The sequence below is a fragment of the Neoarius graeffei genome, chromosome 25 (assembly GCF_027579695.1).
Source record: "Neoarius graeffei isolate fNeoGra1 chromosome 25, fNeoGra1.pri, whole genome shotgun sequence".
NCBI classification, from domain to species: domain Eukaryota; kingdom Metazoa; phylum Chordata; class Actinopteri; order Siluriformes; family Ariidae; genus Neoarius; species Neoarius graeffei.
In genome coordinates this window covers 51101133-51245311 of record NC_083593.1, presented here as the reverse complement: position 1 = coordinate 51245311, position 144179 = coordinate 51101133, and the positions used below count along the sequence as shown (strand labels likewise).

Sequence of the window (144179 nt, the reverse complement as noted above, 5' to 3'; positions counted from 1 at the left end):
CTCATTATCTCTAGCCGCTTTATCCTTCTACAGGGTCGCAGGCAAGCTGGAGCCTATCCCAGCTGACTACGGGCGAAAGGCGGGGTACACCCTGGACAAGTCGCCAGGTCATCACAGGGCTGACACATAGACACAGACAACCATTCACACTCACATTCACACCTACGGTCAATTTAGAGTCACCAGTTAACCTAACCTGCATGTCTTTGGACTGTGGGGGAAACCGGAGCACCCGGAGGAAACCCACGCGGACACGGGGAGAACATGCAAACTCCACACAGAAAGGCCCTCGCCGGCCCCGGGGCTCGAACCCAGGACCTTCTTGCTGTGAGGCGACAGCGCTAACCACTACACCACCGTGCCGCCCCTGTTAAAACTGTTAATATTATAGTCAGGCTGTCTGTTGTTGCCCAAATGAGGATGGGTTCCCTTTTGAGTCTGGTTCCTCTCGAGGTTTCTTCCTCATGTCGTCTGAGGGAGTTTTTCCTTGCCACGATCGCCACAGGCTTGCTCATTGGGGATAGATTAGGGATAAAATTAGCTCATGTTTTAAGTCGTTCAAATTCTGTAAAGCTGCTTTGCGACAATGTTTATTGTTAAAAGTGCTATACAAATAAACTTGATTTGATTTGATTTGAAATGACAACTTGCCTGCTGTGAGAGAATGTTGCCCAGATAATTCGCATGGACATGGTAAGGTTTTACAAGAGCTGAGCTGTATTGCACCTGTTTAAATGATCCCCTGGCGAGCAGCTCAACTTGTTCACAGGCAATAACAGACGCTGGTCAGTAATAATAACAGCAATACTAACGTGTGTTTAAAGCAGCATGTGAATACCAGCAAGAGTGAAGATTTTTTTTTTTAATTTGTCAGCAGTTATGAAAGACCCGTTTGTGAAAGGTTAAGTTTTTATTGTTCATAATATAGAAACTGCATGACTCCAGGGGAAGATATAGGGAAGAGGAAAGTCCAACTATTACAGATTACAGGACCCAACATCCTTTGACATTGAGGAGTTTTGGGGAAGAATGTCCTCAAAAAAGAACAAAGTAAGAAATTTTTTGCACACAACATGACTTGCTCATTATTAAGATAAAAGGAAAACATTTAAAGGAACAGTCCACCGTCCTTCCATAATGAAATATGTTCTTCTCTGAATTGAGACGAGCTGCTCCGTACCTCTCCGAGCTTTGTGCGACCTCCCAGTCAGTCAGACGCGCTGTCACTCCTGTTAGCAATGTAGCTAGGCTCAGCATGGCCAATGGTATTTTTTGGGGCTGTAGTTAGATGCGACCAAACTCTTCCACGTTTTTCCTGTTTACATAGGTTTATATGACCAGTGACAAGAAACAAAGTTCAGTTACACAATTTGAAACGTGGCGATTTTCTATGCTATGGAAAGTCCGCACTATAATGACAGGCGTACTAACACCTTCTGCGTGCTTTGACAGCGCATTGATACCTTCACTCCTCTTCGGGCACGGCCAGGTGGGCGAATGCCCTGGTCCGTCCGCCCTGTCTAAAAAAATGGTACAACTCGAGCCCCATGGTAAAATTGGGACTTTGTCATTTTTCCGCATGAGGCCCATGGTAAAACCACACTTCCAGGAGGGGCTGCCGTCTGCCTCCCAAGCCGGCCGAGAGCGCTCCTCGTCGGGCACGGCCAGGCGGGCGAATGCCCTGGTCCGTCTGCCCTGTCTAAAAAAAGTGGTACAACTCCGAGTGAAGGTATCAATGCGCTGTCAAAGCGCGCAGAAGGCGTTAGTACGCCTGTCATTATAGTGCGGACTTTCCATAGCATAGAAAATCGCCACGTTTCAATTTGTGTAACTGAACTTTGTTTCATGTCACTGGTCATATAAACCTATGTAAACAGGAAAAACATGGAAGAGTTTGGTCGCATCTAACTACAGCCCCAAAAAATACCATTGGCCATGCTGAGCCTAGCTACATTGCTAACAGGAGTAACAGCGCGTCTGACTGACTGGGAGGTCGCACAAAGCTCGGAGAGGTACGGATTAAGGGTGTGCCAAATATCGATACTACGAGTTATCGCGATATTTCGTCTTGTGGGACATAATCGATACTCAGACGTCAAATATCGATATTTAAACAATAAACATACAGCCGTTTTGAACAGATTTGCTCACAAAATCTGCTACGACTTTAATCTACAGAGTCACTACTTCAAGCCCCCACATGACGGCGCTCATGAATTAGAGTGGGTGGTGTTGAAGAAAGTAAATGTTGCCATAGGCTACCCCGGAATCAGAAGAGGAAAACAAAAAAGCAATGGCGCAAAGCGGGGGGTTAGCAATTCGAGAAAAAACAGTGAAAGATGCACCGTCCAATTTTAAATCTAAAGTATGGGCTCACTTTGGGTTTTACCACACTGAAAATGGAAAAACACTCGATAAAGAGTTCGCTGTTTGCAAGAACTGCCTCGCGAAGATCAAGTACACTGGCAACACAACAAACATGCATAGCCACCTTGTTCGTCATCATCCTGAGCTTGCCGCGGAGGAAAGGAAAGTTAGCGACGCACATGCTTCTGTAAGCCAGCCTACACTAAACACAGTATTTAATGCAAAACTACCATCTGGATCCCCCAGGGCTGCGAGTATTACGAAGTCCATTGCTTGCTTTATTTGTAAGGATCTTAGACCATATTCTGTCGTCGAAAATGAAGGTTTCCGCCAAATGTTACATACACTGGAGCCAAGGTATGACATACCTTGTCGAAAATACTTCACTGAAAAAGCTATCCCTGCGTTGTATGCAGAGACGAAAGCTAAAGTGGAAAGCGCACTTCAATCTGCTGAGAGAGTTGCACTTACATGTGACGCATGGACTTCCAGAGCCACAGAATCCTTTGTGACAATTACTGCTCATTTCATTCACGAGTGGGAACTCCAATCCTACGTTCTCCAGACTCGCGTGATGTCCGAGTCTCACACTGGTGCTAACATGGCAGAGGTGATACGGAAGGCTACGGTAGAGTGGAAGCTCACGGAGAAATACCCAGCGGTTGTCACCGACAACGCATCTAATATGACTGTTGCTGTTGAACTGACCGGATACCAACACATTCGGTGTTTTGCACACGTTCTTAACCTCGCTTCACAACAAGCCCTGAAAGTAGCAGCTGTTGCTCGACTCACTGCGAAGGTCCGCAGGATTTCCAAGTTCTTTCACAGAAGCACCACAGCCGCCGAGGCATTGAAGAGAAACCAAATGTTGCTTGCACTGCCACAACACAAGCTCATCACGGATGTTGCTGTACGGTGGAACAGCGCTTACGAGATGCTGGCCAGGTTTCTCCAGCAGCAGCCTGCTGTCTGTGCTGCCCTATTATCTCCGGAGGTAGGTTATTTATTCTCATACGTTAATGTAGTAAAATCGATGTGTGTATCTGTTTTGTTTATACTTATAATTATGAAAATTTAAACTGTACATTGTTCAATTCATGTTTTTAATGAAAGTTCCATTCTGTCTGTTCTTTCATTAAGGTAAGAAAGAGTACCACTGACATCTGCACCCTGAATGAGACCGACATCTCAAATGTCGAACAGGTTGTGCAAGCCCTCAAGCCAATGCTGGTGGCAACAAATATCATGTGCGAAGAGAAGAGCCCAACAATCTCCATCATTGCTCCGCTCCATGCCCAGCTTTTGAATGACACAACAAGCACCATCGAAGATTCCTCTCTTGTTAAAGAGATCAAGACCGCCATCCACCAAGATCTGTCCAAGCGATATGACTCTATGGAGGAGAAAACCATTCTGTACATCTCATCAGCCTTAGACCCCAGGTTTAAGTCTCTGCAGTTCCTCTTGCCACAAGACATCCAGGACACACATGCCAAATTAGTGGAAATGGCTGCTGCTCTCAAGGTATTATTACGACGATTTTAACAGTAGTAGATCACAATTATCTAATCCATACGTATTTAAAAATCTATATAAAAATAAAAAAAATTTCTGAATGTTATTATTATTATTATTATTATTATTATTATTATTATTATTATTAAAAAGACATACATAAAATGTAAAATTGATACTAATAGTTTTGAGACTTGATATGACCTAAAAACATGTTTTTAACTAGTAATATAAATAGTGTCACTGTTCATTTTCTTGACAGGAAGATGCAGACTTAGAGGAATCTCAAGTGAGCCCTATTCCTTCTGATGACAGCACTGAGCAGCAGACTACAGAGACCAGTGCACACACACCAAAGAAGAGGAGGTCTGCACTTGCTGATCTCCTTGGGCAGACATTCAAGACCACCCAACATCAACTGTCAGCTACTTCCATAGCTGAAACAGAGGTCAAACAATACCTAGATGCTCCATCTCTACCACTGACTGATGACCCGTTGCATTGGTGGAAGGCTCATGCTCAAGCCTACCCACTCCTTGCCAAGCTGGCCCAAAGACATGTGTGTGTCCCAGGGACCAGTGTACCTGCAGAACGGATCTTTTCTACTGCAGGTGACATAATCAGCTCTCAGAGGAGCTGTCTTACCTCTGAGCATGCTGACCAGTTGCTCTTCCTGAAGAAGAACATGCAGTTTTGAAATGTGTGCTCACAGTACAGTTTTGGATTAAACTTTACACAAGTACTAAGCACAAGTTAAATGTTCTCATTTATATGTTCTCAAGTTTACACAACAAATTGATATTAGTGTTAGCACTGAAATGTATGTGCAGTCTGCAGTGCAAGTTTTAAGTTTTTTACAGTAATTTTACAGTGGTCAATAAATTGATTTTCTTCAGTGACACAGATATCGTGATGTGGTTGAAATTTCTTGCAATATATCGATTATCGCTGAATCGCTGTACCGTGATATTATCGTTATCGTGGGCAAAATATCGCCATAGTATCGTATCGTGAGGTATCTGGTGATACTCAGCCCTAGTACGGATCAGCTCGTCTCAATTCAGAGAAGAACATATTTCATTATGGAAGTACGGTGGACTGTTCCTTTAAGTAATAGAGGCCCTTGGTTCCTTTTTCAAAGGTGACTGGCTTGAACCAATTTGGGTGGCTATCAAAGATAACAACCTTGGTTTTGGTGCTTCCTCATTCAAATGCTGATGCCGAGAGGGTATTTTCAATGGTCAGTCTGAACAAAACCTCAGCCCGAAACAGCTTGTCTCTGGACGGGACATTGACCTCTATCATGACCCTGAAAATGGCTGGACTTGAGCCGAACTGTTTTAAGTGGGAACCAACAACACAAATGATGAAGGACTCCAAAAAGGCAACAAACACTTACAATAAACAACACCAGTCATAATCTCTCTCTCTCTCTGCTCTCTCTCACAGACACATACACTTATTCAATACACGGAAATTGAATAAAGACTTGTATTTGGTTGAATTGTCAGTTCCATGTGTTATCCTTTCTTCTGCAAGTCTGAGCAGTTATTAATAACAACAACACTAATAATAATATTATTAATGAAAGACCCCCATTCCTGCGACCCGTCCAACCGGCCGCCCCAACAGGGGGGGTGTCACTCTTGCCTGCATTCAAAACTTGAGAGCCCTGCTTAAATGAACACCTCATTAGATCAGGAATACTTCACCATTAACTAAACCTTTAACTTAAGGAATTTAGGGATTTCGTCATCAACAATCCCTAATAGTGGAGCAGATAAACGTGATTTTGGGGCCGAATCATGGTGTTTTCCAAGATGGCCGCCATATTGGAATTTTAAGTGAAGAGCACTTTTTCTCAAAATCTAATACAAAATAAATATTTCAGCCAAATTTCATGCTTGTATCATCAATTGAACGATTGTATGTGTTATCTGCTTTACTATAATATCATCAAAAGATTGAAGTCATAGATCAATGACTTCATGAAGTCATAGATCAAGAAAGAATGGGAAAGAATTTCACATTCAAACCTTGAACAATTATTGTCCTCAGTTCCCAAACCTTTACTGAGTGTTGTTTAAAGGAAAGGTATGTAACACAGTAGTAAACTTGCCCCTGTCCCAACTTTTTTGGAATGTGTTGCAGGTATCAAATTCAGAATGAATGTATATTTACAAAAACAATAAAGTTTATCAGTTTGAACATTAAATATCTTGTCTTTGTATTGTATTTAACTTAATATAGTTCAAAAAGGATTTGCAAAGAATTGCATTCTGTTTTTATTTACATTTTACACAGCATCACAACTTTTTTGGAATCAGAGTTGTATATAAATTGTCTTTGTTCTACTGTGTTATTGTTTATATAGTAACAGCTTAGAATGGTGCAGTGGTTAGCACTGTTGCCTCATAGCAAGAAGGTTCCAGGTTCAAACCTGCTGGCCAACTGGGGCCTTTCTGCGTGGAGTTTGTGTGTTCTCCCCATCTGAATGCTCCAGTTTCCTCGTACAGTCCAAAGACATGCAGATTAGCACAACCAGCTACTCTAAATTGCCCATAGGTTTAAATATGAGTGTGAATAGTTGTTTGTCTCTGTGTTAGCCCTGCAATTGATTGGCGACCTCTCCAGTGTGTACCCTGCCTCTCGCCTGATGTCAGCTAGGATTGGTTCCAGCTCACCCGTGCCCCTGATAGATAGTGGATGGATGGATAGTAATAGCTTGTTTAGAGACTTGTTTTGTAGATGCTTGACATGAACAGATTTTTAAGGCTTTTGCCATGTTGTTGAGAGATTGTCAGTTCAAATCCTGAAGATGCTACACCCATCTGTGGCCAGGGGTTTTCAAGAAAGCAAAACTGGGTGGGAAGGATGGCATTACGCTCTTCCAGGTCATTCACACTAGCCAACATGAGTTTCTGTGAGGTCATGTCTGTGAAAGAGGGTGGATAGTGCTTTTCTTTGGCACATGTTGCACTGCCCTGTTATGCGTCACGAAAACCAGTTTGAATATATACAGGTTTGGCTTCGCATGCCTTGGAGGTATTACATTTTTGTTCCACAATTATGGCTTCAGGTTTTTGTTCCAACCATTTAGCATTTACACCTGAGTACATACATTCAGCCATCAGGCGTGACTCCGATTTAGTTGGAATTAACACCTGCAGTGATAAAAGCATTCCTCCAGCTTAAAGAATTCTATCATATAGCACTACTCAGGTGATTGGTCTATCATTATTATAGCTCTTTTATAGCAAAATGGAAAGTTTTCAAGAACAGTTTAGAAGATGTATCTATTGAACCTGTGATAAGTCCAAGATTTTGGACAGTACACTTAGACCCAATAATCATAAGCACAAATATAGCTGGCACAGTGGTGTAGTGGTTAGCACTGTTACCTCACAGCAAGAAGGTTCTGGGTTTGAACCCAATGGCTGACGAGGGCCTTTCTGTGTGGAGTTTGCATGTTCTCCCTGTGTCTGCATGGGTTTCCGTCCACAGTCCAAAGATATAACAAAAAAAGTCAAAGTCCTTCCCACACCCAGTACCTGGTATTCCTAGGCAGTCTCCCACTCAAGTACTAACCAGGCCCAACTCTGATGGTGGCGCATCAGGTGGCGCCGATCTCCATTTCCATAGCCCTCGGCCTCTCGCCTATTACATAGCTAGGGTTACAGTGGGGGGCTAGTCCTCTGGTAATCACAAGAGTTTAACTCCCCATGCACATCTGTATTGCAGCGTGCCTTGCCAGATGGTAGTGGATACCATTTTTATGATGATCTTTGGTATGACCCGACCGTGAATAGAACTCACAATCTCCCGATCGAGAGGCGGACACGCTACCACTAGGCCACTAGTCGGTTCCAAAGATATGCAGGTTAGGTTAATTGGTTTCTAAATTGACTGTGAGTGTGAATGGTTGTTTGTGTCTCTATATGTGTGTCAGCCCTGTGATGAGCTGACAACTTGTCCAGGGTGTACCCTGCCTCTTGCCCATGGTCAGCTGGGATTGGCTCCAGCTGGCCCCCTGCAACCCTGCGTGGGATAAGCAGTTACAGATAAAACAAACAAACAAATATAGCTGCAAGCAGCAATGAGCACACTGGTCACCATAGCAACTTGATCTGATCATACTAAAAACATGGTTGTAAGCACTGATGGCAATAGATAGGTTTGTGTCAACTGACCAAAGATTGGGTGTAACTGAAATTGAGCTCAGATTCAGTTTGGGTCATTTGCCTTTAATTTAGCTGTCATGGATGACTGTTTTTGAAAATCAAAAATGCATCAAAAGAACTTTTTTGAAGTTTGTTCTGAAGATGGTCTATGCCAAGTTTAGTGAAGATTGGACAAAATATGTTGATGTTGAGGGCGGCACGGTGGTGTAGTGGTTAGCGCTGTCGCCTCACAGCAAGAAGGTCCGGGGTCGAGCCCTGTGGCCGGCGAGGGCCTTTCTGTGTGGAGTTTGCATGTTCTCCCCATGTCTGTTTCCTCTGGGTGCTCCGGTTTCCCCCACAGTCCAAAGACATGCAGGTTAGGTTAACTGGTGACTCTAAATTGACCGTAGGTGTGAGTGTGAATGGTTGTCTGTGTCTATGTGTCAGCCCTGTGATGACCTGGCGACTTGTCCAGGGTGTACCCCGCCTTTCGTCCGTAGTCAGCTGGGATAGGCTCCTGCGACCCTGTAGAATAGGATAAAGCGACTAGAGGAGATGAGATGTTGGTGTTGAAACATTTTAGACATTTTGATCAAGTCCAATATGGCAGCCACATCAACTAAGCTGAGATAACAGGTTATCATGTCTCAGTTTTGGGATTTACCAATGGAAATTAATGTCATTTTTGAAAATCAGCAACACGGTCTAAAGGTTATGCATAAACAAACCTCCAAATTTGACCTTTTGGTGGCGCTAGAACACTTGAGGTGCAAACATGAAATTTGGTGAAAAGAATCAGGGGACTGTCCCCAATCAGTGTGCCAAATTTCAAAACATTTGACCCTGTGTTTCTATGGGCTGCCATAGACACCCTAGACAGAAGAAGAAAATGATGATGATGATGATGATGATGAATAAGAAGAAAAGGTAGAAACACAATGCCTACAATGACCTGGCGACTTGTCCAGGGTGTAGCCCGCTTCTCGCCAATAGTCAGCTGGGATAGGCTCCACCTTGCCTGCAACCCTGTCGATCAGGATAAGCAGCTACAGATAATGGATGGATGGATGGATGGTAGAAACACAATGGGTGCCTATGTAGCTTTGTTGCTTGGCCCACAATTAAATCTGGGCACAAATGTCTTCGGCAGTATAAACTAGAAGAGCAAATTAAAAGATTCATTTGCTTTGCATATGAGCTGATATTTGTCTCAGGTAGGACTATTAGTGGAGATGTTTATTTATTTAAATAATTTTAGCAGCCAAAAAGAAAGCTGTACTCCACTTCATAAGGAAAACTAGCTGAAAGTTGTTGCAGAGATTTATGAAATGGAAGCCATTTGCTGCGATCAAAAAAGGATATTTTCAAAAGAAAGTGGGAGAAATTTGAGAGAAATGTTCTTGTTTCGTGTATGAGCGTTCCCTGCTTTCTTGCATGAAAATGTTTGTCCATTACCAGTCTTCATTGTTCAGCTGGATGGGATCAACAATGTAATTCTGTTTACACTTACAAACCTTAATTCCAAGAATGTATGTGTGATGCTTGTTTGAGTAAATATTTGATGATGCATTTTTAAGTGCTGCTATTCATTTTGTTTTCTTTTTTTACTTTTAAATTTCCAATTTTTGTTTTGTTTTTGGTTGTTCTTGTAAAAGAAATTAAAAAACTATAAAGTACGTATCAAAAGAAAGCCTGTAACCACACCGGTCCTTTGCAGATAAGCTTAAAGACTCAAACTGCTAAATGATTATGCTTATAAAGAGCACAGAGAGAAATTACCTAGATGACTCACAGTAACAAACATCAACTTGTTGTGGCTTTTACTTTCAATTAATTTGATTCGGTTTTACATTTTGGGTGGGCTACTTTTCTGAGCAATATTGTCTCTTACCTGAAGACAGTTAGACTATCCTCTCCTAGCTTTATATTTACTACATTTATAAGCCAAAAACACAAACAAAATAATGACTACAAGGCGTATTCCCTTGAGTGTTTTGTATGTGCAGGAAAAAGATTCTGTATTTCTTTTCTTGTATCCTTGGAAAATGTTTCTGGGCAAATAGCCTAAATGTACACTGATTCATTTTGCCGCTGATTTTATCCAAAGCAACTTAAGTGTTCAAGTTTAACCAATAAGTGGCTCTCTGGAGTTCTTGGAACTAAATTTCAATTCTTAAAACTAATTAATTATAATTAGTGCTATGCGGGTGGCACGGTGGTGTAGTGGTTAGCGCTGTCGCTTCACAGCAAGAAGGTCCGGGTTCGAGCCCCATGGCCGGCGAGGGCCTTTCTGTGCGGAGTTTGCATGTTCTCCTCGTGTCTGCGTGGGTTTCCTCCGGGTGCTCCGGTTTCCCCCACAGTCCAAAGACATGCAGGTTAGGTTAACTGGTGACTCTAAATTGACCATAGGTGTGAGTGTGAATGGTTGTCTATGTGTCAGCCCTGTGATGACCTGGCGACTTGTCCAGGGTGTACCCCGCCTTTCGTCCGTAGTCAGCTGGGATAGGCTCCAGCTTGCCTGCGACCCTGTAGAACAGGATAAAGCGGCTAGAGCAGGGGCGATTTCTCAGAGACAACAAGGGAAGCCGAGCTTCCCCTAAAATTCTCTCCCCAAACTGCGGCATCTATGACGTTGAATTCTCATTAAAACAATAACTTGCATAATATATGCCCAAGATTGTATTTACGTTCATAACTATCCTGTAACTTATTTGAGCGATGTCTGACGAACTTGCAGTTCGCTATGAGAATCACCTTTGCTGCCAGGCTGTAACCAGCGTTGCCAGATACTGCTGACGTTTTCCAGCCAAAATATGTTCAAAACCCGCCAAAATGCACTTAAAACCGCCCAATCTGGCAACACTGGCTGTAACCTTTCTTATTTCAATGGGCTCTATGCGCTGGCAGCCGGGTTTCCGTTGCAGTCTATGAGAGGGCTCTGAACAGCCAATTTCGGCTAGTTGTTATTGGTTAAAATCGACAAAATCGTCACTTCCAGGGAAGCCAGGGTTCTCTAGGACTAAACGAGACAGTGGGAGGGGCAAGAAGCCGAGCTGATGAAGGATTATTGGAGGTAGTGTTTGAAAGACATGAGGAGGGCGGGCTCTGTACTTCAGCGTCGGCGAGGAACACGGAAGCATGATCAGTCCCTAGCGGATGTTGAGAAAGTGTAGTCATGTGCCAAAGTGCTGTCCGAATTTCTTTTCATATAAACGTTTCTTATCATTGATGTCTCTGTACATTACTCTGTAAATAAATGTAAATATTACTCGTTGTGCTCCGTTAACTTTCATCCATTCTATCAGTTTGATCATTCGTGAATTCACTCGTTTATTTAATTTGTAGTTCAATCTGGTTGTAGGCTAGCTTGAGCCTTATTGGGATCTGCAGTGCTAGCTGCTAACAGAAATTGGTGAAGTCTCTGGAAAGCACAACCAGCTGGTATGACAGGGTCACAGACCATTTTCTGGAAAAGGAGCGGAGGGCAGACTTTGTGCATAAATAGTGTGTATCATATAATGTTCATGAATCTGAAGTGTGTATATTGTTCAGTAATGTTAAGAGAATGGTGGGCTCGGTGTTATAGGTTATACCTGGGTATAATATTCAAGGTTCTGTGTGTTGCATAGCCTACCTGGTTATGAATTTCCAGACTGTGTTGCAGAAGATGTTCAAGGATGTGTTGTGTTAAAGACTCTGTGTTGCATATCAGGGTATGATTGTTCAAGGCTCTTCGTTGAATAGCCAGTGATTTTTGGATGTTTGATATTTTTGATTAAGGATATGAGGCACTAGCCTGGCAAGCCAGACTATAACATGAAATGTACAAGCAAAAATACTTTCTGCCACTAGGTAGGGTTGTCTAGTTCGCTATGCTAATGGGGCACACCTTTCTATGCTTTGATATCCGGCCTACAGGTTTTACGATGAATACGTAAAATGGGCTTCCCCTGTTTTAAAAACCAGCAGCCGCCACTGGGCTAGAGATAATGAGATGAGATGAGATGAGATGAGATGAGAAGTGCTATGCGTCTTGGAACACTCTGGTGTTTGAAGGGAATGAGGAAATGGATGGCAGGCTTGCAATAACTTAAAGGTGTGTTTTATTTTAGATTCACTTCTGCTTTCAGTCGTCTTAATTCACTTGCCCACACTGGCACACTTGTTTATTTTATTGAGAGCACTGGAAGTTCTTTTTGTTCGAGAAACAGGAACAAAAAAAAGGTCACAGAGGAATACTGAAAGACCTCTCTCAATGATCTGAAACCAAGGCAATGGATAAGCAACACCATACTTGAGCAAGTTCCTACAGTAAGCTGCTAGATTGCTTCCTCCTTCTGTCAATATTCTCAGAGCTCAGGTCAATCTTTTATCTCCAGTGTTGGGTGAAAAAAACAATTTTTATTAGCCTGGTACAAAACTTGTCCAATTCATTCTACCAGTTTTGGTTTGCAGGTTTCCTTCCTTAGTAAATAAAGGAAACAAAGTCAAACTGAACAAAGTGCAAACATCCATTTGTATCTAGATACTGTAATTATGAGTAATTTCATAATAATTTCTAAATTCCCTCTGCTCATACTATATATGTATGGAAGTAACATATGTAATGCAGTCAGGTCTATTCTTTCTACAGTGCCTTGAAAAAGTATTCATACCCCTTGAACTTTTTCACATTTTTCCACCTTACAACCACGAACTTAAAAGTTTTTTATTGAGATTTTATGTGATAGACCAACACAGAGTAGCACATAATTGTGAAGTGAAATGAAAATGATAAATGGTCTTCAAAATTTTAAACAAATAAAAATCTGAAAAATGTGGTGTGCATTAGTATTCAGCCCCCTGTACTCTGATACCTCTAAATACAATCCAGTGCAATCAATTGCCTTCAGAAGTCATCTAATTAGTTAATAGAGTCCTACTGTGTGTAATTTACTCTCAGCATAAATACACTTGTTCTGTGAAGGCCTCAGTGGTTTGTTAGAGAACACTGAAGAACAAACAGCATCATGAAGACCAAAGAACTCACGAGACAGGTCAGGGATAAGAGTATTACATCACTCTACCCAATGGAGAATGAGCATTGAACATGGTTTACGATATTGCACATTGACAAGACAGCATGACGTCACATGTCGGAGCTGATGTGAATATTCAATGAGAAAGTTTTCTGCTGCACATGCGCAGAACCATTTCTTTGTTCGTTGGGAAAGAGAAAGATGCGTTGAATACCCGAAGGGCTCCCAAAACTTCATTAGATATTCTTCACGCATATTTACAAGAGAAAAACATACCAACAGACATAAAAAAAAAACTTGAAAAGAGACACATTGGAGACGTAAAACTTCCTAGTGAGCGACTGTGACAATTTGTAAACAAACATGGCTGGCAGGTTTCATCTCATCTCATTATCTCTAGCCACTTTATCCTGTTCTACAGGGTCGCAGGCAAGCTGGAGCCTATCCCAGCTGACTACGGGCGAAAGGCGGGGTACACCCTGGACAAGTCACCAGGTCATCACAGGGCTGACACATAGACACAGACAACCATTCACACTCACATTCACACCTATGGTCAATTTAGAGTCACCAGTTAACCTAACCTGCATGTCTTTGGACTGTGGGGGAAACCGGAGCACCCGGAGGAAACCCACGCGGACACGGGGAGAACATGCAAACTCCGCACAGAAAGGCCCTCAGTATCAATGCGCTGTCAAAGCGCGCAGAAGGTGTTAGTACGCCTGTCATTATAGTGTGGACTTTCCATAGCATAGAAAATCGCTACGTTTCAATTTGTGTAACTGAACTTGTTTCATATCACTGGTCATATAAACCTATGTAAACAGGAAAAACGCGGAAGAGTTTGGTCGCATCTAACTACAGCCCCAAAAAATACCATTGGCCATGCTGAGCCTAGCTACATTGCTAACAGGAGTGACAGCACGTCTGACTGACTGGGAGGTCGCGCAAAGCTCGGAGAGGTACGGAGCAGCTCGTCTCAATTCAGATAAGAGCATATTTCATTATGGAAGTACGGTGGACTGTTCCTTTAAGTCTGAGTGAAAAATACTGGGGCAAGCGTGCAGCATGGAAGAAGGTTCTGGAGACAAAAATCTTAGTTTCTCAGTCATTAGCCTGTGCTACTTGCTCTCAATAGCACTGGCTTGACTGCTTTATTAGCATTTGCTAACACTACTGATGAATGCCACACTGGCTGGAAGGCGACTTCACTGCCACACTGACAGTGCCGACTCGTGGGTAAGCTAGTGTTGGCCTTCGAGAATGCTGATATGTAGAGAGTGTATAATAATAATAATAATAATATTGGCTGCCTTTTTTCGTGATATATCAGGTATATTCCATTCAGCTACTCATCTTCAGCTCGTTCAATATCATGCTAGCTGAATGGAATATATCTGATATACCACAAAAAAAGCCAGCCAATATTATTTAAATATGTCACTCAGATCCAGGATGTATTTCATCTCAAAAATGTGAGTTTTTCAACACGAGAAGATAAACTTCATATCTTCAAGCCAACATGTGATTTTCTTTTTATTATATAGACACATTCACAAACAAAAAGTACCTAAATTTATCAAAACAATTAATTGAATTCCTCACAAGTGACATATAGAGATTTATGTCACAGTTTTGGTTCTCCACATCCCGGATGGAGTTCATCTGAAAAATACGAGTGGTGTATTTCCCAGTAAAACGCCCGTGTCTATATAATCTATGTCAGTATTATGTGTGGAGTTTGTACCACAGTATCAACTTCATATAAAAACTGATTTGAAGGTGTGCCAGATGCTGGGAATCAATCGTTTCCTTGTCAAACTTTCTTTTTGAACTGGTAAGACACATATTTTCAGCAGGGGAACTCATGTCAGTGTATTTATTGCACAGTTGCAGTTCATCTCACAGGAAAGCAGAAGGCTATAAATATAAACTGCTGCTGTAACTGTATATACAACTGACACATTCTTCAAGTGGTTCTTTGTATAGTTAACAGTTATTAGGGGTGGTGGTTTCTCAACAGGTTAATGCTCTGGGTTACTGATTAGAGGGTTGTAGGTTTGAGCCCCAGCACCACCGTTGTGCCCTTGGGCAAGGCCTCTTAACCCTGTCAGCTAAACATATCCACACTGACCCCACATAGAAGTGGGAAAAGAATGTAAGAGAAAGAAGATAGTTAACAGATATCCATCCATTACTGCTTATCCTGTGCAGAGTCACAGGCAAGCTGGAGCCTATCCCAACTATGGGCGAAAGGCGGGGTACACCCTGGACAAGTCACCAGGTCATCACAGGGCTGACACATAGACACATACAACCATTCACACTCACAGTCAATTTAGAGTCACCAATTAACCTGCATACCTTTGGACTGTGGGGGAAACCAGAGCACCTGGAGGAAACCCGCGCAGAACATGCAAACTCCACACAGAAAGGCCCTTGCCAGCTGCTGGGCTCAAACCCAGGACCTTCTTGCTGTAAGGCGACAGTGCTAACCACTACACCACCATGCTGCCCATCTGTGCTGTCTAGTTAACAGATATTAGTTTCCTAAACATGTTCTAGTGTGTAACCTTTAAGCCCCCCCACGAAACTGAAGAACCCTTAAGAATTCTAGATCCAACCTTTTTTTCTAACAGCACCCACTGTCCATATTTTAACTGTACAATACATATCATGTGAGCATGAGTGTACATAAAGTACATACCCCATACTATATGCTTATTTGTTAATAGTTATATGTTTTTGTCTTGCATATTTTTCTTTATATTTTCAGAATTTATATTACCTATGTCAAGAGAAATTCCTTTCAGTATACTTGCCAAAACAAATAAATAAATATAGATTCACATACTAACTCCTGGCAGTATATTCGGTTATTGCAGTATGATCCTGAATATAGATTTATCAGCCAGACCGAATCTGTCTAGAAGGAAGTAAGTCGTATTTAAGGAATGACAATAAGGAAGTGTACTATAGGATGCCTATGATATAAAGAAAGATAGATGTACCATTTTTGTGAAATGATGCATGAGAAAAAAAATGAAAGAGATCTCATCTCATTATCTGTAGCCGCTTTATCCTGTTCTACAGGGTCGCAGGCAAGCTGGAGCCTATCCCAGCTGACTACAGGTGAAAGGCGGGGTACACCCTGGACAAGTCGCCAGGTCATCACAGGGCTGACACACAGACAACCATTCACACTCACATTCACACCTACGGTCAATTTAGAGTCACCAGTTAACCTAACCTGCATGTCTTTGGACTGTGGGGGAAACCGAAGCACCCGGAGGAAACCCACACGGCCACGGGGAGAACATGCAAACTCCACACAGAAAGGCCCTCGCCGGCCACGGGGCTCAAACTCGGACCTTCTTGCTGTGAGGCGACAGTGCTAACCATTACACCACTGTGCCACCCTCTGAAAGAGATTCTGGTGATCATTTGTTTGGTCTCTGTTGTATTGTCTCATAGTAAGATGCTATGTGACTCACTGATACCACAAAACAGCACTGTTGTTCTGAATACAGTTACAATGGTATCTAATAGGAAAAAACATTTAAAGAATTTCAGACTAAATATAACAATCAGGTTTCACTGTTAGCTCTTAACAACAATCAAGCAAGAATTTCTTTTCTGGCTGACCATTTTCCGTCAAAGTTCCATGTTGCTAAAAGTATGTGGACACCTGATCATCACACCACATACTGTATGTGCTTGTTGAAAATCCTGCCCCAAAACCTTTGGATTTAATATGGAGTTGATCCACCCTTTGCTCTTATAATCATCTCTGCCCTTCTGGGAATGTTTTCCACTAGATTTTGGATCATGGCTGTTGGGATTTGTGGTTTTTCAGGGACAAAAGCATTAGTGAGGTCTCAATTCATCACAAAGGTGATTAGTGGGGTGTTGAAATGCAGACCAGTTGAGTTCTTTCAGACCAACTTTGGCAAACTTTGGCATGTCTTTATAGTGCTTGCTTTGCTTTTTTACTGAGAGATCATTAGAACAACAAGAACAAGAAGCCTTTATTTATCATATGTACACTCAAACACATTCTATCTAACTGGGTCCAGGGGCAAGACAGAATCAAGATGGCTGGAGCTAGGTTGGGATGCAGTGGATGGCCAACAGTGTTCTACATGTTGCTCTGTGCCCTGATTGTGCTCCACAAACTCTTTGCTGGGTCCACCTTCCTGCCCATTGAACCACCAGGTGGTAGTCTCCTCTGCACAGTCTGCTGAGTCCAGTCTTCGGTCGTGACCCTGACCAGGGGGAGTGAGGGGTTGCTAGTGCTTGCTCAAAGCACCACCCCAGGCTAGTGGAGGGAAGGAGACGCCTTACTACTCCATTGCATGGTGGTCAAGGACAGCACATGCCCACTGCCCTAATACAGATTCTACCTCCAATTTGTTATAATGGATTTCACAGAGCTCTTAAGAAGGATCAAAGCTTGGCTGACCTTTATTCTAAATTTCTCCATTTTTTTTCTTCCTCACATTTCCATCTCAAAGCATCAAAGGCAGTTCCTTGGTCTTCTTGATAGCAGGATTGATCTGATCTCATCTGCCATTTTAGCTGTAAGACCTCCCAAAGTCAAACATATTTATTGCGCAAAGATAATATTAGTGTGAGATCTTGAAAATTAAACACTAATACAAATTTAGATAGCAAAAGTAAGGGGGGAATACTTATCAAATATGCCGTTTTTAGATTTATTTTAAAACTAATTAATATAAATACTTTATCTCATTTTATTTCTGTAGAGAGCAGAGGTGGACAAAGTACCCAACTTCATTACTTAAGTCAAAGTACAGATCCCGCTGGTCAAATGTTACTCTGATACAAGTGAAAGTTGTCCAGTCAAATTTTTCCTTTAACTTAAGTACTGAAGTACTTGCTTTTAAAAATACTTAAGTATTAAAAGTACATTTTCTGTCAACGCATTGTTGTATTATTGCCAAAACACTTACAAAACATAATGACTCTGAAACAACTGACTGGATTTACTGACTAACTTGTAGAATAAACACCTGGTGGAATGTTACAAAAGGAAACACAATAGAATTGACAAAAAAAAGAACCATTGTCATTTTCTTTTTTTAAAAAAAAACACTCCTCCTGTCATGAAAATGCCAGGCTGAATCTCGTTGAGGTCTTTTATTAACAACTCAAGCACACACGACGTACATAACACATGCTTCTAACCTAGCATCTTCCTGAACAACTGACTAAATTCCCAGAATTCTTAGCTTTACGTAATGACCTCACCAATATGCGTATGAAACTGATAAACATTACATCGCATCACACCTCCCCACCCCTACAAAGCAGCATGGTAGTGTTCTGACCCAGCTCTGGCAGTGTGCGCACACATGTATGCATATGTTAATCAGGAAGACAGTGGAATAGCTGTAAATGCAACTTGTTCAGAAAATAAAAATGACAATGCAACCTGCTTAAAACCCAGGTCCAAACCTCGAGCTTAATAACTGCCCAACAGCAACACTGCTTTAAGCAAGACAAAAAAAAAATGCAAGACCATCATCTGACATCAAAACAAAAATTTCCAGCAATTTGTTGTGACTGACTAGTACAATACTGTCCATCTCACAGGTCTCACTTGTGTGCGTGTGTGTGTGTGTGTGCATGCAAGTGTACGTATTTATGCACATACGTATCTGCCTGTGGATTCATGGTGGTTCAATGTTAAGTCAGTGAAGCTCCACCTGGTGGAGCTGATCTTTTCAAACTGGGTACCTAATGTTACTAGAAAAATACTGGACATGTTTTTTACTAAAAAAAAAAAATACTGGTAAAAAATATGTAGTAACTATAGTAATTATACAAGGTCACAAAAGCTACAATTTTAATGTTACCAAAGAGAGAAATGTGAATTCACAAAAATGAATGCATGATGTGCATCATGGTGGTTTAATGTTAAGCTAGCTAGTCAGTGAAGCTTCACCTGACATGCTAGCAAACTCTTTTCAAACTCAAAATCATAGTAGGTAGCTAACGTTACTAGAAAAGAAAGATTTCTACATTCTGTTTATTTGGCAAGAATATGCTAAGACATTTCTGAAAGGACCTCAGATAGTGATTACTGATAGGCTGTCTCAGTGTCGCCTGCAAAAAAACCCATCACGTTTTAGAAAAGAAAAGAAAAAAAACAGCCACTTTCAAAGCTGCTTCATAGTAATGAATAACAAGGACCTTGATAGAAATGTAGTGAAGGGAAAAGTACAATATTTGTCTTTCAAGTGTAGTGAAGTAAAAGTCATAAGTTTCCTAAAAAATATTCAAGTAAAGTACAGATACTCAAAAAGTGTACTTAAAGCATATACGCAGAGCCATGGCCTCACTTTTTGTTTATAAATGCCTTGAGACCTCAAGAATGACACAGGAATAGTTTTAAGCGTTAACAATAAATCTAATATAGTCATTTTTACAATTAAAGTGATTCATATAGGTAGCGGTCTGAGTGAATGACCTTGACATCCATAACGTCACAGCAGGAAGTCTATCGGTTTCATCGCCATTTCCGCTATACTAAAACACAGAGTTGACTGCAACTCCGAGCCTCCATTTTGAGCTAATTTATCACCATGCCACGTAGATGTGTTGCTGGCGGGTGTAGCAACACTACAGAAGGTGGATTTACATTGCATTCATGGCCCAAGAATGTTCAAACTGCAAGGATTTGGACGCGTTTCGCGAGAAGTTCACGGACACATTGAGTGCCTACGAAGTGGTCTCTCCTCTGCTCTGCACATTTTACTGAAGACTCTTACGAGACCTCTGATCTGTTGAGGAGTGTTGGCTATAAGCTCGTATTGAAAGAGGGTGCAGTACCAACAATTAAAGGAAAATAAAACTATAAGAAAAGGAAAGTAAGTTCAGTTGCACCAATTCTCCCGGAGTGTGAGCCGGGGGATGTTGCTAAAACCCAGGATGGAACGGGACGGGACGGGACATATTATTGCTCGGGCAGTGACCTCCCCGCGGTTGTTGCTAAAACCGATGATGTCCCGTCTTGTCCCAGGTTTTAGTAATTGCCTAAGCCAAGCAGTAATGGAGGAGTACTCAGTATGGAGAAAATGGAGAATGAGTGGACCAGCCGTCTGATTTCTCCGCTGGATATGCTTGCCTCAGCAGCAATATCTCGCCCTTATGTGGAAGAAGCGAATGAACGGAGAACTGAACGAACAACTGAAAGTCAGATTGTTTCAAAACAATCAGCCACAAGATCGGCCTTCGAGAAGCGAGAACACAGACGGGTAAGCTGCAACTCTCATTTGGATACAAAACAACAAAAACAACAACACTTGTTTACCTGCATTTAGATTAATACATGTAACTTGTCTTGTGTATTTAAGTTACCAGTATAAGATTATTTAATTTGCTTCAGAATGTGATTGTCTCAGTTCATCTGATTATTTAATTAGCCTTTTACATTTTATCAGTGAAAATGCATGCATGTACATGTATGTTGCATAAGTTATAACACCTATCCTGTTTTAATGAGAGTCAACACACAATCAATGAAGTCAAATCAGTCTTAATTGAGCAACTCGGTCATGGTATTTCTTACTTTCACCATAAATTTTTATTTATATGACTTTGGTCTATAGCTGTCAAAGGCCTCGGCCTTAAAACCGGTTACCGCTGAATGCGTCACGCACTCAGGGCTGGCTGGCTCAGCGGGGCAGCTCAAATGCCAACTTTGCAGTCGATTTTAACTCTCAAAAATATATCTTTTATTCCCATTTATGCAGCATACAAGAGTCAAGGATGGAGATACTATCCACTCAGAAATTTATTTAAAAATAAAGGTTCTGCGTATATCCTGTAAGTACAGTACTCAAGTAAATGTACTTCGTTACTGTCCGCTTCTGGCAGAGAGTGAATACTTTGGGGGCACTATATAGTGTATCCCATACATCTGGAAAATACACCATCATGCCACCAGAGGATAGCCTCCCCCAAATTCTAGAGATCCTTTCCTTCCCTTGTTTGGTTTTACCCTTTGATTCTGGAAATAATGATGATTACCATGTTTAATTTCTCCCTGATTATCTGGCCATTCTTCGAATCTGTGCTCTTGTTTTGGAAACACTGTGTTCATTGTGTTTGACCCTGGCCCATCTAGTGATATTGAGTTTTGGCTTGTGGTTTTTATGGTTAAAAAACCTCCAGCGCACATCCCTAAATCCTGACCATTACAATATAGTAGAAAATGTTTAACTTTGACCATATGAAGGATTTCCCTAGGCCACCACACATACAAGTATATATTGCCTTACAACACAAAAGTCTGGTTTATACTAGTCTAAGTTTCTGGTTTTACAAACCACTCGGTAAAGTGTTCTCCAGCACATCCCAAAGACTTTCAATGGGGTTAAAGGTCATAGGCAACGGTCGGAGGTGAAACGTAGAATATCAACTTTATTGTCTAGAAGAACGACCCAAAAAGTGAATTCAATCTTCCTAGTGTCTAATTTGCACCCTAAAATTGAATAAAATGGTTAAAATATACTGTATTGCCCAATTTCCGAAGGTTTGTTTACATCTCACTTATGCGCACTTTCACCGCCAGGGGACCGTCGTCGTGACGTCATTTAAGCCAAACAGACTGGGAGCAGTTCTGTGTTTACTTGCGAACAGAGCACACGTGTACGGACTTTGGTCGTGAGAGATTGTGCAAAATGTCTGAAAGTGATAGCAATTTTGAAGTAGGAACTCTCCAAATTGAATACCGAGAGGTGAAACCATATCTGTATGAACCTATGGCCGTTGTGAAGCAATCGATGAATGTGGCTGACTGGTTTTACCGTGCAGCCTCGGAATCGGACAGCGACTCGGCCGACTCTGATTGCGGTGACCCCGAACCTCAACAAGACTCGCACCCAAACGATTTATCCTGGTAGTTATGATAAATTCCTACTTTCGTCGTAATACTAAATAAGAGCCCTTTTGAAGAATAATTAAACTGCCCTCCCTAGTGGATATAAGTAACGCTTACTGGACAGTGCGCCGGTAGGCCACATTAGCCTGCCATCCGCGGCATTATACTATTTATAGCCTACTCTAAGCGAGGAAATATCCCTTTGTCTCATTTCCACAATTATTGTACAGAATCCCTCAGGATTCTTGACTTGTCATTTGCAAGCAAAAGTAAAAATGTTTACCTCCAATCTTCTCCTTTTTCCTTGAGCGTTGCTGCTCCGTTTCTTCTTTGACTGCTTGATTTTGTTTTACATGCACAATCCACTCTCTCCAGCTCTTCTCCTCTTCTGGAAAAAGCCAATCCACTCTGTCCACCTCTTCTCCTCTCTCGGAAAAAGGTAAAAACTTCTTCCTGAACCGGTCCTGTTGTTACAGTTCACTGCACAACAATAAGGCACATTTTTAATTTGGAAATTCCTGAACGCACGTCTGCACTCAAGCCAAACAGCAATGTAAGTAAACGTAAGTGGACTCAACTCAAGCGGTTTGTTTGTCTTAAATGAGCACCTCCGGGTGCTCCAGTTTCCCCCACAGTCCAAAGACATGCAGGTTAGGTTAACTGGTGACTCTAAATTGACCGTAGGTGTGAATGTGAATGGTTGTCTGTGTCTATGTGTCAGCCCTGTGATGACCTGGCGACTTGTCCAGGGTGTACCCCGCCTTTCGCCCGTAGTCAGCTGGGATAGGCTCCAGCTTGCCTGCGACCCTGTAGAACAGGATAAAGCGGCTACAGATAATGAGATGAGATGAGACTTATTAACAGTACTTCCTGGGACCAGAAGAAAATTACAGAGGTTTTTTTTTTAACATATAAAGTTTCAAATGTGCATAAAATTAAAACCGTTGCCTATGAGCTTTGTCAGAACTCTGTGGTGGCAAATTCATGTGTGAAAATGATTCCTCATATTTGCTGAACCACTCTTTCACAATTTGAGCCTGATGAATCCTGGCATTGTCATCTTGGAATATTCTTGTGACATCAAGGGAAAAAAAAATCCACTGATATGATAAACTGGTTATTCAGTACATTCAGATTACTTCATTTTATTGCCACATAATGTTGCTGAGCCTCAACCTCACCAACGGAAGCAACCCCAGATCATAACACTGCCTCCAGAGGCTTGTACAGTGGCCACGATGCATGATGGGTGCATTGCTTCATGAGCTTCCCTTCTTACCCTGACATGCCCATCACTCTGGATTATGGTAAATTTGGACTCATCAGACCACATGACCTTTTTCCATTACTCCAGAGTCCAATCTTGATGCTCCCGAGCAAATTTGAAGCCTTTTCTTTCGAGTAGCCTCACTAACAAATGGATTTCTTATGGCCACACAGCTGTTTAGTCCCAATCCTGTGAGTTCTCATCACATTGTGTGTAGAGGACACTTTCTTATGCAAAACACTTGACGCGCCTTTACATTGTTAGGTTTGGACATGAGGACTGGCCTCTTCACAGTTTTATATTAGGGTTCAAATCCAGCATGATATCCACCAGATGGCAGCAAATTTATACTTTTTATCAACCGTACACCATTCCAGCTTTACTCACTCACCAGCTTTAGTCACAGCTCTGTAAGTTTATATAAAACATGAATGTTAAATTCAAGTCAAGTCAAGTTTATTTGTATAGCGCATTTAACAATAAACATTGTCGCAAAGCAGCTTTACAGAATTTGAACGACTTAAAATATGAGCTAATTTTATCCCTAATCTATCCCCAATGAGTAAGCCTGTGGCGACGGTGGTAAGGAAAAACTCCCTCAGACGACATGAGGAAGAAATCTCGAGAGGAACCAGACTCAAAAGGGAACCCATCCTTATTTGGGCAACAACAGACAACATGACTATAGCATTAACAGTCCTAACATAAAGTCAGCTTCGTTGATGCTATAAACCCCCCACCGACGGAAACCCGAGCGCAAAACCGTTCACGACAACCGCAGTCCCAAAGTCAGCAAGTCAACTGCAGTCCCCAGCCACAGAAACACCACTGCAAGAGTCCAGAGCGTCCTCCAGGTGCAACCCCCAACTGTCCACATGGGGCCGCCCTCCACAGGAGTGATGTGATGAGATTCCAACCAGACACATACCCCTTTTCCACCAAATCAGTTCCAGGGCTGGTTCGGGGCCAGTGCTGGTGCTGGTTCACAACTCGTTCAACTTGCGAGCCAGCTGAGAACCCGTTTGCTTTTCCATAGCTCGTGGTGCTAAGCGAAGACACGTCATTATGTCGCTGTATACGTCAGTTACGTCGTTGTATACGTCATTACGTCGCTGTATACGTCAGTTACGTCGCTACGTTTGCATAAACCTTGGCGCGAATATCGAAGCAAAAACACGGAAGAAGCAGCAGCAGCAACAACAATAATAATAAATGACTTCACGTTTGTACAGCTGCTGCTTCTCATCGCTTAAAAATGGCGATCTTTCGCGGTCTTGTTATTGTTGTTGGTCTTAACAACTCCGCCCCCCTGCTGACGTAAGCGGTTCTTTCCTCTGGCCCAGCAGAGAGTTGGTGCTAGCCTGGAACCGGTTTTTCTGGCCCCAGAGCCAGTTCTTTGTCAGTGGAAACAGAAAACCCGGTTCCAAACTAAGCACTGGCCCCGAACCAGCCCTGGAACTGCTTTGGTGGAAAAGGGGCAACAGGGCACCAGGATGTATCAGGCAGGTCCGAGGAGCAAAAGAGGTCAGCATCTTGATCCCAGGACCGACATGTAACTCAGAGGGACAGATTTTTTTTTTTTTTTTTGGGGGGGACAGGTTGTTAGGTATGCTCAAAATTATGTCTTCTAAGCTAGACTTGTCTTGTTTTTAACATTTGCCTGAATAATTATGTGTTGACATGCAGGAAGCCATGGCCTAATGGTTAGAGAAACAACTTTGGGCCCAAAAGATTGCTGGTTCAATTCCCTGTCCCAACAGGAATGGCTGAAGTGCCCTTGAGCAAGGTATCTATCCCCAGGCTACTCTGGGTACGTTGTACGTTGCTCTGGATAAGAGTGTTTGCTATTTGTCAAATTAATTTCATAATGTTTACTCCGAACTGTATCCATGCACTGACTATCACCCCACGCTCAGAAACAAATGGGTACTAAATTGTACCATCCCTTGGAGTGGTACCTTCAAGCATGCACATTTGTATGTATAGGGGTCTTTTCCCTTTTATTTTTGTAAGTAGTGTACTATCAAAATTTTACTCTAAAATCTAATTATGGTTCATGTACATGACTAAACATTCCTGTATATGGGTCATTCTAAAATTCGTGGTATATTTCACGTCTCTGAAATAAACCTTTTGTTATTTTCCACAAAATAAATCTTTCTTGAATCAGTTTTGAACAATCATGCAAATTATGGCAAACTTTCACCAACAGCAATGCTTGATGTACATTTTAGACCCAATTTATCCATAAAACATTAACTAAATGACTCCCACCCCTCCCCCCACATTATTGGCTGTCTTCGACTCCTGATTTATTTATTTGAGTTGAATGGATGAATCAGGAGTCGAAGACAGCCAATAATGTGGGGGGAGGGGTGGGAGTCATTTAGTGATGTCACTTCCTCTGGCGGGAAACTTCAGAAAGGCAGTGAGGTATGTTATGTTTCTTCTCTCATTAATTTGAACAAAATGTTGAGGATACACCAACAGTAGATTTATTATTCGTCAAATCTGTTATTGTGATATTGGAGTGAATCTCTCATCTCATCTCATTATCTCTAGCTGCTTTATCCTGTTCTACAGGGTCGCACGCAAGCTGGAGCCTATCCCAGCTGACTACGGGCGAAAGGCGGGGTACACCCTGGACAAGTCGCCAGGTCATCACAGGGCTGACACATAGACACAGACAACCATTCACACTCACATTCACACCTACGGTCAATTTAGAGTCACCAGTTAACCTAACCTGCATGTCTTTGGACTGTGGGGGAAACCGGAGCACCCAGAGGAAACCCACGTGGACACGGGGAGAACATGCAAACTCCGCACAGAAAGGCCCTCATCGGCCACGGGGCTCAAACCCGGACCTTCTTGCTGTGAGGCAACAGTGCTAACCACTACACCACCGTGCCGCCCAGTGAATCTCTCATTTAAAAAAAACAACCCTAAGGATTAAAATCCATAAAAATTCTGTTTTTATACATACCATGTGGTAGCTAGTTTGAGGTTAGCATGTGGAGTTAAGACACAAAATGGTGGGAAATGTCAACTCTGTTATCAATGCTGTTAATGGATTGCCTAGTTTAATGATAACAGAGTTGACAATGACTAACAGAGTCAACACTTGAAATGTACCCGCAATTATAGAATGGGCCATATACACTGATGATGTTATGTATAATTGTCATTTTAAAATATGATACACAAAATTCAGACAGCTAGAATAATTATGTAGCCAATTCATATTTCAAGCATTAGTAATTGAGACCTACACTGACCTGTCATAACATTTAAAACTACCTGCCTAATTTTGTGTCGGTCCTCCGTCGAGGCATGGACTCCACATAACCTCTGAAGGTGTGCTGTGGTATCTGACACCAAGACATGAGCAGCAGGTCTTTTAAGTCTTCATGGATTGGACTTGTTTGTCCAACGCATCTCAGGGATGCTGGATTGGATTGAGATCTGGGGAATTTGGAGGCAAAGTCAACACCCTGAACTCTTTTGTCATGTTCCTCAAACCTTTCCTGAAAAATTTTGGAGTGTGGCAGGGCTCATTATCCTGCTGAAAGAGACCACTGCCATTAGGGAATACCATTACCATGAAGGGGTGTACATGGTCTGCAACAATCTTAAGGTAGATGGTACGGGTTAAAGTAACATCCACATGGTTTCCCAGCAGAACATTGCCCAGAGCATCACACTGCCTCTGTCAGCTTGCCTTCTTCCCATAATGCGTCCTGGTGCAATCTCTTCCTCAGGTAAGTGATTCACATGCACCTGTCCACATGATCTAAAGAAGCCATGATTCATCAGACCAGGCCATCTTGTTCCATTGCTCCATGGTCCATTTCTGATGCTTGCATGTCCATTGTAGGTGCTTTTGGTGGTGAACAGGTGTCAGCATGGGCACTCTGACCTCTCAGCAGCTATAAAACCCCCATACACAGCAAGCCGCATAGCACTGTATGTTCTGACACCTTTCTATCAGAGCCAGCATTAACACTTTTAGCAAGTTGCTCTTTTGTGGGATCAGACCAGACAAGCTAGTCTTCACTCTCCACATGCATCAATAAGCCTTGGGTGTTCATGACCCTGTCATTGGTCCACCAGTTGTCCTTCCTTGAACCACTTTTGGTGGGTACTAACCACTGCATACCAGGAATGTCTTGGTTAAGTTCAGAAGGAAATTCAGGACTGCAACTTCCTCTGTTCCATAGAGCATGGCTGAACCCAGCGGTATCCAAGTATGCCATGCAGCTGACCAAGTTCTTCTCAGTTTACTGCATGGACAGAGTTGGAGTGTGTCTGATGATAAACAGCAGCTGGTATGACAGCGCAAGCATTGTTCCCCTCACATGCTCCTGTACACCCAACCTGGCATTCCTGACCATCAAATGTCATCCCTTCTATTTTCCTCAGTAATTTATCTTAGTTATAGTCAGTGCTGTTTATATTCCACCTTAGGTGGACACAGACACTGCCTTATGTGAACCACCAAATAGGATAGGTGGGCTTTCCAGAGGGGGGTGCAATCAGCTGAGTGAGTGGTCCTGGCAAGTGGTACTGGACCAAGGCCAGGATGGTAGGACCTAAGCCATCCGAACAATGGATTCTTCTCTCTGTTGCAATCAGGGAAGTGTTTCTACTCCCTGAAGGTCAACACAGATAAAATGAGGAGGAGCTTCTTCTAGCAGGCCATTTCAGCCCTCAGCTAGGAGAACACCAAGGACTAGGCCTATTACCAGAATGTTCCCATACATTCCTATAATATACCAATATTAACCAATATTTATAAATATTTATTATATATGTTGCCAATTTCACTGCAGTTATCTCAGCCCGATGTTGCACAGTTCATTACTTTGCACATGCAACTGCATGTTTGCCCATTTTTTCTGCTTCCAACACATCGACTTCAAGAACTGACTGTTCACTTGCTGCCTGATGTATTCCACCCCTTGACAGGTCCCATTGTAACAAGATAATCAATCTTATTCACTTCACCTGTCAGTGGTTTTAATATTATGGCTAATCAGTGTAGCCTAATAAGTCAATTAAGGAGTGCAAAACAACCTTATTTGACTTGTTCTATATTTCAACAATATGTTTTGCTGAGGTGCTTACTAGACCTAGGTCTACTACCGTTGAGACCATGTTATGTGGTAATCGTTTTCACTGGTTGGGCTATGTATCTACAACCACAGGATACCTAAACAGCTCCTTTTCGGTGAGTTGTCAAATGGCGTGCGTAGCCGTGGCTGCCCGCGTAAGCAGTAGAAGGATTGTACAAAAGATTATCTCAAGTGCTTTGGGATTTGTAATTCAACGTGGTACAATGTGGAGACAGGTGGTGTAATAAACTGAGCAGAGGCAAGACCTTCTCAGAAGAGCGGCTCGTTGATCAAGCAGAGAGGCGACGCCTGAGGCGTCATGCTGCTGCCACATGTGGGGTCCCCATTGTCTAAAGTGACTGGGATTGGCGTGAGTGAGTGAGATTTCAAAATGGGGATGGGCATCTTTCCATTTCTGTGAGATTAAACACCTTGCAAACAAAGTACTAAAAGCCACACCAAAACCAAAGCTCGATCATGTTTGGGGGGGACCACCACTGGGTTTGGATCTATGAATATATGGTATGTACCAAGTGCACATGAAATATATTTTTTTTAAATCAGGGACCAAAAGTCAGGTTTTAAAGGTAGACTGCCTTTCAGGTTTTTCATGTGTACGGTAGGTCATAAAAAATATTTTTTCCTGACACCCAATTATTTTTGTTTAGTGGACTGAAAGCTACTGAATTTGAATCAGACTTCGAATTTTATTAGGTTTCTCTATTAGAACATGGCCCTAAATTCTCCACTATTTTTTCCTGCCTCACTATGACCCAATTCAAGATACTACGTCATGCATCATGTGGTGGGCTTTCCCCATTCGCGCAAGACATTGTGGGATACAAATTTGAAACTGGAGAGAAAAATGGAGGACGTGAGTGTGAGAATGAAACGTGGAAGATCGACTACAGTAACGGAAAGTGAGAAGAAAAGACGTTATATACGAAGGAAAGGAAACGCAGGACCAAACTAATAAATGTCGGTGGTCAGCGAGCACCTCGGTGTGATCAGCTGTTTGTTTAGCGACAGAATGATGGAACTGTCAGTGTACGGTCAAAGGTAAACCTACGCATGCGCAACACATGGACTTCCTCTGTCTGCTTGACTGCGTGAAGCGAGCGATTTCATGCACATTATTTGCTTTAATCCTTTCAAATTAAATAACTTCCCAGCCACAGAATGGCCTGATATTTTGTGAGAGATTACAGAAATAAACATGTATCACAATGACTGAATTTCAAAGGGAACTAAATTTCACCGATTTTATGAAATCAAAGGGCCATCTAGCTTTAAGCTTACAAAGTGGCTTTGAAATGTCTTCTCCTATCTTGTTCCCAACCAGCCTTTGCAGTCATGCAGAAGGAGTTCAGTCTCTCTGATATTTCACTGAATAGGCTAGAGATAAAGCCTTTAAAAGGAGTTGCGTGAATTAGACAAGGACTTAAAAGTACACCATGTCCACATTTCCAGGTAAGATGTTAATGATACCGCCCCAGCTACAAGGAAAGGTACAGATTAGTACCATTTTTCTGAGACTGTCTGGTTGTAAACCATATTGTGGGTCTTAAATTAATCTATTTGCATTTACTCTTTCCTGCATTTTGCATCTTTAGGTCTAATATCAAGGAGCAGAAGATGAGTCACTCCAGTCTCTGCAGCACATGGAGACACTGCAGGGCTTTTTTTGGCTACAGAGATGGCATTACGGACTCGGAAGAACATGCATTGTGTACATGAAAGAATTTGTAGCTACAGTGGTGCTTGAAATTTTGTGAACCCTTTAAAATTGTCTATATTTCTGCATAAATATGACCTAAAACATCATCAGATTTTGACACAAGTCCTAAAAGTAGATAAAGAGAACCCAGTTAAACAAATGAGACAAAATATTATACTTGGTTGTTTATTTATTGAGGAAAATGATCCAATATTACATATCTGTGAGTGGCAAAAGTATGTGAACCTCTAGGATTAGCAGTTAATTTGAAGGTGAAATTAGAGTCAGGTGTTTTCAATCAGTGGGATGACAATCAGGTGTGAGTGGGCACCCTGTTTTATTTAAAGAACAGGGATACATCAAAGTCTGATCTTCACAACACGTTTGTGGAAGTGTATCATGGCACGAAGAAAGGAGATTTCTGAGGACCTCAGAAAAAGCGTTGTTGATGCTCATCAGGCTGGAAAAGGTTACAAAATCATCTCTAAAGAGTTTGGACTCCACCAATCCACAGTCAGACAGATTGTGTACAAATGGAGGAAATTCAAGACCATTGTTACCCTCCCCAGGAGTGGTCGACCAACAAAGATCACTCCAAGAGCAAGGCGTGTAATAGTCGTCAAGGTCACAAAGGACCCCAGGGTAACTTCTAAGCAACTGAAGGCCTCTCTCATATTGGCTAATGTTAATGTTCATGAGTCCACCATCAGGAGAACACTGAACAACAATGGTGTGCATGGCAGGGTTGCAAGGGTTACAAGAAGCTCTCCAAAAAGAACATTGCTGTTCATCTGCAGTTTGCTAAAGATCATGTGGACAAGCCAGAAGGCTATTGGAAAAATGTTTTGTGGACGGATGAGACCAAAATAGAACTTTTTGGTTTAAATGAGAAGCGTTATGTTTGGAGAAAGGAAAACACTGCATTCCAGCATAAGAACCTTATCCCATCTGTGAAACATGGTGGTGGTAGTATCATGGTTTGGGCCTGTTTTGCTGCATCTGGGCCAGGACGGCTTGCCATCATTGATGAAACAATGAATTCTGAATTATACCAGCGAATTCTAAAGGAAAACGTCAGGGCATCTGTCCATGAACTGAATCTCAAGAGAAGGTGGGTCATGCAGCAAAACAACGACCCAAAGCACACAAGTCGTTCTACCAAAGAATGGTTAAAGAAGAATAAAGTTAATGTTTTGGAATGGCCAAGTCAAAGTCCTGACCTTAATCCAATCGAAATGTTGTGGAAGGACCTGAAGCGAGCAGTTCATGTGAGGAAACCCACCAACATCCCAGAGTTGAAGCTGTTCTGTATGGAGGAATGGGCTAAAATTCCTCCAAGCCGGTGTGCAGGACTGATCAACAATTACCGGAAACGTTTAGTTGCAGTTATTGCCGCACAATGGGGTCACACCAGATACTGAAAGCAAAGGTTCACATACTTTTGCCACTCACAGATATGTAATATTGGATCATTTTCCTCAATAAATAAATGACCAAGTATAATATTTTTGTCTCATTTGTTTAACTGGTTTTTCTTTATCTACTTTTAGGACTTGTGTGAAAATCTGATGATGTTTTAGGACATATTTATGCAGAAATATAGAAAATTCTAAAGGGTTCACAAACTTTCAAGCACCAATGTATTGACTGTGCCATTAATGCGAGGAGGCTGATCACCATGGCACCTCCTTGAATCAACAGTTCTCTCTTTGTTTTGTCCACATTAATAGACAGATTGTTGTCTCTACACCAGTCTGCAAGCCGCTCCACACGCTACCTTCTCTCTGTATGGTGACTTCTTGTTGTTCCTGTTTCAAACCCACTTTAGTGACATCAGTGAACTCTATGATGTGATTCAGGCTGTACTTGAATAAGTACACAGTCCAGGACTGAGTACACAGCCTTGGAGGATGCGTGTGTTCAGTGCTAGACGTGGGTTTGCTGATCCTCACTGACTGAAGTGTTCAGACCACATAAGCTCATTTTCCCAGTTCGTCTATGTGGTTGATTGTGTTTAAAGTCAAGGTATTCTCAGTGCAATAGGTTTTTTTTTCCTTTTTCCTGGTGGTTCAGGGCCAGGTGAATGTAAAAGGATATGAGTACTTTCACACTTGATGTTTTTCCACAGAAAAAGCACTGTCTAGAGCTTTTTTTGTTCTGTGACCTAAAAACAGGTACAAATCATTATGAACTGGAATCCATCTGCAATTTTAATACAGTTAGGAAAAAAAGCTGTTATAATGACACATCTCCAGTAAATTACCATGATTATACCTATTTGTCTAATGTGTGTAGTGTTTGAATAATTGGATTATGGTTGTAAAATTAAGGTATGGAAGCACTTACAAATCTCAGAATCTCAATTCAGAAACAGATGCAAACTACTGAACTGATGTATTTCACTAATAATAGCTTAATATACTTGTACATGAACCATTTTCACTACTTGGCATGTAACATCTGAAAAACAGTGCAATTCAAATCAATTTTGTGTTTCTGAAAAACAATGCAATTCAAATGTGTATAGTGCTTTTAACAGAGGATATTGTCACAAAGCAGCTTGACAGAAATATAAAAATTTGAGATATAAATTTTACAGGGTGGCACGGTGGTGTAGTGGTTAGCACTGTCGCCTCACAGCAAGAAGGTCCGGGTTCGAGCCCCATGGCCGGCGAGGGTCTTTCTGTGTGGAGTTTGCATGTTCTCCCCATGTCCGCGTGGGTTTCCTCCGGGTGCTCCGGTTTCCCCCACAGTCCAAAGACATGCAGGTTAGGTTAACTGGTGACTCTAAATTGACCGTAGGTGTGAATGTGAGTGTGAATGGTTGTCTGTGTCTATGTGTCAGCCCTGTGATGACCTGGCGACTTGTCCAGGGTGTACCCTGCCTTTCGCCCGTAGTCAGCTGGGATAGGCTCCAGCTTGCCTGCGACCCTGTAGAACAGGATAAAGTGGCTAGAGATAATGAGATGAGATGAGATAAATTTTACATGTATAAATTTATCCCGAATTAATAGGCAATGACAATAGCAAGGGAAAACTCCCTGAGATGATGTGAGGAAGCCATCTTGAGAGGAACCAGACTCAAAGTTATGGTTTTTATTGTTTTTTTTTTTAATGGTTTCTAATTGGGACTGTACATAGTCATCTCATTGACCTTTAGGGGGGACAGACAGGAACACTGATTGATTGATTGATTGATTGATTGATTGATTGATTGATTGATTGATTGATTGATTGATTGATAGGTAACACAATAAATGTCCTGCTATAAAGCAATAGTTATACACAAACGTTTGCGGACATTTTATATTAAATTAATAATATAAAATATATCTTTTTCCTCAGGACTGAAGTCATGGAAGACAAATAAAATGTATTTAAAGAAGAAAAAAATCTAAGTTATACTTAAATCTAGTCAAGAGTCAAGATTTTTTTGTGCTTTTTTTTGTAAGTCTTTTTATTAACAAATAGAATCATACAATAAGAGTGATAACAACAACAACAACAGACATGGTGGTGTAGTGGTTAGCATGGTCGCCTCACAGCAAGAAGGTTCTGGGTTCGAGCCCAGTGGCTGGTGGGGGTCAGCATGGGTTTCCTCCAGTTGCTCTGGCTTTCCCCCAAAGACTTGCAGTTAGGTTAACCGACCTATTTAGAACCAATTTAGTTGTTTTTTTTTATATGAAAGTATGTCCCTTTACACACTCATCCAGAAGGGTAATTTTGCACAAGGCCATCTGTCTACAGCAGAACAAAATAACAAAACTTGTCTGGAAAAATCCCAAGGGATTCTGGAGCCAGAATTGTGGTGTTATCTGCAGAAGCGTGAGCGGTTTCAGTGCACAGCCTGTGTAGACCAAGTGCTCCCATTTCTCTCTCATTGTCTGGTCTTTTGGAAAATGAAGAGTACTAATCCCATCAAGATTGGTGTTGCTACACCCTCCTACAATACATCTGTTAACCATTTTAATAATTACGTGATAACGTTGAAGAAATTTGCAGAAAACCACCAGGTTGTTTTCTCATAAACAAACCAACGCTGACATAGGATTCAGAGGGAGGCGTCCCGCACGCGATGTCACGAAAATCAATGTTTCCCGGGAAATCCAAATGCCAAGTTTTTTCAGAGGCGGACCAATTCGCCTCAAATGTCTTGATTTCAACTGAATTTTTCTGGTATTGCGCAAGATAAAAAAAAATTGCAGAGAATGCAGAATGTTACAGATATTTGACCAAAGTTTAAAATAAAATAGGAGAATTACATTGATCTTGCTCCTGAATTTAGAAGAAGAAACCTTTATTTGTCACATGCACACTTCAAGCACCTCTGCATTTAACCCATCTGAAGCAGTGAACACACACACACAGAGCAGTGGGCAGCCACACTAGAGCACCCAGGGGTTAAGTACCTTGCTCAAGGGCATTTCAGCCAAAGGCTGCCCCACATTAACCTAACTGCATCTCTTTGGACTGTGGGGGAAACCAGAGCACCCAGAGGAAACCCACGCAGACACATGGAGAACATGCAGACTCCACACAGAAAGGCCCTCGCCGGCTGCTGGGTTCGAACCCAGAACCTTCTTACTGTGAGGCGACTGTGCTAACCACTACACCACTGTGCCGCCCAATTTACCTGTGGTATGCCCTTTAATATGGGACAGCCTTGGGCTGAGGTGCCCTTGAGCAAGTCACCTAACTCCCAACTACTCACTGGGTGCTGTTAGCATGGCTGCCCACTGCTCTGGGTATATGTGTGTGTTCACTGCTTCAGATAGGTTAAATGCAGAGAGGAATTTCACAAGTGTGTGATGAATAAAGTTGTGCTTTCTTTCCAGGTTTGAGCCCAGCAGCCGACAGGGACGTGGCGTTTGCATGTTCTCCACGTATCTACATGGGTTTCCTCCAGGTGCTCCAGTTTCCCCTACAGTCCAAAGACATGCAGTTAGGTTAACATGGTGCAGCCTTGGGCTGAAGGTTGGGCTGAAGTAAATACCAAACCCCCAACTGCTCCCTGGGTGCTGTAGCATAGCTGCCCACTGCTCTGGGTATATATATGTGTTCACTGCTTCAGATGGATTTAATGCAGAGGACGAATTTCAGTGTTTCTCGAGTGTACTTGTGATAAATAAAGGCTTCTTCTTTTTATAACACAGTAAAGTGTTGTGGGTGGTGTACCTTGATTTACCTTGATTTACCTTGATCCTCCTCTTCTACATCTTACGACGATGTAGTTGAGGAGATGACGGGGAAGAGAGTCATCTTCTGACTCGTATAATCCCCCACTCGGTGCTCAAGGAACCTGTCCAGATGCCCCTTGAACTGGTTGATATCTTCTGACATCACTGCTTCTGTAGGAAGTCTGTTCCAATCGTTGACAATTCTTCTGGCAAAGAAGTATTTCCTTACATCCAGTCTGGAATGCAACTTAGCTATTTTATAGGGATGGCCTCTTGTTGTCCTACTGTGTTCGATAGTAAATATTTCTTTGGGATCTATGCATTCCATTCCTTTAAATATTTTAAACACCTCTAGAAGGTCCGCCCGTGCTCGCCTTGTCTCCAGTGTAGTAAGATTTACTGCCTTAAGTCTAGACGGATAGTCTAAATGTCCAATTCCAGGGATCATTCGGGTGGCTCTACGCTGTACACTCTCCAGAAGGTTGACATCTTTCTGCTGCCATGGACGCCATGCTTGAATCACATAGTCCAGGTGAGGCCTTACAAGTGTTTTGTACAAAGTTATCACCGTAGCTTTGGTTTTGTACTTGATAGACCTTGCTATCATACCCAAGATGGAGTTGGCTTTCTTTGCTACTCTGGCGCAGTGGGAAGCTACATCCAGTTTGTCGTTGATGAAAACACCTAAATCCTTCTCTTCGTGAGAAGTTCCAATTGGTTCATCTCCCATAAAGTAGTCATATTGTGGGTTGTTGTAACCATAATGCACACATTTACATTTATCAGCGTTAAATAGCATCATCCACTCCTTACTCCACTGGAATAACTTCCTCAGGTCCGCCTGTAGTTTTTCAGCATCATGGTATGTTGCAATGTACTTGAATATCTTAGTATCGTCTGCAAACTTCAAGAGTTCACTACAGATTCCTATATCAAGGTCATTAATGTATATAACAAAAAGAACTGGTCCTAGTACTGAACCCTGTGGTACTCCACTCCTCACTGGCATCCACCTTGAGTAAGCACCATTCAGCACTACTCTCTGCAGTCGTCCAGATAGCCATGATGATATCCACTGCTTCACTTGCCCTGTTATGCCGTGAGATTCCAACTTTAAAGCCAGTCTCTTGTGGGGCACTCTGTCAAAGGCCTTACTAAAGTCTAAGTATATTGCATCTACTGGAATTCCCTTGTCTACATAGTATGTTACTTTATCCAAGTACAGTAGTAGATTTGTGAGGCACGATCTACCACACACGAACCCGTGTTGTGATGAGTAGATGAGTTTATGGGTCTCTGTGTGTGACTATGGCATCCCTTATTATAGATTCCATAATCTTGGATATCTGCAAGGTCAAACTGACAGGTCTGTAGTTGCTTGGTTGGGTCTTCTTCCCCTTCTTATATATGGGTGAGACATTTGCTCGTGTCCAATCCTCTGGTACCTCCCCCTTGCACATACTTTCTGTGAATATTATGCTCAGAGGTTCCGCTATTACTGGAGCTACTTCACGTAACACTGTAGAGTACAGATTATCCACCCCTGGCACTTTATATGGTTTGAGGTTCCCTACTTTCTTGAGAACAACTTCCACAGAAAAATTTACATTTTGTAGGCATTCTTCTACTGTTTTTTGAAATATCTTCACTGATTCTGGCAAGTTCTCTACATCTTCATCTGTGAATACTGAGCTAAAAAAGTTATTTAAAATATCAGCCTTCTTAGCCGAATCTGTGATAATATTTCCGTCCTTGTCTTCTAATGGCCCAATACCATCTTTTGTTTTGGTTTTTGACCGAGCGTAAGCATAGAACGACTTGGGATCCTTTTTAATATTGTCCGCTAGTTTCTTTTCAAAATTTCTCTTTGCTCTTTTTATCTCATTCCTGGCTTTATTTAGTTGTTTCTTGTATGTCTCATATTGTTGTCTGTCCCCAGTTTCTCTATATCGCTTCCACTTATGGTACATTTTGCGTCTTGCTGCCTCGGCATGACTTGTCATCCATCTTGGTTTCTTCTTTCTTCTTTTGGTCGCTATGGGGACGAATTTCCGAACTGCAATATCCATAACTTCCTTAAATATACTAAATTTGTCATTTACTGACTGGCTATTAAAAGCATTATTCCAGTCATTCTCGTTTAAATACTTTTTCATTCCTTCATAATCTCCATTCCTGTAGTCAAAATATGTTACTCTCCAGTCTTTGATTTCTACTGACACAACTATATCACACAGAATTATATTATGGTCACTGAATGGCTCACGTATCCTTATGTTGTCTATCGTTTGGCTCGGATGATAAAATTAAATCCAGTGTGTTTTCACCTCTGGTGGGTTCGGTGATATGCTGTGTAAGGAATAAGCCCTGGGTGAGCTCCAAGAAACTTTTTCCCTCGGCAGCTGCTCGGAGATGAATCCAGTCGATTGATCTATGATTAAAATCACCCATTATGACTACATTTTTATGTTCATTACATGCTCGTCGCATCAATGCATGAAGGGCTTCTTCTCTCTCCTTATTAGCTGATGGACTATGATAACATACTCCCAGTATAAACGCGCCTTTGACAGTATTAATTTCACACCACAGAGTTTCTGTGTTCTTTGTCTGAGATAACTCATCACACGATATATATTCAATATTGTCTCTTATGTATATTAAACAACCACCCCCTTTTTTACCTACTCTGTCATTCCTGATGGTGCTATAGCCTTCTAGACTAAGTTCTGCATCTAAAATGTCCTTGTGGGCCCATGATTCGGTTATACATACAATATCTGGATTCTCTTCCAGAACATAGCTTTCCATAATATCTAATTTATTAAATATACTCCTCGCATTAACTTGCATAGCTTTTAGCCTATTTATAGTAATAAAATTCTTGGGAGGTTTGTTATTGTTACTGTCATTTGTCTGGTTTGTATTTACTGTCTTTAAGTTTGATATATCACTTACTAGTTCCTTGTTTGGTAGTTGTTTTCTTTTATTCTTGTTTGTTACGTGTTTCTTTAACGTTCTTTCTTGAATTTCACCAGTCTGAGGTTCCACGTAGGGCCTCTGACCTTGTATACATAGTTTAAATCAGTTTCGTTTTTTTCTTTTGCTTCTGCAACCTTTAACTTTATCATGTCCCTCTCTTCCTTGGTGTAATCTGGGGTTATACTAATATTCTTATATTTTGGTTCCGCTTCAGCAAGTCTGTTTACTGCTTTCATGATCAGCTCTCGCTGCACTTTGTTTTCAAGTATAATTTTCATTGGTCTTGCTTGTCTTGTGGTCCCCTGGCTTGTTCCATTTTCAGTCTTCTTCCCCAGCCTGATTATGTTCCTTGTTTTAATTTGTCCCACTTCCAGTACTGTTTCGCACAATGTGTTAAAGAACTCTTCATCTTCCTTCTTCCTTCCTTCTGGATTAGCTGCCTGACTTTCTTCTGCCCGATATATTATTAAGTTGGATTCTCTTGATTCCCTTTCGTCTTCAGCTTTTTTCTGATATTCCATGGCGTCTTTTACAATGTTTCTGAAGTTGGGAATTAATGCTGTATTTGCACAGTCAGCCCAAGTCTTCTTTACTTCTTTCGGTACTTCTTGAGTGAATTCGGTGAAGTATAGTTTAAGTTTCTGCTCCAGCTTGCTCTCAAGTTCCTTCATGTGTTGCTCGAGAAGGACCCCACTCATGGCTGTCTCTATTTTCTTCTCAAACTTAGCCTCAAGTTCCTTCATGTATTGCTCAAGAAGGGATCCATTTGTGACTGTATCTAATTTCTTCTCAAGAGTATCGAACTTCAAATCCATTTCTAACATAATTTCCCCGCACCAGTTTTTCTTATCTTCAGCTTCCATTGCACACGCCGGGCATCTCCAGAAGCAATCTGGCCTATGTAAAACTGAGTACTCATCTGGCGTCATCTCTATGCATTTGATACAGTAATAAGATGGACAGTTGTCACATCCTAACACCATGTCAGAATCATTAACAAAATTTATCCCACACTCATCGCATACCCAGCCAGTATCATCTTGTGAGTTCTTTACACCCTGCCCCCCACGCCTCTGTTTGATTTTGCCTTTTTGGTTGTCACATTTCGACAATTTTTTTCTTGCTTCATGTGTATACCTTTTCAACCAACTGTTCGGCATTGAACGTATTCCTATTCGTCCCCAATTATTGCTCACTTGTTTACTACCTGTTGCTCTGCCGCGTGGAATTCTGGGTAGTGGATATTGGTTACTTTTGAGATCTTTGTTGTTGGTGGGTTTTTTTCTTGTATTTTTTTGTTTTTTAATCGGTATTTTCTTCCTCTTCAGCGTTTGAAAATAAACTTCTCGCTTAGTGAAGGCGCCCAGGTGCCGCCTAGGGTGATCGGAGTGTGACGTCACTTCCGTGGTTAGCGTGGTCGCCTCACAGCAAAAAGGTTCCACATTCGAACGCGGCGAGGGCCTTTCTGTGTGGAGTTTGCATGTTGTCTGCGTGGGTTCGTCTGCGACGGGTGCTTCGGTTTCCTCCACAGTCCAAAGGCATGCAGTTAGGTTGACGTGGGGTGGCCTTGGGCTGAAGTGCCTTTGGGCAAGGTACCTAACCCCTGACTGGGTGCTGTGTGTGGCTGCCCACTGCTCTGTGTGTGTGCGCGTGTTCACTGCTTCAGAAGGGTTAAATGCAGAGGATGAATTTCACTGTGCTTGAAGTCTGCATGTGACAAATAAAGCTGGGTTGTTTTACAATCAGGGTACGCAAGCTAAAAATCACATTTAACACTTATTCTCTTCAATATCAAAAGGCTTGACTAAATAAACTTGGTTGTTTATTGTAGCCCTGTGATAGCTCTATTTACCATGCAAAAAAATATTTGGTGATAACGTTATTTTTGGTGAATGTATGGCAATATATGTCATATTTAGCAAAATTACTCGTGTCATTTAGAAAAAGTGCTTTTTTGACCACAGGTAGCTCCAAAAGGGATGCACTTAAATCATTCTTTATACCATAAAACACATATTTGGTTCCATATCATTGGAAACATAGTTAAGTTTTAATGTTGAATGCCAGTAAGTTTTCAGACTATTTTGATCAAATTAGTATGTAATTGTGTCAAAAAAAGTCCTCTCCGAGACAGCTAAATTTTCAGTATAAAATAACATATCTAAAATGATTATTTTCATCCTAAAATGTGGTCAAGATATTGGGACATAAATATTAGAGACAACTAACACAAAGCTTACAGCCTTATATTTAAAAGCACCATGGAAGTAGTGGATTCTGAATTGTCAAAAAAAAAAATGTCCTCTCCGAGAATCACTTCATTTGTTTCTCCCAGCCCTGCTTAAAACTACACTTAATCTTGTTATAATACAAACTATTACACATGCCTATGTTCATATGTGTATTAATTTCCAAAAGTGCAGATTTGATAGTTTTTTTTTTTTTTATTTGAATTTTGGACCCCTGTGACACAAACTTTGTACCCTGATTGTAAAACAACCCCGCTTTCTTTCTAAAGCCAGGAGGTTCCATAAAAGGACTCGGTTGTTAAATTTTTTAAAAGTATTTGCATACATTTAGTGCTAAAATGACCTAAGTTTTAGATTTTTCAATTGACTCAGTGTATTGTTTGATACACTACCGTTCAAAAGTTTGGGGTCACCCAGACAATTTTGTGTTTTCCATGAAAAGTCACACTTTTATTTACCACCATAAGTTGTAAAATGAATAGAAAATATAGTCAAGACATTTTTCTGGCCATTTTGAGCATTTAATCGAGCCCACAAATGTGATGCTCCAGGAACTCAATCTGCTCAAAGGAAGGTCAGTTTTATAGCTTCTCTAAAGAGCTAAACTGTTTTCAGCTGTGCTAACATGATTGTACAAGGGTTTTCTAATCATCCATTAGCCTTCTGAGGCAATGAGCAAACACATTGTACCATTAGAACACTGGAGTGAGAGTTGCTGGAAATGGGCCTCTACAGGGCCGGAGTGGGCCCTGTTTTCAGTCCAGGAGTTTAATTCACATTCAGGCCACTTTGAAATGGAGGAGGAATTTGAGTACATTAAAAAAGATAAAACAAATAACTGTTCTTTCACAATGCTTTTTATTTGGTTCAAATTCAGGTAAACTTCACTTCACTTCACTTTAACAATATAGGTTCTCGCGTGCATTTGAACCAATGCTTGTGCATTACATGCCGCATACGCCTCGAAAATAATGGCAAATCAACAATGCTGGGTACTCAGCAACCGGCAGATAAAGCGTGAGGGCGCATTAGGCAACTCAAAAATGGTTAAATGAAATGTAGGCTAAAGCAAGTGTTCGATTCTGCTTAGAATATTGGCATACACATACACCTCTTCTAAGTTATATATTTAACAACAATTATTTAACATCAAATATGACTTCTAGGCCTGTGTGTTCATAACCACAATGTGCGCACGCCTGTGGAAATGCACGGTGTGACAGCGAGATGAAATAGGCTGGATGAGGAAATAACGCGCAACAGCACATTTGGGACCTGTTCATCTAAAATTGTTAATAACTGGGATGTAAAGCAATGTCCGGTTCTTCTTAGAATTAAGACATACACCACATCTATACCGTGTAAATTGCGAGATTTCACATGACATCAAAAAGCTGAATTGACATCGCAAACTATCGACACATTATAGGCCTAGCATAGACTGATAAAATCGACAAACATGGTTATCATACTCCATATCTTTCGTAACCTACCAGCTGGTCTTGAGAACATATCTGTCAATTTGGCACATTTTGCTGCCACCTCCTTCCTTTTTTTAAGCTTCGCCCTTTCGGTTCCACCTGGCCTCTTTCTGCCCTCCATCACTGACGCGCGCTCTTTCGCACCAATGTTGTTTAAGTTCCCCGCAATACAGAGGAGGAGTCTTGGACCAAACCAACTGCAATAGAGGGGAGGGGAGAATTTCCTTATTTGGTAGCGCCTATTTAATCTGCTGCGATGCTGTCGGCGTCTGGGCTGCCATGTGAAAATGCAGAGTGCAGTTGAATTGATGATTAATGCAAGAATAAGATCAGTGACCAAAATTAGTGAAAATTATTTTCCCCATGCTCCAAGCAAGCCACCATTGATGGTTTGGGCCGGGGATGGTCCCGGCTAAATATAGGGCCACCCCGGCATTGGGCCTCTATACACCTATGGAGATATTGCACCAAAAACCAGACATTTGCAGCTAGAATAGTCATTTACCACATTAGCAATGTATAGAGTGGATTTCTGATTAGTTTAAAGTGATCTTCATTGAAAAGAACAGTGCTTTTCTTTCAAAAATAAAGACATTTCAAAGTGACCCCCAACTTTTGAACGGTAGTGTGTTTTTCTTTTGAAAATTAAAAAAGGTGGTCCATAATTGGAGACCATGCTGAAGGATCCACTCATAGATTTACGCACAGGGCGGCCATCTTACCACAGACAAGGGGTATGAAGACTTACGCAAGCACAGCACAGCCCAGCACTCACATTATGATTTACAGGAAATCAAAGTACTGACTTTGATGACAAGATGATGTGTGTGTGTTTTAATTGTAGATGTTTATATCAGTATGTTTAGTTTTATTTTAACTGCACATTGGAGCCTAGTCAAATGAAATTTCAATCTTCTGTGCTAACATATATTGACTTTGACATGATAATCAGCTTTGAATGTTCTTTTTGTAAATGTAAAGATATCTTTTTTATCCTTGGAAGTATAACCACATGTGATTAATTAAATGCTTTTTTTTGTCACAAACTACCGTGAGTCGCTGTCACTGTTTTATACTATTACTTACTCGGGCAATGCACTTGTTATTATGCTATGATGTGAGTTTACACTTGTTATTATGCTGTGATGTGAGTTTACACTTGTTATTATGCTATGATGTGAGTTTACATTTGTTATTATGCTGTGATGTGAGTTTACACTTGTTATTATGCTGTGATGTGAGTTTACACTTGTTATTATGCTATGATGTGAGTTTACATTTGTTATTATGCTGTGATGTGAGTTTACACTTGTTATTATGCTGTGATGTGAGTTTACACTTGTTATTATGCTATGATGTGAGTTTACATTTGTTATTATGCTGTGATGTGAATTTACACTTGTTATTATGCTGTGATGTGAGTTTACACTTGTTATTATGCTATGATGTGAGTTTACATTTGTTATTATGCTGTGATGTGAGTTTACACTTGTTATTATGCTGTGATGTGAGTTTACACTTGTTATTATGCTATGATGTGAGTTTACATTTGTTATTATGCTGTGATGTGAGTTTACACTTGTTATTATGCTGTGATGTGAGTTTACACTTGTTATTATGCTATGATGTGAGTTTACATTTGTTATTATGCTGTGATGTGAGTTTACACTTGTTATTATGCTGTGATGTGAGTTTACACTTGTTATTATGCTATGATGTGAGTTTACATTTGTTATTATGCTGTGATGTGAGTTTACATTTGTTATTATGCTATGATGTGAGTTTACACTTGTTATTATGCTGTGATGTGAGTTTACACTTGTTATTATGCTATGATGTGAGTTTACATTTGTTATTATCCTGTGATGTGAGTTTACATTTGTTATTATGCTGTGATGTGAGTTTACACTTGTTATTATGCTGTGATGTGAGTTTACATTTGTTATTATGCTGTGATGTGAGTTTACACTTGTTATTATGCTGTGATGTGAGTTTACATTTGTTATTATGCTGTGATGTGAGTTTACATTTGTTATTATGCTATGATGTGAGTTTACATTTGTTATTATGCTGTGATGTGAGTTTACATTTGTTATTATGCTGTGATGTGAGTTTACATTTGTTATTATGCTGTGATGTGAGTTTACATTTGTTATTATGCTGTGATGTGAGTTTACATTTGTTATTATGCTGTGATGTGAGTTTACATTTGTTATTATGCTGTGATGTGAGTTTACATTTGTTATTATGCTGTGATGTGAGTTTACATTTGTTATTATGCTGTGATGTGAGTTTACATTTGTTATTATGCTGTGATGTGAGTTTACATTTGTTATTATGCTGTGATGTGAGTTTGCATTTGTTATTATGCTATGATGTGAGTTTACATTTGTTATTATGCTATGATGTGAGTTTACATTTGTTATTATGCTATGATGCGAGTTTACATTTGTTATTATGCTGTGATGCGAGTTTACATTTGTTATTATGCTATGATGCGAGTTTACATTTGTTATTATGCTATGATGCGAGTTTACATTTGTTATTATGCTGTGATGCGAGTTTACATTTGTTATTATGCTGTGATGTGAGTTTACATTTGTTATTATGCTGTGATGTGAGTTTACATTTGTTATTATGCTGTGATGTGAGTTTACATTTGTTATTATGCTATGATGTGAGTTTACATTTGTTATTATGCTATGATGAGAGTTTACATTTGTTATTATGCTGTGATGTGAGTTTACATTTGTTATTATGCTGTGATGTGAGTTTACATTTGTTATTATGCTGTGATGTGAGTTTACATTTGTTATTATGCTGTGATGTGAGTTTACATTTGTTATTATGCTGTGATGTGAGTTTACATTTGTTATTATGCTGTGATGTGAGTTTACATTTGTTATTATGCTGTGATGTGAGTTTACATTTGTTATTATGCTGTGATGTGAGTTTACATTTGTTATTATGCTGTGATGTGAGTTTACATTTGTTATTATGCTGTGATGTGAGTTTACACTTGTTATTATGCTGTGATGTGAGTTTACACTTGTTATTATGCTGTGATGTGAGTTTACATTTGTTATTATGCTGTGATGTGAGTTTACATTTGTTATTATGCTGTGATGTGAGTTTACATTTGTTATTATGCTATGATGTGAGTTTACATTTGTTATTATGCTATGATGTGAGTTTACATTTGTTATTATGCTGTGATGTGAGTTTACATTTGTTATTATGCTGTGATGTGAGTTTACATTTGTTATTATGCTGTGATGTGAGTTTACATTTGTTATTATGCTGTGATGTGAGTTTACATTTGTTATTATGCTGTGATGTGAATTTACACTTGTTATTATGCTGTGAGTTTACATTTGTTATTATGCTGTGATGTGAGTTTACATTTGTTATTATGCTATGATGTGAGTTTACATTTGTTATTATGCTATGATGTGAGTTTACATTTGTTATTATGCTGTGATGTGAGTGCATTAGGTTTTTGAGGTGGATGAAGTATTTCTGAAGTTTCAGAAGTGAGTAAGCTGTTTATTTAACTTTAGCTTCCCCTACGGCCCTATCACATGTAAAAATATTTTCACTAAAATTGGAAATAAATTGTATGGTTATTTTGTCCTAAGGCCGCAGTTATCCATAAGTATGCAGTGTTAGGCTTCTCACAGCAGAGGAATTTCAGCATGCATCCTGTCTTACAGTCTGTAGTATACTGAAATATTTTCGCCAAGCTATGCGTATTTTTTTAAAACATAAAATGATTATTCATCATTAATATCATAAATACATACTTCTGTTTGGTTTTTTTTTATATAACAAACCAAACCGTTTGAATATCGATTGAAATTTGAGGAAGTTACGATCATCTGAAAAGTACATATCGCTACCAACACAATGTAATGGGTAAGCCAGGTGTCTGAGGTAAGATGGCCGCCATGTGCGGACGTTCGACTTCGTTGACGGGCACGAGGCATCTAGTCTTCTATGTAAATCTATGGCTCCACTCAGCTCAGTGAAAGGGTCAAGAGCTACACTTCCGCCATGCTTGGAGTGACGTCAGAGTCACATGACACAAAGACCCGGATGCAATGTGGTTCGGTTTTTGTTTTTTTCTTCCTTTCACCGTTCGCCGAACCCGGCTGTTTGCGTGTGCGAGCGTGTGAGGGTGAAAGAAAGAAAGAAAGAGTGAGTGAGTGTGAAGAAAGATGTCGGTGAGAACGATGGGGTAGCAGTGTGGAGGAACTTTGTCCATGAAATCGGCTAAAACATAAAGGTGTCGGTTCTGCACTCGACCGGACGGGAGTTTAGTGTTAAAGGGACACAGCAGGAGGTTTGTGAGCGGACTGTGGGATGTTATCGGTACTCTCCTATGGACGGATCGTTGCCAGGGCCGTCCTGGGCGGACTCTCTCAGACCGATGGCCGGGATTATAAACTGGTCTCGGCGAGCTGCGGTTTCGGCAAGGATTTCCGGAAGGGCATCCTCAAGAAGGGCATGTGCTACGGGGACGATGCGTGCTTCATAGCGCGACACAGGACCGCCGACGTCTTGGGTACAAACACACTGCTATTATTATTATTATTATTATTATTATCATCTTGACTCCCCTTTTGTATCATCTTACTTACCATTCATTATAAAGCATCCTCCATCTTCATATGCACTGTTCTTTTTAACAATACACAATTTATACATTTTGCATAAAACTACCACCAAATTGCACCATGACTCGTTTTTGTTTTGTTTTTGTTTTCCCCTGAATGACCTTCAGGGTTTAAAAGTACTATAACGCGCGCTCGAGGTCATAATAACAGTGGGGCAGGAAGGGAAATAACATTTAACCCTCACATGAAAAATCCTCACGATGGGTGTCCTTATAATATCATTGTCATCTGTAAAGAAGAATCTGGCTGTATTTCGTTCACACGAATGCTCCTGCTAGACTGAATTGTATGCTTATTAGCTTATAATCACGATTGCTTTGGATGATGTGATGACCTTTTACCCAAAAAGAGAGACTAGAGGACGACTAGAGCTGTCAAACCTGGAAATAAAATTTTATTTTAAAATGTATTTTTTAAAAAAAAAAAGCTTTATTTATTTTGTATATCTTGATCTGTCGTTGCTTCACGTTGAAATTATAATTAATAAATGTAACCGGTCAGACTTAAATTATTTAAAAAAAAAAAAAACGATGAAAAGGAGGGGAAAATATGAAAGCGTCTTGGAGACACCCGGGATGGTCTTCGTTTTTATACTGTAACCTTCTATAATAAATAATTTTAGTTTAATATCGCAAATGTTTTTCCCCTAAAGGTCAGAATGGTTGAGCATGGAGGCCGCCATGTTGGAGCAAAAATAACCCCACGATCAAACTAAATAGTATTTTGCACAAGTACTCTCACGCTACTTTTTAATAAAACATTTCTTATTTGCTTGGTGTCGTGTTAAAAAAACTGATCATAAATCGCTGTAAAATAGTTATTTAGAGTAAAGTTATAGCAGCATTAGTTTCCGACGTAGCCATGGCGACACGTGTGACAGTGGTGCGCATGCGCATTGTAAAACAAGGTATTTTCAGAAATGTCGGATGATTTTTTTTTTTGTTAAAAAAAGAAAGAAAATAAGAAAAAAAAATGCTCGTTTGTTTTTGCCTAGCTTGCATTGTTGCCTTGATAAACACACAAACGACTCGATGTTGATTTTTTATGTATTTCCGGTGAATGTTTTTCCCAAAACACAAAAATAAGTAAAATGAGTGCGTTATAATTTATATTTATAATGCCAGAGGATAATGACACGTCTCGTGGATTTATATTTAATATTTGTTTCATGTTAGCTTCAACACAGAGGTTTTTTCCTCCCTGGGGTTTTCTACTTCCGGTATAGTGTTCTTTTGTTGTGAGTGGTGTACCACGTGGTTGAGCGCGTGACAGCTGTTTAATAACGGCATGACATGTTTGGCTGCTTTGAGGTGGTTTTGCACGCTACATGGCTCAGTAATAATCATCTTCTTAGCCATGTATTGAAGTTCCTCTTCATCCTTTTGTCCATCTCTGTAAGGAAGGAGTAGTTCAGCCAAATACAGGAAATGTTCAACCCCCCCCCCCCCCCCCCCCTTTTTTTTTAAACCCCAGATGAACTTAAATTAGTTTTAGACACATCTGGGTTTTATTAGGTTTTTAACCAGAGATACAAAGCTATGGGGTTTGACAAGTAAGGAAAACTTATAAGCCTCTGACGCTACGTTCACACTGCAAGGCTTAATGCTCAATTCCGATTTTTTTGTGAAATCCGATTTTTTTGTGAGGTCGTTCACATTAACAAATATATGCGACTTGTATGTGATCCTCAGTATGAACGAAAAGCGACCTAAAAGTGTTCCGCATGCGCACTGCAGGATACGACGACGTCACACGCCAGTGAGCATGGCCAGTGTTTACGGAAGTAAAACCGCCCGGTTGCGGTATGACTCATCCAATCTAGCTTGAATAGCTGTATCCCCCCAAATGGAAATCAGCTCCCTAACCTCTGCGTCCTTCCATTGAGAAGATTCAGAACCTTCACAGCCCGAAGCGTCCCTCGCATTGATGTCATGCGCAGGGGCGCAGATACGTTTTTTGAACTGGGGGGGACAAAAAACTGGGGGGGGACAAAGCTGCCAGCAAACCAACCCCGATATGCCTGTCAAACTTGTTAGTAACCATAGCAACCAAGCTCGAGCTCGCAACCTGTGCAGTCTGCGCAGCTCAACCAACCGAATATCAGTCTTTGTTTTGTTTTATGTGAGTTGTTGCAACTATGTATACACTGCTGTGCACCTTAATAAACCGAATGGTAATTAGTCTTTTGTAAAAAATAGTAATTTTTCCGTGAGGTTTGCCTTATGCAAAGAAAGACAGCATAGACGTTTTTTCCTCCCTATAAGTGGGGGGGACCGAACGAGGTGAATTTAAATATGACTCGTCCCACCCTCTATCTGCGCCCGTGATTATGCGCCATGTTGTTGTAACTTTTTTTGAGAGACCCGCCGCCTACTTCAGCGCAGAATAGTGACGTTTGTGGCTTGTTGATGACGTGTAAGTCGGATGAATGCGACCTGGCGGTTCAGACTGAAGTCGCATATGAAAAGAGCGGATAGGAATCGGAATTAGCACCACATATCCAAACAGCCTGGGTCGGATTTGAAAAAATCGGATCTGTGTCGTTCATATTGTCAATAAAAGATCGGATACAGGTCACATATGGGCGAAAAGATCGGATTTGAGTCACTTCAGCCTGCAGTGTGAACGTAGCCTGAGTCACCATTGTACGGAAGCCGCGAGAGGCCCTTCATATAATCTTTTTTTTTTTATTCACCTTGTTATCCCGAGATAACGACATAATTAATTCAGGATCTTGAGAAAACAACACAACTAATTCAAGATCTTGAGAAAACAAAACCATTATTCCGTGATCTCGAGAAAACAAAACAATTATTTCATGACTATTCTTTAAGTTCGTTTCTTAAGGCACGTATTTTTTAGTATGTTACCTCGTTTGTTGACAGTTTCGGCGAACACTTCCGCCTTCTTCAAAACAGTCACCAGATGTCGAGTGGTGACGTGCCTTATCAGCTGATGTTACTCTATGGAGGTGTGAACGTCCCGCCCAATTTGACAGGTAGTCCACGCCTCCTGCTGTCAGGTCGCTGCCCCAGGACTGCGCTCCAGGTGTGTGACAGCGCGTACGCTCCCTCATCCCAGTTCATCGTCCTCTGCGCCCGCTTTCGTATCTCCACTGCCTCCAGAATCCAACGCTGATATCTATTCTCTTCAGCGCGAATGACTCTGGCCTCTCGACACCACTCGACATCTGGTGACTGTTTTGAAGAAGGCGGAAGTGTTCGCCGAAACTGTCAACAAACGAGGTAACATACTAAAAAATACATGTCTTAAGAAACGAACTTAAAGAATAGTTATAATCAGACATAATGAATTTTCACTACATACAAATTATTTCATGACCTCGAGTAAACTGCTGAGAAATGATAGGAAATCGGTGAGTATTTCACGCATTTGTAACGCGTAATGTAGGCATATGTGCAATTCAGAAACGTATAAAATACAGTATTTATAAACAAACGAAACGATGCCCCGTCATAACTTTGACTGCACAGTGCCCGCTGCGTGACAGAATTAGCAAGTTCTCATACAGACCGTTTTATTATTCAAAACAAGTCATTACAAATTATTTGACTCGGCCAAAGACTCGACCAATACGCACAAAACATAAAAATTTTCTATCAGCCCAGCTGATCGGTAGGACAAAACTCAGTCCAAATTCCAAGATATGACGTCATGTGTTCTGCGCATGCGCAGTAGGCTTGGTAGGACAAATCCAAGAGGTAGGATAACTTTACAGAACACCGGCTTCGTCTCTACCGACGGAGATACAGTGATCTAGCTGAGATCATGAAATAATTTTGTTTTCTCGAGATCTCGAAATAACGGTTTTGTTTTCTCTAGATCTCAAATTAGTTGTGTTGTTTTCTCGAGATCCTGAATTAATTATGTCGTTATCTCGGGATAACAAGGTGAATAAAAAAAATGATTATATGAAGGGCCTCTCACGGCTTCCGTACCATTGCACACACGCCTCAAGCAGATTTATCAACATCAGTGATTCAATAAACCTTGAACAGTCTGGTATCTATGAAAATGGACAAAAACAGGAGTACCAGCTGTCCTGGGGTGAAAAAGCTAAATCACATGCTTTCCTTAGTACATAGTTTTGTATTACTCAACACCATCAGACTCTAGAATGAGGTGTGGTCCAAAGCTTGACTTTAGAAGAGATTTGGACGTTGCTGTGTTTGGGGGTTGGGTGAAGACGAGGAGGTTGATGTGTTCAGGTGGAGCCGCTGTTGCGTCTGTTAGGACCGTGTTGTTGCATGTGAGCGCAGATGGAATGGTGTTGGTGTTTAGGCATGCCAAGATGAGATATCGACAGTGTTGGGTTGTGTGTGGATGAGGTCAGGAGAGTGTGCCTGATTTTATCAAACTGGATACAAACGGATTTATTCATAAATTGTCTTGTGCATTTACATAAGAAAATTGGTATTCAGGAAAATTCCATAATTTCGGGGGGGGGTGTCTTTGTATCATACTCATGCTTGTGAGTGTGTATGTGTAAGCAGATGAACTGATGTAAACCTGTACTGATTGATCTTGAGAGCGTACAGTGTACATGGCTTACTGCAGGCTTGTATACGGAATAAACTTAAGTTTTAATTGCTTATTTTTTTAAATTACATTTTGCAGCACTTGGTAGATTCCCCTATCCAGCATGGCCTGGAGATGTGCTATAATAACACATCCTCATGCTCGTTCACTCGGTCAGGGAGGTCTAGTCGTTTTTGCTATTGGCTTGAATTAAAGGAAATGAGAAATTCAGAAAGTGAGCTGATTCAAACCCATAAATTAAGACAAAGAAAACTATTCGTTTAAATGCCTCAGTTGAAGGAAGATTTGGCCGTCGATGATTGATTTATTGTTGTATAAATATTTTACTGTTATAGAAGCGAGTCTAAGGGTGGCACGGTGGTGTAGTGGTTAGCGCTGTCGCCTCACAGCAAGAAGGTCCGGGTTCGAGCCCCGTGGCCGGCGAGGGCCTTTCTGTGCAGAGTTTGCATGTTCTCCCCGTGTCCGCGTGGGTTTCCTCCGGGTGCTCCGGTTTCCCCCACAGTCCAAAGGCATGCAGGTTAGGTTAACTGGTGACTCTAAATTGAGCGTAGGTGTGAATGTGAGTGTGAATGGTTGTCTGTGTCTATGTGTCAGCCCTGTGATGACCTGGCGACTTGTCCAGGGTGTACCCCGCCTTTCGCCCATAGTCAGCTGGGATAGGCTCCAGCTTGCCTACGACCCTGTAGAACAGGATAAAGCGGCCAGAGATAATGAGATGAGATGAGAAGCAAGTCTAAATAACTTCCATCTCAATCTTTTGGACCCTCATTGGTCATTTACTGTCTGCGCAGTTGAACTTTTATGGAGAATTGTGGGCGTTATTATATGCAAATGAGCTGTGTCTGAAATGTGCTTTGCATTATACATGTGACCAATATACACACGTGAGTATAAAGAAAACCAAAATTTCCCAAACCTCTGTAAATCCAGTGGACAGTTTTAGTTTCGTTTGGCTTGGCTTATTTAAACATTTCCACACAACTTTGCTAGAAATTCCAGAGTGCGGTGGGTGGGACAAGGCACTGAGGTGCTGTTTTATGAAAGTTTTTAAGTTGTTGAGCAATGTCCTTTAAGATAAATGCATGAATCAGACCTGCAGTTTACACGATGCTCAACTGGTGGCTATGGATGACTTTCAGGTGACGTCATCATAACTGGATTTGTTTACACCGCCATATTGCCGGGCGAGCTTTGTGTTTGCTAGCGATCGGCACAAGCGTACACGAACGCTTGTAAGCCCAGTTCAGTAAACATCTACAGATAAACGTGTAGAAGTTCCATCTAAAAGAACAATACCAGAGACCTGTAGTGCTTTTGGATGTAATAACAGAGGTGGAGATGAGCCTGGTTTAACTTTTCACTGCTTCCCGGTGAACCCAGAAAGACGAGAAAAATGGCAAGCTGCAGTTAAACAGGAAGACAACAAACATTCCTGTGTGTGTGGAGAACATTTTATATCAGGTTAGTGTGAAGGCTCTGTGTAACATTAAAATGTAGATCTGGATGTGGGCTTTGGATGCGATATATTTTATTAAGACCTCAAGCTTGGTTCGACTAGCAGTGTGTTTATGTACTGATAATATAGACGAGGCTAGACATCATAAAATATGCTAGTAGGGTATTAGGCAGAAAAAGAAATTTACCAGTCAAAAATAATATTTTATATAATCCTGATAAGCGCCGCAGGTGCGAAGACGAGCGCCGCAGGCGCGAAGTCCCTCTAGGGGGGTCTGGGGGCATGCCCCCCCAGAAAATTTTTGAAATTTAGACTTCATTTCCTGCATTCTAGGACATTTTCAGGGTGAAATGGCGTGTAATTTTTGATCAGAAATATTGCATATTTTTACTTTGTATTTTTTTCAGTTTCACTCCTGAATGTATCAGATGTATGTATGGTGTTTGATTTGGTAACAAAAGTGAAAAGAAAATAAACAACAATGAATTGTATATAATCTTTTGATCTAGTTACAGTATTTAATAAAAAAAAAAAAACCCAACAGTATTCTATTTTACCATACCCCAATGAAACCCCCTTGTTAATCAATGTATCACACATACCTTTTCTGTCTTTTTGTGGAAAAACGAATCAGTTTTTGTCACATTCAATTTGGGGCGTTTGTTGGGATTCATCTTGATCCAGAAGAGTGAGTCAGCAAAAAAAAATGCGGTTCTCCCGCCAAGAAAGAGGAAACTACAACGCAGGGTGTTTGGCAATTTTCGACCAATCAGAATTCGCGATTTATTCAGTCCGCATGTTACAAGATTCAGTGCGGGCCAAAATGGCGGAAACGATGAAATATTCTGATTTTTCATTTCAAGTTTTCAGTATTTTTCGTATTAAACTGTGTTTCTTACGATTTGTAAATGATGGCGGAACCACACACGGACTGGCCATCGGGAGTAGCGGGAGTTTTCCCAGTGGGCCGGTGGTTCAGTGTGGGCCGGCGGAGAAAAAAAAAAAAAAAAAAAACAGTTGCGCGCTGGCCTTTAATATGATAAGCAATGTTAACAGTTTCTTTAACAAACTGTTAACATTGCTTATCATATTAAAGGCCAGCGCGCAACTGTAATAAGCAATGTTAACAGTTTGTTAAAGAAACTGTTAACATTGCTTATCATATTAAAGGCCAGCGCGCAACTGTTTTGTTTTTTTTTTTCTCCGCCGGCCCACGCTGAACCACCAGCCCACCGGGAAAACTCCCGCTACTCCCGATGGCCAGTCCGTGTGTGGGCGGAACATAACTGGATTTATCGGATGACATGTGGGAGTATTCATGTGCGAAAATTTTCGGCATTATCGTCCGTTTCAGTATCCGTCTGTGTGTATACTTGCCCGTTGAAATCGGCAATTGCCCGTCAAATTTACGGGTGGACGGGTCTCTGCCTAATACCTTATATGCTAGATCTAGGCCCTGGCTTGTTTATTATTAGTATTAGAAGTTCCCGTTTGAGTTCCCTTTGTCATAATAAGGTGTTTTTCTTTATTGTGAATTTCCTATAACATTCCGGCATGAGACCTGCCTCGAAATATCTGTAATTTTGTAAGCCTTTAGCATCTCCGGTGTATTTAGAAGTCCCGAATACTAAATAGTTCAGGATGAAACAGTGTCCCAAATCTGGTAGCAGGTTTGCCAAACACTTCAAGTGGAATAAATACATTTGTGGGTAAATTATGAAGAAGAAGCCTTTATTTTTGTCACATGTAAACTCAAGCACAGCAAAATTCCTCCTGTGCATTTAATCCATCTGAAGCGGTGAACGTGTGCATGCAGAGAAAGAGAGCGAGCGCACAGTGAGCAGAATAAATTTGTGGGTAAATTATATGGATCTGTGAGGCCTGCATGTTTCAGCTTTTGGATGTAACATGATCTGCTGGTATAAAATAAACTAGGGCTGTGCAATTAATCGAATTTTGATCACGATTTCGATTTTTGTGTCAAACGATCTCAAAATTCATATAATCGAGTTGAAACGATTATTTTGCCATTTGTCGGGGACGCGCACACGCAATACGTTTCCTTCCCGCGGGCCCATGCGCAGACTTGCCGACAACACTCACGCGGCGGAAGCAGTGTGTGTGTCTCTATGGCTCTCCACTCACGCAGCTGAAAGGAGGAGAGATTGTGAATTGTTTGGCGCGAGGTAGGCTCGCAAGATGACAGAAGGAGGGCAGAATCGGTTGGTCGACAAAAAGGGACGAAAAACCGTCTGTAATATGGGATCACTTTGGATTCGAAGAATCCGACGTGGAACAGAAGCGCATCGTGTGTAAGATTTGCAATAAGGTAGTATCTGCGCCTCTTGGCAACACTACAAACCTCTTCAACCACCTGAAACCGAGCCATAAAGTTATTCATGACGAAACAATAAAAAACAAACAAAAAGATAAAGCCGATGCCGCCACAACCAGCAAGACAATGCAGCCATCCATTTCAGCCACTCTCCACAATGCCACTCCGTATGCCACGAGTTCGGAGAGGCACAACGCACTCACAGCATCCATCGGATATTATTTAGCCAAAGACATGCAGCCTATGTACATTTGTTTTTCTCTGTCTTGTGTCAGAAGAATATTTTTATTTTGCTTTATACATCGCAAACTTCTAGACTATATTTATTTTCAGTTTGAAAGAAAGGTGAACGTAAATGATCAATAACAAAGAGGGTTTTTTTTGTTTTAAAGAGCAATGCTGAATAAATGCATTGTTTCAAAAAATCGTTTGAATAATCGTGATTTCAATATTGACTGAAATAATCGTGATTATTATTTTTTCCATAATCGAGCAGCCCTAAAATAAACTTTGAATCGTTTCAGAGAAAATGTACTGACTGCAGTCATCTAGATTTTCATTATTACCTGTCGCGACTGTGTTTCTTTGTTTGTCCGGCAATATGGCGGATGCTGCGTGATAAACAGAAATCTGTGATGTCATTGAAAGGCCCCTGTAAACTGAATTATCACTTTTAGGGCTTTGCATCCATGACTTTTAATGAATTTTGACACATTTGGTGCCTCCACTGTAGGTGATTAAGCCTTATTCCTGATGTAGACCCACAGCGGTAGAAGTTTGACATCAGATCCAGGTGAAGCTTTTGAAACACTCTGTAACTGTTTGTTTGGATGCATCAAACTTTGTGCCTGGAGCACTGTTTCATCTGAAAGCGTGTCATGTTTGTTTGTACCAGCTCTCTGTGGTTACTTTGGAGTTCTGTCCTGGTGTTATGCTGCCGGAGTATTTGTTTTAGTTGGACTCTGCTTTTATCCCATGTGTTTGAGAACACGGCAGTCGGACTCCTTGTATGGTCCTCTCTGAGGAATCGTGTGTGAGTGAAAGAGACAGGGTGATGGATGCTTTTTTTCCCCCCTTTTTTTTGTACTGTAATACCGAGTATCCATCAGAAGTATGCAGCAAAGTAAAGATGTGTAAGGTTTCTTTTATTGGACCAAAAAAAAAACGTGAAAGCATCATGTGACCTTCTCGGTGTTGTCCTTTTGGCCTGTATCTGGACAGAGACTATATTTAGTGTCACGGTTATTTAAGTGTGTTGCATCATACATGCCTGCCATTAGAAACATAACTGCACTGTATTAGTGCATTAGACTCTGCAGAGACATGAGATTAGACCCAAGTCCGTTTAAATGTCCCCTTAAGCCTCGGTCACAACCGGCCGTACGTGCTCCTACGGCCGGTCTACGTGCAAGAAACGCACGGAGGGCGCGCGTGTGACGTGCTGATTTTCGAGCCGTAGACTGGCCGCAGACCGGCCGCAGAGGTTCTTTGTCATGTCAAACAAACTCTAAGGACGCTTAGGTTTTTTTCAGGTTGCAAGTAGGGCTGTGCGAGATATCGAATATACTCGATATATCGCCGAAAATTCTGTGTGCGATACATAAAATTATTATATCGTAACTATCGAGTATTTTATGGTCATCTTCCGACTTGCGTTCATTTCGTGTTTGTTTAAAACCTTTCCCGGTGGTTTTCTCTCTGTCCCTCAGGCAGTAACGTGAGAGGCTGCCTAAAGGCCAATTTATGCTGACAACCCAGTCCTCGCAGACGGTGTTGCAGACAGTGTCTGCGTAGCCCCCCCACCTTCGCAGACGCTCTGCGCGCACCTCCCAAAAATTGTGACCACCGCAGAAGCCTCGCAGACAGCGCCGCAGACAAGAGGGCTCTGATTGGTCCACTCTACATCCGCTGTACACGCACTTCCGCTTCCCTACTTTCCTGGTTTTTGTTTTCACGACCGGCATTTTTAAAAACACGAGCGAAGATGGAGCAGCACGAAGAGCGGTTGATTGAGGAAGTACGTACATCTGTACGACTCCAGTTCTAGTCATTATAAAAAAAAAAGTTCTAGTCATTATAAGTAACCGGAGGATAAACACTCCACTAACCACACCCACCAACTACTCCTAGCGACTTCGCGCCCCCTTGCGTTGTGCCGGTGAATAACATCGCGTACGCCTATTACTCCCCGCTCAACAATAAATTACAACTGTCTGCGAAAAGCTATCTGCGAAAGCCTTGTCGCAAGAGCATGCAGAGGCCTTAAGGGTAAAAACAATAACGTCACTCATTCGCCAACCAATCCCGGGCGACATCTCTGTGCTGAAAGGAACTTGCGGGAAGGTTTTCTAGTTTCGGTTGTGTTGCCAGATTGGGCGGTTCTAAGTGCGTTTTGGCGGGTTTTGAACATATTTTGGACTGGAAACCGTCAGCAGTATCTGGCAACACGCGGCGGGCAGATTTCCTGGTTCCGGTTTACAGCGCTGACTCAGTTCGTGCAATCGCTGGTGTTGCATAGGCCACCGTGTAAGCGCTGTCAATTACAGCAACAAATTAAAAATGGAAGCGGACGAATTGGTTCCTAAAAGAACTAGTAAGGGGTCAGTCATCTGGCATTTTTTGGATATCGCGAGGAGGACGTGGAACAGCAAATGCCAGTTTGTCAAGTGTGCAGAAAACCCTGTCATCACGAAAGGCAGCAGCCGGAATTCTACACAGCTGAGATACAGAAGCCCACATCCAGATCTACATTTTAATGTTACACAGAGCCTTCACACTAACCTGATATAAAATGTTCTCCACACACACAGGAATGTTTGTTGTCTTCCTGTTTAACTGCAGCTTGCCAGAAAACATTCAGTTCAAAAGTGTGCAAAGAGAAAAATGATGTTTTGCAGATCTCTCTCTTCTCTCTCTCTCTCTCTATTGTGAATGTTCCAGTGGTTCTCAGTAGTCAGGTTAATAGCTTGGAGATCAATTTTTTTTAAATAATTTAATGAATGAGCACGTTTCTTATTTAGGCTAAATGTCTTTCTCAGTGTTGAGCTGCACTTTATTGATTTGAGCAGCTCTGTATTGTGTTGCCCCTTTGTTGCAATTTTCAAGATTGTTTTTGCAGTTTGTGCCACATCTTTGTTGAATAAAAATAGTCTTATTTCAATTCAATTGTGATTAATCACTAACATGAAAATTTAAAATGTGTTGTTGAAAACCACCTGTAAAGTTAACCAAGAATGTTATTTAATCTGCAGGGATTGTAGTGAAAACAGTAAAGAGTAAGAGGGCAATTCCATGTAAATGTCAACCTCACCATGCAAAAATAAAGCAACATGTAATACATCAAAACCACTCCGGGAGATATCACCTAGGCCTGTATTTTACAGATGTAAATAAGTTGAACCAATTTGTCACAAGAATTGTTCCCTTCGCCTTAATATGTCAGTCTTTCTTTCTTATAATGTAAACCCCAAGCTAAAATCAACTTTGATCATGTACAATTCTATATTATTGCCACAAGCCACAGAAATGTATGCTAAAATCCACAAAACAGCAAAACAATAGCCATCCTAAATATTATTTAAGAACTTTGATAGTTTTAGCTGATATTTAGAGAGTTTTTCAAAGCGTTATGGTGGTTAAATTGCTGATTTTCTAAACATATGCCATGTCTATTTCAGACGCGTCACATCCATAACGGAATTTCGTCGCATCCATAACGCTGACTTTTCCTTCCGAAACTCTGCATGAAATACAAAATATTTTAAACAAAGATTTTTTAATATTCACCTTGGACCCCTCTATCAAATGGATATCTCCATTTCGACATTAGGTTTACAATTTCACAGAGTTTGATAAAAATGTACAGTCACCCAAGAAAAGTGATACTTTTTCTGTCACATCCATAACGCGTCTTTTATTGGCATTTTCTGGCATGCCCTAGATGTACTATGGGAATTGTTCTTGTTCTATCACTTCTCCAGTATGGTACAGCCTTAAAATATGCAACACCTGTTTAAATACTGGGAGACAATAAAACATGCACTGGGTCATTTGTTGCCATTTTGAGTTCAAGTGTCACGTCCATAACGCTGGAATTGCTCAAAAGTTAGATTTCATGGGGTCCTTTAGAGGAGATTTAAATATATCGAGATATATATCGTATATCGTGAAATGGAGAAAATGTATCGAGATTTTTTTTTTTTTTCCCTTCCCATATCGCACAGCCCTAGTTGCAAGACAAACTTACGGACAATGCGCGTCTTTCTCCATGAACAAAAAAATGCAGCAATTTGGGAAACACCAAAAATCGCACGGCCAAAAAATCGTACGTCCGGTTGTGATGGTTTAAAGACTACACCTTAAATAAGCTCCACCTCCATCATTAAACTCGCCTCCTACTTTTTAATTGCTTTCGAGTTCTCCGTTCTGATTGGTTAGAAGATGATTAATCTTCTTGAACAGCAGTTCTGACAGTAGTACAGCTGCAAATCACAGGATTAGATTAGATTAGATTAGATTAATGCTCTCTGTTGATTACGCTATCGTTTCTATGGTAAGGACTTGTATGGCAGACACGCCACGTGAGCAGATTTTTTTTTTTTAAAGCGTGGAATGGTTTGTATGGAAGTTTTCTCTGAGATGTTTAAAGTTTTTAGATGGAGTCTTTGTAAGAGTCGGTAGGTTTTCTGCTGTGGGAAAGTCTTCAGCACAGGGACGTCTGTGTGTTCTGGTTTCTCTGTGACATACAAAAAAAAAAAGAACGAGAGAGAGGCTATTCTTTGTTTGCAATCGTGTGACTTTTTGCCTCCTGATTCACTTCCGGTTTCCAAGTGACGGCCAACAATCAAAGATGGCGTCCAAGCCGAGTGCACATCCGTCATCTTGTGGAAAACGTTTTACATCCGCCCATGTTAACGGACTAGAACCAAAAGCAAAATCGAGATTTCAAGAAAAAATATTTATGCGATGGATTGGACCCCTACAGCTTAAGGACAAACTTTTCGAGCATTTCAACAACCTTCCAAACATAGTTTCCAGACGTTTCTAATTATCTGGTCGTCCAAACATCGTTTTACAAGAAACGAAGAATCAAACGAAAGCTTTCAAAAGTCTTGAAGCTGAAAACTTTGATTTGTGGCTGGGTTTATGATATTGGAATAAGACTTCAAAAGGACAATAATGGTCTTATTTTTACGAGGGTGAGTAACGTTAGCCGAATTGTAGGGTGTGATTCGAGTCAGAGCTGCTGTAGGTATTTTTGCAATGATAACTTGCGTTTTATTTCATGATGTTTTCAAACATAGCTCAGACTTGTGAACTGACATCATCGGATAAGCTGGAAAAATTCCGTAAACGATCGAGTTTCAGTCGAGGCCGAGTTCTAAACGAGTTTCATCGACAGTTTGTTTTACGACATCCAAAACGTAAGAAAACTCATTTAACGTTCGAAGTTTTAATTTTAGATCCATAATTTTAGATCCGTTTCCGGTTGAGAGTACGTCGTGCGCGTTCTGGCTGCCGCTTCTCACCGGAGCTTTTTTGTTTTATTTTATTTCTTTTTCTATTTTTTTTTTTCTCTGTGTGTTTGTGTAGTTTGATGTTTGAGTGTTTTCTCCACCGGTTGTGGTGTAGCTCCGGACCTAGTTTTGGGCGTCGGTTCCCTCCAGGCCTTGGTTTGCCGTGGGCGATGCCTGCGCTCCAAGCTGTGGACTGCAGTGAGCTCGTTGCTCATTTTACTTCATGGTTGTCCAGCGTTCTGTGCTTTAATGCTTGGCGTGATGTTCCGAGCGATGTTGCTCGGTGGTGTCGCGGCGGCTGTGCAGGCGGTTTGGGACACACCAGCGCTCTGCGTGGCGGAGCTTCTCTGCTCGCTTTGTGGATCCACGGCGTGGTGTTCGAGCGATGTTGCTGACGGCGGCGGTGCTGGAGATGTGGGACTTGTTTTCGTGCGCCTTTTGGTGGGACTGTGGCTGCTACACCACGGGAATTACATCCTGACCCCTACTTGGTGGACTTTTTTTTTTTTAACTTTTTTTTATTTTATTTTATTTATTTTTTATTATAATTTTTTTATTTATTCATTTTTATTTTATTTTTTTTCTTTCTTTGTCTACTATTGTCTGTGTGTGTATGTTTGAACCTCCTGTAAAGCGTCTTTGAGTACCATGAAAAGCGCTATACAAAACAGATGTATTATTATTATTATTATTATTATTATTATTAAATGTATTGATGTCTGTACCTTTAACAAAATGATCGCTGCACACATGAGCATGTGGACTCTCTCTATTCCTTTCGAACACAGTGAAAGGCCTGCGGGTAATTTTTCACGGCGTCTTCTTGAGATTTTTCGTTCCTTCACCCTTGTGTACGACTTCTTTTAATATCCTAGAATACATTTTGTCTTTTTAGCTCACTGGCCATAGGTGATGAGCTGTTGCCATCACATGGTGTCTGTCCACAATTCACAAAGATCACAACTCTTCCCTGAGTTTTTACTGGATTTTGATTCGGATTGTTTTGTCTGGAAGATCTAATCAGTCTGCATAAAAGTTACTCCCTGGTTTTGTGATTTCTCATTAGCAAGTTGCTAATTGGAACCTTTCAGGACTCTGCTGCTCAGCTCTTTAACAGTCTCCCTGCTACCTTAAGATTCAAGATGTTCCCTAAATCATTTATGAAAGACGTCAGATCGATCCTTTAGTCAAGAGCAATTGAAAGACTTAAAACCTAGGCTCTGGAATTTAAAGGTCCCATGGCATGAAATTTTCACTTTCTGAGGTTTTTTAATGTTAAAATGAGTTCCTCTGACCTTCTTAAGTCACCCCAGTGGCTAGAAATTTCATAATGTGTAAACCAAACTATGCCCAACATTTGAGAATGGCGCGTCAAAACGGCGCGTTGATAAACTCTTCCCTTGCCTACGTCAGCAAGGGAGATGATCCCCACGCCCCCCCTCTGGATTCCCACCCACTGTATGGATTGCCCGCCCAGCTCAAAAGTTGCCACCAAACATGGAAGTTGCGCTGTACATGGATGTGACAACACAGAAAGGAGTCTGTTTTTACTGCCGACGGGAGAGCCCCTGAAGACGCAGTGGCTTAATTTTATTTACTCCAATAATACGCCGTCGAGTCTACCTAAGACGGTGTATGTTTGTCGGAAGCATTTTCCTGATGAATGTTTCCACAACTTGGGACAGTTCAGGGCAGGTTTTGCACATCAACTGTCACTGAAGCCTGGGTCCGTACCAAGCATCCCTGCCGCATCAGCAACATACACCGAACAAGTAAGTGTATAACTGTTAAGTCGTTTTGCCGTGTTTTAAAATCGGTGCCACGTTAGCCTTGCAATGGCTACATTAGCTGTGCAGCTAACCGCTTCCTGCAGTTAGCCAGGTACTCTGCGCTACAAAACCAAAAAGCATGCAGCATGCTCTGTTATAATAGCCAATCAAAACAGTTTTTACAAAGACACCCACATTCTTTTTTTTAAGTCACTCGTTCATTTTATGTTTGTTTGTTCAGTAAAAACCCAAACATTTGTTGAATTTATTTTATTTCCTCGCGTCGCACCTTAATGACGTCAGCGCGCGGTATTTTTCCCTTCGCGGTTTGTTCCTTCTCTCTCGCCATAGTAAGACACCCACATCCGCTTGTTCTGACCCACTGGAGGTAGCGTCACAGTGCTGTTAGCCAATCAGAGGTAACACGTTTACATGTCATGAATATTAATGATAAGACCCGCCCCCACCCTCTACCCTTCCCCGCCTCCTGCTTCTCATTAGCAAAACGACGCACTGGGAAAAGCGCTGAAATGGGGCTTTCTCCCAGGAGGCTATATCTACGTGCCAAGGGTTCATTTCGAGAAAGGCTGCGGATATAACATCCGGAAACCTCCACGAGCCCGTTTAAAGCATCAACAAACCACCATGCCATGGGACCTTTAAAAGAGAACTGAAGGCAAATTTTTTTATTAACAAAATTCTGTTTCTCTCATTTTATTAAATATCGGAATGCATGTTTGATCGCTATTTTGTCGTTGCTATAGCAAGTTATGAGTGTTTGAAATATGCTCTGTAATACATCAGTCCATATGTCAAAGCAATGGCCGTAAACGAGATTCGTTGAGACCTGTGCGAGACATCGTAGGACGGAAGTAAAACGTACAGCGGAAATCAAAGTGACCAACATCTGCCAACGTTGTCAAAAGACGCGCACGCCCTCTTTCGAATGCTGATGTGATCAAGCCGGAAGTTTTGTTTGTTTTGATAGCAATCAGGAAAGTTTGAAAAAAGTCGGCAGTAATCGTCATTTAAACGCGTTTTTGTGCAATATTTCGTTTGGAAAACAGTTTTCAAAATGGCAGCACTGACACCTGGCTGACACTTCACGTTTCGAAGTCTCACACAAGTCTCGTGAAGATCGCGCGGATAAGTGACGCCTGCTGTGGACCAAACGAACTAAATTCAACACGGCTAAAAACTGAACAGGCCGATAAGTATAATATTTAATTGCAATTAGTTGCCAATACGGGTCACGATATAAGGTTACTAAAACCCCAAACGTAATTGAATAACACATTAATTAAGAAATAAAGCAAGTTTAAAAATGACTTCAGTTCCCCTTTAAACTTAAATTCTGTATATATCAGGCTTGTAGGACTCAAGTCTGACTCGTGCCCTAATTTTAAGGACCCGTGACTAGACTTGACTTGGACTTGAGCACTGATGACTCAGACTTGTGCATGAACTGCATTCGGACTCGTTTGTAACATGCCATAATAATTTGGCATAAGATATTTATATCTATATTAATTTTGTACTAATTTCGTGTAAGAGTGTCACACCTGCGTGCCATAGCACGTGCATCAGATAGACTCTCGGGCGTGCTCCGTAAACGACTCGGACCTGCACAGGATTAAGGCGCAATCAGTGCGCCGATATAAAAACTGTGAAAACACACTTACTTTGCGAAGTATTGAGTTGCGTTGCTGACACATTACCGAGCCTTATTTCCTCGTTTGGTTTCCTGAACCCTGGTTTCCTGTTTCTCGTCTTTGATTCTGCCGAGTCTACGATAGCCTGTTTGTGCCTCGCTCGACCTACTGCTTGTTTTACGATTTTATTTGCCATTCTGGATTGTTTACTGTCTTCACTTGTATTAATAAACACACCTTCTGCACTTACATCCGTCTCCCAACCATCTCTGACAGGATACTTCACACGCCCTGACAAAGAGAAGCACATTCACCTGTTCATACGTCATGTTCAGGAACAAACTAATGCTAATGGCGCTGAAACAAACAGCCACCGTCAAAGGGTGCGGTTGGAGTCTTGTTCTCGAACTTGACTTGGACTTGAGACTGGACTCCGATCTGGAGGTTTAGTGACTCGACTACAACACTGGTGTATAGATCATATTTGTCAAATTTTAATATCTAAATTAATGCATTATATTTGTTAATTTAAAACACAACTAATAAATATAACAGATGACGAGCCATACTGCTATGGAAACGCTGTTAAAGAAAGAGATTATTATTATTATTATTATTATTATTAAATAGGCTGGTTAACAAACCTTCAGGAAACTCGCTCCTCCTCCCTGAATTTTCACTGGATTTTTATTCTGGTTGTTTTGTTTGGAAGATCAGATTGCTGTAATTGTTCTCATGAAGAGCATCCGAGCTCATTATAAATGAGTCTGGTTTCTCATGGTACAGCCGTGTGAGCTACTGCGTCGCCGACGCTCTGGTTCTCGATTTGATCAGTTTGAACGTCCAGATACCGAGCAGCAATCTGGCCTATTGCATATCTGGAGGCGAAACACAAGAAACAAGCGACTGTAGAGCAATTCCAGCGTTATGGATGTGACACTTGAACTCAAAATGGCAACAAATGACCCAGTGCATGTTTTATTGTCTCCCAGTATTTAAACAGGTGTTGCATATTTTAAGGCTGTACCATACTGGAGAAGTGATAGAACAAGAACAATTCCCATAGTACATCTAGGGCATGCCAGAAAATGCCAATAAAAGACGCGTTATGGATGTGACAGAAAAAGTATCACTTTTCTTGGGTGACTGTACATTTTTATCAAACTCTGTGAAATCGTAAACCTAATGTCGAAATGGAGATATCCATTTGATAGAGGGGTCCAAGGTGAATATTAAAAAATCTTTGTTTAAAATATTTTGTATTTCATGCAGAGTTTCGGAAGGAAAAGTCAGCGTTATGGATGTGACGAAATTCCGTTATGGATGTGACGCGTCTGAAATAGACATGGCATATGTTTAGAAAATCAGCAATTTAACCACCATAACCCTTTGAAAAACTCTCTAAATATCAGCTAAAACTATCAAAGTTCTTAAATAATATTTAGGATGGCTATTGTTTTGCTGTTTTGTGGATTTTAGCATACATTTCTGTGGCTTGTGGCAATAATATAGAATTGTACATGATCAAAGTTGATTTTAGCTTGGGGTTTACATTATAAGAAAGAAAGACTGACAGTGACATATTAGGTTGGTTACAAATTGGTTCAACTTATTCACATCTGTAAAATACAGGCCTAGGTGAGATCTCTGGGAGTGGTTTTGATGTATTACATGCTGCTTTATTTTTGCATGGTGAGGTTGACATTTACATGGAATTGCCCTGTAAACAAATACGATGCCTGACCATCAGCTGGAAATTTGAATACGTAATGAGGCGCATCACAACCGGAAATGAAATCTACTGTAAACAATTTTATTACCGAGGCTATTTTGACTTTTCAGACTGAGGATTTCTATTTACATTTTCATTAACATGACTTTTACAAGCCAGTGTTTCATCGTTTAGTGTTTTTTTTTTTGGTGCACACGCATGTGTGTATGTGCATCCTCTGTGTTGTTCTTCCATCATAAAGTCCAGCGAACTCATTATTATGACACCGTTATTGCAGTGTGAGTGTGGGTATGCTCAGTGTAAGAACCGGACATTTTGCCATAACTCATTTAACACTGGATGCTCTTAGAATCACGTAAGCCATCTGACCTGTTCATGTAAATTCATCACGGCCCTCTTTTCTTCCTCTTCATGAAAAAAAAATAATAAATTAACATCTGAAATGTGAGCAAGGCTTTAAAGTGCATATCCTGGACCAATTTTTTTTTTTTTAAATATGAAAGTATGTCCCTTTACACACTCCTCCAGAAGGGTAATTTTGCACAAGGCCATCTGTCTACAGCAGAAAAAAATAAAATAACACAACACGTCTGGAAAAATCCCAAGGGAGTCTGGAGCCAGATTCATGACGTCACCTGCGGAAGCGCCAGCAGGCTGCGCGAGCTTGCACGGTTTCAGTGCACAGCCTGTGTAGACCAAGTTTAGCAGCTAGCGATTTTGCACTGAAATATGGAATTGTATTTATTTATATATATATTTTTTTTTCATTTAGAAGAGTACTGGCTACTGTAGGAGAAAGATTTCATAAGCTATGCACATGGAATCGGCTAAGCAGGGTTGTATATACAGTACCTTTAATGTGTTTGACAGGTCCCAAGATCTCAAGCCCTGACACACACACACATCCCTTGATGCATGTAAAGGAAGTGTATTATCGCCTAGTGCTTTCCTGTTGTTTACTTTTGTGTGCGTCAATAAGTAGCATTATCTGTGTACCACACAAACACAGGAACACCTAATTTAGAGTATAGTCTCTCTCATTTCTTACCCTGGCAACAGTCAGCTTGTGAATTGCCGATTTTCTTGGTCTTTTTCTCGGCTCGGCTCGGTCCTCGGCTTCGAGGGCCTCGGTGGATGCGGCACTTCGCCTTCTGTCAGGGGAGACGAACGCGGCTGGCTCCTTTGGTGACGCTGACACAGATGGAGACGGTGTTGCTTTGGGCATTCTGACAGATGGAACTGCGTCTTTATTTTTCAGATCAAGTTGCCTCGCGAAGCCCATTTCCCACCGCAAATAGTTCTCAAAGTCGTCAGGCCTTGTGAAGTGAGCACCGCAAATAATGCTGTAGTTGATTTTTCTGGGTGCCTCGCACGAAGCGCTCCCATTTCTCCCTCATTGTCCGGTCTTTTGGGAAACGATGAGTACTAAGGCCAAAAAAAAAAAAGTGTGTTTCCGGTAACCCGACCGATCGAGAATTTCCGCGTCGAAATTGCCGACCATAAAGTTTTTATTACAAATTTCCCTCGATATTTTAGTGTAAGCGGCGTTAGTTTGTCATAATTTTTTTGTTTCAACGCATTCAAGTTGTGAAAGAAACGATAAAAAGTAAAATGTTTCGCCACTTCTATCAGCCCTCCTGCATAAACATGGAAGCGCACTTGTATACTGAAGGAGGAAGGGAAAACTGAGCCGAGCCGCCATTTTGAATCCTCATTCAAGGCTGTAATGCAAATTGCTTCCTCTTCAGTATACAAGTGCACTTCCATGGCAGGGAAAAACACTGTTTTGCCGCCTATGTACCGGTAGTCCCCTATTTATACAAATAGGAGTCATTCAGGATTCAGCCATGTTTTTGCTCGGTGTTTTTGCTCGACCCAAGTTCTACAGTAGGCTAGGCTAGGCCGTCTGCTTTTAATGGAAGTAGCCTAGCCTAGGACGTTATTTTCACGTTATTTCTTGATAAGGTGTTTTCACGTTATTGCATGAAAATATCATGAAATAACGTGATAATTTCGTATCATGAAATTACGTGATGTTATGTTATTACATGATAAATATATTGTAAAAACGTGATAACTTTGTTAACAATATCTTTTCACGTAATTACTTGATTCTAAGCCAATTTTTTTTGAGTGTGGCAGCAATACGCTTCCGTAGATCATAACTCGAACTCTCGTGATTTTTTTTTTTATTCGTTTAAAGATTTAAAACACTTTATTTTATTATGATGTGTGGTATAAAGGATTCACACATCACACATCACATTATCTCTAGCCGCTTTATCCTTCTACAGGGTCGCAGGCAAGCTGGAGCCTATCCCAGCTGACTACGGGCGAAAGGCGGGGTACACCCTGGACAAGTCGCCAGGTCATCACAGGGCTGACACATAGACACAGACAACCATTCACACTCACATTCACACCTACGGTCAATTTAGAGTCACCAGTTAACCTAACCTGCATGTCTTTGGACTGTGGGGGAAACCGGAGCACCCGGAGGAAACCCACGCGGACACGGGGAGAACATGCAAACTCCGCACAGAAAGGCCCTCGCCGGCCCCGGGGCTCGAACCCAGGACCTTCTTGCTGTGAGGCGACAGCGCTAACCACTACACCACCGTGCCGCCCACGGTATAAAGGATTCTGTGCCAAAATACTATTTTGTAAGATGTTTACTTGTGTTAATTTTTTTGAACAAAATAAAAAAAAAAAATTAAGGGAAAAAAAAAAAAAACTTTTTCCTACCTACCGACCTTATTTTAGTATTTCATGTTACCGGAAACACTTTTTTTTTTGGCCTAATCCCATCAAGATTGGTGTTGCTACACCTTCCTACGATACATCTGTTAACTATTTTAATAATTACGTGATAACGTTGAAGAAATTTGCAGAAAACCACCAGGTCGTTTTCTCATAAACAAACCAGCGCTGACGTAGGATTCAGAGGGAGGCGTCCCGCACGCGACGTCACGAAAATCAATGCTTGCCGGGAAATCCAAATGCCAAGTTTTTTCAGAGGCGGACCAATTCGCCTCAAATGGCTTGATTTCAACTGAATTTTTCTGGTATTGCGCAAGGTAAAAAAAAAATTGCACAAAATGCAAAATGTGACAGATATTTGACAAGTTTAATATAAAATAGGAGAATTACATTGATCTTGCTCCTGAATTTACCCGTGATATGCACTTTAAAGTTTGATAGAAATCAGATCTTTATTTGTGTTACTGAAGCTTTGTGTGCACGCGCACACTGAAATGTAGATTAGTATCACCAAGCTGTGTGTTATAGTGTGTGTGTGTGTGAGTGTGACTGGGTTTCACATTTTGGACCCTGGGCATCTGTCTTCACACCTCTTCAGAGTCCTTTTTATCTTTCAACACTTCTTCTTTACACTTGCGAAGTGTTTTCACCACTACAGAGGAAGTGAATACGTCGTGTGTGATGTCTGGTCACTTTGACAGCTCGTGTTAATGCGTGAGTTTACGTGTCGTCACTATTAATCACGCTAGGGATGAGTGGTGTTACTACAGTGACTGTATGTGCTGTGTTTTGCCTTTGGCTTGTGACCAAGCAACTAAAATTTAAGAAGGATTAAATACTGTCTGGTGTCTTTTCAAAGGTACGGTTGACTCACTAGTGCTACAGATTGCACTTTTTTTTTTTTTAATAAGGAAGTCAACTTATAAGCTTTGAAGTCTGTTTGTGAAATGATCGTCTGTACAGAATGTGCGGTTGATGGATCAGGCTACGAGTTCTTCCTGCTGGAAATGCAGCGGCATCTGATCAGAACATATGTAAAGATTACGGCTTTGTTTTGTTGTAATCGAGTGGCGCGGTGATGCAGTACGTAGCGTCAGCTCACAGCTCCAGGGTCCCAGGTTCAGTCATGAGTTCGGTTCTTGTGTCCTCAGGTCTGCTTGGGCTTCGTCCAGGTTTTCTAAGTGTGAGGTGTGAACCAGTGAGACTCTAACGAGGATGAAGCACTTGCTGGAAACAAAATGGACGCTCGTACAGTGCCATTTCAAATGGGTTTGATTTGCATGGAAATGCTCATGTAATATTTTAATAATAAGATGTATAACCAGCTGAGCAGTGTATGGAAGTGTAATTGTAATATGCCCGTTCTTTACTGATTTATGGCCAGCAGTTTCACCAAAGATGTACGTGCCATTAACACAACATAACGTAACCTTGAAAGCCTCTTAGATACACTAATACCCTGTCCACACTAGGGATTTTGTACCGATACGATACTACTTTCGTACCACAACACCTGTCCACACTAGCAAGTATACCGGTACTGTAGCGTTTATAACTGTATCGGTACGAAACCCAAAAATGTATGGGTTTCGTACCGGTACAGTATCGGTACTGTAGTGCTTCACTGTAGTGTGGACAGATGAAGCGGTTCTGTATCGATACAAATATAATGCGCAAGCGCAAAGTCACACACCTCAATCGATGTCTTCACTGAATAAAATGGTGAAGAACGGAGATTCGTTTTCTTTGTTTCTTTCTCAACTGCCTCGCGTGGTTTATACGATCCGACTGAATAAATGACCACCAGAAATACAGACTGTACATTGACAACAAAAAGCACACACACGTTGTTTCATCCGCCATATTCTCAGAAGTTAGTTACTCGGTAACCACGGAAACATTTCGCGCACGCATTTCAACTACCGTGAAAGAAAACCGCAAACATTTCTCGCTAGTGTGGACAGAAGCACTAAACTGTACTGGTATACTTTGTATCGATACAGTTATACCACTATCGTACCGGTATAAGTGTGAACACAGCTTTAGTGTTTATTCTATCCACATTCACTGGATATGAGCAATCACATGCTCTGATTGGCTAATCTACTACTAGGATATCAGCTCATATACTGTGAGTAGAGAAAAACAAAATGGCGGTGCGTGTTGCTGAACCAACCGAGGACTAAATAAAAACTCTACTTGAAAACAACCCCCCCCCCACAAAAAAAAGAAATGTCAAGTATTTAAAAGAAACAGAAATGGCTAAAAGAATAGTTGTTTTTTTTTTTTACAACCCCGATTCCAAAAAAGTTGGGACAAAGTACAAATTGTAAATAAAAACGGAATGCAATGATGTGGAAGTTTCAAAATTCCATATTTTATTCAGAATAGAACATAGATGACATATCAAATGTTTAAACTGAGAAAATGTATCATTTAAAGAGAAAAATTAGGTGATTTTAAATTTCATGGCAACAACACATCTCAATAAAGGTCGGGACAAGGCCATGTTTACCACTGTGAGACATCCCCTTTTCTCTTTACAACAGTCTGTAAATGTCTGGGGACTGAGGAGACAAGTTGCTCAAGTTTAGGGATAGGAATGTTAACCCATTCTTGTCTAATGTAGGATTCTAGTTGCTCAACTGTCTTAGGTCTTTTTTGTCGTATCTTCCGTTTTATGATGCACCAAATGTTTTCTATGGGTGAAAGATCTGGACTGCAGGCTGGCCAGTTCAGTACCCGGACCCTTCTTCTACGCAGCCATGATGCTGTAATTGATGCAGTATGTGGTTTGGCATTGTCATGTTGGAAAATGCAAGGTCTTCCCTGAAAGAGACGTCGTCTGGATGGGAGCATATGTTGCTCTAGAACCTGGATATAGACCCTTTTCACTCACGTGACCTTCATAAGCGTGACCGCCATTTTGGACATGAAGAAATAACGGTTTATGGCACAGACCCTTTCGGTTCTCGCTCATCTAGCTGCTACAATGACTGCTTAGACTGCAACAATAATACCTAACACACATTTAAGTATCCGTCGTAAAGACGTGAAACTCGTCGAGTGACGAGTGTGTTCATTGATAAGCTAACACAATCTAAAAGTAGACATACCATCACACTGCCCTGGCGCTGTGTACAGTTTACCTTCTATGGTTTGTGCACTCACTATTTGCCATTACTTTCTCCAACCCAGTGTTCGAACTATGCTGATATTTTCAGGGGGGTCCCTTTTTTTCCCTTGGGGGGGGGTGCTTGCGCTTGTCTCAGAGCGCGGCTCTCCAAACACGAGAAGCCTATCTTACGCACATATCACGCGGACTCCACACACGCATCGCGTCTGAAGTCATAACTCATCAGGGGAAATCGTGTCCGCATTGGCATGTTCAAAAAACAACCTCGCTTCAACAATGATACCACACGCAAGAAAAAAAAAAACAGTCAGGCTACTCAACACATCTGATCCACAGCAGCACCAAAGCGTCACTGGAAATCATGTCAACAACCAATCTTCCATTTCAACACGCGTCAACAAACAAATGGCACCACAAACATGAACGAATCGGTCAGGCTACCGATTCCAAACCCACAGCAGACGAATAATTAAATGCATCTTACCTTAAAGCAGAATCAACCACAAAGGAAGTCTGTTGGCACTGTTGGCACACTTCCTTTCTACTAGTTTGTGTCCCCAACCTGGCAGCAGCAGTCGTTGTCATATCGGTTTATTTTATCTTTGATGTAAACACAACACTTCGGATATGCAAATGCTTCCCGTTACACACGATTGCTATGTCAATAAACATCATTTTGCCAATATTTTAGAGACCATCCATCTTCTCCATCAGTCAGCATCTGTCGGTCAGCACTGTAGATGATATGTTCAAACTCTTTGCAGTTTTACACTGTCGAACTCCTTTCTGATATTGCTCCACTATTTGTCGGTGCAGAATTAGGGGGATTGGTGATCCTCTTCCCATCTTTACTTCTGAGAGCCGCTGCCACTCCAAGATGCTCTTTTTATACCCAGTCATGTTAATGACCTATTGCCAATTGACCTAATGAGTTGCAATCTGGTCCTCCAGCTGTTCCTTTTTTGTACCTTTTAACTTTTCCAGCCTCTTATTGCCCCTGTCCCAACTTTTTTGAGATGTGTTGCTGTCATGAAATTTCAAATGAGCCAATATTTGGCATGAAATTTCAAAATGTCTCACTTTCGACATTTGATATGTTGTCTATGTTCTATTGTGAATACAATATCAGTTTTTGAGATTTGTAAATTATTGCATTCCGTTTTTATTTACAATTTGTACTTTGTCCCAACTTTTTTGGAATCGGGGTTGTACTTCTCCCTCAAATATCGCCTGTTCCACACTCCCGCCCAGTCGGTGGCAGTAATGCACCTTTAAGTTGGTTTGCCAACTGCTAAAAAACCCTAAAGAAGAAGAAAACCCCAAAAAATACACACAAAAAAGCAACAAAACATGGAATAAAAGTATTTGATGGTAAGAATGTTTTTGTTTTTTTCCTTCAAGAATTATCACATTTTCCACAAATTGCTCCTGTCATTTTGCCGTTTGTTGACATTCTAAGCGGAAATGATTTCGTCTACGTTTTGTATAAAGTTTTTATTTATCGAGTTTGAAAAAAAAAAGCTCAGTTTCTCAAAATCCAGTGAATGTGGATAAAATAAAACAGCTATTCCACTCAATCTCGTCATACATGGCTTATAGCCAACTCGGTGCTACGCGCCTCTTCGGCTATCAGCTCACGTACGACTCGATTTCGTGGAATAACTGTTAATTACCTGGCTTGACTTGTGCTACATTAATGTGACTTTATGAGATGCTTCTGTTTCATTACTGTAATTAACTCGCGTCCCATACAGGGTGTAAATTCCCGCCTCTCACTCGGCGTTCCTGAGTTCCACCACAGTGCTTACTGAAGATGGATGGATGGATGGATGGATGGATGTGTGTTGCTCGCTCATGCAATCTTTCTCTTCCTCTGTAGGCGTGGCAGATGGGGTGGGTGGATGGCGTGATTATGGCGTTGACCCGTCTCAGTTCTCGGAGACTCTGATGAGGACGTGTGAGCGGTTGGTGAAGGAGGGACGCTTCACTCCCAGCAACCCTGTGGGGATCCTCACCTCGGGCTACTACGAGCTCCTACAGAACAAAGTACCTCTGCTGGGTAAGAACACACACACGCTCATTAACAGATGACAAGTTAAAGGAAAAACCAACAAAGTGTGTTAGGAAGGTGTTTGGCCATCACAAGTTACCAGAACAGCTTCAGCGGCATTGATTCGACAGTTCTCTAGAACGGTACCCAAGCGATGAGCGCCGTTCTTCCAATAGATTTTTCTCTTGATGTTTCGCCAGTGCTGCTGGAGAATGTTGTCCAACACGTTACTCCAAAATCTCCCACGTGTTCAGTTAGGTTGAGATGTGATGAGTGTGAAGCCCTGAGGATATGATTCACGTCATTTTTTTTTAATCCTTATGAAAATCATTTCAGTGAGCCCTTGGTGCCTGTAGGGGTGGAGTCATTCTGCAAGAGACCACACCCATCAGATCAGAGGATAAAGGCGATCGTTCAGAAGAAGTGCAGTATTGATTTTCACCAGTGCTTCCCACAAAGGGGACAAGTGGGAACAAACCATGGCAGGAAAATAAATAAATGCCCCCACAGCATAAAATTGTTTTTCCTTTAATTTGTCATCCGTATGTATGTGAATAAATCTTGACGTGTTAGAAGTCATAACACGGTGATTTTTATGTTTTGTTGATTGTATAACTTTTTTTTTTTTAAAGTCAAAATAGTCAATTGTATCGGAACGCCCACAACTCACAGCTGTAGAATTCCACCAAAGGGTGCATACAGGGTTGGAACGAATGCGCACACACATTCCTGTTTAACAAGATGCAGCATATCATGACTCATACACACTTCCCAAAAAAAACTTTTTGAGAATGTCTGTGGAGTGAGTCAGAAAAGAGTTGTGGCTTTGGGTGTGTGTGAATCTTGTGATGCTGGATTGTGACGTTTGTTGTAAGCAAATGGAGACAGTATTATGTCTCACGAAATATTGTGTGTGCTTGGAGGGAACTAAGTAGAATACAGGATGCTAAGTAGCTCACACAGTGCTTTGTTTTTACTCGTGTAGGCTTTAGAGGCTGATATTTCAAACAGGATATACATATTAGACTTCATCCTAGCAAGTGAAGTTGTCAAAAATCGTTACTGTTAAGTAACTAGCTATAACCTAACCATACAGAAATGGTGAGGGTGAATATCATGCTAGCTTTGTGACCGTTTAGAAGAATGAATAGAAACAAGAAATGACTAGAAGTTTGAGAGATTGCCAGGATGCTAAATTCTCAAGAGGAGAAGAAAATGGCAAGAAAATATCCTCATCCGTATAAATGTCCCACTTGTGTGGTGTTCATGAGAGATCTGTCGGCTGCTAGTTAACTTGCTAGCTAGTCTTGTACTGAATTCCTTTAACCTTGGAAGTCGGAACTTGGAATGATGTCACAACCGCATTCCAGTAAGACAAGTTGAAGGACGCCTACGGGAAAACCCTTCTCTGTTGTTAGTGATGACGCCATGCCATACTGTAGCAACATGTCTACACAGAAGTTGGACAATACTGTGTGTTAGTGTTTGTAGTCAAGACCACCTAAAGCAAGACCAAATCATGACCGAGACCAAGAATTTGAGGAATTGAGACCAAGTCGAGACCAAGGCAGGGTGAGATCAAGAAGAAGAAGAAGACGACCTTTATTTGTCACATGCACACTTCAAGCACAGTGAGATTCATCCTCTGCATTTAACCCATCTGAAGCAGTGAACACACACACTCGGAACAGTGGGCAGCCATACTACAGCGCCCGGGGAGCAGTCAGGGGTTAGGTACCTTGCTCAAGGGCACTTCAGCCCAAGGCCGCCCCATGTTAACCTAACTGCATGTCTTTGAACTACGGGGGAAACCGGAGGAAACCCACGCGGACACGGGGAGAGCACGCAAACTCCACGCAGAAAAGCCCCCGCCGGCAGCTGGGCTCGAACCCAGAACCTTCTTGCTGTGAGGCGATAGTGCTAACCACTACACCACCGTGCCACCCAGATCAAGTCAAGACCAATGCATGTGAAGGGGGCAGGAAGGTGTGACGGCAATTAACAGTAACAAAAATTTGAAACTGGCAACAAATCACGTTATTGGTCACATTTGAAGCGGGAAGTTTTGCGTCCAATCACAGTAACGATGTTAACAAATAAATCAGACAATTCACAGGCAATTTAGTGAAATCCCTTAGTTGTGGTCTTGACCAGTCTTGCAACAAAATCCCGAGACTCCTCCATGACCGAGACGAGACCAAGTAAGAATGTGGTCGATTCCAAGACCTTCAAAAACTGGTCTTGAGACCAGTGTCGAGTGCTACAATGCTACTGTGTGTATGACTGATATAAGGAGACGAATAAGACAGACGTGCTAAATACGGTATATTACTACAGCTTTCACTTCCTGTTGATGCAGAGAGTAGTGATCTTGGATTTTGAGGTCAGGGTTACTGAGGAGGTTCTGGCTTTGAGTTGAAAATCCAATTTCAGGGTGTGATCCAGTTGAAATTTCAGACTGGGAACTTCCAAATTTTCAGTTCAAATGGAATGCATCGTTAGACAGGGTTGTTAATCAAGCGTGTTCATTATAATATTAGGCCACAGGCATTCGGATAGTTCTTTGGTCTGATCAAACATTTTTGCAGTTTGAAACTTGAACCATATCATGTTGTGTTGCTCCTCAGGCAAGTTCTTTACAAGTGATTTTGAGGATAAAATGCTCAGGTCTTCAAGCGTTCTTCTCTCTTCCCTGCAGGCAGCAGTACGGCATGTATAGTGGTGTTGGACCGGAGGAGTCATCAACTCCACACGTGTAATCTGGGGGATTCGGGGTTCCTGGTGGTCAGAGGCGGCGAGGTGATCCATCGCTCTGACGAGCAACAGCACTACTTCAACACCCCCTTTCAGCTGTCAATCGCACCACCAGGGGCTGAGGGATCTGTGCTGAGTGATAGGTGGGTGGAGCCCTTGGATTGACCTGTCTATGCTGACTTTATATTGTCCCAGTGTGTCATAATTGATAGAGGTTCTGTAAGCTCAGTGTTACTAGTTTTTGTTTGTTTTGGTTTGGTTTTTTTGGATACGGATACAAAGAAATGAGAACACTACACAGGTGTTTAGTTAGCATTTTCCTCTTAAGCCAGTGGAGGAAACTCATAAACTTCTCAGTGAAACATCCATCAGGGACAAGTATGCTTGTCTAGCAGACCCAGTCAGTTGTTATAATCTGAATTTTTAGTACTCCTTTATGATCGGTACTAGCTGTTGGATCTATTTACAAGTGTCGGGCATGAAGTGTTTTGCCAGGCAAAGTGTGTTAGCCAAAGTGTGTTTTGCCAGGCAAACTGTGTTAGCCAGTGGCTGATGCAAGAAATACGCTGGTAAGGGTGCCCAGGCATCATTGAGGGAATGAAGGAGCTGTTAAGGGGTCATGGTTTTGTTTAGTCAGTGAAGACACTGGGCAGGGGCCCAAGGCATCACCAAGAGTGTAAAGTGAGCTGCTTAGTAGGTCAGGGCATCTGTCAGGAAGTGAGGGAGCTGGTAAGGGAGTCAGGGCATCACCAAGAGAATAAGCGAGCTGGTAAAGGGGCCATGGAATTGTTGGGGGAGTAAGGAAGTCGGCATGGGGCCAAGGCTTTTTCAAGCTAGTGAGGGAGCTGGTAAGGAGGCCAGGGCATTATCCGTGGAGTAATGAAGTTGGCAAGAGGGTCTGAGCATCGGTGATGGTGTAGTGGAAGCCGGCAAGGGGGTCTGGGCGTCGGTGATGGAGTAGTGGAAGCCGGCAAGGGGTCTGGGCGTCGGTGATGGTGTAGTGGAAGCCGGCAAGGGGTCTGGGCGTCGGTGATGGTGTAGTGGAAGCCGGCAAGGGGGTCTGGGCGTCGGTCAGAGAGTGAAGGAACCAGGGCATTGTTGAGTAAATGAGGCAAAAATTAAAGGAGTCATGACATCACTGAAGGAGTGAGGGAGCTCCTGGAGGGGAGCTGTAATGGAGGGGTATGGTGTCATTGAGACTGAGAGGGCATCCATGTTGTGATTTTAATTCTGGTGAGTTGCATACACAAGTTTGTTACTTTAGCTGGTTTAATGTAACCATGGCAACAACTTGTATAGCAGTCTATAGCCCAAATCAAAACAGTAAAGAGCAAGAGTGCTCGTGAGTGAGTAAGAGAATGACTTGAGGGGTAGTATTTACATTTTTCATGAAAGCCAAAGACCGTGCCTTGTGACTGTCCTTTCAACCTGACTGTCCTGCCAGCAGCCGAAAGCCAGCACTGATCCAGCCAATCGGAAAGCAGATAGCAGACAGACGTTCAGCTTGACCAGTCATCATTCTGGCTTTTCTTCCCAAGTCAGTATTTATTGGCAGGGGCAAGACTATTTTGAGCTCCTCATGTGACGCTAAAATTAAACAGGACATTTTAACCTTACAGCATGTACCGGTAGCGGAATGGTCTCCATCCTGACTTTCTCCCACAGTGTCATCGGACACGAGACCTTTCTACTCTTACTCTGTCATAAACGAGCCTCCTTCTTCGGACTTTTCCAAGAACGAAGCATTTCAAGGAACAGCAAGAACACCTGCTTATTTTTGGACTATTTCCATGATGCAAACATCTAAGTTTATGGACAATCGTATGTCACACTGCCTTGTATTAAGTCATGAGTTAGAGGTCAGATCGGCAATGGTGGTGTCCTCAGTTCACCTCTGGAAGGCTTAAAGTGACCGTAAAGCTAATCAGTTGATTGTGGACATGATTGTGGACATGAATGTGTCTTGCAGCTGTGAGCGAGTGGGGAAAATCCCTTCGAAATTTTGGAAGACTACAACCAAAAGTTTAGAGCAGTCGTTCTCACACACACATACACACACCCTTCAAGGAAAAAAAAAGCTGTCTTGAACTCCTTTGACTCCAAACCAGCAGCAGAGAATGAGAGCATGTCCTGATAAACACTCTTTCCATATTAAACTGAGCCAGGCAACTAAGGTTCATGATAAAAGTTTATAGCATGAATCTTTTTTTTTTTTAATGCAACAATTTTGCAGCCATAGACAGCAAGCTAAAAGCTAAAATTAGCAAGCGCTATGTAGAGTAACATTAGGCAGCTGCCTTGCCTCAGGTTTGCTGCATTTCATTTGAGAATTATAATCAATACCTTTGTTGCCTCTTTGTACACTTTCATCAGTAGAATGCTGACTTCATTGGATTTTTATCATCTTTTGTCCTGCACTGTGATTGACCGACTAATAGCTCTTACTCGGCAATCCATTATTGATTGGTTGCTCATGATGAAGATTTCCGACATGGTAGAGTAGTGCTGGAGCATTGGTTGATCGATCCAGTGCTACTTTCCGGCATATTTAAGTAATATTGGCTGGCGTTGAGTGGCATATCAGATATATTCCATTCAGCTAGCATGATATTGAATGAGTTGAAGACGAGTAGCTGAACAGAAAACATCTGATATATATACCACGAAAAAAGCCAGCTAATAATAATATACATTAGACTACGTTCAGACTGCACCCTGAAACGACCCATATCCGATTTTTTTGCCCATATGTGACCTGTATCCGATTTGTTATTGACAATCTGAACGACACAGATCCGATTTTTTCACATGTGACCCAGGCCGCTTGGATATGTGGTCCTAATTCCGATGCATATCCGTTATTTTCATATGCGACTCCAGTCTGACCGGACAGGTCGCATTCATGCGACCTACACGTCATCAACGAGACAAACATCACTATTCTGCGTTGGCTAATCCCGCCTCTTTGGTAGAAAACAACAACATTTTGTACAGTTTTCAGAATTTAAATAGACTTTTTTTTATAGAATTGATCAAGCTAATGGTGGATTTGGTAGGGACCTGGATGTTAAATCATCCTGTATTACAAGATTATAAGATTGTTCTGGAAATTTCCAGTAATTTGACACCTTCGGTCTCATTAGTCTGCTGCCCACATTAATCAGATTATTGTGTGAGTTCCGCCGCCGCCACAAAAACCACATCGCCAGGTCTCGCCTCATCTCCATGCTTTACTTGCAAACTTGAAGAGTGCGCTTTTTTTTGTTGTTTACGTATTACGTAGATGTGCTTATTACGTGTCAATTTGCGCATGCGGGACACTTTTGGGTCGTTTTCCGTTCATATTGGAGATCGCACACAAGTCTCATATAATTGGTAATGTGAACGGCCTAACAAAAAAATCGGATTTCACAACAAATCGAATATGGGTCATTTCAGGTTGCAGTCTGAACGTACAGTGGTGCTTGAAAGTTTGTGAACCCTTTAGAATTTTCTACATTTCTGCATAAATATGACCTAAAACATCAGATTTTCACCCAAGTCTGAAAAGTAGATAAAGAGAACCCAGTTAAACAAATGAGACAAAAATATTATACTTGGTCATTTATTTATTGAGGAAAATGATCCAATATTACATATCTGTGAGTGGCAAAAGTATATGAACCTCTAGGATTAGCAGTTAATTTGAAGGTGAAATTAGAGTCAGGTGTTTTCAATCAATGGGATGACAATCAGGTGTGAGTGGGCACCCTGTTTTATTTAAAGAACAGGGATCTATCAAAGTCTGATCTTCACAACACACGTTTGTGGAAGTGTATCATGGCACGAACAAAGGAGATTTCTGAGGTCCTCAGAAAAAAGCGTTGTTGATGCTCATCAGGCTGGAAAAGGTTACAAAACCATCTCGAAAGAGTTTGGACTCCACCAATCCACAATCAGACAGACTGTGTACAAATGGAGGAAATTCAAGACCATTGTTACCCTCCCCAGGAGTGGTCGACCAACAAAGATCACTCCAAGAGCAAGGCATGTAATAGTCGGTGAGGTCACAAAGGACCCCAGGGTAACTTCTAAGCAACTGAAGGCCTCTCTCACATTGGCTAATGTTAATGTTCATGAGTCCACCATCAGGAGAACACTGAACAACAATGGTGTGCATGGCAGGGTTGCAAGGAGAAAGCCACTGCTCGCCAAAAAGAACATTGCTGCTTGTCTGCAGTTTGCTAAAGATCACGTGGACAAGCCAGAAGGCTATTGGAAAAATGTTTTGTGGACGGATGAGACCAAAATAGAAATTTTTGATTTGAATGAGAAGCGTTATGTTTGGTGAAAGGAAAACACTGCATTCCAGCATAAGAACCTTATCTCATCTGTGAAACACGGTGGTGGTAGTATCATGGTTTGGGCCTGTTTTGCTGCATCTGGGCCAGGACGGCTTGCCATCATTGATGGAAGAATGAATTCTGAATTATACCAGCGAACTCTAAAGGAAATTGTCAGGACATCTGTCCATGAACTGAATCTCAAGAGAAGGTGGGTCATGCAGCACGATAACGACCCTAAGCACACAAATCGTTCTACCAAAGAATGGTTAAAGAAGAATAAAGTTAATGTTTTGGAATGGCCAAGTCAAAGTCCTGACCTTAATCCAATCGAAATGTTGTGGAAGGACCTGAAGCGAGCAGTTCATGTGAGGAAACCCACCAACCTCCCAGAGTTGAAGCTGTTCTGTACGGAGGAACGGGCTAAAATTCCTCCAAGCCAGTGTGCAGGACTGATCAACAGTTACCGCAAACGTTTAGTTGCAGTTATTGCTGCACAAGGGGGTCACACCAGATACTGAAAGCAAAGGTTCACATACTTTTGCCACTCACAGATATGTAATATTGGATCATTTTCCTCAATAAATAAATGACCAAGTATAATATTTTTGTCTCATTTGTTTAACTGGGTTCTCTTTATCTACTTTTAGGACTTGTGTGAAAATCTGATGATGTTTTAGGTCATATTTATGCAGAAATATAGAAAATTCTAAAGGGTTCACAAACTTTCAAGCACCACTGTAGTGTTACTTTCAGGTGTTCAACGTGTCTTTCTCTTTCAAAATTCTTTCAAAATCTTCCGTATTTAACGAAGCAAACCTGGCGGCCATGTTTGTTTCCAAATTGTCACGGTCGCTCGCTAGCGCGGAAGTTTTACGTCACACGTCGGAGACGTAAAACTTGTCATGCTGTCTTGACAACCATGCAGTATCGTAAACCATACTCAACGCTCATTCTCCATTGGGTAGAGTGACATAATACACGTAGGATAAGCGATATGCTAACCACATTGCATGCTGTCAAACCAAGTGAATGAAACCCGCTAGAAGGGAATAGACCACGTTTTTATTCCATCGAAAAAGTCTCCTGTATGTATAATGCATGATATGACTTATGACAATAGGATTTCTTTTATTACCAGGCTTCTCATACTGTTAGCTAGCCAAATCTCATTACGGCATCAATGACTAAAGACCTACAGGCTTGAAAGTGACTAACTGTATTAACACACACATTTGTAAACATATTCCTCAAGGCAGAGTTTCTGTCCACTGCTTTTCCACAATCTTATGAAATGATCTCCTGGTGAAATTTAATTAAACCGTTTTCATAATGAGGAACGCTGTGAAAGAGAAGGACTCGAAAGAGCCTGTCCTTCCTTAGACAGCATACACTCCGATATATGATCTGAACGCAGGGGGATTGCAGATATTTTGAAGCATCAGTAATACAATACAGTACATTGTTGTATAACTGGTGTGGTATCTGTGCTCGGGATTATTCAGGCCGTCGTGCCACTTTTCACTTTTGATCAATTCCATCTTTGTTACCTCTTGTAGCGTGGTTCCATTCCTCCTCCTCCTCCTTGCTTGTAAAGTGTTTCCACCAGTGTTGGCAGCTCAGCTGGAAACTGGGCGTTAGGCTCCGATTCTGTTTCCTGGAAGTTAGACCAACACCGTAAGCTCAGGGCAAGGGTCATATCAGGTCAGGACATGCCGTCTCACCTCAGGATTCATGTTACTGTTGTCACACACTCTGCGTCTCTCTGTGTCTCAGTCCTGAAATGGCAGACAGGTCTTCGTTTGACGTCCAGCTCGGTGACATCATCCTCACTGCCACAGACGGTCTCTTCGATAACATGCCTGACTACATGATCCTGCAGGAGCTCAAGAAGCTCAAGGCAAGTTTGCCCTCACTTTTCTCGCTCTCTTTCACGTATACAACATGCACACAAGCAACCGAATAATTGTCCATCAGGCACATGTTGAATATTTAACAGTTGTTCCATGAAATTGAGTTGTACACGAGCTGATAGCTGACGAGGCTGGTAGTGCCGAGTTGACTATAAGCCGTGTACGACGAGATTGAGTGGAATAACTGTTTTTTGTTTTATCCACATTCGCTGGATTTTGAGAAACTGAGCGTTTTTATTTTTTGCAAATTCGATAAATAAAAACTTGATACAAAACATCTGACAATCAATTCCGCTTAGAACGTAAACCAACCGGTGAAATGATGGTAGCATGCAATAATAATTCTTGAAAAAAAATTGCTCTTACCATCAAATACTTTCATTCCATATTTTGTTGCTTTGGGGTTTTTTTTTTTTTTGGTGGGGGTTTTCTTTAGGTTTTTTTGTTTAACTTAAAGATGCATTACTGCCACCAACTGGGCTGGAGTGTGGAACAGGAGATATTGGGGGAGGGGAACTATTTGCCTGGGCCCGCCCATCCTAAGCGTGACGCAACACGTCTGGCCAGGCAAGCTATCTACAGCTCTTCCAAGCTCCCGAAAAATCGGGAACCAATCAACTTTGAGCATCTCCAACGGCCCTGGGTAGAGGCGTGTTCAAGGCACTGACGTAGTAGAACTGCGACCGGAAGCCATAGATTGTTTACAAACTCTATGCCGGAAGCGCTTCATTCACGTTTCCGCATCTATTACGCATAGACGCTGTATTGAAAGCATTCAACGGGAAGTTCTCATTGAAAACGGAGCAAAGAGCAGCCTTGGAGGTATTTATTGAAAGGAAGGACGTTTTCGCCTTGCTCCCGACCGGCTTCGGTAAGAGTTTAATCTACCAGTTAGCCCCGTCGCGTCACATACGTCAGAGGAAAGAGTGATGTGATTGGTTTAAGCTTCGTCACAGCCTTTTCTGGCTTCGACCAGTAGCAAACTGAGGCATTTCAGGGAGGTGGGTCAACCACGGGCTCTGGGAAACGGTTGGGCTTAATATCTTGGCCAGACTAATAGCTCGGAGAGCTTTGAAGTCGCGTTAGCCAGGCTAGGGAACTATATTCTTTTAACTGTTTCTGTTTCTTTTAAATACTTGATGATTTTTAGGGTTTTGTTTTCGAGTAGTTTTTTTTTTTTTTTTTTTTAAATTTCGTCCTCGGTTGGTGCAGCAATACGTGCCGCCATTTTGTTTTTCTCTACTTACGGGATATGAGGTGATAGCCTAGTAGTAGAGTAGCGAATCAGAGTGCACGATTGCGCGCGCTCTCGCTCTCTTTTTTTTTTTTTTTTTTTTTTTTTTTTTAAATAATCCAAGTTTATAATACTATTGGTGTCTCTTTTCAATGGCAGAACTCAAATTACGACAGCATCCAGCAGACAGCGCGGAGTATAGCGGAGCAGGCTCATGAGCTCGCCTACGACCCAAACTACATGTCGCCTTTCGCCCAGTTCGCCTGCGATAATGGCCTCAATGTCAGAGGTAAGAAAGGTTCTGTACTTTTTGCACTGGAGCTACGAGGGGGAAAAAAATGAATCGTGTAATTATTCAAACTGATGCCCCTCAAATTACAGTATTTATTTTTCCTCTAAATGATAACACGAGCTTAATTCTGAAGCCCTTTCTCTCGTCCTCAGGAGGAAAACCTGACGACATCACGGTGCTGCTCTCCATCGTGGCCGAGTACACGGACTGAGCTCGATCGGCGGAGTTTGTCTTTGTGTCTCTCTGTCTCTCGTCCTCGTGTCTTCCTCGTCATCCGCTGCTCGTCTAGAAATGTCTCTCATCCCATCCTTCTTTTCTGTCCTTGTCCTGAGAGAGCATGAAGAGGAGAGCATGGACTCTTGGTCATGGGAGGACAGTGATTCTGTCGGAGGCTGTTTGTGCTCCTGCACCACAGGATTATGGGAGGATGAGTCATCTGTCCATCCTACGCCTCCATTGTACCCGATTTAAGTTGTAGGTTTCGGGTCCGAGAGCGAGCCGTGCGTCACCAAAGGTGCTTCGAAATGAGGGCGATCTCTCAGCATGGACACTGTAGGGGATGGGTTTCGTTTTTTATTTTTAGCCCCTTCTGTAGCTGGGAGAATGTAAATTTTGTGTGTTTGTGTGAGAGAAAGTAAGAGACTTGGTTAAAATTGTCTGCTGTTTAAGATTATGCTCCTCGTGTGTGTGTGTGTGTTTCATGCCACTCGGTTCAGCAAAGTGCCGCTCAGGATGTGGTGATTTGTCTCCGCCCCCTTTTTGTTTAAAAAAAAAAAATGAAGAAGCAGGCCTTACCTGCTTAATGGTGATATTAAAATGTGGGTGTGGCCAGAGGAGCACAGAACAGAAGAGGCAGGACAAAGATACAAAACAGCGGTGGGTTTCCCAAAAGCCTTTTCACACTAAGAGCATCTTAACTAGGAGAGAGAGAGAGCGCTCATTGTGCTGCTCGCTCTACCATTCAGCGATGATCTTTGTGCTACGATGCTTTTGGGAAACTCGGCATAGTTTTGGGGCATTTGGGGGTGGGGTTGTGGGTTGTTTTTTGCGAGAGAGAGGCTGTAAACTGATCCTGTAAAGTAACGTGTGTGTCCTAGTGACTGTTAAACACACAGGGGTTTAGAGTGGCATTAACGGCTTACCAAACTGCATTAGTGGGGTTGTAGCAAGTGCAGGGGTCTATGACGTGCTTAAGAATTACAACAGCAGTTCAGGACTGTACATGGTTGATTTTAAAAATAAATAAATTTCCATAATAATTAATAATCCAAGCTGTACTCATCTGTATTACATTTATCCATCTCATGGTGGTTTCGTGTGGCTCGAGTACAGTACAGCGATCTTCCTGCTTTAACTCCAGTTCAACACTTGTGTTGATATTAAAAACTGTATTATTCTATCCACATTCACTGGATATGAGCAATTGCGTGCTCTGATTGGCTACTCTACTGCTAGGATATCAGCTCGTATACCGTGAGTAGAGAAAAACAAAATGGCGGAGCGTGCTAGTGAACCAACTGAGGACGAAATAAAAACTATTTGAAAATAAAACCCCGAAAAATAAAACAAAAAAAGCAACAAAATGTGGGATAAAAGTATTTGATGGTAAGAACGTATCTTTTTTTTTTTTTCCAAGAATAATAATAATAAATTATTATTTATAGCGTTTTTCACAAATTGTTCCTGTCATTTCGCTGGTTTGTTTACGTTCTAAGCGGAAATGATTGTCGGACGTTTTGTATCAAGGTTTTATCAAATTTGCAAGAAATTAAAATGCTCCGTTTCTCAAAATCCAGTGAATGTGAATAGAACAAAACAGTTATTCCACTCAATCTCGTCGTACATGGATTATAGCCGACTACCAGCTCATGTATGACTCGATTTCATGGAAAAATTGTTAAAGATACAGAAATTAAATTTTAGATGTAATTTTGAGATATTCATCGCATATCGCTCGCTCGCTCGCTCGCTCACTATCTTGCTCTGTCTTAATTTCTCTGGCCTTTCAGGAGGAATAAATGTCGTGATTTGATTGGATGCTGCTCTTAACCAGACAGACAGGAGAAGACTTAGTATTTTGGACTTACCTATTCACTGATTTCTGCTTTATTAACTTGGAAGTTGGAACACAGGGTTGTTATTTTCAACCACTGTGCTTTCAAGCTACGGAGTATAAACTTGCAAACCTCAGCTGAGTTTCCAAGTAGGAATTCTGAGTTGACAGAAGTTTAGAAATTCTGCCGTACAAGCTTTAAGCAGCATTAGACTCTATATGAGTCGACTCTAGAGTCTGTGTCTGTGCCTGAACGTTTTAAAAATGCTCTTAAAGTGTTCTTTGGCTGTTAAATGGTTTTAGCTTTCTATATTGACGTTTTAGTCAGTGGTGTAGTGGTTAGCGCTGTCGCCTCACAGCGAGAAGGTCCTGGGTTCGAGCCCAGCGGCCGACGAGGGCCTTTCTGTGCGGAGTTTGCATGTTCTCCCCGTGTCCGCGTGGGTTTCCTCCGGGTGCTCCGGTTTCCCCCACAGTCCAAAGACATGCAGGTTAGGTTAACTGGTGACTCTAAATTGACCGTAGGTGTGAATGTGAGTGTGAATGGTTGTTTGTCTCTGTGTATCAGCCCTGCGATGATCTAGCGACTCGTCCATAGTCAGCTGGAATGGGCTCCATCTTGCCCGCGACCCTGTACAGGATAAGCAGTTACGGGTAATTGATGGATGGGTGCCTAATACTTTTGCACAGTACTGTGTATGGTACTCTTTCTGAAAATAATATATAAAATTGATTGACCCTGAGCATTTACCGAAGACAGATGAGTGAGATTCAGTGTCCCAAAAAAAATCCCAGTCCTAATGAACACCTCGATATTGCAGTCATAAATCGTCCTCAGCATTAAATCCTTTTATAGTGTCAAATGAGAACTTTTTAAATCAATTTATTCCTTTTTCCATCCTTTCCACCCCCCCCCCCCCCCAAATTAAAAGCTTTTCCTGTCCTCCTGTGCTGACGTACGTGTTCCACGTCCAACATCAGCATCATTATGACCTGAAGATCGCGATGTGTAGTTTATTGGAACAAAAAGAAAGACAAGGGTAACGATGAGACTCGAGCCACACTGGACCACAGATGGACTCGTTTTCATGTTTTTCTCATCTAATATCGGATATCAAACGCTATCCTGATTGTGTTGCGACCTGCCGTCTGTAGTTCCCTCGGTGTGTAGAAGTGTGTGTTTTTTGAGGAGCTGCACGCGCACAAAACGCATGTTAATGAAATCACTAGGTCAGGTATGTAAAGATTTAAAAAAAATAAATAATATTTTTATAAGCTCTTCATTTTTAGCAGAGCTGAGAAGTGACTAGTCAAGCTTTGTTAGAGGTGTGTGTGTGTGTGTGGCTTTGTAGGAGTGTTTTTTTTTTCTTCCTCTCCGTTTTTAGTTCTAATGGCTTTTCCTACCTGCTGTTTTTAGGTTATTTTGTAAATGTGTGCGCATGTGAGATCATGTATTGTAAATGTGTGTGTAATGAGTGCGGATGTCCTTGACGTCCTTCATGTCCAACAGCAACGAGACAAAAAAAACAAGACAGTACTCATTTTAGTTCATTTATTCATTTCTTCTGCTGTTAATAAGCTGCAAGAATTCAGGGGAACCAAAGACATGCATCCCCTCGCTGTTTATTTTATTATTTTGATTAAGTTGTTTGGTCTTATTTTGTATATTTGGATTAAGAAATACAAAAGCAATATGCAGTACAGTAACGTATGGCGTGTGTGTGTGCGCGCGAGATTTTTACCGTAATGTCCGGACTATAAGTTGCTTTTCCTTATTTTCTCATTGTTGGCATTTGTACCATAGCTGCGCAGTAAACATAACGTAATAATGCACAAAAATGACCAAATGACACCAAATCTCACACACGTACCTTGTCATAAACACTATCCACTCACTGCCCAAAGGACAAAACAGTAAAAAATAAAATAAATAATTTTTACATTAAAGTGCCATTCCACCATTGGATGTATTCTTTGGCATAAAATACAATATATTTTATGACAACATGACTAGACAGAGAAATCTTTTAGCTTCAAAATGATATATCAAACATAATTTTTTGACAATGACAAGTATATTAATTTTGCGACCAAAGTCACCTACCCTTTTAATTTCCGCGTGGTAGTGAAACGTGATGTCATCGGCAGGTTCCCCTTCTTGTGTACCACGTGTCGGTCTATTTTTAGACCAGGAAACCCCCAAAGTGAGAGAGTCATTTCTCCTCGTATATGGGGGCCAAAAAAATTGCGAAAAATTGAGTTAATCTTTCAGTTAGCTAGATTTATTGGTATTATTTTTATCGCGTTCTATCCGCCATTGCTGATAATATGTGCCACGTCACGTGGTACACAAGAAGGGGAACCTGCCGATGACATCACGCGCGGAAATTAAAAGGGTAGGTGACTTTGGTCGCAAAATTAATATACTTGTCGTTGTCAAAAAATTATGTTTGATATATCATTTTGAAGCTAAAAGATTTCTCTATCTAGTGATACCATTTATATATGTTGTCAAAATATACTGTATTTTATGCCAAAGAATACATCCAATGGTGGAATGGCACTTTAAGCTTCTGATTGGCAAATTCAAAGTTCAAATCCTGAAGATGCCACAGGAATCCGAGAGAGCAAAATGGGCTGTGCTCTCTGGGTGGGTGTGGCTTACTCTCTCTCCTCCGTCAATCACAGCGACACTGAGTTGCAAGCAATGACTGACTGTTTAAAAAAAAAAAGTATGGCGTGGATTCATTACTTCCTGTTCTATAAGACATGAAGACACAATTCTTCTGCCATGTTGTCAAATTTGGAGGCGGAGTCTGCACATTCGAGATGAGTCAAACTTGGGTACCTGTTCATTTAATTGACACGCCCCCTTTCCCAATACTAAGATCTGTAACGTCGCCAAGGCTGTCTATTCCCGAGAGTGTCCATGCCTTCGTATGATATCGTAGATCAACTTTTTAAAATCTGATTTCTGTATGAAAGTTGAAAAATGTACAGATATCAGCAGAGGGAAAAGCAACTTCGAATTAGACACAAGATTTAAAAATGGTTTGGACAGAAAAGTGAAATGGATGAGGATGGGCAGAGCTACACATTATACTGCAGCCAGCCAGCCCCTGCTGGCGCTAAACCTTCTGGCATAATTTTATTTTATTTTTAAAGAGATTGTGCTGTCCATGTTTGTTTTAAAACAAAAAAAAAGTCATTGGTTGTAGGTGTCTGAGCTCATGTATGTGGAAGAGGGCAGATAGCGCTTTCCTCAGAGCGTGTTATGCTGCAGCATGAGCAACAGTTTCAAAAGCTGTGGTTAGGAAGAAAACTAACTTTTGATCAAAAGAATGAGCCCCATAGACTAAATATGAATCACGATTTGTCATTGTAGTTGGTTGGGTTTTAAATGTTAAGCATTTTCAGATGTAGAAAATGTGTGATTGTAGCAGCAGTGAGATTTCCTCACAAGGTGAACAATGAGATTTTAGTGTGAAACTGATTGTTGTGGTGTAGTGATTTCTCAGAAAGGATGGTCTTACAGGAAGTGATGAAAAGCAAGCAAAAATTGTGCAACTTGTACAACATGACGTTTATAGGTTTTGTTTTTTTTTGTTGTTGTTGTTTTGCCCCACCACCACTTCTGGAGCGACCTGTAATCCGGAAAACACGACACATTCATTTTCATTGCATTTCTGTCCAATGAGCGCGTGAACATTAGGCATGTGCCGACATCACGATGTCACAATGACTGCCTGGTCTTTTATCACGGTTTGCAATATTATTGCGATATTGTATGAAAAAATAATTACATGTGTAAAGATGGACTTTATTTTTCTGAATAAATAAGACATCCAAAGAAAAGAAATGGTTGTGTCGTTTGATGAGCATCATAAGAAGTAAAATTTGTAAGAAAAGTCACATCACTGCTACTGATAAAATACTGTCCATGATGATGATATTGTATGTTGAATATCATGATGTAGTGTTGAACTGATAATCGGCACGTGCCTAATGAGGATCCAGTGTCCAAATACCTCTTAATAGACTTTTTTCCCCCTCTCTTCCCCCCCGTCTGCCTCTCTCTCTCTCTCTCTCTCTCGTATTTGAATCTGTCTTTCTATATTTCTGTTTGTCTGTCTTTCTCTCTCTCCTCTTCTGTCTGTCTCCCCAGTATCTCTTTCCATTTCTATATCTTTCTGTCTCTCTTGGTCTCTCCTACATCTTTCTCTGTCTGTCTGTCCCTCCTGTGGATGTTTGTGCCTCTCTGTCTTGTTGGTCTGTCTCACTTTCTCGAGTGTTTGATTCTGTATTTCTGTTTGTCTTTCTTGGTCTCTCCAGTATCTCTTTCCATTTCCATATCTGTCTGTCTCTCTCGGTCTCTCCTGTGGATGTTCTCTCTCTCCCCCTGTATCTGTCAGTCTCCTCTCTCTCTCTCTCTCTCTAGTATCTTTTTCCATATCTGTCTGTCTCTCTTGGTCTCTCCTGTGGATGTGCTCTCTCTCTCTCTCTCTCTCCATTTCCATATCTGTCTGTCTCTCCTGTGGATGTTCTCTCTCTCCCTTTCTCCCCCCTGTATCCATCAGTCTGCCCCCCCCTCTCTCTAGTATCTCTTTCCATTTCTATATCTGTCTGTCTTTCCTGTCCTCCCTCAGTACTTTGTACAGTACTTTTAAACAGCAGACTGTGTAAGTTGACTGGATTAGTGTCCATTTAGGATGTTTATCTTTTATCTTTCATTATTCTGACAGATTCCTGTGGTTTGAAAATTCCTTTCTGGATTTCTATTTTCAGTCCTATAATTCTCTGTAGTGTTCATGAAAACGCAACCTTTTTATTTATTATTATTATTATTATTATTATTAAATTACAGTGTGACCCCACTGTGACCTTGACCTCTGTCAAGTGTGATAGTTTCTCAGCTTGCGACTTTATTGCAATATGGGGGGGAAATCAGCATGTGTTTATATACACACACTTCTATATAGGAGTGTGTAATGTTGTGTAGTTCTCAAGATGGCACTCGTGTGTGTGTGTGTGTGCGCGCGCATATTATTGTAAATGTTTTAAGAAAATGGAAAACTGCTCATGTGTAGCTGCTGCTTCCGCTCATTGTGTGACTGTATGATTCACTGGTGTGTAAAGACACACACACACACACACACACAGAGAAAGATGAGGGGAATCTCATCTGCTGCCCTGTCGTTGAGTTATATTAATAATTATTTTAATAATTAATTATGAAGAGACTTTTTGACTTTCAAAGTGTCTTGACAAATTTTCCCTTTACAGTGTGTCTGTCCTACTTTTCACACTTATCTATCTATCTATCTATCTATCTATCTATCTATCTATCTATCTATCTATCTATCTCCTTTCTTTCTACATCTTTTCTCTCTTTGTTTATATCTTGGCTTTCACTTGGTCATCTCTCTCATTCTCTCCTTTCCCATGTCTTCCCCTCATCTTTCTTCATTTCTCTTTCCTCTCTCTCTTGTCTTCTTTTCCATTCTCTCAACATCTGTTTCTCTGTCTGTCTTTCTCTCCCATTCCTTCCCCTCATTCCCTTGCTTTCTTTAATTATTTTGTCTCCCTATCACTAACCTTCTTCTATTTTTCTCTTTTCTTTCTCTCTCAACTGTTAATTTTACCCTGATTTCTCTCCCCTTCCTGTTTCTTGTTTCTATTCTTGCTCTCCATCTCTGTTTCTCTTCAACCCACTGTGTTTGTAATGGTGCGTGAAGTCAAGGATTTGTGTGTCGTATAAACACACAGAGAGAGAGAGAGAGAGAGAGAGAGATGCAAAACTATTTTTTTTGTAAATAGGTTTTCCAACTTGTAAAATATTGAAATAAAGGAATATAGTATTTATACTTGCATCTAAAGTGTACTTGTGAATTCCATTTTATTATATTTTTACACAACTGAAGATCATATTGATCATTATTGATGTGCCAGTCGTTCATGATTGATGATTTATTTAGATTTAAACTGTAACCTCCATTTTTCTCATTGTGATGAATGAGCGACATCTAGTGTTCACACGCTGTAATTACTCAATAGAATAAAATATTAGATAAACAAATCTCACTAAATCACCAACATGTTACACAAACTTGATTTAAAAGGATAAAAGTGATTAAAGAGAAATGACCTGCTGGTTTGTGTTTGAATTTATAGTATATTATATTGTCCAGGTTACACTTCATTACTGTACAGAGTTACAGCTGTGTGCAGTTTCTGGGTGAAGAAAATTTTAAAATGTACTTTTGTTAAACACATATACAAAAAGAAAAGAATTCCATGCTCATGTAATGGTGCTCCATCACATCCAGCCTCAGTTCTCTTTATTTGTAAACTCAGAAGTGTACAACACTACAGACATGCTCATTAAAACTAGTCAGGCCATGATTATATATTTCTCAAACTGTTAAGAGTCAGCAGGAATCATAAAAACAGATTATCACATTAATTTATCCCCCTTCATGAGGACTGATGGGTACAGAGGCCACACCAACTTTACTGGGACTAACAGACAGACCACACCTCTGTCATAAGGACTGACAGGTACTGAGGCCACGCCTCCATCATGAGGACTGATGGGTAAAGATGCTGTGACTCCTCCACTGGGAATGACCGATACCAAGGCCACGTGTTCTTAATGAGGACTGAAGGTACAGTGGCTCCTCTTTCTTTATGGGACTAATGGGTACAGAGGCTAAACCTCCTTCGTGAGGACTGATGGGTATAAAGACCACGCCTCACTTACTAGGAGTAATAGGTCCAGAGATGACACCTCAATCACTGGGACTGACATGTAAAGATGCCACACCTCCTTCACTGAGACTGACAGGTACAGTGGCCACACCTTTATGGTGATGACTGAAAGGTGCAGAGGCCACGCCTCCTTTACAAGGACTGACAGGTAAAGACACCACGACTCCTTCACTGAGACTGACAGGTAAAGACGCCACGCCTCCTTTACAAGGACTGACAGGTAAAGACACCACGCCTCCTTCACTGAGACTGACCGGTACAGTGGCCACACCTTTATGGTGATGACTGAAAGGTGCAGAGGCCACACTTCCTTTACAAGGACTGACAGGTAAAGACACCACGCCTCCTTCACTGAGACTGACAGGTACAGTGGCCACACCTTTATGGTGATGACTGAAAGGTGCAGAGGCCACACTTCCTTTACAAGGACTGACAGGTAAAGACACCACGCCTCCTTCACTGAGACTGACAGGTACAGTGGCCACACCTTTATGGTGATGACTGAAAGGTGCAGAGGCCACGCCTCCTTTACAAGGACTGACAGGTAAAGACACCACGCCTCCTTCACTGAGACTGACAGGTAAAGACGCCACGCCTCCTTTACAAGGACTGACAGGTAAAGACACCACGCCTCCTTCACTGAGACTGACAGGTACAGTGGCCACACCTTTATGGTGATGACTGAAAGGTGCAGAGGCCACGCTTCCTTTACAAGGACTGACAGGTAAAGACACCACGCCTCCTTCACTGAGACTGACAGGTACAGTGGCCACACCTTTATGGTGATGACTGAAAGGTGCAGAGGCCACGCCTCCTTTACAAGGACTGACAGGTAAAGATGCCACGCCTCCTTCACTGAGACTGACCGGTACAGTGGCCACACCTTTATGGTGATGACTGAAAGGTGCAGAGGCCATGCCTCCTTTACAAGGACTGACAGGTAAAGACACCACACCTCCTTCACTGAGACTGACAGGTACAGTGGCCACACCTTTATGGTGGTGACTGAAAGGTGCAGAGGCCGTGCCTCCTTTACAAGGACTGACAGGTAAAGACGCCACGCCTCCTTCACTGAGACTGACAGGTAAAGACACCACGCCTCCTTTACAAGGACTGACAGGTAAAGACGCCACGCCTCCTTCACTGAGACTGACAGGTACAGTGGCCACACCTTTATGGTGATGACTGAAAGGTGCAGAGGCCACGCCTCCTTCACAAGGACTGACAGGTAAAGACGCCACGCCTCCTTCACTGAGACTGACAGGTAAAGACACCACGCCTCCTTCACTGAGACTGACAGGTACAGTGGCCACACCTTTATGGTGATGACTGAAAGGTGCAGAGGCCACGCCTCCTTTACAAGGACTGACAAGTAAAGACGCCACGCCTCCTTTACTGAGACTGACAGGTAAAGACGCCACGCCTCCTTTACAAAGACTGACAGGTAAAGACACCACGCCTCCTTCACTGAGACTGACAGGTAAAGACGCCACGCCTCCTTTACAAGGACTGACAGGTAAAGACACCACGCCTCCTTCACTGAGACTGACAGGTACAGTGGCCACACCTTTATGGTGATGACTGAAAGGTGCAGAGGCCACGCTTCCTTTACAAGGACTGACAGGTAAAGACGCCACGCCTCCTTTACTGAGACTGACAGGTAAAGACGCCACGCCTCCTTTACAAGGACTGACAGGTAAAGACACCACACCTCCTTCACTGAGACTGACAGGTAAAGACGCCATGCCTCCTTTACAAGGACTGACAGGTAAAGACACCACGCCTCCTTCACTGAGACTGACAGGTACAGTGGCCACACCTTTATGGTGATGACTGAAAGGTGCAGAGGCCACGCCTCCTTTACAAGGACTGACAGGTAAAGACGCCACGCCTCCTTTACTGAGACTGACAGGTAAAGACGCCACGCCTCCTTTACAAGGACTGACAGGTAAAGACACCACACCTCCTTCACTGAGACTGACAGGTAAAGACGCCACGCCTCCTTTACAAGGACTGACAGGTAAAGACACCACGCCTCCTTCACTGAGACTGACAGGTAAAGACACCACGCCTCCTTCACTGAGACTGACAGGTAAAGACACCACGCCTCCTTCACTGAGACTGACAGGTAAAGACACCACGCCTCCTTCACTGAGACTGACAGGTCTCAGTGAAGGACACACTTGTTTGTGTGCCCATTTGTAATGTTCATTTTTTAATAACTTTATAATATTGAAGTAAAAAAACTCGCTTTACATGTTTGGCTGGTTTCTCATTTCAGTGGAAGGGTGTGTAAATTTTTGTGTGTACTAAACTATGTAGCCACAGGCCTAATGAGATTTAATCCAAACATATCAGCTGTCATAGAAACACAAATACAGATTCTTCATGTGTTGCCAGATTGGACACTTTCATGCCATTTTCAGTCACATTGGGCTTGGAATGGCCTTAACATGTCAGACATGTTTCCACTGTGGTTCTGTTAAACACAGCTTTCATGACGTTAAGAGAAACACCACTGCATGCTTGAGGTGCAGTTACATGCCCTGAGATGACTTGACACTTGTGTAATGGAAATGTGCCACGTTGCCACCCAGCGTACACCCGGGGGGAGGGCGTGGGTTATTGGGTTGACTGTTTGACCAGTTGGTGACATGCAGTACAGCAAACTTCCCCACAAATAGTGCCTTTTCCACAGAAGTGGACAAAATCTGGAACTAAAATCAAATCTGGTTTCTGTGGTAGGAATCACAGAAGGGGTGTTCACATGGCACATATTTGCATCGATGCTGCACCGATGTATTTTGCTGCGATATAGCTTACACCGGTGTAAATTTTGTAGAGCGTTCACACGTCACAAACCTGCTTACTAGAGAGAAGCGTGTTAGCACCGGTGCAGCCCCACTTGCGTTCACACGGCAGTTTTTGCAACCGTGCTATACGATAGTAATAATGCGGAAATGAAATATGCGCATGCGTGAAAATGTACTTCCTTTTCCCGCCTTGTTTGTGATTGATATATCGAAAAACCATGGTTTATACTGTACTTCTCCAGACAAACTTTCTATGTTGTGGTCTATCAGACACCGTAAAAGGGTAAAAGAGAGAAAGGAAAGGTTGCGCAAGTACAAGAGAGCACGAAAACAACGCATTCTACAATTAATTCGGCAACAAATCGACGACTTCGTGTCGTTCATGGCCATGTGGACGGTTGTCATGGCATCACCAAGCGCCGGGAAAACAACGTGGATGAAAACACGTATGCAATGCCCGTATGTAATCAACTCTCCTCACGCGTAGCGAGTCTACCCCTGTAGCGTTCAGACGTCCCATTTTATATCGATGCTGCCCCGCAAACTAGCATTTACTCCGGAGTAAATTTCTTAAACCACCTCCCGAGCAGGGTTAGATTTGCACCGGTTTAAGCAGCTTTCAGGGGCGACACCGGTATAACTTTGTACCGTGTGAACGCTCTACCGGGGCAGCCCCGGTGCTACACCGGAGTAAAAGTTGCCGTGTGAACACCCCTAGAGTTCCTAGGAAAGTTTCCGAACTCCTCCCCTCCACCCCCAAACAAAACAGAACAAAAAAGTACTGCTTTGAATAATTATTCTGCTTTTTTTTTTTCCTGAAAATCATATTTTATCAGCTGTAAATAAGATCTGTGTGACTTACATGCATTTCATTTTGTGGGTCAAGTCTTCATGTGGTCCTGTAGTTTTGCAAAAATAAATAAATAAAATAAAATTATACCATAACACGGGCAGCACAGTGGTGTAGTGATTAGCACTGTCGCCTCACAGCAAGAAGGTCCTGGGTTTGCGGCCGGCGAGGGCCTTTCTGTGTGGAGTTTGCATGTTCTCCCCGTGTCCGCGTGGGTTTCCTCCGGGTGCTCCGGTTTCCCCCACAGTCCAAAGACATGCAGGTTAGGTTAACTGGTGACTCTAAATTGACCGTAGGTGTGAATGTGAGTGTGAATGGTTGTCTGTGTCTATGTGTCAGCCCTGTGATGACCTGGCGACTTGTCCAGGGTGTACCCCGCCTTTCGCCCGTAGTCAGCTGGGATAGGCTCCAGCTTGCCTGTGACCCTGTAGGACAGGATAAGCAGCGACAGATAATGGATGGATGGATGGATGGATGGATATACCATAACACTAAATTCTAAATTCTGACTGGTCAGAAGGTGCTGATTAATAACTACTGATTAACTGAGAGTGAGTTCTTTACGGGAAAATATCAGACCGAGGTCTTGACAGTACGGACCGAGCCGTAGCCTCAGTCTGATATTTTCCCGTAAAGACTGAGTAAGCGAGGTTAATAAGGAGTTTATTAAATGTTTTTTTTTATTTCTAAGATTAAAATAGCCAGTCGTTATAATGTGGCATGACGCTGTTTTCAGTCACGTCATATTTGTAACATAGTTGAGTCACGTATGCAGAATAAAGGCTAGTGGTTTCAAAACTGAATTTCTGTTAGCGGTTAGCGGTTTCTGAATGCTCTTCGTTGCTCATTTCTTGAATAACTTAGTGACTCTTGTTTGTCTTTTGTATTTCGGCCGTTTTTGATTCCATTTTGATTTCCAATTAATCTTTTTGTGTCCTTTTTTTGGTTTGTTTTTTGCAACATTGAAAGCCGACGCCTTGGAAAGAAAGTCCGTAATTGTCCACGGGCATTACGGGAAAATACTGCCACCAAGGAACCAATCAGAGCGCATGATTTTACCAGAAGTAGCTCGTGCCGTACAATAATCTTCTACAACAGCAGCTCTGATCGCTATAATATGGATATAATTTATATTGCAACAGCTCATACAGGGACTTGTATGACAGATGATGGATTAGAAACAAATTGATTTTAAAGTGTTGTTTAACAAATAAAAATTTCATTGTTGAAATGGTGACGAGTTGTTTTTTTTTTCTTTGAGGAGATGTTTATTTCACATTTATGGAAGGAGTCTCCTGTGTCAGGACTTTATAACAGTCAGTACATTTTCTGATACAGTAAAGTGGTTTTGTATTTTCTGGTTTATTGTAACATCATGAGCTGTGTTTTTGTTTGTCATATAAACTTCAAGACTGGTATAAGGAGCAACTTTTTATATTTATGACTCTTTATGACCTAATGGTTAGAGAAGCAGCTTTGGAAAATGGGGGGTGCGATAGTAAGGTGAGAGAGAGAATGCAGGCAGGGTGGAGCAGTTGGAGAAGGATTTCGGGAGTCATTTGTGATCGGAAAGTCCCAGCAAAAGTGAAAGGTAAGATGTATAAGACAGTAGTGAGACCAGCTATGATGTACGGATTGGAGACCGTACCCTTAACGAAGAGACAGGAGGCAAAGTTAGAGGTGGCAGAGTTGAGGATGTTAAGGTTGGACAGGATAAGGAACGAGCACATCAGAGGGACAGCACATGTGTAGAGCTTGGGAATTAAGCTAAAAGAGATAAGATTGAGATGGTATGGGCGCATCCTGAGAAGAAATGCAGAGCATGTTGGAAGGAGAATGTTGAGGATGGAGCTGCCAGGCACACAAAAACGAGGAAGGCCACAGAGGAGATACATGGATGTGGTGAGAGAGGACATGAAAGTGGCAGGTGTGGTAGAGAAGGATGCGGAGGACAGGGAGAAATGGAGATGAAAGATCCACTGTGGCGACCCCTAATCGGGAGCAGCCAAAAGAAGAAGGTTAGAGAAGCAGCTTTGGGACTAAAAGGTTGCTGGTTCGATTTCCAGGACCAAAAGGTTGCTGGTTCAATTCCCTGGACCAGCAGGAATAGATGAAGTGCCCTTGAGCAAGGCATCTAACCACCAACTGCTCCCCGGGCTGCTCTGGGTATGTTGTATATCGCTCTGGATAAGAGCGTCTGCTAAATGTCATTAATGTAATGTAATATATTGTGAAGACAGGGAGCAATGGAGACGAAAGATCCGCTGTGGCGACCCCTAATCAGGAGCAGCCAAAAGAAGAAGGTTAGAGAAGCAGCTTTGGGACTAAAAGGTTGCTGGTTCAATTTCCAGGACCAAAAGGTTGCTGGTTTGATTCCCTGGACCAGCAGGAATAGATAAAGTGCCCTTGAGCAAAGCACCTAACCCCGGACTGCTCTAGGTATGTTGTATATTGCTCTGGATAAGAGCGTCTGCTAAATGTCTCATCTCATCTTATTATCTCTAGCCGCTTTATCCTGTTCTACAGGGTTGCAGGCAAACTGGAGCCTATCCCAGCTGACTATGGGCGAAAGGCGGGGTACACCCGGGACAAGTCACCAGGTCATCACAGGGCTGACACATAGACACAGACAACCATTCACACTCACATTCACACCTACGGTCAATTAAGGCCAAGTTTACATTAGACCGTATCTGTCTCGTTTTCTTCGCGGATGCACTGTCCGTTTACATTAAAACGCCTGGAAACGGGAATCCGCCAGGGTCCACGTATTCAATCTACGTAGATCGTGTCTGGTCCGGTGCTGTGTAAACATTGAGAATACGCGGATACGCTGTGCTGAGCTCTAGCTGGCGTCGTCATTGGACAACGTCACTGTGACATCCACCTTCCTGATTCGCTGGCGTTGGTCATGTGACGCGACTGCTGAAAAACGGCGCGGACTTCCGCCTTGTATCACCTTTCATTAAAGAGTATAAAAGTATGAAAATACTGCAAATACTGATGCAAATACTGCCCATTGTGTAGTTATGATTGTCTTTAGGCTTGCCATCCTTCCACTTGCAAGTGGTAAGTGATATGCGCTGAGATCACACACACAGCGGCTCAGTCCCGAATCACTGCTCGTGCGCTATACTCGCGCGCTCTGTGAGCTGCCCAGGGCCGGAGTGCGCACCCTCCAGAGGGCACTCGCTGTTCAGGGCGGAGTGATTTGGAGCGCAGGATGCCTGCGGAGCCGAGCGTATCCGTGTATTGGTGTTGCTGTGTGCACGCGAATCGTTTTAAAAACGTTAATCTGATGATCCACTGATACGGTCTAATGTAAACCCCACCTTAGAGTCACCAGTTAACCTAACCTGCATGTCTTTGGACTGTGGGGAAAACCGGAGCACCCGGAGGAAACCCATGCGGACACGGGGAGAACATGCAAACTCCGCACAGAAAGGCCCTCGCCGGCCACGGGGCTCGAACCCGGACCTTCTTGCTGTGAGGCGACAGCGCTAACCACTACACCACCGTGCCGCCCCAAATATAACCATATATAGATTTAAAAATAGGATGTTTTCAGACTTTTTTTTTTTTATAAATTCAAATTTGTGCTCATTGACTGTGGTATAAAAGAAATAAAACACTTTAGGATGTTTGTTAAAGTTATTCATAGCTGAGCTGGATTTTTTTTTTTTTTACGAAAATCTGGCAACCCTGCTTCTAAGCTTTGCTTGACGTTAGCTTAGCATCCATCAGCTAACGTTTGGAGGCTAATGGATGGAGTTAGATCGGGCAAAATTAGGTTTAAATGCGTAAATATTACGAAAAGTTAATCTTCTCAAACTTTAATGCTACCTCAGAAAGTCAGAATGCAATCTTTTGGTACAGTTTTTAGATATGGCATTTGGTAGCTGACACAACAGGACAGTCGGCTAGTTTTGCTAACTGTAAGTTAAAAAAAAAAAATCAGGTTGCCTAGCAATTAACTGGAATGTTCTATTATTAATATGTTGCCCGCGTGCACCAATTACCAAGTTTGCTATGCTAGCTCAGCTAACTAGATAGTTAATTAATGAATTGTTTGTTTATGCAGTATGTTCAGAACACAACATTTATGCTGGGTACATTTACATTTTAATGAGTTTAAAGTGACCTTATCTGTATTTGAAAGACAAAAGGAAAAAAAAAAAGAAGGAAGGAAAGAAAACAGTGCAGCGGAATCCTCCTAAAACTAGCTGGCTAAATATGCTAAGCTAAGCTAAGCTAAACTATGCTAATCTAATCTAATCATCCATAAGGAAGAAGCGCTTCAGTCAGCTGAGCTTCAGATGCTCGCGTTCAGCTGATCAGTGAGACGGTAGCGTTAATCCTGCTCCGAGAAGCTGGACGAAATATGGCTAAAATTCATATTCAAGGAAACGGACTGCAGGCTAAAGATGGAAAAAGTCTGCGGGGCACGACGGAGAGTTTAACCGGACAGGAAGGCGACTCTCTGGGCTCCGAGTTGGAGCTGAACGGCTTCATCGAGACCCAAGCGGATAAATACGGCTTCACCGGCGGATCCCAACAGAGCCCCAAGGACCTGTGAGCGATTTTTAGTAGTTTATTATTTAATCTTTCATGATTAAAGCCTTGATTTACTGTTGCGTTAGGAATAATAACACTCTGGAGGAGATGTGCGCGTTCACAGCGAGTTCCTGGAGCGGAGTGCAAAAGTTTGTGCACCCCTTAATTGAATTAGTGTTGATTTACATTTTCGATTTAGAACACTGTTCCAGTAGACACCTGATATGCTGTAGTTGTATTTATTTTTTATAAGTCATCTTTGCTGACATGCTCCAGACTAAGACTAAGGGTCTCAAACTGGGTTCTGTGAAGGTAATCAATCAATTAACCCTTGTAATGTGTTCGTGTTTTTGTTACACAGGGAGTGCTCCCGGGTCTGGTGGACCCATTGCACTTTAGGACTTTAACATCACCATATATTCAAACCTTTTTTGTTAAAATACTCAGCAACTGTTTCATTCATGCAATTTGCAAGTAGTATTAAGAACATATGTCTTATTTATTCCCCTTTACCTTTATTAATTTACATTTTTAAAAGAAAATGCCACTCGTTTTTGTTTTTTTTTTAATTAAAATGGAAGAAAATAAGGAAATGCATCATATAACAACCATAACTGGGTAATGATCCAAAATGTATAAATCAAACAAGTTCTTCCAACAGTTATTTATTTGAGATTCAACAGAAATTTAACCTATGCATGTCAGTTTACACAACATCTCTCTGAACAGCACTTGAATGCAAACAGATCCAGAACAGATTAGGACACACATGAGGGGCAGATTTTCACTGTATGTGTATTGCAGATATACTTCTGACACTTGGTGCATGTATATTGGGTTTTTCTATCCATCTGGGGTCCACACACTGCACAGCGCTTCCTTTTGTTGACAGTCACAATCTTGCAAACCTGTGTGGGAACAGCACTGCACTGGTGGTTCCCACCAAGGGCCCATCTCTCTTTGTCTCTCTCTCTCTCACAGTCAGTCACTCACAAACACACACATATGCACACTCACACAGAGAGAGAGAGAGAGAGGGCCAAAGACGAGAATAGGGAAATGAGAGGGGCACAAGAGCTATGATTTCCATACTTTCAATAGCCCGGGTCCAGTAGACCCGAACACCCTCTATGTAATACAAATGTGAAGGGGGTGGAAGCAAGGGGGGGGTCAATGATTTTTTTGTCTGATTCATGTTCCTTGCACAAAATGAGCCAAAGCCAGTGAATCTGTGTGAAAAAACAATTCTTTATGTATTTTTTTTAAAGATGAAAACTGAAAACGGGTCCCACAGATCCGAACACGTTACAAGGGTTAATCAGTCAAGTCAAGTTTATTTGTATAGCGCTTTTAACAATAAATATTGTCACAAACCAGCTTGACAGAATTTGAACGACTTAAAACATGAGCTAATTTTATCCCCAGTGAGCAAGTCTGTGGCGGTGTCGTCTGAGGGAGAAACCTTGAAAGGAACCGGACTCAAAAGGGAACCCATCCTCATTTGGGCAACAACAGACAACATGATTATAACAAGGGCGTAAAAACGGTGTTGATATTGGTGGGGACATAATTTGGCCAAGTGCGCCATGGTTGTCGCACGAAACGTGGCCTACACTGTACAAATGATTGGTTGTCCATTCCTTTGTGTTGTTTTGATTTTTAGCACCAATGGACCATAATTAGACTTAGGCTAACATCTGCATTTATACAAGCAATACATTATCACACAAAGAAAGTGGACATTGAAGTTGCTGTGAATTTGGCTGTAGTGGATGACCTACCCAAAATACAACAACACAATCGATCAAAATTATGTGCTGCTGCTTCATTTTCACACGACTTTTACTATTTTCACACATTTGAAACATCATGTGCTTCCTTTTGAGTTACTGCAATTTCAGAATCTGGAAGTAATGTAGGTATGGGTGGTAGAAGTGTGAAGAGTTTTGGTAGCTGTAGTGCATTTTGCAAAAATGTTTATTCATTAAGTTGAAAGGGTTAAGTGACAGTTGTTTCACATTTTTACATTTTCACATTTTATTGCAGAGGTTACATACATACGCATATACCATGCATATATACATATGCATATACATGCAAACAATGAGCAAGAAAAAAGTAAATATAAGTAAGCATTTAGCATTACCTACAAGCATTTATTAGTGTGAGTGAGACAGACAGACATAGAGAGCAGGCTTTCGTCTAAATGGGGGAACAGGGGCGCTGCGCCCTCTTACTCTCGGCGTGCGCCCCCTTACCGACTCTGTGAAAACATCCCAGCAACACTACGTGACAATGTGTCTGATCATCAAATACGTTATAATTGCTCCAAAAATATTCCAATCATAGTAGATACACCGCCAGACGGTGCAAAAACAATCCGAATTGGCGTTTTCCAGACTGAGGCGCCATGTTGTTTAGTTGTTTACTTGTCGCGGCTGCTCTCGCGAGATTTGGCATGGGTTACATACAAGGTCAGCTGACTTGTAGAGCGAGATTTCTCGAGACTGAATGACCTTTCACCCACCGGCGCGGGAGCTTTTGACAGAAGTAGTTCGCGAGTTGTTTTTGTTGACACTTGGGCATTTAAAGATGTCATCCCGCGGCACGAAGCGGAAGAAAGCCAAAGACTGTCCGGGGCAGAAGAAGATTACGTCTTTCTTTTTCAATGTTGACAGACAATTTGTTACAATTTCCCTCTCAGATAGCCTCAGAATGTCCCATTGGAGCATTTTTCAAAGGCTTTGCACAACCGGCACCATCCCCCCGCTCCCTCGCCATGGTGAGCGCCCTCATACTAAATTTTTCTAGAAAAAACCCTGGAGAGAGATATTGCAAACAGAAACTCCTTGCTTACCGTTGACTGGGTAAAATAATGTCTTATGTCCTCCTTACGTTTTCTTTTATTGCCCGACATCACTGCCTGTGTGCTGTTTTGCTGTAGCAGCGAGCTGGATGCTGATTTTACCGCTTGCTACTGCTTACAGCCAATGACAACAAAAAACCATAGCAACGTCAAGGCAACGGGAGGTGGGCCAATCAAAGCTTCCTAAAGCTTTTTTACCTGTCCCCACCAATAGTCAGCCGTCTTTGAGAGGTCTGTTCACAACTGAAAATCAGCTGGAAGCAATACCGCGTTTGGTGTTTTTATTCAGCATTTCCCACATCGCAGCTTCTCCATTCAAAAATGGTATGGACATTTTAAACTCAGCTGAATATTGGTATGGACGCGTCCATACCGTCCATACGCATTTTTACGCCCATGGATTATAACATTAACAGTCCTAACATAAAGTTAGCTTCGTTGATGCTGGAAACCCGAGCGCAAAACCGTTCACGACAACCGCAGTCCCAAAGTCAGCAAGTCAACTGCAAGAGTCCAGAGCGTCCTCCAAGTGTGACCCCCAACTGTCCACAGGAGCGATGCGATAAGACTCCAACCAGACACAGGGCACCAGGATGGATCAGGCAGGTCTGACGAGCAGAAGAGGTCAGCATCTCGATCCCAGGACCAACATGTAACTCAGAGGGACAGATTTGGGGGGGGGGCCCCCACTTAGTGTTCCACGGACCAGTCTGTCCCTGGAACACTAGGTGTGAGGTAGGAACACACTCGGATTGGGATGCTATGACACCCCTCTCTCACACACACACGTGTCATGTGAAACGTTCTCACTGAATTCGTTCTTGATTTGAGAACCTACACTACCGTTCAAAAGTTTGGGGTCACCCAGACAATTTTGTGTTTTCCATGAAAAGTCACACTCTTATTTACCACCATAAGTTGTAAAATGAATAGAAAATATAGTCAAGACATATATTTTTCTGGCCATTTTGAGCATTTAATCGACCCCACAAATGTGATGCTCCAGAAACTCAATCTGCTCAAAGGAAGGTCAGTTTTATAGCTTCTCTAAAGAGCTCAACTGTTTTCAGCTGTGCTAACATGATTGTACAAGGGTTTTCTAATCATCCATTAGCCTTCTGAGGCAATGAGCAAACACATTGTACCATTAGAACACTGGAGTGAGAGTTGCTGGAAATGGGCCTCTATACACCTATGGAGATATTGCACCAAAAACCAGACATTTGCAGCTAGAATAGTCATTTACCACATTAGCAATGTATAGAGTGGATTTCTGATTAGTTTCAAGTGATCTTCATTGAAAAGAACAGTGCTTTTCTTTCAAAAATAAGGACATTTCAAAGTGACCCCAAACTTTTGAACGGTAGTGTACACTTTTTTTTTTTTTTTCATGACAAAGTTAAACCAAGCCTGCTGACACCAAGTTCAAACTATCATCTACAGTACATGAACATTATCCTTGTCCACATTATTAAATCCGGTAACCAGGTGCTGCACCTGCTCTGAGCCGGTAAACAGGAGGAATCAGGTGCAGATCCTCTGTACAAGCTCACTTAGTTACAATCACACGCTGGTGGATGTGGTTAGCTGTGGCTGGTTCGTTCATCACGTATGCAGCACGCATGGTCAGACTCCTCTCCAGGTGGTTCATGCGTTTTGTTTTTTAATGGGTTACTGGGCCTTATTGTTCTGTCGACTTGTCACAGTGTTGTGGTTAATATTGCAGGCTGGAAATTTTTTTTTTTTTTAAACTCAACCAAGCGTATGACTGTAGAGATGCAGTGCGTAGCTAGTTAAGTAGGCCGACATGTACCGTAGACTGAAAGATGTTTGTCAATCTCTGTCCATCACATCATCTAAACATCACAGTATCATATTATTCTGTAGAACAAACTGGAAAAGACTTATTGTAAAGGGATGTTGATGTACACCAAGTTAACATCCCTGGCTTTCTAAAGATGCACTAATTTATTATAACTCGTCATGGACAGATATATCATGGAAATTGCACAAATGTGGGATTGGTTTGGTATGCGTCATGCTTTTATACTTCTGAATATGAGTAAACTGATGTACCTCGTAACACTGATTACAAAGACGATGATCAGTGCTAACACTACTACGGTGAACCATATTGGTGCTTTGGCTTTTCTATAACAAAGCATAATGCTTCACAAGCTCTGGAGTTTCTCTCCGAAGGGTTCAAACTACGGTACTTCTCAGACTTGCATATGAAAGCAGAGATGCTTCTTTGTACCCTGAAAATCCTTCTGCTTTTGCCCTGCCATGACCATGACCATGAACGTCCTTCTGGTTTGAGTGGGTGAAGGTTGATCAGAGATGTCCACAAGATGTCCACGAGACTGGCCGTTTTCTGTGCTGGCTACTCGATCCCAGAAAAAAACCTCAAACTTACTTGCCTTTCAATGTTCAAGCGATTTATATCGTCTCTGCTGCCCATAATTTGCTTCAAATCCAATTATTGTACCATGAAACTTTTCTTCGATTCGGGTCTAGCGTGACCAGAAGTGATGCCATATTTGGTGATCGATTCTTGCAGTCTGATTGGCTGAGCCAGACCACATGTCCACACTATAGCATATGTAGCTGTGTTACAGGGCCAGGCAGAGTACTACAGAGGGTAACTGAGAAAGCGGAGCACACAAACATCTGGAGGGAAATTTCATACATATTTTACGAGGAAATGGTTAGTAATTTATTAGTGGAGAATGCACCAGAAGGCATGTAAATTTCAAGATTTTCTGGACCGGTATGCCCCCAGACCTCTGTTAGTATTTGCGCACCTTTGTCACCGCAAATCCCAAAACCGCCTGCTACTTTTTTTTTTTTTTTTTTTTGGTCGGCTACTTCAGATTTTCTGGAGAACCCTGGCTGATGAGATGTTAGGGCTGGCCTGAATCATCTCAATGTTTGTATATGTTTCTCTCTTGGTATTCAGAAGCTTCTTCTGTCTTTGTACTCCCTCTATAGGTGCATTACGTTAAAAATGAAATCATGTTTTCTCCACTGTAAGTAGTGCACTAATTTCCTGGAAGAAGGTCATGTGACAAATCATGTACTGCTTCATGACAAGTTTTGATTGAATGATGTGAATTGTATTCTAATTCAAAAATAGGTTCAAATTAGTGATTTTTTTTTTTTTTTTCCCCTGCCATTTTTAGTTTTATCCAGTTTCTACTTGCCAGCCAGCTCCCCTACAATATGACCGCTGTCAACCAGGGAGGGTGAAGACGAATGTATACTTCTTCTGAACCATGTGAAGCCAGCCAGCTGCAACTTTTTTTGACTGTTGTTCATGCAGCATAAAATACACATCCGAGACTGCTCTCCACCCTCTTCCACATACCTGAACTCAGACACTCACTATAGAGATCTTGCAGTCACGTGACCGGAAAGTTAACAGCCGCCATCTTGTCGGTAAAAAACACAGCTGAATACTGCTGCACTCGTGTACAGAATGGATCAATTTCAACCGACGGACTACACGGCTCATTTTTCTAATGAACAGATAACTAGATATATGTCTAAAATAAACGATCTACAGATTAGTGACCCTTATGGCTTACCGGACGGAGTTTTCACGACCGTGTCAGTGGATATTGAACTGCCAGCGGAATACCCAGACGTGTATAATTTACCTCATTAACTTTCCCTCGCTGTTCAGTGGTGAAGCACTGCGTGCTTATAAATCTCTGGACAGTTATCTTTACAGAAATTCAGGATTTGTCAGCGACTCAGATGTGGCATCTTGTAAACAAGAAAATAACAATCCTCATTGGACGGGTAAATCACTTAAGTATTGAGTACTAGTACTGACCAGCCGATTATAGAATAGAATAAGGTAATTCCAGCTGTAATTCCAAATCGTCCGTCTTGTTTACGAGCAATTCCAGCGTTATGGACGTGACACTTGAACTCAAAATGGCAACAAATGACCCAGTGCATGTTTTTATTGTCTCCCAGTATTTAAACAGGTGTTGCATGTTTTAAGGCTGTACCATACTGGAGAAGTGATAGAACAAGAACAATTCCCATAGTACATCTAGGGCATGCCAGAAAATGCCAATAAAAGATGCGTTATGGATGTGACAGAAAAAGTATCACTTTTCTTGGGTGACAGTACATTTTTATCAAACTCTGTGAAATTGTAAACCTAATGTCGAAATGGAGATATCCATTTGATAGAGGGGTCCAAGGTGAATATTAAAAAATCTTTGTTTAAAATATTTTGTATTTCATGCAGAGTTTCAGAAGGAAAAGTCAGCGTTATGGATGCGACGAAATTCCGTTATGGATGTGACGCGTTTGAAATAGACATGGCATATGTTTAGAAAATCAGTAATTTAACCACCATAACCCTTTGAAAAACTCTGTAAATATCAGCTAAAACTATCAAAGTTCTTAAATAATATTTAGGATGGCTATTGTTTTGCTGTTTTGTGGATTTTAGCATACATTTCTGTGGCTTGTGGCAATAATATAGAATTGTACATGATCAAAGTTGATTTTAGCTTGGGGTTTACATTATAAGAAAGACTGACAGTGACATATTAGGTTGGTTACAAATTGGTTCAGCTTGTTCACATCTGTAAAATACAGGCCTAGGTGAGATCTCTGGGAGTGGTTTTGATGTATTACATGTTGCTTTATTTTTGCATGGTGAGGTTGACATTTACATGGAATTGCCCTTACCATGGATCTGGCGTTGGAGAGGTAGAGGCTTGGCAGTGGAGATTTGAGTGGCTGTTTTCTGAGCTTGGTCAACAGGCCGACTCTGCCTGCAGCCTCGCTTTTGCTTCCGCTCCCGACGCCGCCTCCTTCGCTTTGCTTCCGATAACAATCCACGGAGACCCCGCTGGTCTCACTATCTTGTCCAGAATGTTGTGCATGCGATGGAAATCGCTACAAACCGTCACTTTCTGCTGGAAACCAATGTCCAGTAAGTCCATACGGTTGTAGTGGATATTGAAGTCCGATACAGACGAACAACACGCAAAAATACACACAAAAAACATAAACGTGCACAGGTAGGGAGAGCTTGTAGCCGCAGCCGTTGTAGTAGAATTGTATATAGTAGGGTTTTCCAGAAGAAAAGGTAGAAGTAGAAGGCGGAAATATGGCGTTTGACTGACAAAATGGCGTCTGTCACAATCTGGATCGGCTGTGACGTCACATGCAAGTGCTCCATTGGCTAGTGTTACTGTGATTGACAGGGGAGTGAGAATATGCCCCTCCCTCCTTGAGAGCACGGCCAATTTTGCTCCTTTGGCTAATACAATACCCATGGATGACTTTGGGATCATCAGGATTCAGACTGGTGATCTTTGGTGAACGTTTTTTTTTTTTCTGTTAAGCCATTCAGGAGCGTATAAAATACTTTTGCAACGGATGACGCGTTATTGCTTTAAATTTTATTTAAAATGTTGGATAAGGTGTGGGCTTTTTTTTTTTTTTACTGGTATTGCTGTTGCAACACTATGGAAATGTTTGACCCTTACCCTGTAGGCTAGATATTAAATTCCCCAACAGTAATAAGGCTATTGATGTTTATTTTAACCACAACTTGTGTATCACACCATCAGACGCAGGCTACGTCCACCCTAATATGGTTTAGTTTTAAAACACATCTTTTTTTTTTTTTGCTATGTTTACGCCTGGTGTCCACACTACTCCGGAGTTTTTAAGTGTCAGAAACGGAGACTTGTGGAAACGCTGCTGGCATCGTTTTAGTTTGAAAATCCCACGGTAGCGTTTTAGCGTAGACAGAGAATGTTTGGAAAATGCTATTTTAAAATTAAAATGTGTTAGTGTGGACATGGCGTGCTTCTGATGGTGTGATGCATAAGCTGTGGTTAAAATAAACATCACCAAGCGCGTCTTGTCTTGTTGCTTTTGTTTAGACGCACGTTATTGGCTTTGTTTGTGCGATTGTTGATTGAATACATGTTGAACTGAAACGGCGAACATACTTAGAATGATGGTTCATTATGAAACAGAAATTTTAGTTTTAAAGGCTGCTTTTGAGAACCTTTTATTCAGGTAATCATTCAGAAATGCCATCTAATATCTGAAATGCTGCTTGAATCAGCCCTAAATGGTTTACAATCTCTGTACTGTGACGGGATGTCGTTTGTGTTATTTGTATAGAGTTCAGGGAACATCATCCCTGCTTTACTGCTGGAACTGCAAATAAAATCCTGACGCAGATTTATAACGGATCTCGGAAGCTTTTTACCGTTAACATTTAGATCCGATTCACGAGACCAGACGTTTCTGAATTGGTCCTTGATTCTTCAGCCTTCTCTCATTATCTGCTTCCTCACGGAAACCAGTTGTAAGAGACGATCTTCTATTTGGTATAATGGCTGAAGCGGGTTTCCAAAAAGCAAAGCTTTGTTTGTACCAGCGAGGTCTGGACTTTACAGCACTAAAATCAGTTTAACATTTGGAGATAATTAAAGGTTTAAAAGACGAGTGTGTTCACTATGAATGGTCCGTTATGTGTCCTGGACAATTCCACGTTTGTGTCCGATTTTTCTCTCTCTCATGAAGAGAGGCTCAAATGAGAGGACAGCTGAGCAGTTGTCGAGTTTCTGGTGTGTTCTAGGATGTATCTAACATCTGCTTTCAACATGGGCAATGTTGTCATTATGGATGTGGATTTAAAATGCCTCCATCATTAACGTTTGATTTGGAAAGACGGCGCTTGATTTGGATATGAGCGGGGTTTGCGCTTTTAGTCTTGAAAAACATCAGTTTTCTAAAGGCTGTGAAACATGGCTGACGGACTGTTCTTCACACTGAGGAACTGGTTTGTTTTTAAATATACACTATGGCCAAAAGTATGTGAACACCTGACCATCACACACAGTTGTGCTTATGAGCTCATCCGGCCGACAGGCGACAAGTTTATACCATCACATGTTGTCCATCCGGCGGCGGCCACGTTTCATGAAAATCGCTTCTTCTCTTTCAATTCTTCACCGATTTATTTTAAAAAAGAATAAATTATTTTTGGCAGGAAGGTCGGTCTGCCTGCGGTGCGTATAGCTTCTATGCAAATTTGCATAATTGCAATCAATAATAATGACGATATGGAGTAATCAAGCCCTAATGAGCAGTTTCCACACACATCGCTGCTTCTCCTTCAATTCTTCACTAATTTTAAAGGGATAGTTTGGGATTTTTGACATGAATCTGTATGGCATCCCCATCAATAGTGTCGTGCAAACACATTGACTTACCCCTGACAGCATCCTGTGAGTCCAGTTTTGGTCCAGACGAAAGTAGTCTGGCAAGTTTGTTGGGGTCACGAAAGTAAAACGTTTTTCGTCTCAAAACAGTATGTGTTCAAAAGAGTGATATATTTGCATCACAAAACCGTTGCCAAATAAAAAGTCAGACCTCAAAATCGCTTGGCACTATTTTCTCTCCCTTCTTATCACTGCGCGCTGCCGGCTTCATCCAGCTGCGGCTCCAGCTTCAAGGATAAGCTGGAGCCGCATAAGTAGGAGTCCCGGCGGGTGGTTTGTATTCGATTCGTTTATATCCCGACCTTGTCAGCTGTCAGATTTATGTTCATGGACCCGGTAAGCTGGTAAATAATAATATTTATTTTTTTTTTTCTTTACCAAATTCTAACAGAAAACGAGAGCGCCCGAAAGGGAGAGCCGAGCCGCCTCACGGCTGTAATGCACATTGCTTTCCTCCTCAGTATACAAGTGCGCTTCCATGGCAGGGAAAAAGAAACTACCACTGCTGCCTATGTAGTGCCCTATTTATACAAATAGGAGTCATTCAGGATTCAGCCATGACACGGAGCAAAAACATGGCTGAATCCTGAATGACTCCTATTTGTATAAATAAGGCACTACATAGGTAGCAGTGGTAGTTTCTTTTTCCCTGCCATGGAAGCGCACTTGTATACTGAGGAGGAAAGCAATTTGCATTACAGCCGTGAGGCGGCTCGGCTCGGTTTTCCCTTTCGGGCGCTCTCGTTTTCTGTTAGAATTTGGTAAAAAAAAAATATATATATATATATATATATATATATATATATATATATATATATATATATATATATAAATAATAAAATTTACCAGCTTACCGGGTCCATGAACATAAATCTGACAAGGTCGGGATATAAACGAATCGAATACAAACCACCCGCCGGGACTCCTACTTATGTGGCTCCAGCTTATCCTTGAAGCTGGAGCCACAGCTGGATGAAGCCGGCAGCGCGCAGTGATAAGAAGGGAGAGAAAATAGTGCCAAGCGATTTCGAGGTCTGACTTTTTATTTGGCAACGGTTTTGTGATGCAAATATATCACTCTTTTGAACACGTACTGTTTTGAGACGAAAAATGTTTTACTTTCGTGACCCCAACAAACTTGCCGGACTACTTTCGTCTGGACCAAAACTGGACAAGAACTGGACTCTCAGGATGCTGTCAGGGGTAAGTCAGTGTGTTTGCACGACACTATTGATGGGGATGTCATACGGATTCATGTCAAAAATCCCGAACTATCCCTTTAAGATTTTTTTTTTTTTGGGGGGGGGGGGGGGGCTTTTTTCACCTTTTATTGGATAGGACCATGTAGAGACAGGAAATGAGCTGGAGAGAGAGACGGGGAGGGATCGGGAATTGAACCCGGATCCCCGGATTTATGGTATGGCGCCTTAGTCAACTGAGCCACGGCGCCCCCAATTCTTCACTAATTTTGATTCTTTCTGGTATGAAGGTAGGGGTACCTAGGGTGCATAGAACTTCTACCCAGATTTGCTTCATTACAATTTATTAATGAAGTTATGGACTAATTAAGCCTTAATGAGCAGTTCAACAAAAATTGCTTCTTCTCGGTCAATTCCTCACCGTTTTGGATTCTTTCTTTGCAAATAGATCGGTATTCCTAGGGTGGATATAGCTTCTGTATATCTCATCTCATTATCTCTAGCCGCTTTATCCTTCTACAGGGTCGCAGGCAAGCTGGAGCCTATCCCAGCTGACTACGGGCGAAAGGCGGGGTACACCCTGGACAAGTCGCCAGGTCATCACAGGGCTGACACATAGACACAGACAACCATTCACACTCACATTCACACCTATGGGCTTCTGTATATAGTTTGCAGTATTTATTGCTCAAGGTGTCCCACTTTAGATCGTTCCTTCTGGACTAGACGGGGCTGGAGAGAGCTACGCCGTCACTGACTGTCTCTTTGAAAATCCCTTTCCGGTTTTATTCCCCTTTTCCTGTCGGGATGAGCTCCATTCTTCTGGGAAGGCTTTCCACTAGATTTTGAAGTGTGGCTGTGGGGATTTGTGCTCATTCAGCTACAAGAGCATTAGTGATGTTGAATGAGGAGGCCTGGGGTGCAGTCATCGTTCCAGTTTATTCCAAAAGTATTCGGTCGGGTTGAGGTCAGGGCTCTGTGCAGGACACACAAGATCTTTGACCTTGTTCAGACTTGACACACCATGTTTTCATGGAGCTCACTTTGTGCACAGGGACATTGTCATGCTGGAACAGGTTTGAGCTTCTCACTTCCAGTGAAGGGTAATCCATAGGTGCCATGGCCTAATGGCTAGAGAAGCAGCCTTGGAACTAAGAGGCACCTAACCCCCAACTGCTCCCCAGGTTGCTCTGAGTATGTTGTACATTGTTCTGGATAAAAGCACCTGCGAAATCAGGCCTTTCAATTGCGTAATTTGGGCTACACCCTGTATTTTCTGAATTTGGGCTTTTTCCGTCATGATACAAGGTAGAAGTAGTGGTTAGCGCTGTCGCCTCACAGCAAGAAGGTCCTGGGTTCGAGCCCCGTGGCCAGCGAGGACCTTTCTGTGCAGAGTTTGCATGTTCTCCCCGTGTCCGCGTGGGTTTCCTCCGGGTGCTCCGGTTTCCCCCACAGTCCAAAGACATGCAGGTTAGGTTAACTGGTGACTCTAAATTGAGCGTAGGTGTGAATGTGAGTGTGAATGGTTGTCTGTGTCTATGTGTCAGCCCTGTGATGACCTGGCGACTTGTCCAGGGTGTACCCCGCCTTTCGCCCGTAGTCAGCTGGGATAGGCTCCAGCTTGCCTGCGACCCTGTAGAACAGGATAAAGCAGCTAGAGATAACGAGATGAGATGATACAGGGTAGAAACAGTGGAGAAACAAACTTTGTGTTTAATCTGCCGCATTGTTGGCTTTTTGCCTTCCGTTTTGATGCGCATGTTCGGCTATTCTTGTTGTGCAAAAGGCCAGAGGTCGCCGGTCTGCCAGCATGCACTATCGTGATGCTAATGTGGAAATCCTGCTTTGGTCATTGGTACGCGAGTCTCGCTCCTCCACGAAATCATGGCGATCGCCGTTGGAGAATTCGTGCTCCGCAAGAGGCTTATGGCTAGTTTGATGAACCCGGAACAGCATGGGAATGGTGTGGATTTCGCTTCAATTACAAGAAATATATGCTAATTCTCGCTAATTTTTGTTTTTTAAAGAAGAAAGTTAAGACATTGAGTTTTGTGCAGCCAAGTTTATTTAATCAACATTTCGGTGTTTTACTTTTGGTAGCATATTTTGGGTGCTTGACCTTAATTTGGGCGCCTATGACGTTATCTGTCGCAGGTTTCATGTAATTGAAAGGCCTGGAAATGTAATGCTACAGTACACAGAGAAATTCTGTACAGTTTTGTGTAGAATCTCATATGGATGTGATGGTCTGATGTCCACTTACTTTTGCACACTTTTTTTTTTTTTTTTTTTTAGTAGACTTTTTTTTATATTTATATAAAAACATCTGATTTGATCGTTTTCCTCAGAACATAATCTCCAAACGTTCCAGCTTTAGTTCTCAGTATGTCCACTTTAATTGGAGGCGGCTCCTCTGAGACAGAAAGCAGATTTGTTTTCCTTTTTAAGTCGAGTCCATTTTGCAGTCTTTGAGTCATCATGGAAACATCACCACCTCAATCCTGACCCAATGACCTTTCACTCTGAATTGTGAGAAACCAGGCTGTGATGAAGACAGTCAGGCCTCGAGGTGTATTTATCAGATCAGTGCCCAGATTTAACCCTGTAACGCGAACAAAAGTATCTCTCTCCTGAGACATCACAGGTATTATAATGCATCCTGTCTGATTTGATGTTAAAATCTTTTAGGGGGAAAATGAACACCGCTCAGGTGAGCAGTAAGTTGGTTAACCATCACTCATTATAGATCACGAGGACACTCACAAGTTTTTGTCACATGTCTGGAGGTTATAGTGGAGTTTTATTGCTGGGATTTTTCTGCTGAAGTTTGAGGAGTGTATAATTTCTTATAAATACGCCCTTGCAGGACTCCACATGCACTTCTGAGTTAGTTTGGTGTGTTCATCCTTCAGAAAGAGAGAGAGAGAGAGCGTTCTGGACTGACTTTTTAATCCTGTGTCTGGTTTGGTGACGTAGGAAGTGAGTTAATCTGGTAATTAGATCAGCAAAGTTCTTTGAGAAATTATTTTCATCTGTAACACTCCAAATCGAATCGGATTCAACTCCTACTGCAAATGGAGTCAAAACAAAATAAATACAGAACTGTCTGGCTTTCAAAATACTAATATTTTAGCACTGGTTTTTATTAAGGATTCTGTCTGGTTTTGCTTTCAAACAATTTTTTTTTTCCCCCTTATTTACATATTGTTTTATACTTTTTCTTTCAATCCCTTTTTTCTTTCTCATGTTTTCCTTGAGCGACTTGTTTTTTCTCTCCTTCCTCATTTCTCCTTCTTCTGTCCTTTCTCTTCACATTTTCTTCCTCCTCCCGTCCTTTCATCCTCTTTCCTTCTGTGTCTGTAGAAATAATTAGATGTAAATCGCTTGCACCAGAAAACCTCGCTCCTGACAAGCTCCTCGTCTGTACGGTGTGAGGTTTCTCTTCTCTCAGCTGGTGGTTTTGATGTGCAGTTGTGTGCTAAGTTCCAGGAAGTGCACAGGGGAGGAAGGGGAAGAAGGAGAACAAGGGGAAAGTTCTTTCCATGGTTCAGGGTTTCCTGTTTGCCCTGAGCGTGCATTTCCTGTGGAAGGCCACAGTGACGCTCCTTAAATGCTGTAAGCGGCCTGCGTGGGTTTTTTATTTATTTATTTAAATTACAGACCACAAAAAAAAGTCAGCCAGGGTGTCGTTTCGCTTTCATGTGACCGTACAGCTACACTATCCTGTAATCTGATAGGGTCATAATCCAGCCCTTTTAATCCATGTTCACGGAGTGTGTAGTACAAGCCTACCTGGCATTATCTCTCTCTCTCTCTCTCTCTCTCTCTACCTGGCATTTTATTTCTCTCTACCTGGCATTCTCTCTCTCTACCTGGCATTTTATCTCTCTCTCTCTACCTACCTGGCATTATCTCCTTTGTCTCTCTCTACCTGGCATTTTTCTCTCTCTCTCTCTCTCTCTCTACCTGGCATTATCTCCTTTGTCTCTCTCTCTCTCTCTCTACCTGGCATTTTATCTCTCTCTACCTGGCATTATTTCCTCTCTCTCTCTCTACCTGGCATTATCTCCTCTCTCTCTCTCTCTCTCTCTCTCTCTCTCTCTCTCTCTCTCTCTCTCTCATATATATATACACCTGGCATTTATTTTTATCTCCTCTCTCTACCTGGCATTGTTTTATGCCTCCGCCACCATAAGGTGCAGGAGGCATTATGTTTTCCGGTTGTCCGTCCATGCGTGCGTCCCGAAACCTTGTGAACGCGATATCTCAAAGGCTAATGAAAGGAATTTCACCAAACTTTCACCATTTGCACCATTTGTGCGCTTTGGGACAAACATGAACTGATTAGATTTTCAGATCAAAAGGTCTAAGGTCAAGGTCACTGTGAGGTCAAATGTCTGTCTGAAAACCTTGTGAACACAATATCTCCAAGGCTAATACAAGTAATTTCACCAGGTCAAGATTACTGTGAGGTCAAATGTCCATCCCCAAATCACAGCTTAATAAGGCGTGTAGTCTACTGGGCGGAGGCATCCCCATCGACGCCATTGGCGTCGAGTTCTATCTAGTTCTCTCTCTCTCTCTCTCTCTCTCTCTCTCTCTGGCATTTTATCTCTCTCTCTTGCTCTCTCAACAATGACAGAAAAATCAGAACGCTGTCCACCCTTTTGACAGATTAGAACACTGAGGGCAATTGTTATGTAAATCTCACCCATCACTGTCGATAATCTGTGCTCGCGGTGTTGGTGGTCTGTCTCTTGACTCCAGATGAAGTGGTGCTGGTCATTCCAGTCTCCAGTGTGTGCGTTCTGCCTTCAGAACAAAAATTAAAATGGCCACGAGAAGTCATCTGTCCGAGGGAAACGCACAACCTAACAACCATCTATCGCCTCTGCAGCAATCTGCCTTGAGAGAGAGGACCTGTCTCTTTACTAATCAGTGTATTTCCAGACTTTATAGGTATCAAAACTGTACATCAATGTTCCTTCATCATGAGCCAGTATCTCACTGAGCTGCGACAAATTGCGAACGTCATTCGTGAGAGTGTTTCAAAAGTGCCTTGAAACTTTCGCGGGGCTTCTCAATTTCCTCGCATGAGTCGCAAAGTGTCGCTCCTTCGTCGCTGAAATTTTGAACATGTTCAAAAAATTCGTGCGACAAAATTTCTCTCAAAATAGCCGCAAAGGCGTCGCAAACCCTTCTCAAGTCAGTTTCCGTGAGACAGGAAGTGCGAGTGTATCTCACTGGGCTGCGACAGCCTGTGACTAGTTGGAGACACAATTGCGGTAAAATGTGCGAATATCAATTCAGTGTGATTCCAAGTGAAAATTTGCACATTTTATTGCAATTGTGGTGTCTCCAACTTGTCGCAGCCCAGTGAGATACCACCCTTAGAAATATGGGGCTCCTGAGTGGCACAACAGAAACGCAGTCATCCAGAGATCACTAGCGCGAATCCTGATGATGCCGCAGCCATCCGTGGGCCTGTGCTCTCAGGGAGGGAGGGAGGGGTGAGGTTTTTTTTTCCCCCCTTCTCTCTCTCCCCTGTCAAGTACATTGCCGATGTATGCAGAAATGGGTGGATAGCTCTTTCCTCTGAGTGTGTTACACTGCCCTACGGTGTAGATTCGACGCAGAAGTATAAATCAGCCTTTAAGAGAAACCCGCCTATCACGACATGGCGGCAACAAGGCAGCAACCTTCTGTTTAGAACAGGGGTCATCAAACTACGGCCCGCGGGCCGACTCCGGCCCGCCACCCCCCTTTGACCGGCCCCCCACCACTTGAACCGACCCTATGAGGCAATCCCCAAAAGTGGTCATGGCCTATTTTTTTTTTTTTTAATTGCTTTTTGGCAAATAACAACATGTCTGCATCTTGTATTTTGTTGATTTTATCAATTAAAATTGATATTTAGTTATAAAATGAACTATTCGTAGTTTCCGAATTTTCATCATATGCTTGCGATCAAGCAGTGACAGGCAGCGCACGCGCAGAGAACTGTCAGTGTTCAGGACAGCAAAATGGCTAGCGGTCAGCGAAAAGCTGACAGAGAGTGCAGAGTTTTTAAAGAACAGCGGACCACCAATTATTTTTTCGTTCAGTGTAAGGACCGTGCAGTTTGTCTTGTATGTAAAGAAAGTGTGCCGGTTTTCAAAGAATATAATCTGCGTCGTCACTACGAAAGAGTATGCTAGTTTGCGAGGGCAAACAAGAGAAGACAGGATTCAGAGGATGAAATGCGGACTGGCTGCACAACTGAATGTATTCCTTCACCAAACCCAGATCAACCAGGCTGCTGTCCGAGCTAGCTATAAGGTAGCTCACCTACTAGCTCCCCATGGAAAGCCGTTTACTGATGGGGACTTTGTTAAAGTATGCATGCTTGCTGTGGCCGAGGAGGTGCTGTGGACAAGAAGGATGCGCTCAATGCGGTGAGTCTCTCCGTACCTACTATGACCAGGCGAACCGAAGATTTGGGGGACAACGTGTATGACCAGCTGAATGAGAGAGCGTCAGAATTCGAGTTTTTTGCTTTGGCCATGGATGAGAGCAATGACGTGCAGGACACAACACAACTGCTGTGATCTATTGCTCATATTATTATAATTTCACTGTTTTTTTAAAATGTATTTATTTTATAGGCCTATTTATCTGACCTTTATTAAGTGCTGCACACTTATTATTATTATTATTATTATTATTATTATTATTAATAATATCAACAGGCCTACCTACAATTTATAATTTTCCACTCACCTTTGCCAGTGTCAATCACCTCAACTAGGCAGATGTTTCTTACCTTGACAGCTTTGATGTTATTTTTATTAGAAAATAAATAAATGGAATATGTGGTATTTCAAATTAAAACAAAGCGTGGGCAATTCCATGTAAATGTCAACCTCACCATGCAAAAATAAAGCAACATGTAATACATCAAAACCACTCCCAGAGATCTCACCTAGGCCTGTATTTTACAGATGTGAATAAGTTGAACCAATTTGTAACCAACCTAATATGTCACTGTCAGTCTTTCTTTCTTATAATGTAAAACCCCAAGCTAAAATCAACTTTGATCATGTACAATTCTATATTATTGCCACAAGCCACAGAAATGTATGCTAAAATCCACAAAACAGCAAAACAATAGCCATCTTAAATATTATTTAAGAACTTTGATAGTTTTAGCTGATATTTAGAGAGTTTTTCAAAGGGTTATGGTGGTTAAATTGCTGATTTTCTAAACATATGCCATGTCTATTTCAGACGCGTCCCATCCATAACGGAATTTCGTCGCATCCATAACGCTGACTTTTCCTTCCGAAACTCTGCATGAAATACAAAATATTTTAAACAAAGATTTTTTTAATATTCACCTTGGACCCCTCTATCAAATGGATCTCTCCATTTCGACATTAGGTTTACAATTTCACAGAGTTTGATAAAAATGTACAGTCACCCAAGAAAAGTGATACTTTTTCTGTCACATCCATAACGCGTCTTTTATTGGCATTTTCTGGCATGTCCTAGATGTACTATGGGAATTGTTCTTGTTCTATCACTTCTCCAGTATGGTACAGCCTTAAAATATGCAACACCTGTTTAAATACTGGGAGACAATAAAACATGCACTGGGTCATTTGTTGCCATTTTGAGTTCAAGTGTCACGTCCATAACGCTGGAATTGCTCGTGTGAAGACTCGATTACTACTTTTGCAAACCACTAGTAAAGATAAACATGTGCCAGGAATCAAGTGTGGGATATAGTAGTGTGGATATAGTAGTGGGGATGGCCGTGCCAGGCTAGTAATCTCTACTACACAATGAGGCCTGCTGGTGGTCATATTTGTCTGGGTCATACAATTCTATGTTATATAGCTGACCCAGCCCCCCCCATCACAGTCGGGAACGACAATGTGGCCCCCAGAGAGAAAAGTTTGGTGACCCCTGGTTTAGAACACCAACCACTGTCTTCACTCCTGTTCATAGTTGCCGCTTGCCATAGTCCGAGTTGCCTTGCAGCGTCCTTGCGCGACACCGCTTCCAGTTATTCAATGAACAGACAACTTTCACCCTCTTATACTCTGAATGAGAGCAAAGCAAAATTCACTGCAGTGGAAACGTGCTGTTAACTCTCTATTCTAATCACACACATGCAGGTGTGTGTTCTCACTCCTTCTTGGTGTTTCTAATGATGTACAATATTTATCAAGTTCTATTTTTTAAAATGGGGTCATGTTTGCAAGTTGCACTGGTGTGCCATGTTATAAAATTTAGTCGTAATCTGGAGTCCTGTATTTTACTCAAACCTTTGTACGTGTTAGTAAATAATTATTGTTCAAAATTTTTTTTATCAAAATTAATTTTTAAGTTGATAAAGTACAGAAAAATAATTCCCAAAAAAAAAAATCAAATTGTATCGTGAACTGGGTGAATCGTGACATGCTTATTAATATGATTTGTTGATTGTATCAGGATGTGCAGTGGAGTCGCAGGGAAACACGCACCCCTGACAAGGGCGGAATTCTTACTTTCTCTCCCATGATGATGATGCAGTTCTTTCCATGCTCTCCCACTCGCACAGCTCCTGATGCGATTACTCACGCTGAGGGTGTGTTTAATAAAGGCTGCTTTTCATCACGAAGAAGCTCTGGGATCTCTCCCTGTCTTTCTCACACACACAAACACACACTGGGCCCTGGGGGGTTAGTGTGTTACTCAGAAACATGACCTCCCCTGACCTGACACTGGGGAAAAACCGAGATTAAATTGTTCATGTCCCGATCGTTGGAAGATTTAATTATGATGTATGATGTGAACCATCCAGTTTTTCTTATACTGTATTTGTGGAGAACACATTTTTAACTTCTCAGTTGGCGCGCAAGGTCCCCCCTTCCTCCGAAACACTCGGAGTGAGTAATTGTGGGATTGTTATTCTTTTTAGAAAACTTGCGGAATGCTGCTTTAAACTTGTGCCTTTACATTGGGGTAGATTTTATCTCAACAGTATAAGCTGTGTCCAAAATACTGCCTTCCTTTCGTAGATCTGGGGAGATGATTATCAGATTCACAGATTATGATCAATTTTTTGCAATATACCCCCCACAGATATCAGTATCATGATTGATTTTTATGGCTTTTTGTTTAAACTAAATTTGGCAAGAAGCAGCCAATTTGATCTTAAAAACTTTCTTTTAAAAATTGTACAAACTATTTAGTAAATAAATTTGATTTCATAGTAGAAATGCCTTCCGTTATAGCGATGTGATATATTTTTGTCATTTCATCCACCTTTACTTCCCGGGTCGTCTGCTAAATTTGAGTGCGTGTGTTGAATATCACGGTTCTTTTTATTTTAGGAAGGTTGTGCCAATCCGATTTTGAAAATCGGCATCGGAGCTGATACTGGGTTGGTGTCGGATTGGATTTGACGCAGGTTTCTGTCTGTTGTCTGATCTGATCTAATTTGATGTCATATTTGTATTAATCCTGGCGCACACGGGTGTTTTGTTGGTTTCTCTCCTCGTCGCTTGGTTGCGCAACTTTTTAATACAAGGGAAAAATTGCTTTGTGTGCAGATATTTGCAAGGGTTATTTATTTTTTTTTTTTTTGCAACAGATCGCAGGTATCAAACATGCTTGATATTCTATGACAAAAAATTGCCAGTCGCTGACTTGTTGCAGAGATGTCACCGCGTGTGTGTGTCTTTGCTATAACGAAGCGATCGCCTCTAAAGGCTAAGCCAATCCCTGCCCGCGAAGTAGTCACGTGATTTCCATGCGACTTGCATCCCCCTCCCCAAATCACCCACTGGTCGCAGATAATGCACATATGCAGCTACGCAAGAGGGGAAACTTGCGTCCAGAAATTTCAATACACTTGCGACAAGAAACCGCCTGTGTGCGCCGGGCTTTAGATACCATACATTCTCCTTAAAACGCACAACCCTTCACTGAGTCCCTGAAGTTTCACATAATTTAACAGGAGTTTTCAGAGTCTCGACTCAGTTTCAGTGAGAATTTCAGCACTAGTTAATGACTTGTACTTTTGTTATTGATATTGGAAGTATATTGAAAATGAAAAACCAATCAGACACTAATTTTTAGAAAGTGGTGATCCTTAAGAAATACTCGTTTTACAGAAGTCATGGCAGCGGTCTCCGAAATGGCTTTATCTGATTATGAGGAAATCATAAGTATGAATTATGGCAGCGTTACAGCTGTGCTTGGCATGAAGTTTAAAATGGTAGAGTTGTCCTGCTCTTATAGTGGGGAAAAACAACCTCTTTTCTCGGTTAATCAAGCTGACGCAAGTCAATCATGCGTTTCCAAAAGATGCGATGGTTGCCGTTGCTTAACTCCGTTTGCAAGATGGCTGCCGCACATATCCTGAGGTTGTTTTGGAGCATTGTTTGTGTCAGTCATCAGCACTTCACACCTACATGTCCTTGTGATGCAATACCATCATTACTAATGGTGTAGCTCCATGTGTCACGGCATCCACAACTCACTAAACAAACTAGCGTTGTTTCAAATCGCATCCTTATGCACTATTCCAGACCATTAACGAGTACTAACGCTAGCTGGTTTACCTGTTAGTATTGAAATTTAAAAAAAATCTCTCCTCACTTTCAAATCTACTGAAAGGTCTGTTTTTAAGGACCAGTCTTCTAGAGTTGATGGATTAGAGACGCAGCTCATGACAACATTGATGACGATGGTGGAGAATTTTTAAAAAGGCACTTTGAGAGTGTGTAACATCACCGTGCATGACATTTCACCCTGATGGACAGGGATGTTTTGGGGCTGATGTGCCTTCTAGTGAATGTTCTCCAGACGTACTTAAGGTACGCTTGCAAGTATACAAACAATGGCATTCACATTGGAGCTGCTTCTGCATGCAAACGCACCGTCTTTAGCCTGAAAAAGCGCAGAGTAGTTCTGTACTGTTCTTGAATTTTATTTTATTTTACAAAATAACGGGTTTACGATGTCCCCTACAGAGCCGAGGACATCCCTCCTGAGGTGCTGAGACAAAGAGAGGTGAAGTGGCTGGAGATGCTGAACAGCTGGGATAAGTGGATGAGCAAGAAACACAAGAAGGTGGGCTCGTACATCAGGACGTTAAAGTCACCAGTATGGTGTTTTGTGGGGTGTGCCGCCCCCCCCCCCCCCCCCCCCCCCCCAGCTCCTGAAAAGTGGGTGGGGTTAAACATATATAAATGCTTCTGTAAATTTCACTCTTGCTAATCACAAGGCTGGTGTTGCTCACATCCTTCTCAGACAGGGCTGTCAATCAGGCATGGGCATTAGAATATTAGGCCACACCCACCCATATCCTGGTTTTACGCCTTTTATTTATTATATTTTAAGTTGGAAATCATGCAAACATTTCCAGTATTTTATACACCTGACCAAGAGTTGAGAACACACACACGCATCCACTTGATTTAGCTCCATAAAGGATAATGATTAATTAGTGTTATTGTATTATTATTACTAAACAGGAATGTACTGGTTATCACATTTGTGTCACGATTGTTTTTAAAAAAAAAAAAGAAGAAACCTTTATTTGTCACATGCACACTTCAAGCACAGTGAAATTCCTCCTCTGCATTTAACCCATCTGAAGCAGTGAACGCGCGCGCACAGCAGTGGGCAGCAATCAGGGGTCAGGAACCTCGCTCAAGGGCACCTCAGCCCAAGGCCGCCCCACATCAACCTAACTGCATGTCTTTGGACTGTGGGGGAAACCGGAGCACCCGGAGGAAACCCATGCAGACACGGGGAGAACATGTAAACTCCACACAGAAAAGCCCTCGTGGGCCGCTGGGTTCGAACCCGGAACCTTCTTGCTGTGAGGCGACAATGCTAACCACTACACCACCATGTATTACGTTGTTATAAACGGATGCGTACATGCTAAAGATAGAGAAGTTGTATTATTTTGAACACTGTCCCATTGGACTTTTCGGGATTTAAATAAACTTTTAATCATGAAATTATGTGAAGTCAGTAGACAGCGGTGTCGTCCACAAATTTCAAAATGTAGCACTAAAATTAAAGAGACAAAGTCTAAAACAAACGCAGGAGAAATGAAGAAAGTGTTGTCACCTTTTACTGGTGATCTTTCAAGGTTTATTTTCTGTAAGATGTTGCTGAGATACTAGAACAGAACGTGTGTACTGATTTCTAAACGTGACTCTGTAGGTAAAGCTGCGGTGTCAGAAGGGCATTCCTCCATCTTTGAGAGGTCGTGCCTGGCTCTATCTGTCTGGAGGAAAGGTGAAAAGGGAGCAGAATCCAGGCAAGTTCCAGGTAAGGAGCCATCATACAACGTCTGAATGTCTTGAGTTCTCCAACCTGCTTGGAGTCGTTTTACTCAGCAGCACAGAGCAAACTGATGTTCTTCAGTGTTCAGCACGTAGTGTTTCTCTAGGAAAAATACTTCTTTTTACTGTGTGTGTGTGTGTGTGTGTGTTAGGAACTGGACAGTGAATGTGGAGAGCCAAAATGGGTGGATGTGATCGAGAAGGATCTCCATCGTCAATTTCCCTTTCACGAAATGTTCGCTGCACGAGGAGGACACGGGTCAGAACCAACCTTTAATGACTGTGTGTGTTTATACGTGTCGCCCGTTTTTGTGGATGTTGTGTGTTTTGCTCGCTGTATGAGGAGACCACGGGTCAAAACAAACCCTTCATGACTTTGCGTGCAGGCAGCAGGATCTTTTCCGAGTGTTGAAGGCTTACACACTTTATCGGCCGGAGGAGGGTTACTGCCAGGCTCAGGCTCCCATCGCTGCTGTGCTGCTCATGCATATGCCTGCTGAGGTTGGCACACACACTTCACACTCAATGTAAATAAGTTAACAATTTACAACTGGCAACCCTCGTGAAGTGAAGTTGTTTCGGATTCGTACAGTTTTGACTCCTAGAAATGTAAAAATCAAGATATTCAGTGGTAGTTATTAGTATGGGTATATAACACGGGCTGTCTAGGAAGGAAAGTTATCACATGAACTGGAAATTTGCTCACATTGATGGAACTAACATTACTCATTCATCATACTGGTGAGTTAATGATTCATTATTTGGGACACATGGCTAGTCTGTAAACTAATCTACTCATAAAATCCATCCTAATATTATTGGTAGTGTATATGTTCACTAACAAATAGCTTTTATGCAAATTTCAATAGGTGGCTGGCTGGATGTCATTTAATACTAAATATAATGTTGCTATATGCAGAGAAGTCCACAAGCGCCGGCGTCCGGCGGTTTTCTCCACCTACACAGATGGTCTGCACCAGCTACTCAATCCCAGAGGGGAAAAAAAAACCCTTGCCTTTTAATGTTCAAGCGTGTTTTTTTTTTTTTTTTTTAAATATCGTCTTTGCTGCAAATCCAATTATTCCACCATGAAACTATCTTCGATTCGGGTCAAGCATGACCGGCAGTGAAGCTGCATTTGTTGATTGATTCATGTGCTCTGATTGGCTGAGCCAGACCATGTGACCACGCTGTAGCGTATGTAGTTATGTTACAGAGCCAGGCAGCGTACTACAAAGGGTAACTGAAAAAGCCAAGCACACACACATCTGGAGGGAAATTTCATATTTTACAGGGAAATGGTTAATTTATTAGCTGAGAATGCACCAGAAGGGATGTAAATTTCAAAATTTTCTGGGGGAGCATGCCCCCAGACCCCTTTAGTATTAGCGTGCCTCTGGTGCGTCACGGCAGCTTTGCCACCACAAATTCCAGACCCACCTACTACTTTTTTTTAAAAGCCAGCTACGTCAGATTTTCTGGAGAACTCTGCTATATGGCTAGGTAGCGAATACAATTAACCAAGCCTTTTCCTTTGGAACCTCTTGATATTTTGAATGTTTGTAATAGAAATGGCGAACAATTTGTATTGGTGCATGAGTCCAGAAAAGTTCAAATGAGTAGGTGCATGGACAGGGTGCAGTGCAGGTCCTGCAGCCGGTCTCTTCCAGCCAAAGCTGTCAATCACTTCATTCCCAGGTGTAGCCGCGCCTTCTTATGGTGTGGTAGAATATTATTTTTAAAAACTCTGGGGGGGGGAGTGCCGATATCAGCATAGGGAAAACTAACTGTTTGAGTTAGACACTGTAGATAGAAAAATAGTTTAGACAAGAAAAGTGACCTGGAAAATAGACTGTTGTATTATTATTGAAATACGTGGGAGGGGCTAAAAATTGTACTGCAGCCAGCCGGTCAGCAGGGGTACTAGACCTGTGGTGGATACACTTTTTTTTTTTTTTTTTTTTTTGGAGACGATACACTGCTCATGTTTTCTACAATCGATGGTATAAATCTACAAGCTGTTTAATATTCACATATTTCAAATGCTATATTTTATGTAAGAAAGTTAAAGTGAGTGGCAGTGTAGTGCAGACCATCCTGACCTCCTGAGCAGCTCACTAGATCCACACGATTTAGCTCTGAGTAACTTTTTTTTTTTTTGTATTTTAGGATGCGTTTTGGAGTCTGGTGCAAATCTGCGAGAAATATCTGCCTGGCTACTACAGTGCAGGCCTGGTGAGAGAGTACACACACGCATACGTGCACACACTCGAGCACAAAAGGTGAAATTGCTGACCTCAGTGAGTAAAGTTCAAACCCCTTAAGCGGATCAACAGATACGAGTTGTTTATTATTGCAGCTCTGAGTCAGCATTAACTGACATAACAATCAGGATAAAGACAATTTCATCACAGTCCAAACCAGGCTGGTCAAAGTTCAACCCGTGAAACGTTTTTGAACAGCTTGTATTAGCAAGCATGTGCTAGCCTTCACCCTCACCTGTTGAGTAGCTCTTCTGTCTTTGGGAGATAATAGGGGTGGAGGGGGGACTCCTTTTTTTTTTTTTTTTTAAATGCATTTTAATTGCCAGTAGTGGGTAATGTGATATAACATGAAAAACCACATGGTGTGTGTACTAAAAACATGGTGAGCCAGGTTTCTTCTGTCTGCATGTTTATGTGGAGCTATTACACTTTTTTTTTTTTTTCTCCCCCCCGCCAACAACTAATAAACATCTACACACTAGTGAGTGTAGACATTTCTATTTAGCCCCTTTCTCATGAATTACAGTTTAATTCCTGCATGTGTAAAAAAGGGTGTGTGTGTGTGTGTGTAGGAGGCGATCCAGCTGGACGGAGAGATCCTGTTCTCTTTATTGAAGCGCGTGTCTCCTGTGGCTCATCGGCATCTGAAGAAGTACAAGATCGATCCGGTGCTCTATATGACCGAGTGGTTCATGTGTGCCTTCTCGCGCACGCTGCCGTGGGCTTCAGTGCTGCGCGTCTGGGACATGTTCTTCTGCGAGGGTTGGTTTCTCACAAACACTCTCACCATGTTTCACACACCCAGTTTACTTCACACAGAGTTTCCTGTTGGTGCGTAAAAGTGTTGTGATCAAAGATCACCTCATGCAGTTACTATATCACCTATTTCTGTGCCTGTGGTGCAGTCAGAATGCTCAACAAGTGCTCTTTTTGTAAAATGATCTCTTTTACGACTAACTGAATGGTTTAGGATTTTACGTGATGATTTATCTCCTAACTTAACTCCAACTGATGCAGGTGGATGATTAAACCACAGATATTTTGTGTCTGTGTTTGGTTAGGTGTCCGAGTAATTTTCCGTGTGGGCCTGGTGCTACTGAAGTGCATGCTGGGATCTCAAGAGAAGATAAAGGCGTGTCAGGGTCAGTACGAGACGATGGAGAGGCTCCGGGCTATAGAGCCACGCTACATGCAGGACGGCTTCCTCATTAAAGAGGTACCACACACTTTTTCATATGGTACTGAAACCTGCTCTTGCATTATTTTCTAAAAAGAGGATTAGAAGTCTTCTTCAAATTTTCCTTTCACACTCTAACAATCTCTTTTTATCACGCTCCTCCTAAACGGTGAACGGATGTGTTGCGTTATCAGCTAATCACATTTTCATAAGCTGCTTCAAAGCCTTTACGGTTTCCTCTCGCATGCAGGCAGGTCATGACCTCTTCATCATGGCACTAAGAGGGAACAAGTAACCCTACAGGTCCATCTAATGGGCAGTGTGTGTTACTGCAGGTCTGATGCCAATTTATGATCTACTAATTGTTTCATTTGTCTCGGCTTATGATGAGATTTTAACCGTTCATACTGTTAAGGCCTGGCTCGAAGGCCTTAACCAAACCAAGGAGGACAAACTATCGCAGAACAAACTTTTTTTAAATAATTTATTAAATAAATAAAAAGAAACAATAAGGCATCTTTATCAGTAATGCAGGGCTAGAATTTTGGCGCAAATCGATTCGCGTAAATTGTTCCCCAGGCGAATCTCAACGGATTCGCGCAAAATATTCAAGAAATATCGTAATTTTATCGTAAAATATCAAAGTAATCACTTCAACACAAAAATTCCACAAACGGTTTCGATAAACAAACGTTCTGCGCATGTGCAAAGTGTTTCACTCGCTTGGTGTCGCTTGCATCTAGTCCGCCGAGTACTCGCCAGGTGGCTTTTGTTGTCGAATAACAAGATGGCGTACTCCAGCTGAAGTGATAGTCAGCCAAACACCTCGAAATCCGTTGAAAAAACGAAAAGAATATCGCGGCGCGGTTTACAGGCGTGGGGCGATGACCTACTAGACAATTATGACTTCGACTTTGAAGACGATTTCACGGTCAAGGCGAGGTGTAAGATATGCAGCCTGCACTATGACAAAATCAAAGCACGGTGGGCATTCTGTTTCACGGTCGATGATCGTCACGCATATAATGATCTATAGCCTATACAGGAGTCTGACACACGCACACTAGTGCAGTCATTCGGAATCAGAAAGACAAGACCAATGAAATGAATAAATTGGTGCTGTCAAAAATATTTAATCGCGATTGATGTCGCGACTGTCATAGTTAACTCGCGATTAATCGCAATTTAATCGCACATTTTTGTCACATGAAAAACCATTGTAATTCTCTTATCAGCATAAAAAAGTGAATGGGCTTGCTTTGTACCAATGTTTTTTATTGCAGAGCATAACACGTCTTGTCACAGCCACTGACATCCATAACTTCCATATTAGATGAAAAAACCAAGGGATGAAAAATAAAGTGCATATCACTGTGAAAATAAAAAAAGCTTTATTTTACTCATTAGTTTCTTTTGAAGAGAAGTATTTGCCATAAAAGAAGAAAAAAAAACATAACAAAAATAAAAACGTTCATCATGGTGTGGCACTGTATTCTCTAATTCTCACTGCTTATAACTCTACACCCTGGGTGCCCACTACGTCGATCGCGATCGACCGGTCGATCTCGAAGGCAGGGATGGTCGATCTCATGATTGATATGTAAATATTAATATATTTGTTATGAAATTTAAAAAAAAAACGTCGTGGTCATTTTTACATGTAAACAAATTCGCTTTTTCCCTGAAGCGAAATGTCAGCCAAGCGCTGCGTCAAAAAAAAAGTTACATTAGGTTACCATGACAACCAGTAAAATGAAACTGCTGGTTTCAAAGATGCAGCGCCGTGATTTAGGAAACTTCCGAAACCTCGCCTCAGAGCTGGAGATGCAAGGGAGGGCGTTTGCGCAACTTAACAGTGCGCGCTACACTGAGCAGATTGAAATTCTCCAGTCAGAGTTTGAGAAGCGATTTCAAGGCTTTGCTTTGCTCGAGCCACTAGCTACATTCATGTGCCACCCATTCGGGGAAGATACTGAGGTGGATTCCCTCGCCTCAAAAGTTGCGGCACTGTTTCAGCTGAACACGTCTGCCGTGCAAGACGAGATGCTGATGCTGCAGTCTGACATCGAGTCGAAGTCCAGGGCGCATGGGCCGTTTTGGAATTTACTCACGGAGGCGAAGTACCCGAACATGCGGCAATGTGCCACCTCCTTAACCCCATTGTTCGGCTCCACTTATTTGTGCGAGTCGGCCTTTTCGCATACGAAGATCATTAAGTCTAAATACCGCTCCAGTATGTCCGACGATCATCTCAAGGCCTGCTTGAGGCTCGCTACCAGCAGCTACTGTCCGGACTATGCAGCCCTCTCTGACTCCCTCCAGTGCCGATCATCATCGGATTAAGATTTGATTTAGGGCCTACATCAGTATGCTATGTATTAATGTTGTGCTGTTGCTAAGTTCCACTGTTAAAAAAAAAAAAATTTAAAAAACATAAAAGAAGGAAAAAATGTTTTTATATAAAATTGTTGTAAATGTCAAATCTCTGTCTAGCAGGCTATACAAAAGTCAATTGATGTGAACAAAAATGTTTTGGGGTTTACAATGCCTGTCTGGATGCATTTAACTTTTTTTTTTTTCTAAACATAGCCCTTTTTTTTTTTTTTTTTACAGTGGGCTTGTTTCATGTTTACTTATTAGTAGTTTGCGGTTTATAAAAGTTAACAGTGATTTGAACAAAAATACGTTTAGGAGTACAAAGCTTATGCATTTAACATAATTTGAATGTAAATTTCAGTCACCTTTTTGTATGCATGTTTGCATATTATTAAACAAATTGCATATGAATGTTTATAAATCAAAACAAGTGTCGTTGTTGTTATTATTATTATTATTATTAGTAGTAGTAGTAGTAGCAGTACTAGTAGTCATAGTAGGCCTAGTAGTGGTAACAACCTAGTCCGAGTAGATCATATTAACATGGTCATTTTAAAAGTAGCTCACGAATCAAAATATTGTGGGCACCCCTGCTCTACACCTACCCGGTAGAGATGAGCCGGGAAACTGAAGACTGAAGGAACAGTATTGAAAAGTATTTTTCCAGTCTCACCTGTGAAAGGTAATCCCATGTGATCTCGTTTGGACGGTAAACCTGTTGGTACAGTTAAACGCAGCACATGAATGAGGCATCTTTATTCTCGGCTACTGTCTAGACGCTACACCAGAGACGGTTGAAGAATCTCCACTTTGCCACATCCAATATGGCGGCGAGGATGTTTATATGTCTATGCCTTTCTCCATCACTCACACGTACTCTTATTGAAGCAGCGCGCGACAAGCCTCAACAGGAACTACGGGTGACTCGCAGGGCCAAATTAGAATTTGCGTTAACGGCACTATTTTTTTTTTAATCGCGTTAAATTGAGATCGCGTTAACGCGTTAACTTTGACAGCACTAGAATAAATATATGATAAACACACACAAATACAGGTTACTGACATGAGAAAAGACATAAACAAGATCCTCCATGGCTTGACCCCAGAATGTCACTCAGACAGTGCAAGCTCTACTTCTGCCAGTACTGACTTGTATGCCGTTGTGCATCCTGACCCTGACTCTAGTGTGGTTGCTAGTAGTGGTGATGATTCAGACTCCGCTGTCAGTGATGAGGCAGAGTAAACTAAATGATAGTTTGGCATGACCCTGACACATTGGTGCAGTTAGGTTTCTGACATTCAGATGTTCTCTGTTGTTCGGTTTTTGATGATTAAGGATTGAGATAGTGACGTTTGTTACTGTGAATAACTCTGTGTATTGTAATGTTTACTGTGACAGTTACTGTATTTGCAGCAGGCTTTTGAAGATCTTGTCCTCGGCTCCATTCTTCAGTTGTTGACTTGATGATTAAGGAGTGAAATAAAGTGATGATGAGTTTGATAGTGTGTATAGACCCCTTCGCATGTTTGTAAACAAATCGACCGTTGCCAGGATGCGCGCGCAGCCTGGACCCAGAAACAATGGCGCTGCCCATAGACCGGCATTATGAGCTGTCAGGTTATGCAAAACAATTGTCGTTACAAGATCGAGAATGCTACATAAATAAGTTAACTCTAATGACGCTTTTCCACTACCAACGCGGCTGAGCCGTGCCGTGCTGAGTCGGGCTGAGTGGGGATGTTAGAGTTGCATTTCGACTACAACCGCGCTGAACTGTGCTGGCTGGAAGTGGGTGGACACATTGGGTGGAGTTAGCGAAAGTGGGTGGACGTCACGTGATGTCGTTAGGCGGCGCAAACAGTGACATCAGTGAGCTTTTAAGCGGTAGTCTCACGACCCGGAGAGTAAACAATAAACATGGAGGACATGGAGTCGTTAGTGTTGCTGGTCTTGGTGCTGTGGCTTGTTGTCACCGACAACGCCAACAGATACTGGGAAGAGCGTATAGATGAGGCGAGGCGCATAAGGCTTCAGAAATTCTCGTAATTATTCTTCTTCCGGGTTTACGGCGTTTAAAGATCCCAGCGTGCTCGCAGGGCGTGTGAGGACACTCCTCCTCACCAATCAGTGCACAGGGGAGTGTCTCCTCACGCCCCTAGCCCCACTCGGCTCGGTTTGGCTCGCTTCAGCCCTACTCCAAAACCGTGCGAGTTTTGGGTGCTAAGTAGGGCTGAAGCGAGCTGAGTCATGCTGCTCTGAGGTAGTCGAAACGCGAGCCGTGTCGGGCTGAAGCGAGCTGAAAAAGGGTAGTGGAAAAGGGCCATAACAAGTGGACATCGCCTACCGGATCCGTATTTAATTAAAGAGTGGACGGACGATGTTAGTAAGTTCCCTGGTATACAATGGCCAGATATATACTCGTACCTTATTGACAAGACTTCAGTGTACACCCACGAAAAACTTCGTGCCTACAAGTCTTTAGACGCATATGATTATGTGCGGGCATGTACAACTTGATTAACAATGGGACATTCATATTCATTTTGTTTTAATCAAATTATGCCAGTGATGTGATGGCAATGTGGCTTTAGCTACAACAGCAAATACCAACACTAAACAGCAATTTGCAGGAGGTAATGGCATGAAAGGAATGATAGTGTAAAGAGTGCAGCTAAGAGAGATCAGAGCTGCGTAAAAAGCGAGAGGCAGAGAGCAGAAATGAAACTGAACGGGGCGGGAGCTAGGTTAGAGCAGTCAACGTAAGTTGGCATTTAGAGTGAGGGCACACAATTTTACCTTTCCATCCTTGCTTTAAAATTGTGATTTTCGGCATACGCAAATAATGATGGCACAAAATCTGGACTGCTTGAGTCAAGCAAGACCTCTCCTACAAACAAAATTGCATGCAAAGCTAAGTTAACATGCTAACAATATTCATTACATTGTGTAACTATGACCCAGCTAATCAGACAAACGTTACCAAAGTATTTTGCTACATCAATAAACGAAGACTAGAAAGAATAAAAAAGAAAGATTTAATAAATAGCCTGATCTTACCTGTGATGAAGTGGGCGCTGCAAACCCGCGCATTTTTGATGGTGCTTTCATCCCAGTCTACACGTTTGATGGCTTACAGTCATAGACGTCGGCAATTTTTTTGGAATGGGTGAGATCCTGCTGGAATTCTGAACATTTTAACCCCATCACTGCTACGATTCTGACACCCGACAACACAACAACTAGGCATCGCGGAGTCTTTTTTGAGTCCAGGCTGCGCGCGCAATTTCCTCTTGTGTATGAATGACGTTTACTGCGAAGGGGTCTATAAATGTGTATTTTAATTACTGTAACTGGTACTGTATTTGTGGTTTGAGGGCTGAGTTGGAGGCCAACTGACTGCCTGTGAAAAGAATTCAAACTCGTACACACAGTCACAACAAACACAAAAGTTGTTGAAATTATTTTATTGGATTCTCAGGATTCTCGCAAAACGGTTTTGCGAGAATCTAAACGGATTCCTGCAAATTTTCACGAAATTCTAGCCCTGTAATGAGTATCAGTATGTCAGCAAGGGCGCACGTAGCGAATGTATATGAGTAAACGTGGATGCGAAAACAAAAGAAAAGACGCAGCTCTGCAAACGACGCCAAAAGCAGCCTCCCAGCCCCCCATCAAGGGGTGCAGCAAGTACCCTTTATAGACCCCGTTCACATGACGTCACCACGCCGCGAGATTTTGTTAGGCACCATATTGAAAGACCAAGTACATGCACTCACAATATAAAACAAAGTACGAGCGAGAGTAAAGTGACACGATGGCTGATAATTCTGGTTATGTGAGTACATTACCAGCTGCAGAAAGGGCACGGTATGTGGAGAAACTGGCTGTGATTGATGGGTTTGACCCATATGATAAGACTCGGGGCAAGGGAGAATGGAAACCTAAGGAGGACCGGACACCAATTCTGCCATCTGTTTGCTACCCAGACATTGTAAACTATTTGTTGTTTACACCCAGTGCCTACACTCAGTGTTCGAACTATGCCGATATTTTCGGGGGGCCCCTTTTTTTCCCTTGGGAGAGATTGGAGAGATGGCTGTATTCACACTAGTACTATGTCTAGATCAGTGACTGTGGTTTCAGCAGTCAGATTTAAATCTCTTTTTTTCAAATGCTTCTTAAGTGTATTTAATTAAATTAAATTTTATTTGTATAATGCTTTTAACAATAGGCATTACTATAAAGCAGCTTCATGGAAACCTGGATGTAGATTTAGCGTTGCTTTTTTTATATATATATATATATATATATATATATATATATATATATATATATATATATATATATCATGGTGGGCGGCACGGTGGTGTAGTGGTTAGCGCTGTCGCCTCACAGCAAGAAGGTCCTGGGTTCGAGCCCCGGGGCCGGCGAGGGCCTTTCTGTGTGGAGTTTGCATGTTCTCCCCGTGTCCGCGTGGGTTTCCTCCGGGTGCTCCGGTTTCCCCCACAGTCCAAAGACATGCAGGTTAGGTTAACTGGTGACTCTAAATTGACCGTAGGTGTGAATGGTTGTCTGTGTCTATGTGTCAGCCCTGTGATGACCTGGCGACTTGTCCAGGGTGTACCCCGCCTTTCGCCCGTAGTCAGCTGGGATAGGCTCCAGCTTGCCTGCGACCCTGTAGAAGGATAAAGCGGCTAGAGATAATGAGATGAGATATATCATGGTCCTTATCCAGATATAATTCTTACACTCAAAAAAACAGATGTAAACGTAAAAGTTTTCCTCTGCATTTTCTGCCCTGAGGTTCTCAGTACACTGTTGTTGTCGCTATTTATTTAGTTCAAGTCTGTTAGACCATATTCAACATGTATATCATGCTTCCTTCACTGAAATGATGGCGGCTATGCCTCCTTTGCCAGCACTGAGATGGCGACCACGCCTCCTTCGCCAGCACTGGCGGGCCCTAATTTTGTCATTTATTTATTTATTTTAAATCCCTCCAGATTCTGGAATTGCCGGTGTCCGAGCGAGACATCGAGAAGGAGCATCTCGCTCAACTGCGACGCTGGAAGGAGGCACACGGGGAACTACACTGTACCTCTCCTCCCAGAATGCACGGAGCTCGCGCTATAATGGCCGCTGAGCCTCCCAGCCGACAGGACCTGCAACAGAAACCCACCATCATCGTGGAGCCGGCGCAGATCAACAGCTCAGGAGGCGATGAGAGAAAGAAGGAGGAGAAAAAGAAAAGAGAGGCAGATAAAAATAAGGACAAAGACTCTTCACTCCATACAGCCAATCAGGACCAGGTACTGCAGGACCAGGCTTTACCCAGCCAATCACAGGTACTGCTAAAGGACACGAATCTTCAGGCATCCAATCAGAGTCTGAGCAGTACAGAACATGACACGTACCTGTAGAGTACCACACGATGGTCGTCCCGATTTGTCAGTGTTTACTTACTGCGTCTGAAGATTCCTGGCCCAAACGGCCCTTTCTCAGGTTTCTGCATCCGGTGTGAGTGGACTGCAGTTCCCAGAATGCACTGGGTGCAAACGCTGGAGTTTTGTTTTCCTCTACATCACATCCATGTGCTTCATGAAGAAATTTGTACGGGAGCTTTTTTTTTTTTTTTTAATGTTTTAATTCTTAAGGACCAAGAATATGTGAAAGCCATGTTATTTACCATGTTTTCCAGATTATAAGGCACAATGTTCATGTTTGTTTAGTAGTAGTGAGACGGTACACTACCATTAGATTACTGCTAAGATAATATTAAAAATCCTGTTTCTTCGACAGCACTGACACAGTGGCTATAATCAGACACGCAAGCTATGGAAGAATTCTCACGTACAACAACACTAATGAAAAATTAACTCGTACACCAGCAGGAAGCACTGAAGCCTCATTTTAGAGGTGAACGTTTAAGCTAGACGATGCCAGCTGCAGTTATTAAAGGTGCAGTTTGTACGTTTATAGTGTTTCGAGACCTAAAATATTTGAGAGAGCAGCTATGACTCGCGTGTATCTTTTTCCAAAGCGGACTAAAAGGGAGAGTGACTTTATATTCTGGAAAACGTGGTGCATTTATATAGATATGCACACAGATTCGGAAACATAAAAGGGCTGAAATTTTCATCATCGGGTGCATTTTTTTTTTTTTTTTTTTTTTAAATAGCTTAATGATGTCATCTGTTGAGCAAAATGATGCTAATTGCTTTCCAGTATATTGGAAAATCGCTGAGGTTTGATGAACAGCAAACACGGCGTGCTTAATGAGCTGTTTCTGCATTAGGCACGTGTCGATTTACGTTATATAAAGTAACATGCGTTATTGCAAACGATTTAAAAATCAGTCCATTTGGGAGGAGACTAGGTAGCTAGCCTTTCTTTATATATAATATTATGTAAAAAAATATGAAGAAGGAAAAAGAAAAAACTCATCCTATTGTGAAGCTGTTTTTCTTATCTTGTCCTGCTGAGAGGATGCATTCCCCTAAGACAGAGGACCAAAATCGTGTCTTCGACTGAAGGATCATTTATTGGTATCTATATTACGTAAGGAATAAGTCACTACAGGGCATGCTGTTATTGGAAAATAATCAACCTTGGGGTGAGAATGCAGCCATTGCGCCGTCTCATGGTGTTCTAAGAAAATAAAACAATGTCCTGGAGTATTTAAATCTTCTTAGACCACAGGGGTTTGCCAATGTCGACACTAACAACTTTGTTTATTAAGCAACAATACGTCATACTTTTTTTTTTACATTTACTTTTAATGTTGCAGAGATGAGAGGACCTAAATTTGGCGTTTGACGAATCTGCGCGTAATTTTGGTGAAACCGACCCAAAAGGCCTCCGACTGCCTCAGCACAATGGGTTCGTGCACGTGATGGGTTTTGATCACTAGGGGGTGCAACATGTCTTTCTTTGTCTTGATCTCCGACTTGGAAGTAGGAGCTCGGATACGCACGAAGTAGCATTTGCACAGGGGCCAATGTTTTCTATGACGGGGCCAAACATGGCTGCTTTGTCATTTAGTCAGTCTGATTTAGAGTAAAATTGTTAATTGTGGAAATTTAAAGCACGCAAACAGAAGATCCAACACCCATCATCAACATCGTGTATAAAGTTTATAGACTTGTGCTAAACTAATAAGTAGGCCAGTCAGATTTAACTTTTGACTTTTCGGTAATGAAGCTATTTGTGTTTGTTCAGGACTATTGGGATATTGGTAGAAATTTACACCAGAAGCATTTGTTTTCTTCCAAAGGCATTTCTTAAATTCACAAAATTCACGTGCTTCCGTTTTCATCGACACCATTTCAATCCACACCGTGAGACTGTAAAAGTATGATTCATTTAAAACACGCGCGCACACATACGGTTACCCAGTAATAATGTAGGAACTGTACTGCCCTGTATTTGCAGTACAAAGTGTGTGTTTGACAATAATGACCCTCGCTCGATATTGAGATAAACCTAAATATGCTGTTTCTTCATACCCCACTATCTCACGTCACACGGTCATGACGCTTTTGTGTCATGTCCAACCTGGATTCTAGACAGGCATGTACCAGTGTTCATTTTTATATCATGATAAATCCGTTACATGATCCACGAGATGACTTTTTTTAAATCTAATCAAAACACAAACAAGAGCAATGATTTTTCCAGAATTAAAAATAAATAAATAAATTATGCCTGCTAATTATCTCCGGAATAAAACACTTCACTTCAGGACGTGCCATTTCAGGAAAATAAGCAACCCATCACACCACCCTGAAATTGATTACTTTCCTACAACAGCATGAAGTGTGTTATTCCTTTTATACCACAGGGATTTGCCAGGAACTGCGTTTTAATTTATTAAAGAACACACAGTAGTACTTATCCGTTTACAGTTGCGTTTAATGGTGCGGAACGTCCCTGAAATAAATTAATTCCTGTTTTCACTTGTGTTATAGCAGCTATAAACGTTCGTTTCATGGCCAGCCTTGTTTTTGTTTTCTCTCTTCGTTGAAGTTAATCGGGGGGGGGGACGCAGCTTGTTACTGAGAAACCGGAAATCTCGCATCTCTTTACCTCTGAATGTTAGAAAGAAAACGCAAACCCTGGAGACAATTTACACGCATTTTTAAAATCCCTGTGAATTAGCGCTTCCTATAGAAATGATGATGATGCTTTAATTTAAATCAGGTTTAAGAATTCCAGCACTGTAGTATAATTCATACAGCTGCTTTTATCAGTACCTGCCTAGCACCAAGATTCAGATTGTTGGAATAGCGTGACTGTGTTCGAACGTAAGGATGTCACCGCTTTCCCCTAAACCACTTCCTGTTTAAAGAAAATGATTAGCTTGCATAGTAATCCGATGCTAGAATACCATTTAATATGGAGAAATTAATGGAGAATGAGAGCAACTTTGGGAGGAGTGCACACTTGGGGAAATGTTTCTTTTGAGTGAAAGTGGATTGGGAGACTTTTACAAAACTCTGATAATCCGTAAGTGTGTGTATGTGCATGTGTGTTCATATATACTGTGTGTTATTGTCTGAAGTAGCAGTTTGTATGCTGTTGTGTGTTTGTTAGATTGATCCAGTTTGCACTTTGTTCTGAGGTTTTTGCGTTTCTTTTACCATTAATGGATCAACAGAACATATTTTCTTGATAAATCTATTTTGCTTACTGTATACAGCATGCCTATATTTGGACACCTATAAATTTATACTTTGGGAACAGAACTGCACCTTGTCCATCTTGTGTGTGTGTGTGTGTGTGTGTGTGTGTGTGTGTGTGTGTGTATTTTGCATTTAAACTTGATTAACCAAGAGATGATTATAACGCTACAGGCTTTTTGTCTTCTTGTGTCTGAGCTCCATTCCGAGTCGAACTGCGTGACGAAGCTGATAAGTTCTGTGCACGCAGCAGGTAAGAACAAAACCACTGCACACTGTTACTACTTGCCATCGTGTCCACACAGCTTGTAGCTACACAGACAATACAGGTCATTTTGTAGGTGTATTGGCACCCCTGCACAACATTCAAACAGACACTGATATTATTTAAGTGGGGGTTACACTAAAGAAGGCTACAGACTGATGAACACACTGTGCAGGGAAAAGGATGCGATCTAATCAGTGACTGCGTTTACATGCACATCCAAATCGAGCTGCTGTCGGTAATCGAGCTGAAGGTCCCAGCAGGGTGCCAGAGAAATCCAATCCTACATGCACACGCTGAAATCGAGCTATTGTGTGAGGTGCATTGTGCACCCGAGCCACAGGTGGCGCTACACGCCCCATCGTGTTGGTACACTTCCGGTTGTCGTCATGAAGAAGAGCTATTCAAGAGTATAAACAAAGTTATCAGCAGTGTTGCCAGATACTGCTGACGTTTTCCAGCCCAAAACATGTTCAAATCCGCCAAAATGCACTTAAAACCGCCCAATCTGGCAACACTGGCAGTTCTGTGTTCGCAAGTTCCGTGCTCAAGCTGTGTATGGCTACAAACTGTCCTGCGCAGACCACTGTTTTGTAAGACAACTTATTTTGCACAATTGTATATTTTTCTAAAGTCCATTTTTTGCTTACAAAAAATATTTTTCTAAAGTCCATTTTTTGCTTACAATTTAACTTGTCTCTTAATAAACACAAAAAGTTCAATTGTTTTGTTTTTATTGACATTCTTCAGATGTTGGACAGATATATATATATATATATATATATATATATATATATATACACACACACACACACACACACACACAGAGTGGGGAAAACAAGTATTTGATCCCTTGCTGATTTTGTTGGTTTACCCACTAAGAAAGACTCGATCAGTCTGTAATTTTAATGGTAGGTGTATTCTAACATGTGGAGACAGAATATCAAAAAGAAAATCCAGAAAATAACTTTTAAATATCTATATTAATTTATTTGTATTTTATTGAGAAAAAGAAGTATTTGATCCCCTATTAACCATCAAGAGTTCTTGTTAATACAGACAAGTTAGACTCTCCAAATTACCTTGTCACCTAAATTGAAGACACCTGATATCACTAATGACTTGTATAAAAGCTATCTGGCCACAGAATCAATCAGTTTGTCAGACTCCAAACTCTCCAACATGGGAAAGACTAAAGAGCTTTCTGTGGATTTAAGGGAGAAGATTGTAGACCTGCACAAGACCGGTATGGGCTACAAAACCATTAGCAAGAAGCTGGGCGTTAAGGTGACAACTGCTGGTGCAATTGTGCGCAAGTACAAGACTCACAACATGATCATCAATCGACCTAGGTCTGGGGCTCCAAACATGATCTCACCTCGTGGGGTTTCCAGGATCATGAGAACGGTGAGAAATAGACCTAATACAACACGGACGGAGTTAGTGGATGATCTTAAAGCAGCTGGGATCATAGTCACCAAGCAAACAGTTGGGAACACTTTACACCGCAATGGTCTAACATCTTGCAGTGCTCGCAAAGTACCCCTGCTTAAGAAAGCACATGTGCAGGCCCGCCTGAACTTTGCCAATGAACATCTGAATGACTTGGAGAGTGACTGGGAGAAGGTGTTATGGTCAGATGAGACCAAAATTGAGCTCTTTGGCATCAATTCAACCCGTCGTGTCTGGAGGGAGAGACATGCTGCTTATGACCCCAAGAACACCATCCCCACTGTCAAGCATGGAGGTGGTAACATTATGCTTTGGGGGTGTTTTTCTGCACAGGGCTACTTCACCGTATCAATGGGAGGATGGACGGAGCCATGTACCGTAAAATCCTAAGTGAAAACCTCCTTCCCTCTGCCAGGAAGCTTAAAATGGGTCGTGGATGGGTCTTCCAGCAGGATAATGACCCAAAGCATACAGCCAAGGCAACCAAGGAATGGCTGAAGAAGAAACATATCAAGGTCATGGAGTGGCCCAGCCAGTCTCCGGACCTGAATCCTATAGAAAATCTATGGAGAGAGCTGAAGCTCAGAGTTGCCAAGTGACAGCCACGGAATCTTGATGATTTAGAGGTCATTTGCAAAGAAGAGTGGACCAAAATTCCTCCTAATATGTGCAGAAACCTGGTCATCAACTACAAAAAACGTCTGACCTCTGTGCTTGCTAATAAGGGGTTTGCCACAAAGCACTAAGTCCTTTTGGCAAGAGGGTTCAAATACTTACTTATTTTCCTCAATAAAATGCAAATAAATTAATACAAATTCTTTAAAGTCGATTTCTTGATTTTTTTTTTTTTTTTTTTTTTTTTTGTGATATTCTGTCTCAGCATGTTAGAATACACCTACCATTAATATTACAGACTGATCGAGTCTTTCTTAGTGGGTAAACCAACAAAATCAGCAAGGGATCAAATACTTGTTTTCCCCACTGTGTGTGTGTGTGTGTGTGTGTATAATATATATATATATATATATATATATATATATATATATATATATATATATATATATATATATATAATACACACACACACAAATACAGTGACTTATGTACACAATTCACAGCTATGCAACAGCTGTACAGATGTATTTGGTGATACAGTAAGTGAGCTAAATTTTAACAGTGCAAACAATGCCATAAAAAGAAAAGATTCATGCCGTTGTCATGCCGACCGAGGCTGTTGTGTTTCCCGCTTGTGGTCTCGTCACTCGTCACTTCCGGAAGGGGCAGTGCTGAAGTAAGTAGCTCGAATACGTAGCTCAATAGGGTATACATGCACTAAGTAGCTCGGCAGAAATCGCATAATCTAGGTCGTGTAGCTCGATTCCGAGAAATCAAGTTCGGTTCAATTTCAGCCGAATTAAGGTGTATACATGGCATTTTGAACTTCGATTTCAGTCGAGCAACGGCAGAAATTTGATTCTCTCTATGTGCATGTAAACGCACTGAGTAACTGTATACCTCCATTCCATTCTGTGTCATCCAAGACCTGTTGGTGACACTATGAAGTCTTTCTAGATAGTTCGGTCAAGTATGGCAGACAGGAGATCTTCATTTTGCAGGCCAACGTTTTCCTCGATCAGTTTCTTAAGGGTGAGCGATGATCGACCAAGTCTTCATTTGTTATCTGGTTGCCATAGAAGGACCTTGGCGGCCATCTCATCATGGCGCGTCACATGGCCAGCAAGGGCCAGACAGCAGTTACGAATGACCAACGAGATCTGTGGTAGGCCACCATAGACTTTATTTGGTGGTGTGGCTCTTCCAAGAAACCTTCAGGGCAGCACCAAGGAGGCAAGTGTAGTTTCCGTCAGGGTTTTGGTTAATGTCCACGATTCGGACCCATAGAGCAAGATAGACTCGACACACAATTTAAAGACTAGGCGCTTCATGGCTTTTTGAATGGGGGCCTTTCATACTTTTGTTAGGGCATGAGAGGCACCCCAAGCTTGACCAATTTGGTATTTAAAGGAGAACTGAAGGCCTTTTTTTTTTTTTTTTTTTTTTTTTTTTTTTTTTAAATGATCAAAATTCTATTTCATTTTATTAAATATAGGAATGCATTTTGTCACTGGGCAGCACGGTGGTGTAGTGGTTAGCGCTGTCGCCTCACAGCAAGAAGGTCCGGGTTTGAGCCCCGTGGCCGGCGAGGGCCTTTCTGTGCGGAGTTTGCATGTTCTCCCCGTGTCCGCGTGGGTTTCCTCCGGGTGCTCCGGTTTCCCCCAAAGACATACAGGTTAGGTTAACTGGTGACTCTAAATTGACCGTAGGTGTGAGTGTGAATGGTTGTCTGTGTCTATGTATCAGCCCTGTGATGACCTGGCGACTTGTCCAGGGTGTACCCCGCCTTTCGCCTGTAGTCAGCTGGGATAGGCTCCAGCTTGCCTGCGACCCTGTAGAACAGGATAAAGCGGCTACAGATAATGAGATGAGATTTTGTCGCTGCTATAGCAAGTTATGAGTGTTTGAAATGTGCTCTGTAATATATCAGTCCGTCAAAGCAACGGCCGTAAACAAAATTCGTTAAGACCTGTATGAGATGTGCAGCGGAAACCAAAGTGACCAACCCTGTGTCTGAAATCGCTCACTCGTTCACTACTCCCTACATAGGGAATTACTATATAGAGGCCTATACAGTGCTATACAGACTATACAGTGGTAAAATAAAAAAAACCCTTTCGGACACTAATCCATCGCGCTGGTATTTACGTCATTACTGTCGTACAATTAAAACGTGCCGGATCAGTTGGCTGGTGGGTTTTCAAAATAATAAAAGCATGCATTTTTGTGATATATCCATATTATACTGAGCGTATTTCCCGCATTAATCAATACAAAGCAGCTGCATCTTTCAGTTCTTTTAAATCAAGGCTGAATACTTTCGCTGCTGCTGCCTTTTATTAAATCAAATTTGAGACTTTTAATTTGATTTCTTTCAGCGCAACTGCAATGCATGATGGGATATATTGCTTTGGTTAGTGAACATCGTTGTACACTACTTCTCGTGATGCATTGTGGGATACTTTGAGTGCACTATATAGGGTGTAAATAATCCTCACTAAGGTTTCAGACAGCGCTACAAAATGGCGTC

At 41.8% G+C, this 144179-nt stretch overlaps 3 protein-coding genes across 3 annotated transcripts; all 3 read left to right on the top strand.

The window, feature by feature from the left end:
- Positions 1-2941: 2941 nt before the first annotated feature.
- Positions 2942-4582, top strand: LOC132873252 (E3 SUMO-protein ligase ZBED1-like). Its single transcript, XM_060908611.1, has 3 exons — positions 2942-3364; positions 3511-3894; positions 4148-4582. Exons 1-3 carry the CDS (start codon positions 2942-2944, stop codon positions 4580-4582), a joined length of 1242 nt encoding a protein of 413 aa, XP_060764594.1.
- Positions 4583-46054: 41472 nt separating this feature from the next.
- LOC132873690 (protein phosphatase PTC7 homolog) lies at positions 46055-92035 on the top strand. The gene is made up of 6 exons (XM_060909461.1): positions 46055-46522; positions 73430-73609; positions 76299-76497; positions 82453-82576; positions 83983-84112; positions 84268-92035. Exons 1-6 carry the CDS (start codon positions 46321-46323, stop codon positions 84324-84326), a joined length of 894 nt encoding a protein of 297 aa, XP_060765444.1. The 5' UTR covers positions 46055-46320; the 3' UTR covers positions 84327-92035.
- An 8307-nt stretch (positions 92036-100342) lies between these two features.
- On the top strand, positions 100343-139378 carry tbc1d10ab (TBC1 domain family, member 10Ab). The gene is made up of 9 exons (XM_060908312.1): positions 100343-101168; positions 123493-123592; positions 124700-124807; positions 124974-125080; positions 125208-125322; positions 126991-127056; positions 127658-127847; positions 128147-128301; positions 135643-139378. The coding sequence occupies exons 1-9, from the start codon at positions 100978-100980 to the stop codon at positions 136057-136059; spliced, it is 1449 nt and encodes a 482-aa protein (XP_060764295.1). The 5' UTR covers positions 100343-100977; the 3' UTR covers positions 136060-139378.
- Positions 139379-144179: the final 4801 nt, after the last annotated feature.

Excerpts from the sequence above, each read along its gene's own strand:
- LOC132873252 (XM_060908611.1), top strand. The coding sequence starts at position 2,942 with ATGTCCGAGTCTCACACTGGTGCTAACATGGCAGAGGTGATACGGAAG. Across the intron at positions 3,365-3,510 it reads CTGCCCTATTATCTCCGGAG|GTAAGAAAGAGTACCACTGA; the intron begins GTAGGTTATTTA and ends TCTTTCATTAAG. Across the intron at positions 3,895-4,147 it reads AAATGGCTGCTGCTCTCAAG|GAAGATGCAGACTTAGAGGA; the intron begins GTATTATTACGA and ends TTTTCTTGACAG.
- LOC132873690 (XM_060909461.1), top strand. The coding sequence starts at position 46,321 with ATGTTATCGGTACTCTCCTATGGACGGATCGTTGCCAGGGCCGTCCTG. Across the intron at positions 76,498-82,452 it reads GGATCTGTGCTGAGTGATAG|TCCTGAAATGGCAGACAGGT; the intron begins GTGGGTGGAGCC and ends TCTGTGTCTCAG. Across the intron at positions 82,577-83,982 it reads AGGAGCTCAAGAAGCTCAAG|AACTCAAATTACGACAGCAT; the intron begins GCAAGTTTGCCC and ends TTTCAATGGCAG.
- tbc1d10ab (XM_060908312.1), top strand. The coding sequence starts at position 100,978 with ATGGCTAAAATTCATATTCAAGGAAACGGACTGCAGGCTAAAGATGGA. Across the intron at positions 101,169-123,492 it reads CAACAGAGCCCCAAGGACCT|AGCCGAGGACATCCCTCCTG; the intron begins GTGAGCGATTTT and ends TGTCCCCTACAG. Across the intron at positions 125,323-126,990 it reads TCATGCATATGCCTGCTGAG|GATGCGTTTTGGAGTCTGGT; the intron begins GTTGGCACACAC and ends TTTGTATTTTAG.